Source organism: Mus musculus, chromosome 12, assembly GCF_000001635.26.
Source record: "Mus musculus strain C57BL/6J chromosome 12, GRCm38.p6 C57BL/6J".
Taxonomy (NCBI): Eukaryota; Metazoa; Chordata; class Mammalia; order Rodentia; family Muridae; genus Mus; species Mus musculus.
The window spans coordinates 85271632-85388962 of NC_000078.6; the positions used below are offsets into that span (position 1 = coordinate 85271632).

At 44.0% G+C, this 117331-nt stretch overlaps 4 protein-coding genes across 9 annotated transcripts; 1 reads left to right on the plus strand and 3 right to left on the minus strand.

Annotated features, from left to right (window-relative positions):
* Positions 1-766: 766 nt before the first annotated feature.
* Acyp1 (acylphosphatase 1, erythrocyte (common) type) lies at positions 767-16807 on the minus strand. Of its 3 annotated transcripts, none has more exons than NM_001364360.1 (3): positions 16547-16807; positions 8360-8451; positions 767-1196 (listed from the first exon to the last, which is right to left on the minus strand). In NM_001364360.1, the coding sequence occupies exons 1-3, from the start codon at positions 16710-16712 to the stop codon at positions 981-983; spliced, it is 474 nt and encodes a 157-aa protein (NP_001351289.1). In that variant the 5' UTR covers positions 16713-16807; the 3' UTR covers positions 767-980. The 3 variants fall into 3 exon arrangements, with proteins under 3 accessions (NP_001351289.1, NP_079697.1, NP_001351290.1); NM_025421.3 differs by lacking the exon at positions 16547-16807 and adding an exon at positions 8679-8804; NM_001364361.1 differs by lacking the exons at positions 767-1196; positions 16547-16807 and adding exons at positions 7263-7508; positions 8679-8804.
* Positions 2612-27730, plus strand: Zc2hc1c (zinc finger, C2HC-type containing 1C). 3 transcript variants are annotated; one of them, XM_006516270.2, is made up of 3 exons: positions 2612-2780; positions 17921-19250; positions 24771-27730. In XM_006516270.2, exons 2-3 carry the CDS (start codon positions 17940-17942, stop codon positions 25041-25043), a joined length of 1584 nt encoding a protein of 527 aa, XP_006516333.1. In that variant the 5' UTR covers positions 2612-2780; positions 17921-17939; the 3' UTR covers positions 25044-27730. The 3 variants fall into 3 exon arrangements, with proteins under 3 accessions (XP_006516333.1, XP_006516332.1, NP_766002.2); XM_006516269.3 differs by lacking the exon at positions 2612-2780 and adding an exon at positions 16920-17094; NM_172414.4 differs by lacking the exon at positions 2612-2780 and adding an exon at positions 16960-17154 and having other exon boundaries at positions 24771-27727.
* Positions 27731-27882: 152 nt separating this feature from the next.
* On the minus strand, positions 27883-67731 carry Nek9 (NIMA (never in mitosis gene a)-related expressed kinase 9). 2 transcript variants are annotated; one of them, NM_145138.2, is made up of 22 exons: positions 67372-67731; positions 64677-64854; positions 62967-63022; positions 62355-62425; positions 60870-60975; positions 58213-58344; positions 55758-55868; positions 53677-53741; positions 50398-50448; positions 49083-49275; positions 43949-44093; positions 42771-42971; positions 42551-42597; positions 41315-41470; positions 39707-39815; positions 38756-38917; positions 37188-37358; positions 36299-36358; positions 34506-34735; positions 33832-33993; positions 31836-32042; positions 27883-30295 (listed from the first exon to the last, which is right to left on the minus strand). In NM_145138.2, exons 1-22 carry the CDS (start codon positions 67588-67590, stop codon positions 30173-30175), a joined length of 2955 nt encoding a protein of 984 aa, NP_660120.2. In that variant the 5' UTR covers positions 67591-67731; the 3' UTR covers positions 27883-30172. The 2 variants fall into 2 exon arrangements, with proteins under 2 accessions (NP_660120.2, XP_006515771.1); XM_006515708.4 differs by lacking the exons at positions 60870-60975; positions 62355-62425; positions 62967-63022; positions 64677-64854; positions 67372-67731 and adding an exon at positions 60198-60694.
* Positions 67732-68982: 1251 nt separating this feature from the next.
* Tmed10 (transmembrane p24 trafficking protein 10) lies at positions 68983-103086 on the minus strand. Its single transcript, NM_026775.4, has 5 exons — positions 102810-103086; positions 83164-83275; positions 79172-79245; positions 72594-72720; positions 68983-71918 (listed from the first exon to the last, which is right to left on the minus strand). Exons 1-5 carry the CDS (start codon positions 103032-103034, stop codon positions 71797-71799), a joined length of 660 nt encoding a protein of 219 aa, NP_081051.1. The 5' UTR covers positions 103035-103086; the 3' UTR covers positions 68983-71796.
* Between the last annotated feature and the right edge of the window lie 14245 nt (positions 103087-117331).

Genomic DNA, 117331 nt, shown 5'->3' on the forward strand with positions numbered 1-117331 from the left:
AGCCATAGACTGTGTGAACCACCATGTGGGTGTTGGGAGTTGAACTCAGGACTTCTGGAAAAGTTGCCAGTGCTCTTAACTGCTGAGCCATCTCCACAGGGAGGACATCCCTCCTCCCTTTAAAGGAACTTAGGACAAAGTTTTAAATGAGTATATATTTAATTACTAACCAAACCAAATCAGACTTGTGGAGCCAATGAAGCAAACTTCTGATTATTGTTCAGTTTGCCAGGGCTTCATGACAAAAGGCCACAGGCTGGGTGGCTTAAGTAGCCGGGGTTTTTGTTTGTTTTCTTTTCTTTCCAGTTCTAGGACAAGCTGGAGTTTAGGCCAGGATTCCTTCTTGGGTGTGGCTGTCTGTCTTCACGTGGTCTGTGGTGCATACACTCTTATGAGTCAGCAGTCCAATGGGATTGGTCCTTGGGTTAGAGTAGTTTAGGTATACAAATGAGGGGAGGCGCAATCCAGGCCATAACTACTTTATCTGAATTTCTCACCTTTGGAAAAGGAGTGACTGTAGATGTTCCAAAGGATTGAAAACCAAAAGTAATTAGTGCAGTGCGTCATGTGAACACGGAACAGCCCAACCTGGTGGCATTTGCTCTTGCTACACATGAAGTCTCCCGTGTAAACAATGTAAAGAAATGGCAAAGTTACTTCTCTTTCAGACCTCGTTAAACTACCCCAAAATTTTCCTCTCACAATAACGAATTAATCATGTTGCCCAAAGTTCACTAAGGATTAAAAGGGAGGGGGGGAAGCAATGTAAGCATAAGGTTCTAATGTGTTTTTATTGGTTAGAATTATACACATTTGTATTTCATCATACTTGTAATACGTGGTAACTTTTCCAACATGCAACCAAAATAACTTACTAACAAATTCTAATACTGAGCACAGAATAGTTCTATTTTTTTTTTAATCTAGCGATTTAAAAAAAGGAGTGAGATTATTTTGAAAAAATATTAAGATTCGTTTCATTATTTTACAATTTGGAAGTCTGAATAATCCAAGTTTGCGATGACTTTCTCATTGTTGAAGTTTGCTCTGTCAATGTGCGACTTGGGACTTCCTCTGGTCTCCAGCCACTGCTGCATGAAGCGCACCTTGGAGACGGGGCCCTGCAGTTGCCCTTGCACGGTGCCCCGGTCGGTGTTCTGAACCCAGCCCACCAAACCTAGCTTTTTACCCTCAGCCTAAGGGAAGAAAAGAGAGAAAGAGAGGTGCGGTGAGACTGCACGGAACAAAGGGAGACAGAATCGGGCCAGCATCCTGGCCTGGAATCAAACCACCGGAACTAATTTGACACTGTCCAGAAAAATCAAAACAGACACCAAAGGGGATCTCATGGCTGATTTTTAGCCACTTGATTCTACACCCCCCCCCCTTTTTAAAAATTCTACAAAACTCAGCATTTGACTTCTTTAGCATTTTTCATTGCTTAGTAATTATGGTCAAGCGCTAGAGTGAGCCCCCAAAAGATGCCTTCAGAATGATTTCCTAGTGCTTACAGCTTGTTCATTTTTTTTTTCTTTGAAACAGTCTCATCATGTAGCCTTGGCTGGCTTGGATAGAACTCATCATATAGACCAGGTTAGCCCCGATCTCCCAGCCATCGCCCTGCCTCTGCCTTAGGAGTGTGCAGCATTAGGCCTAGCCAAATAAAGTGAGGTGGGGAAGACCCTGAGTTTTAGATTGGTTTCGAAGCCCTGGGGATTCATCTAGGGCCTCACACATGGTCCCGAGGCAGGCAAACACTCTCGCTCTAGACTATACCCACAACCCTCATTTTTTTCTTCTCCTAATCAGCAGTCTAATGGGTGTATTAAACAGAAAAAGCTTCAAGTTACTTGACCCTCCCCTTTGCCTTTAGCAAGGACCACACCTAAACAAATCCAGATGAAGGGATCCATTGTATCTTTAAAGATCATTACACAGTATTTCACAATTTCCTGGGCAACACAAGCATTGTTTTTACTGTTGGGGGAACTCTAACCCAACGTGTTTACATTGCGCCCAAAGCCCACTTTCTGTCACATTTAGAGAAGGGATGCAGCTGGGGAGCCTCTCAACACTCAGGGCTCAGGAGGCTCCACAGCTATCAGGTTTCCACTCGCCTTCCTTGTCAGATCATGGGCCTGCCCGTGGACGACCCGCGCCGCACTAAGAGACCAGATTGGCAGCCTGGAGAAACCAGGCCGGGTCCCTGCTGCAGCTCTCTCTGGACCAAGAGCTAAGAAGCCGTGCTGTGTGTACAGCCTCATAACTCATAGCCCCTAATATATGGCCCTATCCAGTACCTGGCTCCTCAATGCTCTTTATCCTGTAGGCTATCCTAAGCTAAATCACTAAAAATAAGTTACTGACAAACTCTAATATTGAAAGAGCATAAGAGTCAGATATTTCCCTTTGTTTGGGGGATTTCACTGAAGGCTCCATCTCTTGTGGGCATTCCTTCTACCCCTGTCATGACTGTAGTGCCTGCTTCTCTTTTTTTCCAAAAAAAAAAGTATTTTTACCATTGTGTTGATTTGGATATGCTTGGCCCAAGGGAGTGGCACTATTAGGTGTGGCCTTGTTAGAGTAGGTGTGGCCAAGTTGGAGGAAGTATGTCACTGTGGAGGAGGGCTTTGAGCTCAATCTCTGCCCATTATGAGACACAGTAGTCTCCTACTGCCTTTGGATGAAAACGTAGATCTCTCAGCTCCTTCTCCAGCACTGTCTGCCTGCACACTGCCATGCTTCCTGCCATGATGATAATGGACTGAATCTCTGAAACTGTAAGCCAGCCCCAATTAAATGTTATCCTTATAAGAGTTGTCTTGGGCAGGGTAGTGGTGGCTCATGCCTGTAATCCCAGCACTTGGGAGGCAGAGGCAGGCAGATTTCTGAGTTCAAGGCCAGCCTGGTCTACAGAGTGAAAGAAAGAAAGAAAGAAAGAAAGAAAGAAAGAAAGAAAGAAAGAAAGAAAGAAAGAAAGAAAGAAAGAAAGAGAGAGTTGTCTTGGTCATGGTGTCTGTTCAGAGCCATGAAACTCTAAGACAACTATGTATATACAGAGGGGGTGTGGTATGTGAGTGCTGGTACCCACAGAGTCCAGAAGAGGGCAGTGGCAGGTGTCCTGGAGCCAGAATTAAAGTTGATTATGAACCATATGTGTTCTGGGACCTAAACTCGGATCCTCTGGAAGAACAGTATGGGCGGCTAAGCCGGCTACCCAAGGCCCCTAAGTTAACTTTCTTAATGATGCTCCTCCTTTTTAATTACAGTTACACATATAGGGGTGGGGCACGCATACCATAGCAAAAGTATAGAGGTCAGAGGACTGCTTGCAGAGGTCTGTTCCTTCCTTCCGCCATTGTGTGTCCTGGGGATTGAGCTCAGTCCACCAGTCTTTACCCACTGAGCCACCTTCCCATTCTTCTCCAAGTTTTAAATGAAAGCCTGTAAGCCCTGCCATGTTGCCTGATCTGATGAATTAATGCTCTCCTACCTCAAGGCCTGCCCGCAGAACCCATGGTCACAAAGTTCTCCCAATAAAGCTCATCTCTGAAGGAGAATCTCACGCCAGCCACCTTTCCAAACCTTCTCCTAGCGTTTCGTTTCTCTCATCTAATAAGTAATCACGTTGTCTTTAAAGTTGAACATGTGGAGGCCAGAGAGATGGCTCAGTGGTTAAGAACGCTGGTTGTTCTTCCAGAGGACCTGGGTTCAATTCACAGTATCCACATGACAGCTCACAACCATTTATAACTCCAGCTCCAGGGGACCTGACACCTCCATACACACATACAGGTAGGCAAAATACCAATAAAAAATAAAAAATTAGTTAATTAAAAACAATCAAGTTGCACATGCTTATGAAGAGCAACTGCTGTGTGGCTTTTTTCCTCCCTAGTGTTCATTATTAAATGTGGCAGAAGTGAGCATTCAGGAAAGACAGTGATGTACTGGAGTTAGTTTTATTGCTACATAAATTATAATTAGGATATTATATCATTGTTGATCTACAATAGAAGTGGTTGGATTGCAAACGCGTATGGGGGCTAACATGATTGCATGTGTAGGTGCCAGCATACCTGGGCAAAGGTGGGAAATTGCTCGGGTATGCCAAGGAAAGCAAAAAATGTTTTGAGGAGGAACTGGATGGGGCATCCATCCAAGCAGTTATAGTCAAAGCAGATGTGTTTGTATAATGAACAAAAATATTTCCATCAAAGGGATGGAATAGTAAGCCATGGAGAGAAGCAGGAGCTACCTACAGTGTGTGTTGAGTGCCGAAGGAGAGGCACATGGCAGAGGAGAGTGCACTCTGAGTTAGACATCCCATCCAGCCGGCTGTGTAACTGTACCCTCGTGCTTCACCGTAAGCTGGTGGAGCGGTCAACCTCCAGCTATGAAATCACCACCGATGGCGAGCAGCTATCAGCATAACGGTGCAGTTCTGAGCAGGAGGTTCTATCAGTCAAATAAGTCTCTGATTTGAAATGCAATTGACCTGGATTCCGGTGAACAGGACACTCCAAATTTTGACCCCTTGGAGGATGGAAATTTCCAACAGGCTTTATCTGGATGCTAAATTCTACTCTTGTTTTTAAAAGATATCGTAATACTGCTTGCTGATTCACATTCAGATTTGAATATCCAAGTGCTGGAGAACTCTGGTCTTAGAAGCGTAGCAGTTGTGATTACTGGAGAAGCCCCTCATATTCGACACAATAGCATTCCATCCATCCTCGGAGAGGAGGACCACAAAGCAGTTCCTAGGGGGCTCTCAGCACAGCTCATTAGCCAGCATAAACGGCCACTGCACTCTAACCCTCCCTGACACTATATACCATGTTAAGGATGGGGGTGGGTAGGAACTACATGCTGTTGCTGCCTGTAAGTTGTTCATGTTTGATCAAAATTAAAACTCACTAGTTTACCAAGCTACCCTTGCGTGGAATCATTTGTTTGGTCAGTTCTTGGTAGTCTAGCTAGGGTGAACAGACATTTATTCATGTCTCCCCAGGAAAAATTAACAAAACAATGAAGCAAGTGGAATTCCAATAGGCTTCTCTGAAAGGAAATTTCTATATGCTAACACCATATCATAAACCAGTTTCCATGGCCAACAAGGTGGCACAGCAGGAAGAGCTACTTGCCACCAAGCCTGGTGACCTGAGTTAGATCCCCAGGACACACAGTGGAAGGAGAGAAGTGACTCCCACAAGTTGTCCTCTGACATCTACATGCATGCACACGCGCGCACACACACACAAATCCAATGAAAACATTTCTGCTTACACAGTCCCCTGATATGTATGCATGTGTGTATGTGTGTGTATATATAAATATAAATACACACACACACATATATATATAATTTTATATATAAATGTTTCATTTCAATTGTTTCTTTTGAGGTCAGGTCTCACTATTGTACCCAGGCTGGTCTTGAGTTTATTTTAGTGCCCATACCCCCGCCCCCCAGCCTTTGAGAATGTGCACCACTGTGCCAAACCTTCTAAGAATGATTTAAGAAATCTAATCACCAGTTCTTGTTTTCAACCTAAAAAGAAAGTCTCTCAAATTGATAACTAGAACTCTACTTTAGTATGTTAGGGATAGCCCAGCTGGCAGAAAAACTTACATGGGGCCTGATGGCCTGAGTAGGTATGAGTCCCGCAAATCTGTGGAAAGGGATAACTGACCAGGAGAGAAGGTACAGTGGATGGAAATGTGTGCACTGCCTGCTGGGCAGCTGAGAGAACAGAGGCTGCGCTGCTCAGGCCTCTGGAGCCTGGCTCTCTAAGGAATACATGGCTATCCAGGAGAGCCATGGCCCAGGATCCATGGAGAGGCATCTGGCAGAGCCTGCATGCTTTTTTTTTGTTTGTTTCCTGTCTCCAAATGCCAAACAAACAAATATGCAACCCCTGCTCCCAAAAAAAACTCCCCAAAGCTTAAGTGATTTAAACATGAAAAACCTAAGGGAAGAAACATAGGCGTGGCTCTTCAGGACCTTAAATCACTAAAAGGACAAATCACAAAACTACAAGTACAGTTCCCATATCCCCTCCCTCCCTCAAAAAAAAAAAAAAAAAAAAAAAAGCAAAATTGGGAGTTCAAAAATAAATCCTTGCCGGGCGTGGTGATAATGTCTATGTGTAATCCCACTGGGCATAGTGGTGATGTCTGTGTGTTAGCCCAGTATTTGGGAGGAATATCAAGAGTTCGAAGCCAGCCTAGGCTATGCAGTGAGACTTTCTCAAACAAGCAAAATGAAAACTTTTGGTGCCTGAAAGAACCCTATCAAGAAAAAGGAACTCTCCAAAATGGAAGGCATGTCAGCATCGGGCATTGGCTAAGAGACTGGTGTCCAGGTGGAGGCTGCAGAGATGCTCAGGGGTGAGGAAGGAACACATGCTCTTACAGAAGACCTGGGTTCATTCTGGAACCCACAATAAGTGGCTCACAGCTGCCTGGAACCCCAGCTCCAGGGGATCTTCACCCTCTCCTGGCCTCTAGAGGCCCGCACACATACTCTGCCGTACACGCCCGCAGTCGCTCACACAGATGTACACATAAAGGCACGTTTTTAAAAAGAGAATTAGTGCTGAGCATGGTAGCATACACCTTTAAACCCAGCAGTCAGGGGGGAGAGGAAGAGGGAGAGGGAGAGAAGCATGTGGATATGTGGTTAGCTCTTAGGTCCTAGGCCAGCCTGGGCTAAGGAGACCTTATCTCAAACTCAAAAAAGAAATGGAAAGAGACAGACAGAGGCTTAGTATCTGGAGTAGATAAAGAGGTGTCAATACATACACAAAAAAAGAAAAATAACTCAATTTACCAGACAAGGATTTGAATAGAAAGATCTCCAAATATGTATCTTTTACATGCCAATAAACACATAAAGATGTGTTAGGTAAAGGCAAATCAAAACCACCCTGAGACTGTACAGCATGATACTCAGCCTTAAAAAGGAAAGACGTGGGGCTGGAAAGATGGCTCAGTGGTTAAGAGCACAGACTGTTCTTCCAAAGGGCCTGAGTTCAAATCCCAGCAACCACATGGTGGCTCACAACCATCCATAATGAAATCTGATGCCCTCACCTGGAGTGTCTGACGACAGCTACAGTGTACTTACATATAATAAATAAATTTTAAAAATATTTTTAAAAAAAGGGAAAGACGTTCTGACTCCGGACACGTGGGTGCATCTACACATCACTGAGGACAGGATGCTAGTGAAGGAAGGCAGCCGCCAAAGGACAGGTACTTCATGAGACTACCCAGGCGCTAGCCAGAGCGGTCAAATTTATAGAGATCCAGCAAGATGGCGCACACTTGCCACCAAGCCCGGTGACCTGAGTTTGATCCCTGGAATCTACATGGTAGGGGAGAACGGACTCCCGTAACTGGTCCTCAGACTTCAACACGCGTATGCATACATGGGTATGCAGGATCCTGGCCACCAGGGGCTGGTGAAGGGGAAGACAGGAGCTGGTGGGTAGAGCTTCAGCCTTTTGAGATAAAGAAGGAAGTGTATGTGTGAGGGGTTGGTTCTTCAACTGTTCCTTGGTGATAAGACAAGGATGTATGAACGTACTTAAGGTTGCTGAATTGTGTGTTTTCAAATGGTTAAAATAGTAAGGTTTTCAGTACATATATTCTACCGTGATTTAACAAAAACGTGCTACTCCAGATAATTTGGAATATTATCTTCCAAATGGAATTATAGCTAATAACAGTTCTCTTTCTGTTACTTATTTGTACTTTAGTTCTATGGTGACTGAAGAACATGACTTGTATGACTTGAGGTGTTTTAAATACTTTATACCTGAACTAAAACAATGAAACTCCTCAAGGAGGTACACTCTGTCACATCCATCAGGATGGCCATAGTGAGCAGAAAGGCAACTCTGCTGAAGGGAAATTGAGATTGCCCTTGTGCACTGGAGAGATTAGTGATGGGGAAACAGGGGTAGAGGATGCCAAGTTTGCTGTTAGCTGGTACAGTGCAGCTTGCTTAGCATGCCAATGTCCCTGAGTCCCATGATGGGAAGAAAAACAAAACAAAACAAAACAAAACAAAACTGAGGTGTTGAGAGGAAGTTGGAGGAATAAACTTGTAGGTATGATGGGCGATTATGTAAGTTACTCTGTGATCGGCCTACCTAATGCCACCTCTCTATCTTGATGGCAGCTTTTTAGAGGCGACTTAGCTTGGTGACAGTACAACAGGGTGCGCTAGCGGTATTCTCCGTCAGGAGAGTGTCCAGGTGCTCCCTTCCCACTCTCCCAGTTCCCATTGGTCAGAACCAGGCCTCCTGTCCATCACTTAGTGATGCGCCCCGACACTTAAGCCACATACCTGAGTGTACTTGCGGAAAAACACCCCTTGAACCTTTCCAAAAATTTCGTAATCCACTGAGACCAAGGTGTCCCCTTCTGCCATGCTCAAACCTGTCAGAGACAGCAAGGTGAGACATCGTCCTAAGAAAGGGCTGCACCCGCCCTCCAATACCATGGGGGCCTCTCCGGAACCTCAGGGTCCCGGAACTGCAAGGAGTAAGTGGATGTAAACGCAAGCCCCTGGTCGGGGAGCCTTCGCCTGCTCATCCCGCTGCCCTTGCAGCCCTGAAGCCGCCATCCATCCTATCCCCATGCGGCCCGAAATCCCCTCCACTGACACTTGGATGATCCGAGCGGCGGAAGCTCGAGTTTCTGGGGCTTCCCCAGGAGCCGCTGAACAGCCCCGAAGACCTTCAGATCAACCGCCCGAGCCGTGTTAACCGCCACTTCCGGAAGTTTAGAGCTCGGCTTCTCCAACGCTGCCCTGCACGCCCATCACCGCGATTTAACCAATCAGAGGTGGCTCCTTGTTCAAGAACCCGCCCAAGGGTGGGGCTTCAGGACAAGTGGGTCACGTTTTGGAGAGATCCTGGGATTAATTTTTTTAAGTGGAGAGTCCGGTTTTGCATACAATGACCAACCTGTACCACACTTCTGCCACTAAGTGTACCCCTCTTGTCATTTCCCCGTGGGTAAAGAAAGTCATAGACAAAACACTTAATATGTCCACTCACCCTACTGGGTGCCTAGGGCTGTTAGCACAGTCAGTGACTAATAGAATCTGGCCTGCCCTTTTTTTTTTTTTTTCCCTTCTTTCAGTTCTCTTCCAATTCTGGGACATGCATAATTTGGACTTGGTAGCAAAAGACAATAAATGCACACGACATCACGGTGAAGTCATTCTATCTGGGGTTTTGGAAGCTGCTATCCAGAGTCTACCTTAGGTAAAAAAAAAAAAAAAAAAAAAAAAAAAAAAAAAAAATTGATAAATAAATAATAAAGCACAGGCAAGTTATTCATGGCTCAGGAATCTCAATAGAATCAATAAATCTGAGCAAAATAACCAAATTGCATGCATTTGCTTTTAGAGAAAGAGAATTACTAAGGTGTTTTTAGATGAGGACTGCTAAAATGAGATTTGATTTGTATGCATTGGAATTCAGCTACCCTTAGGATCGAGAATGTGTATGAAGCAAATTGTGTGTGGAGTTTATTGTCCCTTCTTCGACTGCTTGTCTGTATCATATCATTTCCTAACACCGGGCCCCATGTGGTAATATGTCAGGCTGGCAGACTTGGCAAGGTGAGATAGTTAGCAGTGGTAGCTATGGAAATCTATCATTACACCAGTTCCCCCTGTAACAAAGTCAGAAAGCCTCCCTGCTGGGAGGAGGAGGAGCAGTACTGAATGGTGTCCTTGGCGATATTTGAAAACAACACTAAACATTGTGTTTGACTGATGCAATTTCTCTAAAATTCAATTAAAGTGAGTTTCTCTATAGATTCCAGACCCACTGAGTAGTGTAATGGATGGAACACCATATGGTGTACAAGACGGATGATATAATCGTTGCCCTCAAAGATTTCTTTATCGTAGCTGTGCATGCACAGAACGGACAAGATCATGTGCAACGTGGTAATTCATTTCACTCACTCTGAGAGCTCACCACGAACCAGCCCAACATTATAACAGAAACAGAACGTGTTAGGGAGAAGCAGAGAGATTAATTCTGATGGGAAGGGCTGAGAAAGAGCTTGTGGAGGAGACAGTATCCTTCCAAAGTTCCAGAATCCAACCAGAATGTGATGGATTTAGTTTCAGGCAGCCAGTCCAAAGTCCACTCCTAAGAATACTTTGACTCTCCAATTTTGGGTGATGATACGGTAGCACCAATAGGCAAGGAGGCAAAAGTAGCTGGGATGAAACCAGGGGCTCTCAAACACCATCTGCACATTAGGATCTTAGGGGAACCTTTTGAATACATGCCCACATTTTATTCCTAAGATACTTCCAGGAAAAGAGCCAAGACCTGCTGAGGTGCTGGCTGAAGGTGAAGGAAATACAGAATGGGTAGTAGAGGAAGGTAGTTATAAATACCAATTAAGGCCACGTAACCAGTTGCAGAAACGAGGATTATAAAGTAATATGAATGCCCCATTGTAAATTTACAAATACGTTTGCAATTGTACGAGGGATAGTTATATCATGTTAGGTGTATTCACAACCTTGTTATTGTTTCATGTGAACATGAGATGTTATTTGTGTCAAGTTGACAAGGGGTGGATTGTAGTGGCTATTCCTGGTTGTCAACTTGACAATATTTGGAATGAACTACAATCCGGAATTGGAAGGCTCACCAGTGACCCTTATCTTGAGGCTTGGAGATCCTTATCTGGATCTTGGTTTGGAGATCTTAAGCCATAGTGGCTATGGATTCCAGAAGATTGAATCTCCGAGTTTAAGGAACACACCTTTAATCTGGGCTACGCCTTTTCATCTGGGATTAAAGGTGTGGCAGAACACACCTTTAATCTGGGCTACACCTTCTGCTGGAGACAATATAATGACAGTTGATTATCGAAAATTCACTGACTCATGAGCTGTAGCCAATGGATTGGCTGGATGGTCAGGGACTTGGAAAGATCACAACTGGAAAATTGGTGAGAAAGACATCTGGGGAAGAAGTATGTGGATAGATCTCTCCAAATGGGCAAAGGATGTGAAGATATTTGTGTCCCATGTAAATGCTCACCAAAAGGTGACTTCAGCCGAGGAGGAGTTCAATAATCAAGTGGATAAGATGACCCGTTCTGTGGACAGTCAGCCTCTCTCTCCAGCCATCCCTGTCATTGCTCAATGGGCACATGAACAAAGTGGCCATGGTGGTCGAGATGGAGGTTATGCTTGGGCTCAGCAACACGGGCTTCCACTCACCAAAGCTGACCTGGCTACAGCTGCTGCTGATTGCCAGATCTGCCAACAGCAGAAACCGACACTGAGCCCCAGATATGGCACCATTCCTCGAGGTGACCAGCCAGCAACCTGGTGGCAGGTTGACTACATTGGACCACTTCCTTCATGGAAAGGACAACGTTTTGTTCTTACTGGAGTAGATACTTATTCTGGTTATGGATTTGCCTTTCCTGCACGTAATGCCTCTGCTAAAACCAACATTAACGGACTGACAGAATACCTTATCTATCGTCATGGTATTCCACACAGTATTGCTTCTGACCAAGGAACTCATTTCACAGCCAGAGAAGTACGACAGAGGGCCCACGATCATGGAATTCACTGGTCTTACCACATTCCCCATCATCCTGAAGCAGCTGGGCTGATAGAAAGATGGAATGGCCTTTTGAAGACGCAGTTACAACGCCAATTAGGTGGTAACAGCTTCGAAGGCTGGGGTAGAGTTCTTCAGAAGGCAGTATATGCTTTGGATCAGCGCTCGATATATGGTACAGTTTCACCCATAGCCAGGATTCATGGGTCCAGGAATCAAGGGGTGGAAAAGGGAATAGTTCCACTTACTATCACTCCTAGTGACCCTCTAGGAAAATTTTTGCTTCCTGTCCCCATAACTCTAGGTTCTGCTGGCTTAGAAGTTTTGGCTCCAGAGGGGGGAGTGCTCCTACCAGGAGCTACAACAAACATTCCATTGAACTGGAAGCTCAGACTTCCCCCTGGTCATTTTGGGCTTCTTATGCCCTTAAACCAACAGGCTAAAAAAGGAATAACAGTGTTAGGAGGGGTGATAGATCCAGATTACCATGGGGAAATTGGATTACCTCTTCACAATGGTGGTAAGCAAGATTATGTCTGGAGTGTAGGAGATCCCTTAGGGCGTCTCTTAGTACTACCATGTCCTGTGATTAAAGTCAATGGGAAACTACAACAGCCTAATCCAAGCAGGATGACAAAGGACACAGACCCATCAGGAATGAAGGTATGGGTCAATCCTCCAGGAAAAGAGCCAAGACCTGCTGAGGTGCTGGCTGAAGGAGAAGAAATACAGAATGGGTAGTAGAGGAAGGTAGTTATAAATACCAATTAAGGCCACGTAACCAGTTGCAGAAACGAGGATTATAAAGTAATATGAATGCCCATTGTAAATTTACAAATGCGTTTGCGATTGTACGAGGGATAGTTATATCATGTTAGGTATATTCACAACCTTGTTATTGTTTCATGTGAACATGAGATATTATTTGTGTCAAGTTGACAAGGGGTGGATTGTAGTGGCTATTCCTGGTTGTCAACTTGACTATATTTGGAATGAACTACAATCCAGATTCCCGCTCACAACTATGACTGAGACCTGCTGAGGTTGACCCCATTTATTAAGGGGTGGCAGAACTGTAGCGATATCCTCCACCTAATGTGGGAAATAGAAAATGGGGAAGTGATGAATCGCAGTTCCTCAAGAAGTCAGTAGGGAAGAGGATTTAGTAGCTAGCTGTCCAGGGTTGATCTGTTGTCATGTCTTATAATGCTTAAATAGTGGCCCCCGAGGCCTGATGGCCCCCAGGGAGGAAGAGATCCTCACGGTCGCCAAGTGATGCTGTGTAACCTCGGACTTAATTTAAAACGATTGGTTGAATACAGATGCCTTCAGCTTATAGCTGGGCAGAAGAGAGGTAGGCGGAGCTTCAGTTGCCAGGCTTGAGGTCTGAAGGAGGAGAGCAGGAGGAGGAGAAAGGTGAAGAGAGAAGAAGACACAATGGGGTGGGTGAATCTTGAGTGCATGGCCATGAGGACCGGCTAGTTGAAGTAAGAATGGCGCAGGAGGAACAGGACAAGTTATAACTCAGGGTTATTGATGGGGAAATAGACAAAATAACTTTGAGGGTTGATATCTGCCCAGCTCTAGTGTTTTTTAAGGTTAATTATAAATATAAATGTTTTGTGTCTTTTATTTGGGAATTGAATCAAAGGTGGGATAGAAACCCCAATTAATATTAACTACAACAGTTAGCTCAACTTAATCATTTGACAATGTATACTTGTATCAAAACATCACACTTCACACTGACATATATATTCACACTTCATATGATATATACATACATATGCGTATGTGATTTTGTGTATCTTCTTGTTCACGTATGTATGTGGACACACATGGAGGCCAGAGGGCAACCTGGAGTGTCATTCTCCAGGTACAACCCATTTTTTCCTTCCTACAGGCTCACTCACTGTCCTGGAACTTGCTGAGTAGGCTAGGCCGACTGCCCAGGGAACCCAGGGAGTGAGTCACCCATCCTTCACTATCAGAAGTAGGATTAGAAATCTGTAAAAATCCCACCAAACTGGGCTTTTTTTTTGATACAGGGTTTCTCTGTATAGCCCTAGCTGTCCTGGAACTCACTTTGCAGACCAGGCTGGCCTTGAACTCAGAAATCCGCCTGCCTCTACCTCCCGAGTGCTGGGATTAAAGGCATGCGCCACCACGCCCAGCTTCAAATTGGGCTTTTTAAAATGTGGATTGTGATGACTGATTCAGGTCTTCATGTTTGCACAACATGAGCTAGTTCCGCAGCCCCAATATATACAAGTTTTAAAAGACACACTTTGAAAACTTGTGTTTTATTCTTGAACAGCAGCTATGCTGATCTCAGTATCAATTCTGTTCTAGTATATGTGTTGCCAAAGTACTATCTATACTTTTTTATTTGTGATCTCTCTCTCCCTCACCTGCTCCTCTCCCCCCCCCCCACCCTGTGTGTGGTGTGTGTGTGTGTGTGTGTGTGCGTGTGTGTGTGTGTGTGTATGTAGTGTGTGTGTGTTGTTGTTACTGCTTGGTAATGGAATCTAGACCCTTGTGCATTCTAAGTATACATCTTACCACTGATTTATTTTTTATGTATTTGAATACATTGTCACTGTCTTCAGACACACCAGAAGAGGGCATGGGATCCCATTACAGATGGTTGTGAGGCACCATGTGGTTGCTGGGAATTGAACTCAGAACTCCTGGAAGAGCAGTCAGTGCTCTTAACCACTGAGCCATCTCTCTAGACCCCCACTGTCGTTCTAACACTGATTGATAAGCCTCGGTCCTGCTAATCAACGAAGCTGAGAAAGAAGGTTTAGAATCAACATCTGAACAACAGCAAGAATTAGGGAGCAGATGCTGATGGTGAGGGGGGTAAAGCCACTCCAACGATTAACACAGGCAGAACAAGAGAGGATGCCACTTATTATGAGAAAACTGGCAGATGTAGACTCAATAGCATTTGTAGGTCGTTTGGAAGAGATGGCAAAGGAAGCAGCTTTGAGGGTGAGCGGGCATGAACCAGGAAAACAGCAGACAGAGAATGGGGAGATGATCAATGTCTATCACACTGAATCTAGGGCTCCTAAGGAACTGTCATGAGGAGGTGCCAGGCGGATAGTTGGAGAGACACTATTGCTAAGCAGGGCATATTTTAGACAAGAGTGAGCCCCCAAATTTCAGATCTAATAAAAATCATAAGGAAGAGATTACTTAGAACTGCAGAACTGCATATACATCAAAAATAGGAGCACTCAGGGGAATATCTAAACTTAGAAGGCCAGTAAGGGAGTTAAGTATATTCCAATATACTTATTGCATAAATGCCAGAAGATATAAATGCCAGAAACCTTAAATAGATGGAACAGGACTGAGAAAAAGAAACCAAGAGGACACAGGAGTAGTGAGAACTGAGTCTTGAGGGAGTGGATGATCAATATTGCTGAGTGAACAGGCTCCAGAAATAGAAGCTTGCCCGAGAAGGACTCTATTAGCTGCGTAGTGAGAGAGAGAGAGAGAGAGAGAGAGAGAGAGAGAGAGCCAGACCACAGGGGCCAGAACAAAGAGGAAAGATAAGGAAAAGCTGTGTAAGTGTGTAGAGTTTGCAATCAGCTGAGGTGTGTTGGACATGCTGCACATCTCTAACTCCAGCTCTTTGAAGGCAGAGGCAAGAGAATTTCTTTGAGTTCAAGGCTAGCCTGGAGTATGTAGAGAGCTCCAGACCAACCACAAAACAAACACAAACAAAGAAGCCAACCAAAGCAAAATAAAGGAGGGGGAGGGAGAGGGGGAGGAGGGAGAGGAGACGGAGAAGGAGAGAAAGAAAAAGAACTTGAGGTGTCCTGTTAGGTAGCTCTCAATTGTCATGACTTCAGGTCTAGGGGTTCCATTGCCATCTTCTGGCCTTCCCAGGCACTGCACACACAAGGCATATATTCACATAGACCTCGGAGTTTCTCTCTTCCTCTCTCTCTCTCTCTCTCTTCCTCTCTCTTTCTTGTGTGCGTGTGCGTGGGGGCGGGGGGGGGGGGGAGGGAGGAAAGGCCTATATGCCTATACCCAGCCTGGGAGAATCTGAGACAAGAGGATTAAGTAGGCAGGAGGACTAACTAGTGCTAACCATAGACTAAATAGGGAGCCTGTCTCAAAACAAACAGCAAACAAAACAAAACAGAAGAGACTCCAGTGGGATCCTAACACAGAGAGAGACAGACCCAGGGATGGGAAGGGGAACTTTTCTTGCACAAGGAAGTTATGTATACTTGAACACTAGAGATTCAGGGGGAGAGTATGGAAACGAGTTAGAAAAGATGTATGGGAAAACCCATAGAAGCTGACTGAGGCAGGGTCCTAGTCCGTGGGAAACCTCTGCAATGTGGAGAAGGCCGAAGAGCCAACTGGGAATGAAAAGAATGACTGACAATCTGCCCTAGAGAGTCCACCAAGGAATTTTTTTTTGTAGCGCATAAAAGCTGACATCTGATCTGTTGTATTAACGAGACTGCTGTCTACTTTATTTCCCACGTGCTCGAATCTTCTGTGTAGTTACAAGAAAAACGGAGCTATCTGTTCCAAAACAGCTTATCCAAATGAACTGAAGCACGAAGAAGACAAATAAACTCTCTTCTGTTGTCAAAAAGTTACAGAGGACCATTTAATGTTGAAATCAAGTTATGTTCATTACTGTTGATCTGGTTGTTAACTTTATTATTGTTACTTTTGGCTGAGTCATTCCTGGGCCCTAAGTAGTAACGGTCACGTGAGAGTGAAACGTTATAATAGCAAAATGATTAGATTGGCCATAGAAACTACCCTGGGACTATAACACGTAGTGAAATAATAGTAAAGCTAATATAATAGCAAGCGCCAAAGCATTGCGAGGGAAGACAGCCCGGAGCATGTAGCCTGGAGCTCTTACATAGCCCTACCTGGGGCCTGAGCGCAGTAGCCGAGCGCACTCAGAAGGGTGATCAGCAGTCCCACTCCCGCTAGCTGGACAGACTCCCGAATCCTGGGGCGGGATGATTCCGCAGCCCATCTAGGGGCTCCACCCTTCTCCAGACAAGGGCACACCCTAAGGTCTGGGAGCTTCATTCTCGGAGAAATCCAAGTTCTTCTTTGATGTAGCCCCAGAAAAACCTCTCCAACCCCTCCCCAAGGGAAACGCTGATCTGAGCTGCGGAGTTGGCTGCACCTCGACAAGTGACCCGACTGCACCCGTACTCCACCTCCCTTCCCTCCTCCCCTCCCCACCTCCCTCCCCACCTCCCTCCCCACCTCCCCGCACTCCCTCCACCACCTCCCTCCGTCCCTCCAACCCAATCTGCCCCGGCGGCTTTCGGATTGCTTGTGGACTGCGCCTGCGCACATCTGGAGCTAAAAGTTCTCAACCAGAGGCGGTGCTCTGGTCTCCAGGCAACGGGATAACAGAGGTGGACAGAGAGCGCCTGCGTGGACGGCGGTTGGGTTTAGTCAGGTGTGGAAAACTAGGTCTTGGGGATTTTCCCTGAGCTGGAGCGGCCCCCGAGCGCCTCAGGTACGCCGAAAGGGGAGATACTGAGACCTCCCGAGGGGTTGGAGAGTGAGAGTTTATCCCTAGAGGCCGGGTCCCAGTAAGGACTCCCGTTTGACCCTCTGGGACAGAACATGACTCTGGAGTTCCGGATCCAAAGCGGGCTGGGGCGCTCAGGTGTCTGTCACCCCCTCTCCCAACACACTCTCTTTACAAGCCTGGTGCGGTTTGAGCCATAGAGCATCTTTGCATGAGGGCTTGACAGCCGGGCACCTGCTTCAGGCCCGGGTGGCTCGTGCTCTTTGTAGTTTGTAGCAAGGGGAAAGTCCAGGGAGTGCTTTGGGCCAGGCCCTGTCGCCAGGCCACTGTTCTCACCCCGTAAAACCGTGGGACTGGACTCAGAGCGGCCTCTGCAATTTACAAGAACCCGGGGCTGGTAAGAGCAGGTTGCCTGTTTTGTGTCACGGACGACCTTCTATCTAAAGCTTTTCCCACCCATTCCATAAATGGTGTAGAGCAGGTCATCTACAGGCCTGGAGGAAAGTCAGTGGCAGAACACCTGTGTCACGTCCATTCTTTGGTCCTCGGGGCTTAGCAATGTCTGGCCTGGCACATAACCATCACTCCCTAAATGCTTATTGAAAGAATGTCCTGGCAGAGCCAACACCACAGTCCCGAGAAACGTTTAAAGGGAATGTGGGTAGGGCAAATGGACAAACAGTTTACTCTAGCAGCCGGGAGTGAACCTCAGACAAATTCTTCACATGTATCTGCTTTAAATCTCCCCTAGGCTTCGGTCCAGGCACTGAATGGCTGGTCTCCAGTTGGCTCCACATCTGCCTGTGGGCGTTATGTTCCCACATAATAAAACAGAAGCTCCTGGACTCCACTCAGCTAAGCACGACCCTTACGAACAAAGTGACTCTTCCCAGCGGCCCTCGATGGGACATTTGAGGAATAGTTTCCAGTCGAAGCTTTGGAGCAACACAGAAATGGAGCAGGAGGACGAGGTCTCCACCCGCCCCAAAAGGAACGTCTGCACAAAAGCCCGGAGGCACTCCTGTCCCCACAGTGCAGGAATCAGGCAGCAAGGCTCAGGGAACAATGCCCAGGGCCAAGGAAAGGGTCTGTTTTACTTGTCTAGTCCGACACCCCGGTATCCCAAAGCAAATGACCAGGACTTCATTCCCTTTAGGAGGAAACGAGTGGGAGTGGATCGGGCTTACCCACTGAAACCCATGGTCCACCGGAAGTCACATAGTACAAGTGATGCGGGCGCAGACGGGGACCAGAATGGCTACCCAAGACTCCCTGACTCAAGTGAGTTTTCAGACAACAGCTTTGGTTTAAGGAGCTGGGTGAATTCATCTCTTCTTGCCTCTGTGCAGGCAGAGAAGGTCGTGGCGGAGCTCCATAGGACCGAGTGGACCCAGATCCAAAGGCTCGAAGCTGCAGGGGAGAGTTTACAGAAGGAGATCCGCAGAAAGGAGATTCTCCTACAAGAAAAGCTGAAGAAGACAGAGGAGGGTCTTCGAAGGATGCAGAAGGAAAAGAAACAGGCCATTTTCCAGGAAGACAGAGAGCTACAAAGGATGGTACTACCTAGAAGGAGGGTTCGAGATGGTGACCATGACACCCCACACAAACCCTGCTTGTCCCCAGAGTTCAGGTCTGAGGTATTCAGTAGAAACAGGGGAGAGGATCAAACTTGTGATCAGGCTCAGGAAAACCCTAGTCCACGCCAGCTCTCTGATTATGAACTCCAAAAGCTCAAAAGGGAAAGACTGATGGCCAGTAACAGTAAAATCCGAGATCAAGACGCAGGACCCTCAGCAGACGCGTTCTTTCAACCGGCAGAGGAGCTGGGCAGTACACTGCAGGAGTCAAGTCGGTCCGGGACACCAGGCTCCTCTGGGTCCAGCTCCTCCACAGAAGAGCCAGAGCTGGCCAAGTGCAGCCACTGTGGACGATCGTTTCTTTCCCTCAGGCTGCAGAGACACTCCACCGTCTGTGGCAAGATGCAAGGGTCCAAAAGAAAAGTGTTTGACTCTTCCAGGGCCCGGGCGAAGGGCACAGAACTAGAGCAGTACTTGAACTGGAGGGGACCAGCCACAGCCAAGGTAATAAAAGCCTCCTAGATTTGACTCTGTGCAGGGGTGCGTGGAATGGCCTGCTACGCCCTCACTGGTTTGCTTGTGGGAACTGGGGTAGTGTAGGACGGAGGGGAGAATCAGGATTTCTGTTTGCCTAGTCTCTCTAGTCAGAGCTTTGTGTAGGAGCCTCACAGTTCTGTGAGGGTAAGAATCTTATTGTGTCCGTGGGAATGTCATTACATTCATTCAAAAACCAAGGCCTAGGCTTCCCCTAAACGGATACGTGTCTGCACGCTCGTGCACATGCTTGCACACACATTGGACAGTTTAAGTAGATTCTTATCTTTCAGTGATGTCCTCAGAGACCCATGGGTAGTAGATCTACAGTCAATTGCTAATCAATAGCTCTTGCTAGTTACTATCCTAACACCTTTATGAATAGATAAATCTTAACTTTAATTGACCCCAAAATCCAGACTTCAAAATGTATGTCCTTTTGATTATTATAAAAATGAATTCGTGTTTGCTGCAGGAAAAAAATATTACACTTAAAACTTGCATTTAAAAAAACAACTATAAAATGTGTATTTTCTTGATTTATTGGGGAATTCCTTGTGTTTTCCATCTGTTACCATTCTCAGCAGGCTCTTTCAAAATTAGTTCCACTTTGATGTCCTTTGTTAGTAAATTCAAGAAACACATGTAAGTTTGAATCCTCCACCCACTAGTTAGAGTAGTAATACTATAGAGATAAAAGTACCTTTTCCCCTATATCTCAAAAACATCTCTCACTTTAAAAAACTCAAGTGGAACCAGCTCAGGCTAAATTAGCCCAGTTAATTAGTTACAGGCTAATTTAGAGCCACCTGGAGATGGTTGCTCCATAACCAACCTTCAAGGGCACTGTGCCACTTGGTTTGTAAATTAAGAGTTTCTCAACATTATTTTAGCATGAATTAGAAAAACATCTTAATCCTGTAATTTCTGTGGGGTCATGAATTTAGAGAAAAATATTAAAGACTAAGAAGTTCAGGGTTGGGAATAACCCATATTAGACAGCCTCAAAGGCCCAATGTAACTCTAATAGTCTGGGGAAAAAATTAGAATCTATTTCTGTTTTCATTTCTTCCCCAAAGAAATGTGTCCTCATGGCTTCCTCTCCCTACTCTCTCCTCCCCTCCCTTCTCTCCCCTCTCTTCCCCTCCTTGATGGCTGGCCTGGAACTTACAATGTAAACCAGACTGGCCTCAAACTCACAGAGATCCACCTGACTCTGCTTTCCAAGTGCTGGGATTAGAGGCATGGGCCACCACACCCAGTTTCCAATTCTCTCTTCTCAGAACCTTACAGTTTAAATGTCCCCTTGCTAGAGCCTTTTATAAAAAGCACATTGGTATGACGGATGTTCGAGGGGAACTTATAATTACAGTATTTTCTCTCAGTACAATTTGAGATATCACCACAAGAATGTCTCTCCCACGTTCCGAGATAATCTCCCTAGTACCCAGCTTCCAACAAGAATGACAACAAGATAATGACAGGATGGCTCGTTACTATTCTCTGCCCTTTGGTCAACCCAGTAATTCACTGGGGATTCCCTCTGGCCTTTCATAATAATTGACTTGGGGCCATCATCGAAAGTATTCTGTGTTTCTTAAGTCCCTAAATATAGTAGCAGTGAAGCTGCAGAATGCCCCCAGCTCTAAGCAGACCCATTTGAGGTCCTGGGCTGCACTGGGGACACAAGGCAGAAAGGACTTGGGCTGAGCTGCGCTCCATCCTGGGAGGGTCTCAAGTCTCTCTCCTGAGTTCTGTGCCGTTGAGAGCTAAGTGGCTGCAGGCCCTTGTCATTTTTCCTGTATACTCTGAGAACCTTTATTTAAGTCAGTTAATTTCCATATAACATCCAGCAGACATAGGGCACGTACACTGTTAGCACATGAGGCAGGAGCCCACACACGTCTTTGAGCTTAATGTAGTAAGGGATATTTCAGTATGATACAGAATGGAAACAGGGCTAGTGTATAGCTGAAGATCCTTCTGGCTGAATTCTTTTAAGGTTCCTGGCTGCCATCTCTAACATCAGTTCTTTTGTCTTTGGTTTCAGTGAGATATGCCTGGTCAAGCCTGTTCTTCCCTTTGATATATTCCTTGTTCTTACCTTTTACCAACAGGGCCTTTTTAAATTCTTTTTTAAAAATGTATTTATTTTATGCTTATGAGTACTCTATTTGCATGTACACCTTTGTGCCAGAAGAGGGCATCTGATCCCACTATAGATGGTTGTAAGCCACTATTGAGTTGCTCTGTATTGAACTCAGGACTTCTGGAAGAGCAGACAGTGCTCTTAACCTCTGGGCCATCTCTCCAGCCCCCTTTTAAATTCTCCTAAAGATCAATATTTATTTAATTTGTGTGTGTCAGTGTGCATGCACACATATTGAAATCAGAGGACAACCTGTGAGAGCCAGTTCTCTTATTTATTCCCCCTTACAGCTCTTGAGATAAACTTGGGTCATTGGGCATAAGGTGACAGGCAAGCTCATCCACAGATCTATTTTGCTGGCTCCAGTTTTATTTTAAATAATTTGTTTCACACATTTTAAAACCCACGATGCACTAAATGATCTACAATGCAGTCTTACTTCATCCTTCTCAGTTCTCCACCCGTGTCCGCAGCTGTGTGAGATGTCTTCTGGCATGCATTTCCATGTTTCTAAATAATATGCTCACTTCCTTGATCACCAACCTCTCATGTTCTCTGATGTCTGCTTGCGGGAACTCGAACCCTTGCCTTCTCTGTTGTTATTTTCCCTTCCACTCTGGCTGAGCACAGTTCTTATTTAAAACAGTGGGAGTTTACAGGACAGAAGTTCTACATCTTCACTGATGAGCAAATTCTGCTCTTGCCTACATGTCCTTGATGTAAATTATTTAGTTTTCATCTCGTTCATTTTCCATGAATCTATACTTAAAAATTTCCCTAACCAACTAGATGTTAAGTATTTGTTAATGTTTTTTGTAAGTGTTCAGATACCCTTTAAAAACAAAGATTTATTTGTTTTATATATGCGAGTACACTGTTGCTGTCTTTAGACAAACCAGAATAGGGCATTGGACCCCAATTCAGATAGTCATGAGCCATCATGTAGTTGCTGAGAATAGAACTCAGGACCTTTGGAAGAGCAGTCAGTAACTGCTCTAACCACTAAAGCCATATCTCCAGCCCCTAGATACCTTTTAATAGTTTGAGATGTTTTTCTTTTCCTCCAAATTCTAGAAACTTCTCTTTCTCCTTTTGCTCTCTCTGGAGTGGTCGTCCCTTGGCTTTGGAGTTCATTTGCCTCTCTTTTGTGTTAGATCCTGTCTTTTTTCTTGCTTCCCTGTTTGTTTTGCTGGAAGCTACCACGAGATATGCAATCAGCATATTCTTATTCATGGAGTTTAAGAAATCATCTACACATGCTTCCTATGTGAAGACTTGGCTGGGTATAGAAATCTTCCTATGTGAAGACTTGGCTGGGTATAGAAATCTTCCTATGTGAAGACTTAGCTGGGTATAGAAATCTCAGTGGATAACGATTTTTTTTTAAGAACTTTGCTTTTAACACATTGCCTCGTTATGTAGCCCTGGCTAGCCCAGAACTCAGAGATCAGCCTGCCTCTGCCTCCATGCCTGGCTCTTTATAAGGCTGCTTTTTTTTAATTGTCAAAGAACACATTTAATTAAAGTTATAAAAGGAGAAATATTTCATGATTTCTCACTTTATTAAAACTTTAAGACATTATTTCTTTCAGCATCCAGTTTGCTGTTGAGAAATCGCATGCTGTTTTGACTTCTTCACTTTATGAAACCAATTCTGTTTCCTTTCCAGACGCTAACAGGGCTTTTACTCTGCAGTTTTAAGGTTTTGCAGGCCTCATTTTGAAATTTTGGTAAGCCACTTCAAGTTACAAGACTTGTACTCTTTAATTCTACAAATGTTAATTATATTATTTCCTTAATAACTTCCTCTTGGGCTTTCTGTCCTCCTTGAAACAAGTTTGCTCACATGTTGAGTTTCTGGACTCATTTTCTGATTATTTCTCCTTTCCATCTGGTCTCATTTTCCCATTCCAAAAGGTTTTATTATTTTGCATCGCTTCTTTTTGAGTTTCGACTATCAGGCTTTTAATTTATGGTTGTTGTGTTTCCCTGGTTGTTCACTTTTCATAGTATATTCCTTTTATGGACAAAGTCTTTTTTTAAGCAATTTATTTTTTATGTACATGGGGTTTTTGCCTGCATGTATGCTTTGCCTAAAGGAGGCCAGGAGGAGGCATGGGGTCCCCTGAAACTGGAGTTACAGACTATTGTGAGCTACCACATGGGTGCTGGGAATCAAACCTGGGTCCTCTACCAGAGCAGCCAGTGCTCTTAACTGCTGAGCCATTTCTATACCGTGGACATGGTATTTGATATTATATTTTTCTGTTAAAACTCTTTTTTTCAGTTTCCTGAGTTTTTGTTTTTGTACTTCGGGACCCTTTCTCTTTAGATAAGTTCTCAGCAAGAATCTGACAATCCCTGCCTCTTCATTTGTTGTTCTTTGTTTTTGATTTGGACAGGGTCTCACTCTTTAGTCCTGGCTGGCTTTGAATTCACAGAGATCCTCCTGTCTCTGCTTCCTGAGTGCTGGGATCAAAGGTGTGCATCAGCACCCCTTGCTGTTCATTTGTATTTAAGCTTTAGTGAGTTTATTCAGCAAAGGACTTTATACTGAAGTTATGAAGTAGTGAGCCCTGTAATTGTGGTCCCCTCAAGTCAGTGTTGGAAGGTTCATTTCTGGTTCACTGGGTGAATCCAGAGAACTGTGGACCCTCCCATGATCCTCTAGTTACTAGTTACTCTATTCTCGGAGCTGATCTTAGAAAGGAGCCTGACATCTCCATGGTTGCTAGGCAGCTCAAGCTTTCCTACCACCAGCACTGAAATGAATTCTGTTCCTTCTCCTGTCTGGATTTTCTGAACTAAAACCCATCTAGGGGCCGGACAGCCATCTCAGTGGCTAAGAGTACTTGCTGCTTTTTCAGAGGACCTGAGTTCAGGTGTCTTACAACCACCTGTAATTCCATGAGACACCCTCTCCAGCCCTCCATTCATGGGCATTTACCCACACAGGACACACACACACACACACACACACACACACACACACACACACACCTGAAGTTAAAAAATTATCTTTAAAACATTATCTAGTTCAATTTCTTTAGAGAGAGGCCTTCCTTCTTGTGGGTAGAAAGGTACTGGGGTGTTAGGCACCTAAATATACAGGGTAGGAGAAGAGTCCTAAGTTTGGTGTGTTTTCATCCCCACACCTCCCTCCTCTCAGGGTTGCCTTGCCTCCAGGTAGGAGCCCTCTTTGCAGGCTCTTGGGCCATGCTTTGCTCAACACCTTTTCATTGTTCTTTGGTCTTGAGGCCCTTTCCACGGGCTCTCATGGAGCCCCAGAAAGGGGAATGATCCATGGCAACTGTGGGCTCAATGTGCCTTTTACACTACAGGCTGAAACTCCGCCTCCCCCTCGGAAGAGCACCTGGAGACAGAAGCACGAGTCTTTTATCCGTACCCTCCGGCATGCGCGACAGGTCCAGCAGGTAATCGCCAGAGGTGGCAATCCCTCAGACTTGCCTTCCATCCTGCCTGCAGACAACCCAGACTATGTTCAGTGTCCTCACTGCAGCCGCCACTTTGCTCCCAAGGTGGCTGAACGCCACATACCTAAGTGTAAGACCATCAAGAACCGACCACCGCCGCCAAGGAGGCACGACAGCTGAGCAGAAAATGGCAGAAACCAACCCCACTCAGGCTGTGCTTCCCTTCAGCAGTAAACCAGAGAGTAAGGGATGGGAAGCAGGGAGATAAACTTCTCCAGAGCTCAGGATCTGCCTGCGGGGCAAATTGACCCCTGAGGGCAGCCACTGCTACGTGGCAAGAGACAAACAGAAGCCCCAGCTTCTCACTGAATCAGAACTTGGCTGAGTGTTTATGTTCTTGCCTGAAGACTTGGTAGGTGAGGACTGCATTAAAGCTCTCTTTTCCTGAGCCTGACCATGGTTTGTGCTGGTGAAGTGCCCCAATCCGCATCCCCTGGCCACGGCACATGTCCAGGGGTTCTGTTAGCCCTTCTTGCTCTTGAAAATTGGGATATAAAGAAGAGAGAGTGGGGTCGGAGTACTACTGTCACACAGATGGTAACTCTTATAAAAGGCAGTTCGACTATGCAGTGAGGTGCTCATAATGGAAGTCTGTTCTTGGCCTCCATGGGCCACAGTCCTGGCTGAAAGCCAACAAAAGTATGGACCGTTAGGGAACCAGTGTATCCTAACCCTTCCCTGTGGTGTACTGTATAATGAAATAGCTTTATGCTCTTCACAGAGTAGGGGTGGGTAGAAAAGTTTTACTTCTCTGTACTTGTTCTCTTTAAATGTGTTTCCTATGTTGATGGAAGAAGTGGCTGGTATCCTTTCAAATATGACTGTGTGGCTGTCCGCCTCGAGGCAGCAGAGCCTGTCTAAGCAAGTGTGGACAATGCTCACTGTTTTTCATGGCCCAGAGATCAGAACATAGTCGTGCTTCTATTTTAAACTCTGAAAGGGATCAGGTCTTCTTAACCGTGGGAAGAGTGCCCACTTCAAGTTAGGCCTTCAACTAATGGATTTGGGGAGCTTAAGAAGGTTGGCTGCTTAAGCTCTTAGGACCACTGGGTCTTTAACCTGACATGCCCTCTCCCCCAGGCAAGTTCACTGAGGAGTACACAATGTTCTTTATTCCATGTAACAAATACGCCACGGCTAAAATCACAAGGTCGCATCCCCACAGATGTTCAGAGTTTAAAATGATTTACGAGTGTTTTGACCACATGTATGTATGTGCACCATGTGCACGCCTGGTGCCTGCAGAAGTCAGAGGGTGTTGGATCTCCAGATACTGGAGCTGCAGATGGTTGTGGGTCACCATGTGTGTGCTGAGGACCCAGGTCATCTACAAGAGCAACAAGTGGTCTTAACCTCAGAGCCATCTCTCCAGCACCCCCACCCCATTCATATAACATTCATAAATGTTACGAAGCATTTCAAATGATCTTCTGACCCTGGGGTAGGAGCATGTCTTGGCAATCTGGAGGCTGTGGAAACACTGGGCAGCAACCTACACGGGGCACACTGGAAGGAGTTCAAAATCTGCTGCTCTGCTCCTTCTAGAGGGAATGATGGCAGACAGAACCAGATTCCCTGCCTCATCTGCTGGGCCTCCTGAGCATAAGGATTTGGGATCCATTATGATGTTATTAGAGTCATAGGTTAGAGCTCTCAAGAGGGAACAAGTGTGTGTAGGGCTTTCTCCAGACGTGGCACTTACTCATTTTTAAGGTACCAAGGAGAAAACAAGCAGCTGTCTTTGTATTCCCTGCGACCTTGATTGTCAGCCTTGGGAATTTAGCTAGCTCCAACTCTGGGGGAGGGAAGGGCCCCGTTACAAGCTCAACTAGAGATCACGCAGGTACTGCTTGCCAATGTCCATGGACTTTAAGCACACGTCGTAAACAGTATACATTTTAAAGTTCCAAAGCTCTGGGAAATTCTCACAGTCAAACTCCTGAGGTGCTCTTTCCATTTAGAAATGTGTGCAGACATGTTGGGGCAAAGACTTCCTAGTTCACATAGCACAGTGCCTCTTGTCAACATTTGCTTTCGGTCAGTTGATCATTCTTCACAACCACACAGATGGCAAGCAGAGCTGGGATGTAGATCTTCCTCCTCAAAGCCCATGACCCGTGAGGTTTAATGACCGGCGTATTTATGTCGGCAGTTAATCACTGAGGCAATAAATGACTTCTGGCTTTGCAGGGCATCTCAGAGTCCTGACCCTGCCTCCTGCTATCATGACTGGTACTTCCTTTGAGGCCTGGGGATCTCATATAAGTAACTTTCTCTAAAATACATATTTTTTTTCCTTGGCTGTTCCTCCCATCATAAATGTTTCTGAATAGATAACAAACCAGATGAAATTTGAGCATTAGAAGCCTTTTGCTTTAAACTTTAGTGTGATGTTCAGCCAAGAGCAACAGCTGTTGTGCCAAGGAGACCAAGTTCAACTCAGCTTTCTTGAGGAAGTTTTATAGACAAACTGGCATGATCACTTGGAAAAGTCTCCCCATGAGAACCAAGGAGGTGTGTAGAACTCTGATTCTTCTCAATGTTATGTAGGCCCATGGTGTGTATGAGTGCAGGCATGCACACGCCAGTGTGTGAGACCACACACAGCTGTGTGGACTCTGTAGGTTGGACTCTGGTCACCTTGAGTGCCTAGCAAGCCACTCTTGACCTGCTGACAATCCTTCCTTTAATGGCTTTTCCCCCTTCTGCACTTTCTAAATTTTTACAAACTTCTGGGGAAAAAATTGTTTGCTTTTTTTTTCTGGCAAGAATGAGATTGGAAAACAGCAGAGATTATTTCCGTGTAATGTCTCTTGTGTCATTTCTGTATAAAGAACACTTTTAGTTATTTATTTATAGAAGACTCACAGAATTAGAGATTTCCCAAGGCCTCGAACTGTGGGTGTTCCGTCTTTGGTGACTGAGGTGGTAGACAGGCTTACTCAAACACAGCCCTCGCTGAGAGTTTAAACGTTTATTTAAAACAGAAATGCCACACCACTCCATCCTCATCCTTCCCAGCTTCAGGCTAACAATAAGCTGGCTCTTCAGCCAAGTGTTGGCACAGAGGATAAACGCAGGCTATACTGTAACTCAAAGCAACACTACCGGCAAGCTTCAAACACAGAGCACTGCATAGAGGATAAACAGGACAATTTACGAAGATTTAGCTATAGAAAACCGTTTGAAGACATTTCTGCTGTCTTGACTGTTACTCAACCCAGTGCATGGTTGTGACTTTTGAACTGGTTTTTGTTTGCATAGCTGTTTGGTAGGGGAGAACATCTTATGGTTGTCCTAGGCACAATTCTGGAAAGTGCAAATTGTCTCTAAGGCACAGAACTTAGATTCCCAGCTAGAGTAATAGCAAATCTAGACTTCCCGAAGGAATATACTAGAGAACCGCCGCCATGCTCTACTTGAGCACGGCTCCCTAGGATTCCTGCCTGCCTCAGCATGCACTGTCACCCCACAGTCAGCAACATGCCCACACCCCTCAGCTCCAGAGCAGAAGCAATGCTCGTACTGAACACCTTAAACCCTGCCTCTCAGGCCTGCTGAGATGGTAAGCGTAAGGATACAGGACCTTGAAAGGCCAGCCAGTCCTGACGAAAACCAAAGCTGCATTGACCAAACTGAACCAAAACTCTCTGCAGGGTTTACTGCCAGACCCCTAGAACTTGTAACCTTACGTCAGGTTTGGGCTTTCCCCTATTCTAGGAATAAGCCTCAGTGCTGAAAGCAGTACCACTGTACTGTGCTTCTCAGAACTGAGAAAACAAGGGACATCAATGATGCCACTGGACAGAGCTGCCCATCCTCAGAGGTGGGACTTCCTCCCAGCACCAGCCTCTATACCACTAGCTTAAGGAAATGGCAAAATTTCTCCTGCATAGGTAGGTCCTCCTGCAATATTAAGAGAGATAGCCAACCTTTTTTTTGGGGGGGGGGTTTGGTTAAATGAAACAATATTAATTTAGCTGTGTGTAGTACAGAGGATATGGTACTTATCAAAGGAGCTGCTGTGGCCTCAAACACAAGCAATCCATTAGACTTGGTGGAAGTGCAAGGCTCACATTTAAGGGAAACTATCAACTGCTGGCCTAGAAGGTTTCTCTTCTAGGACATACACTGTCCTTGGAGAAGGTGGCTGCTCCTCTCAACAAGAACACAGATGTGAGCTTGAAGCCAATCCCCTCCTACTCGGCAGGTTCTATCTGTCAAGCTTTTGTGACCCCAAGGATTTGGTGCTGGCTTTGGGCTTCTCAAGTACAAAGATGATACTGATTTACTGGGTATGACATGGCTCCAAAACACACCAAAGGAAAAAATACTGACTAGACAAAGACAGGGAGTGCCCAGGGCTGCTCATCCCATTCAGATGGCCACGATGCTAGAGGTACAGAGAAACCTCCAAAGGGCAGTATCACTGAGGTCCTCCCAGATAGCAAGGCAAGGCACTGTAGGAAGGGTTACCTCCCCCTTGACTTTCCCCCACAGCTCGACATACTCCCCGAGGAGGGTGTAGACATCTTGTGTCTTGGAGGGAGGCACCCCCACCCTGTACTGACTGTAGCCCCAGAGTCCGGCCGTCGTGATGAGGGCCTGCCCTTTCTCTGCTCCTCACTGAAGCTTCAAACATCCACGGTGAAAGCAACCTGAGCTTTCTCATGATCACCCAGCTGCACGAAGTAACTGAACTTCCTGAAAATAAGCTCTAGACTGACGCTACCACTAAGTTTTCTTGGACTCCAGGCTTCTGAGAGGGCATGAATACTTTCCACTCTCTGGAGGACCCTGGGCAGCCCACTCCATTTTTATATTTTCCTTCATCCATCCAGATGTGCAATGCCTGGTGCTTAAATCCCAAAGCAGCTTCCAATTAGTGATGAGAATGATAAACAGAAAATGAGCTGCTACCAGTGCAGTTAAGGTGAGTGCTGTGTCTCCTCTTCAAAGGTGGGCTCAGAAGATGAGGTACAGAGCTGCTGTTGCTATGGCAACACTGATGACAAAGCCAGGTCCACAGGACCCTTCCATTCTCCCACACAGTAAAATCACTCCTAGATCCTATCTAAAAGGCAATGCCACTCTCCAAATGAACAAGGAAAGTGCTTTTGAGCCTCCTTCTGCCCTGCACTCTGTGTCTGCAAGTGAGCAAAGCCAGGAAAGCTGCTCTCTGCACTCAGTAAGTGTGCGGTGAAGTTCTTTGGGTCCCAGTTTCCTGAGGGCTATGTGGGCTCAGGAGACTAGAGGCTGGGTCGACAAGAGTCTGTTCCGAGGAGGCACCAGGACTCCGAGTCTAAGTCAGGCTTTGGATCCATTTCCATTTCTTCCTTTGCTGTCTGGGTTCCTCTGGAGTGCATCCCCACCTGTGCAGACAAAGCAGTTCCACATTAGCTACAGTGCCTGGCCACGGCACCAGGCTGCTTTCAATAGCGTCTGACCTCTCAGGGTTTGCTGTCAGTCTACGGAAGGCTTGGCGGCACTGCCTTGGAAACAGGCTCTATCTTTACACTTAGGCAGTAGAGCAACAGCTGCTCTGGTTTGTCCAGCTCTACAGCATTTGGGGGATGTAGTATGAAAAGTGAACTGGCTGGGGGTCTCAGTGCACACTTTTGATTCCAGCACCCAGGAGGCAGAAGCATGAAGGAGGATTGTCTCCATGAGTCTGAAGGCACCCTGGTCTTATACTGAGTTCTAGACAAACCAGGGCTACCAAGTGAGAGCCTGTCTCATAAACAAAAATAAAAACCAACCAACCAACCAACCAAGCCACTCCACCAGTCCTGGATAAAATAATCTTGGTGTGTGGGTGCTACAGCTGCCAATATAACCTTCTGAAGTGTTTCTCAGACATTGTTTCTCCTAATCTTCAAAACAACCTTACACAGTAGGTTGTAGTCACAAAGTAAGAAGTCCAAACTCACGTTAGGGGTGAAAGGCAGAGCCAAGGAATGACTCTTCCCTCCCTTCTAGCTGAACTGAGATAAAGGGATACCCAGAAGCATCATATGCAGAATGCTTTTCCCAAGCTATTAACCTGAACCCAGGAAAGCAGGAATTCTACTTTCTAGTTTTCAGAAAGAGCACGTGTGTGCTCATGCCACTGAGTGCAGGCAGAAGGACATCTGCTGGGAGGGAGGGAACTCTTCCCCACCACTGTGGGCTCTGGGGACTGAACTCAGACTGTCAGGTTTATATGGCAAGTGCTTTTCTTAGCTGAGCCTTAAGCTGAGCCCCAACCTTAAGCCATTTTTTAGAATCTACTTTAAAATGGTTCATCAAGGGCTAGGGATGTAGTTCAGTATCAAGCATTTGCCTACCATGTGTAAGATATTGGATTCAATCCCCAGTATTGCACAAATATACAAATAAAATGGTTAGAATAAGAATGTACTCAGGTAGTAGTGGTGCACGCCTTTAATTCCAGCACTCAGGAGGCAGAGGCAGGAGGATCTCCCAAGTTCAAGCCCAGACTGGTCTACTCAGAGAGTTCCAGGAAGGCCAGAAACACAGAAAACCCTGTCTCAAAACAAAACAAAACAAACCATCCAACCAAAAAAAAAAAAAAAAAAAAAAAAAAGAATGTATACATACCTACCAAAAGAAGTAATTTGTTATTACTATTACTGAGCCTATATGGTAGGCATATGGGTGTTTGTTATAATGTTTAAACATTTTCACAATAAAAATAGAAAAGCCAAACAATTAGTAACAAAAAAAACCAATAGAAGTTAGGTGTTATAATAAGCTAGATAGGTCCAAGGGCTCCTGGAATCAAGTTCAAAGTCCCATCATTGAGAGACAGGGAGTCACAAAGAGCTAAGTCTACTTTTACTTTGCAGCTTGTTTCTGTGACCTTTCAAAGCAGATTTAGAATTCAATTACTCTTTTAATGGATGTTCTCACCTGCTGGCCTCCTTCCAATTTCTTGTTGAGCTTTTGTAGTTGGGTAAACATCTGGAGGTTTTCTTGCTGGAGCTTCTGCTGTTCTTCCAGACACTTTAACACCAGAGCCTGCAACCTGTCAACCTCCACCTGCAGAGCACTGCACGCACAAGCAGCAGAGGTCAGGGCTTTCCCAACACACGGCACTGCAGGATCCAGCCGAGGGGGCTAGGGACAAGGAGGAGATAATGCACAGGATCTGCCATGGCTCCCCAGTACAAACAGTTTCCGTTAACCAGCAAGATAATACAAAAATACGCAAAAACAGGTGCAAATGAAGGAAAAAAAAAAAAAGCCTGGATTCCAGTGGCACTTGGTACTAACAGGACAGTGTTTAGTGCTGCTGCAGAATCATCTATTTGGGAGGATTTTACAAAACTCTTACTTTCTTGGTTTTTGTTTTTGTTTTTTGAGACAGGGTTTCTCTGTATAGCCCTGGCTGTCCTGGAACTCACTCTGTAGACCAGGCTGGCCATGAACTCAGAAATCCACCTGCCTCTGCCTCCCGAGTGCTGGGATTAAAGGCATGTGCCACCATGCCCGGCAATTCTTACTTTAATATGTTCTACTTTAAAGTGCTGAAGTGCTGAAGTGAAGTTCTGATCAAGTGAGTGAGGTTCATAAAATGTAGTTGGTCACACTGTGTCAGAGATTCGAGAAGAGTTTGTGAAGAACACTGACAAGACAATTTAAGAAGGCCAACCCAGGAGGGGAAAGGTTTACTCTCAGGTTTTAAGGGCTTTGTTGCCACTCTCCTGGGAAGGCTTTCAGTTATTCTAGTTGGGATTTTTCTCCCATATACACTTTTAAAATTAGCAGGTCAGAGCCAGGTGTGGAATGCACACTTTCATCCCAGCACTTGGGAGGCAGAGGCCGACGAATCTCTGTGAGTCTGAGGCCAGCCTTGTGTACAGAGTGAGTTCCAGGGAAGCCAGAGTCACACAGAGAAACCCTGCCTCAAAAGCAAAATAATAATTAAATAAAAATGAGATGAATAGCAGGTTAGCAAATGCTAGCTGGGGACTCATCCATTCTGTATCACAGGCTGAACACCGCTAGCCTGAAAAGCCTACTTGCTCCTAAGTCCAACACTGTGTGAGCACTGACACGATACCATGAGGGAAATATCACACCTAAGCTCCTGAGATAGACGGCCTGCAGTCCAGAATAGGTATATTAAAATATGACACAAAATAACCTCCAACCACAAAATGGCCTTTAAGCTATGTTTACACAGCATTATGTATATACAGATATTCCAAAATACACCAAAATGTGAGATTGAAAGACTTCTGGGTCCCACTCATCTGGGCAAGAGACACTCAATCTGCATCTGTGACTGCTTTGTGCTATGACGTCAGAGCTGTAGCTGCAAAGGGTTAAACAGCCCACAAAGTCATGTGACGATGCCGTGGCTTCTCTAGATCTGTGGTGCCCTCTGGTTTAGAACTGATTTACAGTTTCACTTCTACCCAGGCTGGCTGTATGCTGTTCTTTCAGCAGACTCCAGGCATTGCTTCTTACATACAGCTCAGCTAACACTCATGGTGCCATTAAAACTGAGTTTGGAGCCTAGGAACGTGGCTATCTGTGAAGAGTTTGCTTAGCATGTAGAGAACCCTGGGCTGGACCCCACACTGCATAACTGGGTGTGTGGCACATGTCTATATCATCATCTGGGAGGGAGATAGAGGCAGGAGTAACAGAGGTTAAAGGTCATCCTCCATCCTTGGCTGGGCTACAGAACCTGCCCCATAAAGAAACAAACCGTCACAACAAAAAGACCATTTGGAAATTCATGGTTCAGCTTAGTACTCCTGAGGAAGAAAGGAAGAAATGACCCTCTTGTGCTGGAAGGCAGAGCGGCAACTGCCAGGACAGTGCAGCACTGGCCCCGAAAGTGAGAGGACATGATGAAGCCAGGAGAGCCCAGGCACAAACAGCCACTGTCAGTTACCCAGGCTCCTGCTGCACGCTGGGGCTCCGGAGGAACTTCAGATGCGACCTTGAGTCCCTGCAGCTCTTCATAGGGCAGCGTGTCCTTCTCAGACTGTGAAAACGCCGCACTTAAGGGAGCGGGGCTGTCAGGCATGGGAATGAACTCTGCGTTTTCCAGCTCCTAGGCAGACAAGAAAGAATCTCACCAGTTTGGCTGCAGCAAGTTCCTTTCTCCCACGGTCTTTGTAGCTTTCACTTTCACGCTGCTGTGACAGCAGCGCCCTCTAGTGGTACAGAATGGTGGCTGACCACATATATTGCCTAACCTGGAACCAAACTTCAGCGATGCTAGCTCAAGTTCAGCAAGTTGTATCTGGTTCATTTCCCAACACAATTCTACACACACTGTCTGCTGGTCAGGAAGCTTGACGGCAAGGCACTGAGGCCTCCTTCCAGGCTGCCTTTAGTCCCAGCACTTGGGAAACAGAGACAAGTGGAACTCTTTGAGTTCTAAGCCTGCCAGGACTACAAACTGAGACCCCGTTTTAAAACAAAACACAGATGTCTTCACGGGTGGGAAAGTGAAGCCTTGACTCCTGTCTCAATTAGTAGGGCACTAGAAACTGAGACCTTGGCAGCCCTCACTAGCTCCTGTCACAGGCTTATCTGAAGCATCTGTTCTGAGGGCATTACCTTCCGAAGCCAGCCAGGACAGGAGCTGCTAGCCCCACAGCTGTTTCCCACGGCCTCCGTGGGACTGATTAAGCCTTCCATCCCACGGTCTGCTTCCATTGTTCCTCGGAAGCCTCCGCTTGGATCTGGAGTTTCAGATTCCTGTTGACTGTCTTCCTCTTCACCCCCGCCGCCGCCGCCACCACCACCACCACCACCAATGCCACCTCCTGGGCTGGAGCTCTGAACCACTGGTAGATGTGTAGCATAGGAAAGAAAGAGCTTCGTTAGGCCACAGAGATTTAGCATCTGACACCTCATTCACCCCCACAGAAGGTCCTAGAATTGCACAAAGTGGAACGTTCAAACAAATATTTGAGACTAAATTGTTTTTACATAGATAGCATTTGAATTTGTAAAAATTATTCTAAAAAGATTTTTTAAAAAAAATTTTATGGGTATGGGTGGTTTCAGCTGCATGTATGTCTGGTACCATGCACATGCATTGCCCTTGGAGGCCAGAAGAAGGTGTCAGATCCTCTGCAACTGGAGTTACAGATGGTTGTCAGCAGTCATTTGAGTGCTAGGAACCAAACCCCAGTTCTCTGTAAAAGCAACAGGCACTCTTAACTGCTGGATTGTTTTTCCAGCTCCACAGTATTTTTAAGTTATCACATTGATTTATTATGTGTGTGGATGTGGGCATGTGTGTATACACTGTACTGTAAAGGTTAATTCTCTTTTTCTATCACGTGAGTCCCAGGACTGAACTCAAATTGTCATGATGGCAGTATAAGCCTTTCATCATGAGCCATCTTATGGGCCTACATTTTTTCTTCCTCTTCTCTCTCTCTTCTCTCTCTCTCTCTCTCTCTCTCTCTCTCTCTCTCTCTCTCTCTCTCTCTCTCCTTATTTTGGCTTTTTGAGACAAAGTTTCTTTGTGTAGCCCTAGCTGTACTGGGACTTGCTCTGAAGATCCGGCTGGCCTCTGGAACTCAGAAATCCGCCTGCCTCTGCCTTCCAAGTGCTGGGATCAAAGGTGTGCGCCACCAACACCCAGTTTACAAATTTTAATTCTTGAGACAGGAAGGATCCTCATGCCACCCAGGCTGGCCTTGAACCTCTGACCTTACTACTGCACTTATTTCTACTTCTTAGTGCTAGGATGATAAGCATGTGCCACCATGCCAGGCTTACATAAAGGTATGTGTTACAATCACCAGAATTCATGTCTATTTTCTAAATCTTAGTGCATCTCTGGCAGGTAAATACATTGAAGTGTCCTCCACTAGTATTTGTCTTATGTAAAAAGTTGTTCAGCATTGAGCCAAGCACCCCTTAAGTCTCCCCAAAATAAGAAGATGGATTCTGAAATAATGGCACATCCATGACTTCTCACAGGTGGAAAGCTACCAGAGGGTTTAGGCTGATTTTCCTAAGTTGAAAGCTAGTAACTGACTTTTCCTTCAGAGGGCCTATTTTGAAGGTAAATTTTGTTTGGTTTTTGAAGACAGGGTCTTACTATGCACCATCTGACCTCAAACTCACAGAAATCCACTTGCTTCTGCCTCCCAAGTGCTATAGAAAGACTAGACTGCCTGGAATACTATGGAAGTAAAGGCTCATGGGATGGTAAGGAATACAAATGTCCCATTACAATGTGGAACAAGTCTCTTAACTGTATCACAAGTATGTGATGCAGGCAAGAAGATGAAGTCACCCTGATAACAATGCCAAAACCTCAACACTCACCAAAATACAACCTTTCCTCTCAACCCAAAGACCAAGCTGGTCCCTGGGGCTCCACTGCTTACCAGTTCCGATGGACAGGCCACTGCTATTGGAACGGATGGTCTTGGAATTCAACACTTTCTCTGAGGAAAAATGTGCAGTAGGTAAGCACTTTGTACAGACACTGGGAGGAAGGGTGAAGAAGACGGGTCAGGGAAGAAACTGTCCCTGTCATTCCTGACCCTCAGTAACTCAGAACTCACTATTTAGAAGTCAGTCTCGTAAGTGAAACGCTATTGAGCTACTGTGCTCAGTGCTGCACTGGGAATTCTCTATCTCTGTGCTCACCAGAAGCAGCACGGAAGCTGTACAAGGTAGCAATACCTACACCTGGCCCCAGAGATCCTGATTAAACTAGTCAAGGGCAGTGCAGGACTAAGGTTTATAAAAGCCATGCTTTTATCATGAATTTCAAAGTACTCTGTATGCAAAAAGCATTTGGAAATTTTCTTTTAAAAGAATTACTAAACGTTTCTCAAGAAAACACAAATGTAGACATAACATTATTAAATGGGAATAATAGATTCTATGATGCAGATGTATGCTGGGGGAAGAGCTCAAAACTGTTCCATTTTAAAAAGGTCCAAACAGATGGTGGTGGAACAGGCCTGCAACCCCTCAACTCAGGAGGTGGAAGCAGGTTAGGAACTCAAGGTTGCTCCTGGCACTAAGCACTGAGTCTGAGGCTAGACTGAGTTATAAAACAGTCCAACAGAGAAGAAACGGTGGATGACTAGCTGGGAAATGACAATGTTCAGTTTCTGCCACTCTGCATGACATCTTTATCTAGTACAAGACTTGAGGAAGCAGCCCCTGCTTCAGAGTAGCACATCCAGCAGTGTCACCACAGTGCCTTAGGTGAGAGTCAATCTGGTCTAAGCCACCCCAACTCCACAGAGATGAAACCCTTACCAACAATAAGAATGGTGTGCCAGCCACGGCAAGAAAGGTCTGGAACATGATGCAGGGATCCAAAAATAGGCCGAGGCCATGAGGTACAGATATCAGAGCCATGTGGTCTCTCTGTGGGAGTCATTGCCAGGCGGCCATTACCACCATTACCCCAGGCAAAGATGTGATTATCTAGAAAAGAATTAAAGAGCAGACTAATGAGACTATTTTCCCAATTCTATGGGTATCCCACTGTTACACCCTGGAACTAGAAAGAAGGCCTACTAAATGAGGGAAAAGCTAATTATTTCTATATATAGGTAAAAATGACTACCATTCCTATGTCTACCATTCATTCATTCATCCATTCATTCATTTATTCAAACAAATATGAAAATCTACTTCATGGCAAGTGTTTCTCAAGGTGTCTGAGGCAGGACACGAAGCCAAGCCCTTGCTCCAGTGCAGTCAGTGGGGAGAATGACAACTCACACACAAATGGACATTTGCCATTTCAGACAAGGCAAGTGCTATGAAGGAAGGGATGGAGGTGACAATGACCACGAGGAAGAGCAGGATGGCATTTCACCATTTCAGAGAAAGCAGTCAGAGAAGTACTCTGACACCTGAGCATGCATCAAGCCCAACTGAGGGAGTTTCCGGCAGACATTAGAACAGGAGCGAGGGCCCACAGGTGCAGCTTTGCCCCACAGGGAATAAGGTCCCTAGGAAAAAAGTACGAGGTGGGGGGGTGGGGGAAGTGGGAGAAGAGGTCCTGGTCACATGGGGCCACGCAGGCTTGAGTGCCATACCAAACCAAGAGAAGGTCTGGGCAGGAGGTATCTGAGAGGGCTCCAAGGCTATGCTGAGGACCAGCTGCAAAAGAGCAAAGGTGGAAGCAGAATGCAGTTCGAGTCCTGGCTGCAGGCTGGGTATATGCTGAAGAGTCAACAGGACTTGCTGAGGGAGGATGTGGGATGCAGGATGGAGCTGGCCAAGGTAAGAAGTCTGCAAAGTCTGGGCAAAGACAACACTAGAAATCTGATTCTTATTCAATTTAGGCTCTCTCTTCTTCTCCCTCCCCCCGCACCCCTCTCATGAAAGGGCATGCGACAGATGATCATTTGGACAGCAGATAGGACTCAGCACTCATCTGGAGTACATGGGCATCTATATTGTCACTTTAACCTTTGTCATCCAAGCTGAGGGGCTGTGACTAAATGGCTGAAGGTCAGAGATGGTGGCACAGCTGCAAGGTACTGGGGAACTGAAAGGAGCGAGCTCGTAGTGGAGAGGACTGAGCCCAGGGAGAAGGCTGCATGGTTCTCTTGCCTGCTTTTCCCACCCCAGCCAGTGCAGATCAGAATGTAGATCAACATTGGTGCTAAACAAGACAGAGAGAAGTGCTCAATGGTTGTGGGAATATTTTACCAAAAATGTTAAATGACAGTAAAATTAAGTGAACTTAGAAATCTGGCCTTTAAAAATGTTACTATATTGGACATAAAACATATGCCAGTTATAAAAACCTTCTTTTCCCTACCCAGAATTAAAACCTGTCTGGGAAGCTTGAGAAACAAGGCACTCACCGTCGGTGGCAGCAATGGTGAACTCATCGCCACACGAGACCCTAATCACTTGCTTCCCGCCAAGGGGTCCCCCCAACAGGTTGATTCCCAGGCGTTTCTTATAATTCCCAACACCCAGCTGCCCACACTTATTACAGCCAAAAGTCAGCAACCGGCCTCGTTCTGAGAGAGAAGCAAAAATAAAGAGCAATCACGAATGGGTTATGAAACACGGAAGGTAGAGCACACTCCATGCACTAGAACATATAAATATGAAGGTACCCATGTGACCCTGAGGCGGGGATCTAGGCAGTGTGACAAATCAGAACCACAATATAGAATACTTATAGTAGGTGCCAATTAGAGACCATAGAATCCAGACGTTAGAAATATGATGGTTTTACTTTTTTTTTAAGGAGTATTTATGGCTGGGCATGGTGGTGCACACCTTTAGTCCCAGCATTCAGGAGGCAAAAGCAGGCAGATCGCTCTGAGTTCGAGGCCAGCCTGCTCTACAAAGAGTTCCAGGACAAACGTTCAGTCAAATATTTGAGACACAGAGAAACCCTGGCTCAAAAAACAAAACAAAGTTAATTTATTCATTGACTTTATGTGTATATGTCTCTCTGAGTGTATGCCACATGTTTGGATGCCCTCAGAGGTCAGAAGAAGGCATCAGATCCCCTGAAGCTGGAGTTATAGTCAGTTGTGAATAGCCAAAAGTAGATGCTGGTAGAGGTACTTGGAAGACCAGCAAAGACTACTAACCCCTGAGCCATCTTTGCAATCCAAAGTGTGGTGTACTTATTAAAGTGCACATTTATCTTGTATTTATAAAGATCATTTCATTTGTTAATGAGTTAATATTGAGTACTAGGAAAAAGTCAAAAGGCTGATAGATCAAGAAAGCTAATACTTTACAGCACAAAGCACCTGAGCTCTGAAGGCATGCAACCCAGCCGAGCAACTTACCATCAATAGCAGCTGTGTGAGTCTTGCCTGGGGCAATGGTACGGATTTTGTAAAAGGACAACTGTTTGGCCAAGGTAAAGGAGGTTGTGTAGGGAACTTCATGGTATGCCTGAGACAAGTAAAACAGAGCAACAGACTCATGAAGCAAACGGTGGTGGCAGGGACAGGCTAAGGATGCAAAAGCCTTTTTAAACAAATTCTGCTAAGAGAACATGCCACATAGCTTCCTATCTTCAACAGGACATAAGAAACAAGCTCAACACAGAATCAGAGAATTTGTTGCAAGAAGCAGGGATTTCTGATTACAAAATCTACGTCTGTTTGCTTACTCTGCGTATCTAACAAGGGCAGGGTAAAATCTCTCCAGCTTACAAAGAAACCAGCTACCGTAATCAAATTTCACCTTTATTACACAGATTTCTCTGAATCGGTATAAAGGCCCCACGTAAAGTTCACCACAAACCTGCACCTGAACAAACCACAAGCAGTCATTTTGAAGATGCCTTTCAAACGACCCAGTCTCCAGCCTTCACCCCCGAGTCTGTGCTCTACTGAGGATGGACTGTAGATGCTACATACAAACTACCTCATCCTGGGGCTGGAGAGATGGCTCAGTGGTTAACAGCACTGACTGCTTTTCCAAAGGACCTGAGTTCAATTCTCAGCACCAACATGGCAACTTACTACTGTCTGTAACTATAGTCCCATGGGATCCAGTACCTTCTTCTGGTGTGCAAATGTACATGCAGGCAAGATACCCATACACATAAATAAATAAATCATTAAAAAATTAACAGATTAACTCATCTTTCATCGAGTTACAAAACTGTAAATGTACTTAACTTTTTTCTCTCTCCTCTGTAGTCAACTGTGTTGAGCTGTAACTGTAAAGCCTACTGCACAGCCTGACCTGCATCTGCACACATACATTTGTGGGATTTTTGCTTTTGCTTTTGAAAGGGGTGTTGCTACATATAGCAGGTTGGCCTCAAACTAAAGATCCTCCTGCCTCAGCCTCCTGAGTGCTAAAATTAAAGGTATACACTATCACATTTAGCCTCTGTACCAACACATTATAAAACCATCACCCTGCTCCAGACAGACCATTCCCTTAGGTGATTCACCTAAGTTTTTATTAAGATTCATGTCCCCAACAAAGAAAAAGAAATATAATAGTAAAAAACACCACAAAGATCTGACTACTGTCATCATGTTCATTTAGCCTGTCCTGAACTTCACATAATGCAATCTCACATGCTGTGAACTCTTTTGTGGCTGGCTGCTTTTGCTGAACATAATGTCTATGAGATTACTTTATTCTTTTTTTTTTTTTTTTAAGATTTATTTTATTTCTATGAGTACACTGTAGCTGTCTTCAGACACACCAGAAGACACACCATTACAGATGGTTGTGAGCCACCATATGGTTGCTGGGAATTGAACTCAGGACCTCTGGAAGAGCAGTCAGTGCTCTTAACCGCTGGGCCATCTCTCCAGCCCCAGATTACTTTATTCTTAAGTTAAATTCCGCGGTCACTAACTTATAATACGAAAGAAATCCCAACCCAGCATCCTGGCAACATGGTTAAAACCTCAAGGGCCACTCACTTCATGGTTGATGATTCCAGACATGCACTGATTCAGCCCCAGCTTGTTGAACTCATTGAGTCCACAGGCCAGCACTTTGCCTGACTGAGTGAGCAGAAAGGTCCCATCACAGCCACATTGAACTGCAACAATGATTAAGGCCTTTGGAACATCCACCTGCAAGGAATCCCAAGTAGATAATTCATATTAGAAAATAAGCCTCAAGTTCCGCCATCCTGCTGCCCAGCAGCCTGGAGCTCATGCTTCCTAATGCAGAGCTCAAGTCTTCTAAGACACAGGCTGCAGATGAATGGACGGATGCTCCCGGTTAGTCTCTTTGAGGAATGGCTCCTACACCTTTGGAGAAGGCTTCTGTAGAGGGAAGACTATGCAGACAAGCAGGGAAGGGGGTAGCTCTGATCTCTAGCTGGCTTTGCCTTCTGAGAGGAAGGGCTCCTTGACAGCTTTAGAAGAAAGACAGCAGCTGGAGGATCTCGATCTTCTAGAAAGTGTAGCTAGGACTTCCATATCCTTCTACAGCTCACAGGACAGGGTTGTAGAATGAAAGATGTCAGATAGGGCCATGGATATGAATAAAACCTCAAGCCTTAGTTTCTTTTCACAAGTAGAATGGTTGAATCTAAAGACAATCTTTATATGCACCATTTAATCTTAGAATAGAAATAAAATTTGGCAACCATCAGTCGTATAGTGCTGTAGTTAGTGGTAGCTGACTTTCCAGGATCAGGTAAGCCTGGGCCCTGAGGCATGTCAGAGAGGTGTGGCTGTGCTCATCCCTCAGCTGACTCAGGTCTTGGGAGCCTCTTACAAAGCCCGCTCTGGCAGTCCTGACAGTAATCAGATATGATGTCTCCTACTGCACAACGTCTAAGCAAAAACAATCTCAGATGGCGTTCCACTGTAGTAATGCAAGGCTGGCATGATATATATCATCCCCACCATCCTTTCTTAGGGAGATTTAGCTGTCTGTGACACTTTCTGTTTTATGTGCTGATTTTAACTTCATGTCTCAGTAAGATGTGACTCCAGGGTCCATAATAGCTGTATCCATTTTCTCAATTTTCTGTGATTTAGATGACAAGACCACATAGTGCTAAATCAGGAATCCTAGATTGTTAGTCTCCTAGACAAGATAGAGTTCAGAAATAAACACTCTGCTCTGAGCAGTCGGGGAGAGAGGATGTCTTTTTGGTCTATGTCTTAGACAGGCTGTAGGAGAGGCTGCTTCTTAGTTACCCTCTGTGGTGTATAGTAATCCTCTTCTGAATCCAAACCCAGCCGTCCTGAAACACACAAGAAGGCAGGCATTACACCAAGGGCTTCCTCTCTAGGAGGATACTCTGTAACGCTTTCTGAACTTATATTCCTAGCCAGAGGCTACTTGATGTGTTTAGTGCTCAAAGACTGACATCCTGCTAAGTACCTGGGGGAAGTGGAGGGAACAGGCTTCACCTACCATATTCACCACAGCCCCAAGAGTAGACTTCTTTGTTTCGTGTCAGAACTACCACATGATTATCCCCACAGGAGACCTGCTCCACAGGATTGCTGAGGAAGAAGTTCAGCTGCATGGGTTCTAGCACTTCAGGGCCAGAAACCTTGTCCACTCCCATGCAGCCATAATAATCTGATCCAAAGGCGTAGAGCTGACCCTCATCTGCAAAAGGCAAGAAAACCATCACAGAAAGGATTACTAAGGAGCCACATGTGGTAGTAGTAGTACTGTAATCAACAGTCTAAATAATTGTAAGATTATTATGCTAAATGATCTTCAAACTTCCCTGGAGCCTTCCCTGTTTTGTAGACAGAAATACCAACAATGGGACTGGAGAGCCAGCTTGGCACTAGAATGTGAACTGCTATTCCAAAGGACCCCAGTTTGATATCCAGCACCCACGCCAGGCAGCTCATAACTCAAACCCAGTGTCAGGGAAATCTGAGCACCTCTCCTGGCCTCTGTAGTTAGTATAACACTCACATGCGCAAACCCACTCTTAGATACACACATAGCCATAAAATTAAAAAAAATAATTCCAGCTGGGCAGTGGTGGCCCACGCCTTTAATCCTAGCACCTGGGAGGCAGAGGCAGGAGGATTTCTGAGTTCGAGGCCAGCCTGGTCTACAGAGTGAGTTCCAGGACAGCCAGGGCTACACAGAGAAACCCTGTCTCGAAAAGTCAAAAAAAAAAGAAAAGAAAAGAAAAGAAAAGAAAAGAAAAGAAAAGAAAAGAAAAGAAAAGAAAAGAAAAATCCCTCTTCATCATCAGCATTTGTGACATCCAATAGGTGGATAGAATAGAGTATTCTCCCACAAAGCAGAACACGTAGTGCTCTCTCGTATCTCAGCCTTCTGTTACTCACCTTTCTCCTTGCTCATCGCTCTTTCACACAGTAGGCAACTGGGAAGTTTGGTCTTAGTTTTGGGAACGGAACTTAGGGCCTTACTTGCTCTAGTGCTGCATCACTGAGCGGCTCTCCCCAAGCCTCGGAACGCTGTTATTAATCAGTCTATTTCCTAAGTGTCTCTGGTCTTTTTTGGGGTGGGGGAGGTAGTTGTTTGCTATAAAATATCACCCGACATTGTATTATGTTCCATGTTAAATGTACTCAGGATGCTGTTCATGCGTGGCTTACCTGTGACACAGACAGTGAAATCATCCCCACACGACACCTGGTGGATAGCCTTCCCTTGTAACTTTTCTACATGCTTTGGCTGTCGGTAGGAAGCTTTGTCTCCATGTCCTAGCTGACCGTGAAGTTTAGTGCCCCCTTGCATGTTCTGTTAAAAAAAGACATCTTGTGAAATTTAACTTTTCATGCTAAAAGCTAATCTTTAATATCCTACTTCTAAAGAAAAACAGTAAGAAAAAATAGTGAAAATTTAAAGACAAAAGTGGGTAAGGGGATTAAATTTTTAAAAAAAATTTTTGAGACAGGTTTCACTATATATTGCTAGCTGTCCTGAAACTAACTCTCTGTATAGAAAGGCTAGGCAGCCTGCCTGTCTCTGCCTTTTGAGGACTGGGACACCACTATGCCTCACTAGGACAAAGCATTTTAATGATTAACATAACCCCACAGCTACATGTAAAGAAGATTTTAAAACACATCCAGATTCATATCCATCAGGCATCAGGTCAAACTGCAAATTCTGTCTTATCTTACGTGAGGTGAACTGTGGGTGATGATGGACAGTTCATTGAAGTATACTTCGGTTGCTTTCTGCTCTAATTTGGTTTCTGTTGCTGTAATAAATACCATGACTAAAAGCACCTTGGAGAGGAAAGAGCTTAGAGTTTGCAGTCTATCAGCAGGGGACACCAGGGCAGGAACTGAAGTCAAGTCAGACACTGAAGCAGAAGGCACCACTGCTCACTGGTTGTTCCTTAGGGCTTTCTCAGCTTGCTTGCTTCTAGCACCCAAGACGACCTGTCCAGGAGTAGCACCAGCCACAGTGAGCTGTGCCCCCATCAGTCATTAACGGAGAAAATGCCCCACAACGTGCCAATCTGATGGAGGCAATTCCTTAACTGAGAGGTTCCCTTTATCCTGTGTCAAGTTGACAAAAACTAAACAGAACATTTTCTAAATGAGTACAATCTCTTAAAAACAACATGTACTATAAGTTTTATAAATTTTGGTTACCTTCCTCAAAGCACAGAACAGCTATAAGGAATATAGCTATATCAAAAAGAAAACAAAACTGAGGGGGAAATAAAACAGAGATTTTGGTTCCATCAAAGAAGTTGGTGGGGGCGGGGGGGAGGGGGGCTGCCCTGGCTGTTCTGCTTTCTTGGTTCTCTCTTAAAGGTCAGCATCTTGAAGGGAGTGTTGGCTATTTAAGGTTGCTGTTTAATGATAATAACAGCTCACCTATCTTAAGTCTTGGTCACTTTGCTGCAGTAGCTGACCTGCCTGTCTGCGTTCCTCTGAGGCCAGAAACTTGCATCTCTGGCGTTTATGACCTCATCCTAAAACAGCAGGGATTAAGTCAAGGATTAATTGCTAGAGCCTTTCCCCTCTTGTCCAGATGCCTCTCTTGTCAGGCTGGGGCAATAAACTTCTATTGAATCCAAAGAAGAGTCTTGCTTGCAGAAAGAAAAACTTTTACACAAGCAAATATGGATAAACTCACATAAGTTCATGTACAAATTCATGCTTGCACATTCTTATGTCTCTATTCAAACCAGTTGGGTCCAGCTACTTATTTCATAATTACACACACATCCATACTTACATATGCATATGGAGCAAGAGACCAAGCACCGGTGCAGAAGGAAGTAACTCATTCTGCATGAAAAATGAGCTCCAATCTTTACTGCACGGAGAAAGGAGAAGCTTCTGCCCTTTTGTTGTTAAATGAAGTAAACTTAAGTCTGTAAGAAGAAAGCTTTGTCCTCTGTAGTAAGATGAAGCCTGCCTTGCTATCAAGAAAAGACCTGTTCTGTCGAGTGGTAAGGAGAAGCCTGCCTGCTCCTTCTGCTCTCTGCAGCTTCTTCTATTTTCCTCTTCCCCTTTGCATTCTGCACATTGCTCATTTTTTTTAAGTTGCCTTATAATTTCTAAGTTACTCCACTCTGCATTCTCCTTCTAATCTTGCTCTCTCCTTTGCTCTGATGTAACAATGCCCTTGTTCCCAATGCTATGCCTTCCAATGCTATGCCTTCCAATACAATGTTTCCTAGTCTTTTGGACCTTCCTAGAAGAAGAGATCACGTGGCTTATGCAAGCATCCATTTTTTTTTTTTTACAAAAATTCACTAGAACTTCAAACATAAATTTAAACCATAAATTGAATAAGAAGTTTACAGCGGAGAATATTTACATGTATATCCATTAAGAGTAATTATCTGAGCGAGGCAGTGGTGGTGCACGCCTTAAATCCCAGCACTCGGGAGGCAGAGGCAGGTGGATTTCTGAGTTTGAAGCCAGCCTGGGCTACAGAGTGAGTTCCAGGACAGCCAGGGCTACACAGAGAAACCCTGTCTCAAAAAAAAAAAACAAAAAAAAAACCAAAACAAAAATTATCTGGTTAAACATTTCACTACTTAGCTCAACAGGTTCACTAAAAGTGAAAAACTATCATTTTTGTGACTAAGTTATTAGTGAAGTTTTTTTTTTTTTTTTTTTTTTTTTTTAAAGATTCACTACATATAAGTACACTGTAGCTGTCTTCAGACACACCAGAGGAGGGCATCAGATTTTATTACAGATGGTTGTGAGCCACCATGTAGTTGCTGGGATTTGAACTCAGGACCTTGGAAGTCAGTGCTCTTAACCACTGAGCCATCTCTCCAGCCCTAATAATGATTCTTTTTTTCTTTTTGGTTTTTTGATACAGGGTTTCTCTGTGTAGCCCTGGCTGTCTTGGAACTCACTTTGTAGACCAGGCTGGCCTCGAACTCAGAAATCTGCCTGCTTCTGTTTCCCGAGTGCTGGGATTAAAGGCATACGCACCACTGCCAGGCTGTGAAGTTTTATATAGATAAACCCAGTCAGTATTTTATCTTCTGTCCTTGCACTTATATTAAATCCTTAGTTCCCCTTCGTATGACTTTTGGTTAACTGTTTTACAGCCTGTTGGAATGTGCTCTAAGTTGTAGATTCCTGCTAGCTGTCTCAGAAGCAATTAACATTTGATTGACACTTGAAGACTGGAGAGTTTCTCAATGCAGCTTTGACATCAGAAAGGAGTTAATGGCAATCCTATTATAAAAGAGCTTAATGATTACTAATATAATCATTAATAATTTTAAAAAGATTTTTAAATTATTTTTAAAAAGATTATTTTAAAAAAGATTTATTTTATGTATGTGAGTACACTGTCGTTCTCTTCAGACACACCAGAAGAAGGCATCAGATCCCATTACAGATGGTTGTGAGCCACCACGTGGTTGCTGGGAATTGAGTTCAGGACCTCTGGAAGAGCAGTCAGAGCTCTTAATTGCTAAGCCATCTCTTCAGCCCAATTTTAGGAATTCTTATAGAATCATCATTAAGAACTAAAAAATCATCTATTTGTCTTTATAGCATACAAGACAGTAGTACATCTTCGTTGTTCTGCAGATATTTACTCAAAAGGGTGGGATAATTCCTAGTGATTGTTATATATGTTTAACAATAACAGGGAAAGCAGGACTCTTTCCTAAAATGAAATCTTCTCAGCCTTGCCTAAGAGGCAAATCTGTCATTAACTTTGACAGTCTATGGTGGATCCATCTCAGGAAGAGCACCTGCTAGTTTTTTGCTTCTCCTTGATGGCTCCGGGCAGAAGTGCTATATAGTACTAAGAACAGTCCTCATAGCTTTGCAACTTCCTTGGCGATAGCAAGTCTTCCCATGCACTCACTCAAGCATAAGTCCTCTAACAAAGAGTTGTAAGGAATGACTTTCATTCCATTTCTGGTAGCTTCCCTCAGGCTAATTCTTTAGGGAATAAGGTTTTAGGAAATAACCGAAGGTCATCACTGTTACAGAGGCCAAATCACTCCTTTTCTTTCTTTTTTTTTTTTTTTTTTAACATTTCACAACTCATTGTCTGTTCTCATACAATGGAGGTTGTACTAGCTGGTTTTGTGTGTCAACTTGACACACATGTAGTTATCACAGAGAAAGGAGCTTCAGTTGAGAAAATGACTCCATGAGATCCAACTGTAAGATATTTTCTCAATTAGTGATCAAGGGGAAGGGCCCTGTGTGGGTGGTGCCATCCCTGGGCTGGGAGTCTTGGGTTCTATAAGAAAGCAAGCTGAGCAAGCCAGGGGAAGCAAGCCAATAAGAAACATTCCCTCCATGGCCTCTGCATCAGCTCCTGCTTCCTGACCTGAGTTTCTGTCCTGACTTCCTTGGTGATGAACAGCAGTATAGAAGTGTAAGCTGAATAAACCCTTTCCTCCCCTAGTTGCTTTTTGGTCATGATGTTTGTGCAGAAATAGAAACCCTGACTAAGACAGAGGTAAAGAAGAAGATAAGACAAATACTTGCACCTATGAAAAAAGCTGAAGTCACTGAAATAGAAGAGCTCCCTCAGAGAGGAAGCTGAGGTAGAGTGAGGCTGGTAGCGTGAAATGCACCTACAGAGGCACAGCAATCAAACAGAAAGCCAAGTGACAACAGAACTCAGAGGGAACAGTCAATTAATGACGATAGGTGCTGCTGAGAGGTCAACCAGGACGGTGATGGGTGTTTGTTTATCTTATCAGTTTCTAGGTCGTGTGTTCAAGGCCAATGCTAACTGAGTGGCAAGGGTGGAAGCTGTACCGTAGATGAGTGAGGAGAGTAGCAGATCTGCAAAAGGCAGAAAACACGTTGGTGGTGCACACCTATCACCCAGCACTGCAGAGGGCAACGGCAGGAAAGTCTCAGCACTTTATTCACAGATGACGGGGTTGGAGTTTGCTGACATGGCTGGCGTGTGTTTCACTTGTTTACAAAGCTACACAGACACTAGCTGCTCTCATCTCATGGAAACAGAACACAGTACCTGGCATATCTGAAACCATCTACTTGCCCACAACAGCTAGCCCAGTCTTCTGGATCCAGACTCAAAGCTCTCACATTTTCTTTCCCTTTCTCATTCTTTCATCCAAAACCATTCACAGGTGACTACTATGTCCGGGAATGGAGCTGCATGGGTGACCTACACAGCCCACATCTGCTTTCACAGGATCATGTTCTATCACCTCATTCCTACAGCACAAGGACAGCTAACAGAATGCCTACACTGCAAGACCCAGAAGCAACAGGGCTTGTAGCCCGCTCTACTTACCACCCAGGTATATAGTTCCTTCTCCACGGTGACCACAGCAAAGTGGGTGTTCCCCGCACACACCTGTCGAGCACTACAGCCACTCTTGATGACGTCCAATTTCTGAGGTGTGGATTTTCCACCACCCCAAACATAGACTTCACTGGTTCGTGATGTTACCACAGCAATGGGTGCTTCCGTCACAGTGCTTGACCTGCCAGCATCCCCAAACAAAGGTACATTTAACATAAAGATGGTTTCAAAGAAGGCTGGGAATGTAGCTCAGAGCTTGTCTAGTGTATAAGAAGCCTTGGGCTTGCTCCCTGGGGACATGTAACAAAAGCAGTGTGGGCTCAGTAAATCCCTTCTTCTTCTTCTTTTTTTTTTTTTCTGGTTTATTTATTTATTATATGTAAGTACCCTGTAGCTGTCTTCAGACTCCAGAAGAGGGAGTCAGATCTCATTACGGAAGTCTGTGAGTCATCATGTGGTTGCTGAGATTTGAACTCAGGACCTTTGGAAGAGCAGTCAGTGCTCTTAACCACTGAGCTATTTCTTACTCCCCTACCCCCTTTTAAAGTCTATTATCTCAGAAAAACTGTCAGGGTGGACATGAGAAAGTATATTCTTTCCATCTTTTCTTAAAATAGGCTTTCAAAAACCCACCTGAGATAGTTCATCACGGCTCAGCCAGACCAGATTCCATTCAGTCCCTAACAGGTCCACTTTTCAACAATCATGGTAATAACATCCACTTTATTGTTAGAGGAAGTGATGGCTTTCTTCTTCTCTTCAGAAAAGACTATCTGAGGGGCTAGCAAGATGGCTTAGAGACTAAGTGAACTGGTTGCTTTTCTAGAGGACCCAGGTTTGAGTCTCAGCACCTAGTGGCAGCTCTAACTCCAGTTGCAGGGAATTCTTCTGGCCTCTGTAGAGACCAGACCCACACACATTCAGATATACATGCAGGCGAAGCAGCCACACATATTTGAAAAAAACCATAACAAAGCAACAAAAGTACTCAGTAGGGGCTGAAGAGAGGGCTCAGCAGTAAGAGTGTGCACTGCTCTTTCAGTGGACACCGCCCAGCCACCCTACAGGTGGCTCACAAGTGCCTACAAATGCAGCTCTAGAGGACCCAGTCCCTGCCTGGGTCTTTGAAGGCCCCTGCATGCATACAATACACAAACAAATCTGAAAAATGATAAAGAAAGAACTGACTATCTGATAGTCAAGCTGATGCCGGCTCTTTGTAAGATCAAACGATGCGTATGCACAGACTCAGTGAGGTCAGAGACTGAGGACACAGGATGCCTCCACAGCCTCTGGAGCTTACCTTGGTCTCTTTGTAGGTGCATTGAGCAGAGTGACTTTTTCCTCCATCTCTCTACCAAAGAAAAATCAAGTTACATGAGTAAAATACCAGGTACATTACAGCCATGCCCCTTTAATACATTTCATGAACTAAATCTCACATTATAAACATATGCATGCATCCTACAACATGACAATTATTTAGGAAAGCAATTAAAAAAACTGAGTTACACAGGCCTGACATTGTATGACTTGTTATATACAAAGGACAGCGGGCCTTGCTTTGTTATGTATGAGAAATGGTCTGGACTAGAACAGGGAGCCTTGAGAGTCTCTGACACACATGACAGATGTCTCCATTCTGATCTGCCCACTGACTAACAAACTCAGCATCTCCAATCCTGGGCTTGCTATCTTTCTGCTAAGCCAGTTTTTCTTTCTGATTTCCCTATTTTTATAACTGACAATACTCCTTCATTCTTTCCCAATCAACAACTTCAGTCATCTCTGACTCTTCTCCTCCCTCCCTCCCTCCATGCCTTCGTCCCTTCCTTCTCTTCCTTCTCTTTCTCTTTTTCTTTTGGTTTTTCGAGACAGGGTTTCTCTGTGTAGCCCTGGCTGACCTGGAACTCACTCTGTAGACCAGGCTGGCCTTGAACTCAGAGATCTGCCTGCCTCTGCCTCCCAAGTGCTGGGATTAAAGGCATAAGTCACCACTGCCTGGCCCTTTCTCTCCCTTTCTTCACTGTGCCATTTTTATAGATTCCGCATAGCCAATATCTTTAAAAAATTCTCTCTCCCTCCCTCTGTACGTGTCTATGTATGTGTCTCAGACCAGCTTTGAACTTGTGATCTCCTGCCTTTGCCTTCCAGGTGCAGGGATTATAGTTGTATACCATTATACTCAATCACTGTAATTATTCTGCCTCTTTTCCTGCCCAATCTTATTACCTTAGTTCTGCACAGCTTTGCTTCCCATCTGACTCATAAAATCCAGCCTTGCTTATAAGTGTCCTAATCAGTCTTTACGTCCTTACATCCTAAGCCAACCTGAGGACCGACACAAGTTCTACTGTGTAAATTCTATGAGCAGCCCTCTCATCACATAAACTGTCCTCTACAAACAAATAGTCCTTGTGTACTCTCTTTCTTACAATATAGTTTTGTGTGTGTGTGTGTATGTGTGTGTGTGCACATGAGTGCAGGTGCTAGCAGAGGCCAGAGGAGTCAGATTCCCAGAGCTAGGTGGCTGAGAGCGGCCTGGAGTGAGTGCAGGAACTGAGCTTAGATCCTGCCAAAGCAATGAGTGCTTACCTCTCCAGCCCACACACCCTCTTTTGAATTAAGCTTGCATTCAAGCATCCTGATCCTTCTTTCTTTTCTTTATAACCCATACTCTAGCCAGGCTCAGCATTCTGAATAAATCTATAAGTTACTACAGTATCTTACAGGCATCAATAATTTTTGAAAGCTCTTAAGACAGTTTGGCCAGATCTAGAACACTAATGTAGCCAAATAAAATTTTGTGTTTCCAGAGTATTGTACATAACTTTCTGTATCTATGCTTTTAATTCTATTATTCTTTTCTGCCTAGAGTATGACATCTTATATTTTACAATCAAAGTACAAAATAAAAAATTCAATTAAAAATTAATTGAAAATTTTCAGTTAGAGATTAAAGCCACAATTATATTGTTGAGAAATAATTAAAAATTAAATATGCTTAATGAGTCCCAAATGAGAATAGTGCCTGAATATGCACAGAACAAAAATAGAAGCTCTCGGGTTGTATCTGGGTATAACACATAATTCTAGATATTAAAACATTGGTTATAGAAACCAACAAGGCTCAGGGCATACTGGGAAAGAGGGCTGTAGAATGTAAGAGCTGATGATGGGGAAAAGAGCTGGGAAAGGCTGTCCTCTGGACATGGCATGGCTGCTGCTCTCATAAACTCCCCAAGGTTACAGCTTCCTGTACAAGAGCAAGTCAGCAGGATCAGTAAACATCCCATAGGCAGGATCAATTAAGATTCAATGGGTTATAAAAAGGTGAGCCAACGTGATGGTGGGAGGGGGAGTGCTCAGGGAGGAGTGTGGGGTGAATATGATCAAGATATACTGCATGCATGTATAAAACTGTCCAAGAATACATAAAAGATATTCTAGAAATATAATAAAACAAAGTGGGCTGGAGAGATGGCTCAGTGGTTAAGAGCACTACTGCTCTTACAGGAGCCAGGGCTTTGGTTCCTGTGTCCATAGGGCAGCTAACAACCATTGGTGACCCCAGTCAAAGGGCAATTGTTGCCCTCTTCTGGTTTCTTTGGGCACCAGGTATGTATATGGTGCATACATACATTCAAGCAAAGCATACATATAAAATAAAATTTAAAAAATTAATCTTAAGAAAATAAACAAATCAACTAGAAACCAGAAAAATTAGTTATGGAACAAAAATTTCAATGTACCCCAAACTATGGTATGATTAGAAGAAAATATAGGAAAACTGTCTGAACAGAGAGTAGGCACTGAAAGCAGAGTTAAACACGGAGATGTCACAGTACAAAGCTGCTGTGCATCCTGGGGAAGAACACCATGACAAAGCAGCTGCAAAGCAGGAGAGAATACGGGTAAACGCTGTCTGATAAGGAGCAATTTCCTGAATATAGGAAGAACCTGAACTCCTCAATTAAAAGAAAATAACCCTAACTTCATTTTAAAATGGTGATCTGAGCAGACTCTAGGACAGTCTATACCAAACGCTCACCATCCCCATCGCCAGGGAAGCACATCAAAGCCAGGAGCTTTTCTTGCCCCAACTACAAGCTATCACTAAAAAGCCTCAAAAGGAACACTCACTGGCAAGACTGTGGAGAGACGGGAGCTCACACACTGTTGGTGGTGATATAAAAGAGTATGTCATGAAAATGGTACGGAGGTTCCTCAAAAAACTAAAAATAAGCTGATGTATGCCTATAATCTCAGTGCTAGAGAAGCTGAGGCAGGAGGATGGCAAGTTTGATGTCAGCCTGGGTTACAGAGCAAGGTTTTGTCTCAAACAAAACAAAACAACACAACTCACTCCAAAACCCTAATTGCAAATCTAAGGAAACTAATGCCTCAACTGTAGAATTAAAACCTGCACAGATGTGGAACAGAGAGCTCTTGGGTCCTATCAGGACAAACCAGAATAGTTAGAGAGGTAAAAGCAAGGTCACCCTAAGCAACGAGAGCAGCGTGCTGGGGAGGAAGCGGTGCCCTTGCTTGTGTCAGATGCAGTGATCTCTGTGTGGCTTACCTCCTGCGGGTCCTGAGAAGGGGGAGATCCAGGAGTGCATCTGCAGCGGGCCTCTGCTCAGGATCCTACACAGCAAAGAAGATTCGCTTTCTTTTAAAGTGAACGGGCAATATGGGAACCAATTTAGAAATAAAGTCTAAATTTTTATTTTAATTATATTTATAATTATATATTTATAATATATATTTACAATTCTAATTAAATTATAATTTCTAAGACTGAGAAATCAGAATACTTGCTGATATATCCTATTCCCTAGACATGACAGGGAAAATACACCCATGAACTCTCTATAGTATGGCTGCCGAAAAAGATCAGCAGTTGACATGCCAATGAGGACTGTCTAGTGGCAGCCCACAATAAAAAAACTTCAATAAAAATATTAATTTCTTGCCAGTGTGATGGAAAACTTAACCTCAGCACTTATGAGACAGAGGTGGGTGAGTCTTTGCAATTCAAACAGCAAGTTCCTGACCAGTCAAGGGTACATAGTGAGATTTTGTCTCATAAAAAATTATTTTTTCTTATGTTGCATTTCATATTTGGTGTTTATCAAGTCTCTTGCACTTAAGACAAACACTGCACATGAATGAGGGTTTGAACAATATGTCTGTCCTCCACATCAGTTCAGTCAAGGCAGCAACTCTCAAAGCCTAATGCATAAGCGCCCAGTCACCTGGGGCACTTGGAAAGCGATTTCTGAGTTTCAGATGGAGACTCTGCAGTCTGTAATAGGGTCCAGGGATCATCTTTTTCCTTCTAAAATCCCCAACTGGTGATTCTGAGGCTAGTGGCTTTGTGCCCATACCATCAGTAACACTACAACTGAATAAGAAACTGGTTGTGCCGGGCTGGTGAGATGGCTCAGTGGGTAAGAGCACTGACTGTTCTTCCAAAGGCCCAGAGTTCAATTCCCAGCAACCACATGGTGGCTCACAAGCACCTGTAATGAAATCTGATGCCCGCTTCTGGTGCATCTGAAGATAGTGACAGTGAACTTATTTATAATAATAAATAAATCTTAAAAAAAAAAAGTGGTTGCTCTTCTAGACATTAAGTTCCTGGCACCCACATGGCAGTTCTATAACTCCTGTTCCAGGGGATCCAACACCGTCACACACATATACATGCAGTCAAATCATCAATGTACATAAAATAAAAATAGTTAAAAAAGAAACTTTGATAGAACTATATTTTTTTTATATTAAGAATTTATTATACCTGACTATAGTTTTATAAAAGCAGTTATCCTCCTATAGGGTGTGATGGTATAAACCTATAGTCTCAGCACTTAGGAAGCTGAGACTACAGGATCACAACAAATTCAAGGCCAAGCATGAGCTGTGACAAACCTTGTTTTTTTTTTTTTAAAGATTTATTTATTTATTTATGTAAGTACACTGTAGCTGTTTTCAGACACTCCAGAAGAGGGTGTCAGATCTTGTTACAGATGGTTGTGAGCCACCATGTGGTTGCTGGGATTTGAACTCCGGACCTTCGGAAGAGCAGTCGGGTGCTCTTACCCACTGAGCCATCTCACCAGCCCATTTTTTTTTTAAAAGACAAAATAAAATCAAAACTTGACCAAAAAAAAAAAAAAAAAAAAAAAAAAAACCAAAAAACCAAGAAACAAAACACAACTTAGATGTTAAAAACCGTCTTATAATTACATATTTTCAAATTAGAAAAAGATAAGTGCTGGAGAGACCACTCAGTGGTTAAGAGCACTGGCTGCTCTTCTAGAGGACCTAGATTCAATTCTCAGCACCTACATGACAGCTCACAACTGTTTATAACTTCAGTTCTAGGGGATCTGACTTCCCTGGAACACAGGCATACATGCAGGCAAAACACCAATGAACATAATAAATAAATAAATAAATAAATAAATAAATAAATAAATAAATAAAAATTAAAAGGATTAAAAATAGATTAAGAGTTTATTTGCACACAGGTGTCATGAATTACCAATGTTTATCCTGAGACAAGCTTGAGGAGGTAGACGTGGTTTTGTGTGCTTCATATCTAGTCATACCCCAAACACTGAGGCTATATGAAACAGACGAATACATCAGACCTACCTGGTCGAGGCATGCGTGTACCAACTGGATCAGTTCCAAAGAATACTGACTCGAGTCAACTTCCATGGCCCGGATTCCCTGCACGATCTTCACACATAGGTTGAGTGGGTTCTAGAAGAAAAGGATGACTGGATTGTTCCTGGTTATACAAAGATAGCATTATTGGGCTTGAGGGGTGGCTCAGAAGTTAAAGAGCACTGGGTGCTTTTCTGGAGGACCCAGGTTCAATCCCCAGCACCTACAGGGTGGTTCACAACTATGTGTTACTCCTATTCCGGAGGATCCAACACTGTCTTCTGTCCTCTGCAGACACCAGGCACTCATGTGCCACACAGTCATACATGCAGACAAAATACCCTTACAAATAAAATAATTAACAATTAAAACAAAAATATAGCATTATCTCTACTAGGCAGGGGCCCGAGGTATCTGACTACTCAGAGATGTGGCAACAGTTCCATGTTAGCTGATTTCATAGTAGGACTGTCAGTACATGTCAGGAAGAGGGGAGATGCTGCTATTAGATGGAATGAGGGGAATCCTAAGACAGAGATCAAAACTAGGATTGTGTAGCCAACAGTGTGTTCCCAAGAATACATTATAATATCACCTTTCAGTTGAATCTCAAGAAAAGAAAAACATAGCCAGGTATAAAAGCATAGGGAAGCAGAGGCAGGCAGCCAGGAGTTCAAGTCCATCCCTGGGTAAATAGTGAGTAGACCAGCATGCTCTACATAAGACCCTGTCCACCTCTCACAAAAAGAAGCATGATTAAGTATGCTAGGTTTCCCGAAATTCCCTTGCTAACTAATTTGCCTCCAACAAAAAATTCACAAAGTATCTTAAAATGAGATAGAAGTTAACAGCAGTGTAACAGAGCCCCTACCATCTTAGTAAGGAACTACTAAAAACTAGACAGGCATATTACTTGTATATTCTTATCTTTATAAACATAATAAAATGAAGTTATTAGCATCATTAATTTGTACACAAGAAAAATGGGGCTCAGAAATATAAAAGAACTTGCTCAAAATCACAGGTAGTAAAAAAATAAAATTAAAAAAAAAACAAAAAAAAACAAACCTAGACATCAGCTGAGTGGTGGTGGCACAGGCCTTTAATCCCAGCACTGGAGAGGCAGAGACAGGTCTGATTCAAGGCCAGTCTGATCTATAGCGTGAGTTCCAGGTCAGCCAGGTCTACATAGAGAAACCCTATTTCAAAAACCAAAACCAAACTAAATCAAAACAACAACAAAACACCTCCCTAACCCCCACCCACCCAAATCCAAGGCACACAGCATCTAAACCTGTCTACTCCACAAGTTGTTTCTCTTACTCCATATTTAGGAGAACTAGAGGTATACCAATTAGGAAAAGAAACAGGGCCCAAAACAGACCGGTGAGTCTGCATTACCCTACATTCCCCTTTTCCATACACAGCATCAGAAAATCTCCACACAGAGTTTAGGCCGCATTCTCAGATGGCAGTGAGGAAACAGGATCACAGAAATGACTTGTCTACATTCTTACACCAGACCACGTCAATCCGCTTCAGCTACTCCCAAGTGTGGCCCATGGAATACGGCCAACAGCAGCATCTAGGAGCTAGTTAGAAACACAGCACGTGGCCCATCCCACCCTGACCTGTTCAAACAGAACCTGCACTTTAACAAGACACCTAAGTAATTCTGAATGCAAATTAAAGCTTGAGAAAGAGCCTTTTGTTTTTTACATAAGAAGAGAAGAGAAAAAGATGTAAAGATTTGCGGCCCATATGAACAGACAATCTTTACTTAGGAAGTGTATGATGTTTCAAAATACTTTGATTGGTGTTATACATAATATGCCTCAGCTTACAAACAAAACAAAACTGATGTAGCTAAACTGTAAGAAATGAAACAGCTTTACCAAACTGTAGCATCACACAGATGACTACTGCAGTGGCTCTCAACCTTCCTAAAGCTGCGACCCTGTAATACAGTTCCTCATGTGTGGTGACCCCCAACCATAATATTATTTAGTTGCTACTTCATAACTGCAATTTTACTACTGTTATGAATTATACTGTAAATATCTGATATGTAGGATATCTGATATTTGACCCCTGTGAAAGGGTCATTAGACGTCTAAAAGAGTCTCAACCCACAGGTTGAGAACCACTGCTCTAGAGACTTAAAATTATAGTCAACAAATTCAAGCACAGTGCTTCAACTGCTTGCTTGTGCTCATTTCAACAGAGGAATTCAAGTTGCAGATAAATCTGGTCTATGGCATTTTAATAATATTCAATAACCCAGGGTCTAACTATAGGTCATTCATTCATTCATTCATTCATTTATTTTTACTACAGGTGATTTCTGTTCAGGAAATCAGAATTTTAGGAGTAACTGAAGTTGATTCACTTCAACACGCAGCACACTGCAAAGGCAACATGGGGACAATACACAACTTACTGTAGCATCAAATGTTCTTTTCAGAGTAAGCAGTTCAAAAATGACACAGCCAACTGCCCATATATCAGACTTGAAATTGTATTTTACTCCTTGGCAGAGCTCTGGAGACATGTAATATGGAGTGCCCACAAGCTAAACAAAAGAAACAACAAAAAATACAAAATTACTTTCTTCCCTCTGGTAACTATATAACCATATGAACAGATAAATTAAGGAATTAGTGCTAACAATCAGGAAACACTTATTAGCAGGTTGCAAAAGTGAGACGATGCCAACTCAAGGTCTCAAGTGGAACTGAGAGTTCAGCTCCGTGGGTAGAGGTGCCAGCCCTGCACAGTGGGAGAAACAGTATTCTTAGCAAATCTCCTGCTTACTAAAGGGCTGCTTTCAGGAGAGCACTATGGGTAACTTGGAAGATAAAGCTCAGTGGCGTAGGCCTCACACAGACTTTACACATTCAAGGTTCACTCCAGACTTCAAACGGTTACGTAAGAGGCTGTGATGACTAACCTTGCTGGACAACTTGACCACATTTGCAATCACCTAAAACCCAAGCAGCAGGGCACGCCTGTGAGGAATTTTTCTTGGTTGGGTCATCTGACACGGAAACACCCACCTTATATCCAGATCATTTGAGATCCGAAGACCCACCCAAAGTGTGAGCCACACTATCTACTGGTGGCCCACAATAAAAGGAAGCTTTTACTTTTGCCTGTTTGTCCTCCTCTTGCTGGCAATTCATTTATCTAACTCTGGAGGCGTTCCTTCATTGGTATTAGAATCTACCTTTTCAGGACTCCAACACAGACCAGAGACCAACTGAGAAATCCAGCCCTGAGGCCTTTCTTTTAGGAGATAGCCACCACTGAGCTAGCTGGACCACAGCCTGTACATCACTCTAACAAGTCTCCTTTAATATAGCATCACCCGATGAGTTCTGCTCCTATAGAGAACCTTGGCTAACACAGAGACACATGAAAGTTTACTGATTGGGGGTGAGGAGGACTCAATGCTTAAGTCCTTTCTCAGAGAGGACTGGAGTCTGGAAACCAGCATCCACAGCAGGCAGCTCACAAATGCCTGCACCTCAAGTTCAAGGGGTTCAATGCCCACTTCTGGCCTCCACAGTCACATACATGCAAGTGTTGTGCTCACTCAAGTACACACACCCACCCACACACCCACATACACACACACTAATAAATCGTTAAAAAAAGAAAATTTACCCGGGTGAAAAAGCAGTAAGGTAGTGAGAGATGGCACCTGGATAAAGGAGTTAAAGGTTTTAACTGAAAGGCAAATAATGAACTTGATATTCGTGAAGCCGATATATTAAGAATGGGCTGGAGAGATGGCTCAGTGGTTAAGAGCACTGACCGCTCTCTAGAGAGCCTGGGTTCAATCCCCAGCACCTCTATGATAAAAATAACAATTGTTTGTAATTTCAGTCTCTGTGGACCTGACACCTTCTGGGGTGACACCTGCTTTTGGCAAAACACCCATACCCATGAACAAAATCCAAAACAACAAAAATGGGCTCGGAGTGAGGCACAGTGATCCAAGCCTGTAAAGCCAGCGCTTGGGAGATGGGAGCAGACAATCAATGGCTAGATCAAGATCAAGATCTTGGCTATGGAGAGGGTTTGAGGCCCTGTTGCAAAAAAAAAAAAAAAAAAAAAAATCTACAAGAATGGTCTTTGAAAGTTGGACACAGCAGCACACACCTGTAATCCTACCATTGAGGCAGGAGGACGTCTAGGTTAAGGCTTACCTGGGCTACACACAAGTCACTACCTCAAAGAAGAACACAAAGGTATGAAAATGAGATGTTTTGTATATTAACTATTCCACTTCCAGGAACACAGGTATCTTTATGTCAAAGGCTTAAATGGCATTTATACATTTTTGTATCATTTTTAATTGCATTTAACAGTTAAATCTTGGTTTTATCAGGAAAAAAAAATCCATAAGGAATTGGCCATTACCATACAAACACGAGTTCCTGAAACGGCGGACACTCTCAAGTCTGGATGGCTACATTGTTTGCAGGCATGTCAGGATATCAGAAGACATTAGGACAAAGTTAATTGTATTAATTTACATTTCCACGTTCTTTAAAGGGCAGAACACTGTAAAACCAGAGATGTAATACTTAGGTTTTAATGCTAAGGATAAGATCACTGTACTAAAGGCCATATTAGGTCTGTTTTTAAATTAATGATCTTTTTAAAATCAGGTAGGATGGCTCAGCTGCCAAGCCCCACATCCTGATTTTGAAGCCCAGGACCCCCAAGGGTGTCGTGACCCCCACAAGTCTCCCTATGACCTCCATATGCATCATGTGAGCCCAGGATCCACATGACAGGAAGGAAGGGTGTCGTGACCCCCACATGTCTCCCTACGACCTCCATATGCATCATGTGAGCCCATACAAAATAAACCTATCTGGGAGCTGTAGAGATGGCTCGGTGGGTAAGAGTACTTATAGCTCTTGCAGAGGACCCAGGTGGCTCACAAACTGCTTATAATCCCAATATCCTCTTCTGTGCTCTGTGGGCACCTGCACACAAATGGGGCATATACACGTATACAGGTACATGTATGAACATATATTTTTTTAAAACTTCAAAAAAATGAAAGATAAAGATTATACTCACTGTCTCGGCCATAGAGTACTCAGAATTAAGTTTCTTTGCTAGGCCATAGTCTCCAAGCTTTATCAGATTTGCCTTGGTCAGAAAAATATTTAATGTCTTTATATCTCTGAAAAAGAAGATATAATATATTAAGTCCTTGTAACAATGAACTAACCTTCCCACCTACCTTTTCCCAGGATCTGAACAGAATAATAATGAGTGTTAGCATCTCCTGGTTTCGCTCACAGGGTTGTGAATGGCCCCCACACAGTGCTCACCACCAGTTTAATGCTGGAGAAGGCGCTTAAGAAGGAAGGGCAGAGAACTATCTTCGCTCTCTAGGGCTTCCCAGCAAAGGATGTCATGGTGGAGGAGTTGGATGGCAGAACAGTGCTCCAGAGAACCATATTCCTAGAAGGTTCACTGTTTTTCAGCTACCAGTTAGACCATGAATTATATACCTTAACACATAGTTGATGTCAAAGTTTCAAATGATCTGTTATGGCACAAGAGACTACATGGCTCAGAAATAACACACGAGGCTGTTTCCATTATCTGAATAAAGTGGCTGGCCCCTTCTCTAAAAATTACTGATCATATAGAACACAACCCCATGTGGCTCACACTGTGGCTTCTTTTATTACAAAATGTGAAGAAACCAGAACAGTTTATTTCTTTACTTTTTTTTTTAAAGTGCTTGCTGTTCTTTCTTTTTTCTTTTTTTAAATATTTATTCATTATATGTAAGTACACTGTAGCTGTTTTCAGACACACCAGGAGAGGGCGTCAGATCTCATTATGGATGGTTGTGAGCTACCATGTGGTTGCTGGGATTTGAACTCAGGACTTCTGGAAGAGCAGTCAGTGCTCTTACTCGCTGAGCCATCTCTCCAGCCCTATTTTTTTACTTTTAGAAAGGAAGTAACAACCATGCAATGTAAGCAGACATTCAGTAGCTTTAAAGAAATATAGTCTATATAGTCTAACTAAACAAACAACTAAAAGAAACTCTGATATAACATTATCAGTTGCCAGCAATGGTCACTTGCTTAGGAAGAGTGTACGCTGGAGGGGTTCTTAGAATGGTTTTCTTCTATTGCAAGAGATGAATGGTAACCTTTCTCCCCAAATTTTTACCAATCATATAAAATAAACATGTTTGTGTTTAAATAAAAATAAATTTGCAGTACTAACAACAATTGCCAATACTTTCCTCAGAGAAAACATTTACTTGAACTCCATTTACAGCACTTTCTGGGCTTCACTGAGAATCAGTGAACTTGACTTTAAGGTACATCTAAAAGACATAACTAAGTACTTAGTTACCCAGCCACTGAGGAGAGTCTTCCTAGATCACACACATACCAGCCTCCTTCACTCGCTCCTTCTCCTCACTATCAACGAGGAAACCCTGACATGAACATGCTAATGGGGGGGGGGGTTCCTTAGGGTAGAACTGCATTGGGAGTGAAGACTCCAATCCACAAGTTTCTTTTCAGACATTACCTATGGAGGATTCCAGCTTTATGAATACAGCTCACTGCTGAAACAATCTGAAAAAGGTACCACACCACCATCTGCAAATTCAAAATGTTATATTTGGATTAGAAACAAAAACCCCATTTAAATAAACACACACACAAAACACACTCACAAAACACACACACACACACCAAAGAAGCTGCAACCAGAGGTTGCAACTCAGCATAACCTGATAGTCCTTGCTTGTAGGTTGAGTAGGCAAAGAAAAGTATTAAGGGTAAAAAGAAAACACAGGTCATCTAAAAGAGTTCCAAGATCATTACATACAGTATGGTAAAGCAGACTTGTGGAAAGAACCCCAGGAAGAATGCAAAGGGACAGAAAACTGGGCATACCAGTATGCAGTAATAGAACCAGGAAAGAAAGCCCATAGTGAATCCTGGTGTGGAGGTAAAACGGTTAGGAAGCAGCTATAGACAGCTTCCGTGTTACAGGTCTCCTTTCTCATGAATATCACTCAGAGCCTGGAAGGAGTCTGAACAAAAGAAAAGGACACTCTTCATTGTTGGAAGAGTAAAGAAAGAACCAGAATGCAGACTCAAACACAATCTAGCTTCCTGCCACACGTGAAATTACCTCTTCTTCGAACAACTTGTCCTTCTGACGAAGGATTTTGTCATAGAGGTTCCCTCCTGCAATTAAACAAAACACAGGTTGAGTTGCTCAATGGAGATGAACGCTTGGGTGCTGTATTAATAGGGGTTCTAACAGGTGACATCAGGAAATGAAGGGTTCTGCTTCCTTCCCAAAGGAAATTATTTCTTCCCTCTTGTGTTTTTTTATATAAACAAAATTCTTCTCATCTTCCTGTCAGAAATATTTGTCAAAAGTCCCACCTTCCCATACAAGATGCTCAATACAAAAATGGGACTCTCAGCTTTAAAACCCCGAGAGTGCAGCTCACTCGTGCATCTCTAGGGAGACAGCGTCAAAGCCCAGTGTATGATTTCTAGACTCAATATTTTTGTAGCAATTCTGTCAGTGTGACTACTAGAACCTGGAGATTGCACCTATGATGCACTGGTTTAAAAATACATTATTTATAAATAACTTTTTCTTTGTACTAAAAAGGTTTCCTAGAGCCGGGCAGTGGTGAGTTCCAGGACAGCCAGGGCTACACAGAGAAGCCCTGTCTCGAAAAACCAAAAAAAAAAAAAAAAAAAAAAAATTACTTATGGGGCAACGCCCACATGGCAGCTCACAACTGTCTGTGACTCCACTTCCAGGGGATCTGATACCCTCACACAGACACACATGCAGTCAAAACACCAATGCACATTAAAAAATAATAATAAATCTTAAAAAAAAAGTGTATATTTAGGGTTGTTCAGAACCAGAACTAATCATGAAGCAACAGTGCAGATGAACAGGCCAGCACCTCCTTTGTGTGCAGCTCAGAAGGACTCTGGAGAGTCTCATGTGTAATAAGACTGGCAGATAATAAGGCCTGTTAGCAAACACTTGCTTCATAGTAAGAACTCACTTCATAAATCCTAAGAATCAACAAATTCATCGAAGATGAGGCAACTAAGGCACAAGGCTGTGTCCCCACAGTTAGAGGGCAGTGGAACTCAGGGAGGGAGGGAGGTCAGTTAGAATTTAGTTTTTTCAACAAGGCAGAACTGCTATCTATCTCTATCTATATCTTTATCTATATCTCTATCTATAAAATGTGTCCAAGAAATCAGAAACCAGAAACATAAGGTCACACCACACTGCCTTTCTCATTCAGTTATGATCTTTAGATTTATTAGCAGAATAGCATTAGCTTAAGTTCATGTAAATAAATACCCCATATAAGTGTTCATTAAACATTTGCACCATGTGGTGCTGTGTTATGTCTAAAGTGATGAACTGTCATTCCATGAGGAAAGCCCTGAAAAATATATACAAAATACAACTGAACAAAATGATTTGCAGAGCCAGGAGTGGTGGCTGATACCTGCAATCTCAGCCCTTCAGAGACAGGAGCAGGACTGCTGTCAGTTCAAGGCCAATCTGGGTTATACAAGCCTGAGATGTATCGAGACTCACGAGACTCATAAAAACCAAACAACAAACAAAAACTAGAAAGAATCTATCCCCCACCACAAAACTCAGTAACTTGGAGATGGCTGGAACTCTACCTATAAGAAAGAATGATGGAGGGAAACTCTCCCCACACTCTGAACATCATCAACTCTGCAAGACCTCAGCCACTTCTCCAGAAATGCATTTGAAGTTTTATCATTACAGGTCCTTTCTCTCCCTTGTAGTAAGAAGGCCACCCCGCTGAGAACTGCTTACCGTTACAGTACTCCAGCTCAATCAGCAGGGTGGTGTTGTCCATGAAGTGGTTGTAGTAGGCAATGATGTTGTCGTGCTGTAGCAGTGCCAGGATGACAATCTCATTCAGGGCATCTCGACGTTCCTTCTCAGATAGCCGGGTCAAGTCAACTTCCTTCCACACCACCAGTGAGTCGTCCTGCAACACAGGAGCAGGACCAGTGTGTTTCCCTCCCGCCTGGCAGTGCACGGATCCAAACCCAACCTGGGAGCCTAGAAAGGAGCCTCCTAGAGGGGCAAAGAATGACTCTTTACTCCTTTTGACAGACTTAAGGTTCTGCACAGTTATTATACTTTGCTGAAGAACTAGGGGAGACAAAGACTGAAGGTGGCATTTTCTGGCTTGGAAAGATGGTTACGTGTCTAAGAGAGTATGTTGCTTTTGCAGAGGACCAGAGTTTGATTACCAGTGTCCACTCTGGGCAGCTTCCAAATGCTTATAGCTTTGGCTCTGGGAGGGCCCGGGTGGGACCCAATGCTCCTGACCTCTGAAGGGACGACCCTCACTTGCACATACCCACATAGAGACAGTGAATTAAAACTGAAACTAAATCTTTTAAAAATATATATAGTGTTATTTTGAGGGCTGGCAAGATGGCTTACTGGGTAAAGGTGTTTACTGTTAAGTCTGATAGCTTGAATTTGAGCCCCAAGAACCTGTACAGCGGAAGAACTGACTCCCACACACATGCAGAAAAATTATAGAAAAAAAAATCAAAACACTACTTTGTTGCTACTCTTAATTTGTACAGTATTAGTTCCGGGTATTAGTATTAGATGGGACCTGATCTCAGGAATTCTACTGAGGGATCCTGCGGGTCCCTAGTGATAATGGGACTTGGGGCAGAACTGGAATTTGAGGAAGAAGTGCACAGCACTATCTCCAGCTAACAGCAGGGGCTTATAAAACGCAAATATTAAACCTGCCTGATTCCATAAACTTAAACTTCGTGACTTTCATTTACTCTTTCTGAATAAGACGCCCCCCCCCCCAATCCCACAGGCCCCTGCTTTTTTTAATCCTCATAAGGTGCAGTCACTTCCATTTTGGGGTACTTCGCATTCTTTAGCTACTGCTTCCTGGCCTACCAGCACCCACTGTAACATTCCTTTAGGATACCTCAGCAAGTTTCTTTTGGAAAACTTTAAACTTTTTCCCATATGTGTAAACACCACTCATCCTCAGAGCCTGCACTGCCCGCGAGGAGTCCTCAGTGCTTTTTTTTTTGTCTCCTTGGGATATCCACACCTAAGACCCTGTTACTAACATGACTGGCTGGTCTTCTTGCTGTAACTATAACCTAGAGGGAAAGGGCTACTTCTCAGAAGCTTTGTAAGTTCATATCTTATAAATACCATGTGACAGAGATAGCGTCATACAGTTCTGAGAAGTGTGATAAAATTAACTCAAAGCTAGTAACCAAGTTGAACATGACATATAAGACAGAGATAGGAAACTGGTACTCACTGCTCAACGGTGAGAAAGTGAGCCACTTAACTATACTGACTTAAATGCTAGAAAATAATCGGCACAAATAAGAACATAGGCGACTACAGATGATAATGTCCACTAATGGGTTGGTTACTGGAATAGAAAAGAACACAAAGATATTTTCTTGCAACTACTTTTCTTCCATCTTTCATAGATATATGCTGGACGCTGGAGGTATGGCTCAGTAGTGGAATGCCTTCTGAGCACTGGCAAAGCCCGTTTTATCCCCAGCACAAAAAGTTCTGGCTGGGAGCAGACACTAGAATTGCAAGTGCATGAATCACCTTTTGCAACCTCAGCAAGTTCTCATTAAATGTTTACCCTAAAGCTAGAGTTTTAAGGCTGTGGTGATTAGACTCAAGTTATGGTTAACTTTTGGAGGTAGACTCACTACAGGGTTTTAAATCAGTACACATTCTTAATTTTGGATTCAGTAACTCATGGGTCTCTCCATTGTGACCTTATGCAAGAAGGTGGGAAAAATGACTTAGCTTCCTTGGGTTCTCAAAGAAAGGGGTCCTTGTTTCTCCAGACTCAACTCCACCAATAAAGTATTTGTCTTATACAATCACTGAAGGAAAAGCAAGAAAACAAACAAACAAACAATGATCTTTCTGGTGATCAAGGAAATCCTCCGAGTGATCATTTATGAAAAAAACAAAAACAAAAACAAGAAAACAAAGCCTACAGGGCTAGCAGTGTGTTGTAGCTGCCAGTGTGGCTATTTGGAAGTACACACCAACTCCCCATCCCGCCCTTCAACAGCTATACGAAAGGAAGTAAGCTTTTACAGACTGTTCCCAAAGAGCAAGTAAGCTTTTTATATTGTTCCCAATGTGCAAAGCACCTTCGTTTGGACCTCAAAATAACCTTTAAAAAAGTAAAGGTTTTTTTTTTGGGGGGGGGGGCGAGGTTGTTATCGCTAAGTCCAATTAACAAATGGGAAAACTAAAATGCAAAAGACCGCTCAATGACTCGCTCAGTGACAGCGGTGATTAAACCAATGTCCTACAGCAGGGGAAGCGAAAGCACGGTGGGGTTCCCGAGACCTAAACCCCAAGGGACGCCTGACCATAGAGGGCCAGGGGCAAGCAGCACTGGAAAGCGGGGCCGGGAAGGAGGGCGCGGGGAGGCCCGGCAGCGGCCGGAGCCGAGGGCCGCTACCTCGGTGCGGCGGTACAGCGTGGCCTCCCCAAAGGCACCGCGGCCCAGAACGCGGATGGGGATGTAGTGCAGCTCCTCCTGCTCCGCCGCCCCGCCGCCGGCTCGCGGCCCTGGGACAGCGCTGGGGCCCGGGCCCGAGTCCCCGCCACCCCCGGACTCGCTTCCGAAGTCCGAGTTGATGGAATCGCAGTGTCGCTCGTACTCGCCCAGCACCGACATGGCGGCGGAGGCCGCAGCTCGCCGGGAGCCGCCCGCGTATCCACGGCGGGCAGGGCCGGCCGCTTAGCGCCTCAATGGCCTCAGACGCCAGGCAGCGGCTTAGGTGGCCCCGCGGCCCAGGGAGCTTCCATGGTGGCTCCTGCCCCCTGACCCGGAAGCGGTTCTTAGTGTTTCCGGCTCGCCGAGGTTTTCCCTCCGCCTTTCGCGTGCCCACTTGTTGCAGATGCGTCCCGCACACCTTGGGCGTCGCTGGCCTTCACACCCGCGAGTGTCGTGGAAGCGGAAGAGTGACCACACGGCGGGTTTGCAGACCGCTTCCCTACAACCCCCTACCAGCTTTCCAGACTGCGTCACATTTTGGAGGTGGTCCAGGCTAATCCTGGCGACACGTTTGTCCCAGGAGCTGTGACTGTGTTAGCTGTCACTTGGCTTGTTGGGCAGGGCTCCTTTTTTTTTTTTTTTTTTTTTTTTTTTTTGTAGCGATAGTGTAGCAAAGATAATGGAGCAAGCTAAAACATTAGACTTCTGACAACTTTAACAATTCCTTCTTCCTTCCTCCTCCTCCTCCTCTCCTCCTCCTCCTCCTCTTCCTCCTCCTCCTCCTCTTCCTCCTCCTCCTTTTCCTCCTTTTCCTCCTTTTCCTTCTTCATTAAGTCTATAAAGTTGCAGGACTATGACCACCACAGGGTTGCCTAAGTTGGGACAATGCTAAAGGGTTTTGTTTTTCTTTTCTTTTCTTTTTTTTTTTTTTTTTAATGATATTATGGCCCCAGATCCTCAGAGCGCCATGAAAACAATGTTTATGTGTCTGTTGGGGGTGGGGTGGGGATTGTTTTAGGTGATACAGCTAGTTAGGAGGAACTTGAGAGGCAAACCCTGCAGTCTGGCCCCAGAATTAGGAAAGGGCAGGGCGTGATGAAACTAAGGTTATGGGACTGGCGCCATTACACTTGTTGGGCAGAAGCAGGAAGTACACTTTGTATGTTGTACAGTTTGGTGTTTCCTGTGGACAGTGGGAAACTAAAGCAAAGGAGTAGGTGATTAGGGCTCTGTTTTGTGTGTGTGTGTGTGTGTGTGTGTGTGTGTGTGTGTGTGTGTGTGTGCCGATTGAATTCAAGTTGCCTGATTTGCATGGCAAAACCTTTATCCACAGAGCCATCTTACTGGCTCTCAAAGCTCTAGCCTTCTGAGGAAATCTGCTCAAGATTTCTTTCATTAGCATAATGATTAAAACATCCTTTTGCTTAAGTGCCCTGCAGTAAATCAGTGACTTTTTTTTTCTTTAATTTATCTGTTTTCACTCCCTGTGCTTTAAAAAACAACAATTATAGAGGAATCCTTGCTCACCCAGACAAAGGGGCACTAAAGATTAACAGACAAATACACCTCAAATGGTTTCTGCTAGCTTTTATTTGTGAAAGTTTACACAAACATCTCCAACAGGTGAGCCTGTATAAATCCCACATGCCTCTTCCCATTAACAAACAGAAGATGGCTCTGATGGGGGTTCATGACAATGGTAAGGAACAAGGTTTGTTGAAACTGTATGATTCTCAGTTATTTTGACTATGCTGGAACGGAGGGAAGCAGATAATATACCTGTTTATAAAGCGGATATGCTGTTGTGCACGCCTACTGTCAAAGGCAAATGCTCTTCAACTGAACTGAAAAGCATGTTGTCCAGTTTGGTTGTTTTGGGCATGATCAAAATGATCGAAAGGACTTGAAAGAATTTCAGTTCTACAGAGCTTAAGTTTATACTTGTTCTTGGAAACAAAAACATGGACAGAATGCTCTATTTTCTCCTCTCTGAAAAATTGACATTTTTCAGAAAAGAAAATAGAAATCTAATAGAGCGGCTGTCACTGCTCCTTAGGGGGGAAGGCACACGTCAGAAAACAGGAGTCTCTTGTTAGGCTAATGGGACAGACAGGCTATGGTTTTGCACTTAAAAGTCTACAAATGGATTTTGACCCCAAAGTTTATTCTTTTCATACTTACATTGTTCTCCTATCACTTGATATATGAATGTTACAGATTTCTGACCATCTGCTGTTGCCATGGTGAGGACTTGTATTCTAAGATCTTAGATCTTAGATCATTTTTCAACAGCAGATGGCACTATTGTACCAGAGAACACTTGATGCCATGCAAGAGGAATTTATGGAAGTCATAAGACAAAGGCTTTTGAGTTCATAGTAACTGGAACCTTAACAGCACAGCCTGAGACTTAACCACTACATCTTTCCCATCCACCTGCATACTTCATCCAGGTCATCCTAACGGTATTCTCTGGTAACTTCAATATTCCACTTCTTTACTGCAAGCCCTGTAATTCTCAGAACTGCAATTGAGATAAGCCCTGTAACAGGTCAGCAGGGTTAAAAGGTTACCCACTTTCCCAGGAGAAGTGGGAAAGACTTTAGATGATAAACAAGTATTTTTCCTGTTTACAAGCATTTGTACCCACCCCACCCCCGCCCCCGCCACTGGCAATCAGGCCCAGAGCCTTCTGTATGGTAGGTAGGCACTGTAAACTGGGGTACACTTTCCAGAACTGCCTTGAGGTACCTAAAACTTCCACCGAATGAACCTTGGCTTTGATTTTACAACATATATATTTCAAGTATTTACTATCTGTGACTTTCCCAGATGTCCAAGTTAAACCCCGTATATCCACATCTCAGAGATAACACTGAAGAACAGGAGTTAGATCAGTGATTGACCATACATGAAGGGCTGGTAAAATTTACTTATTTTTCCTGGTAGAAGTTATATGAAAAGTTCAAGCAACAACCCATTTGATAGAGGAACCCACACAGAACTCAACAGTGAAGTGAACAAATGACCCACATAGAAATGGGCAAAAGCCACCAACGGACATCTCACTGACAAGGACAGACAGATGGCAAACGACAAGAATGAGAAAGGATGCTCAACGCCATCTGCCATTAGGAAAATGCAAATTAAAACCATAATGAGATATTACAGGCATCCACTCAAGGGGAGAAGTTAAAATAGCAATGATAAAGACCACAGAGAATGTAGAGCTGTAACCTGCCATACAGCCACTCTAGACAGAGCAGGGAGGCTTCCTTTAGAACTCCATGTGCTTCCTACACAGCACAGCAACGGCCCTCTTAGGTATTTATCCCGGAGTGATGAAAACTTACATTCACCTAAGAACTTTAATAGTTAGGCCCAATCCCCAGGCCACCCACATGACCTTTAAGCACAATGCAGTACCATCCATAGCCTGGAGGAAAACCAGGATGTGCACCGCCTTGGAGAGGCACCTCATGGGAATTATGCTGAGTGGAGAAAGCCAACCTCCAAAGGTTACACTCTAGATGACCCATTTACATAACAGAGTTAGAGTTCAGAACAGGGCAGCAGATTAGGGAGCCAGAGCGGGGGGGGGGTGGGGGGGGGGGTGGAGAAGGGAGTGGCTAGCTGCAACACTGCAAATGAAGACCATGGGATGGAACTACTCTACCTGGAAATGATCGACAGGATCTACAAGTGATAAACTGGACAGAACTAAACACACATACACAAGGACTTCAAGCAGTTGAGCACAAACATTTTAATGGTCTAAAATGAGATTTTTTTAAGAGATTATCTACAGTTCAAAGCTCACCTTTTAATGTGTCCCACCCATGACCCTTTTAGGAGACATAAAATTATGAAGGATATCACCAGAAGCTATGTAAACATTTCATCTAAGGACCAAGAGAAGTTCAAGGTGTTTTCACAAGGAAACCAAAGAGACAACTGATATGAAAGAGCTGACCGCAGTCAGAGAAATCTTGGGAGGAGAACTAGAGTGAAGGACAAGGCGATGAGCAGGTGGGAGAGAAAAAGCAAACAGCTCAAACAGATCCTGTGAGGCGGGCGACCCAGGACGAAGGCTGGCTTTGGCGTTATCTAGGTAACCCCGGTTTGTTGTTTTGTTTTATTTTGTTTTCTTTCCATAGGCGACTTTAATAATCTTGTTGCAAAACCAGTCCAAATCCTACTGCATTAAAGTCCTCATTGACTTGTTGGGTATAGGTGGTGCCCATGTGCTCTCATACCAAAAGTATCAGTTCTGGCAAGAAAGCTCAGCTGTGCCTTGATGGTACTGTTAGTAGAATGGCCTTGGGCTAGGCCAGGCATGTCCCAGCGATGTTCTGCTGGCTCTAGGGGACAGAACACTGAGCCTCATTACTCTATCAACTTCTTGGCCTTGAAGAAGCGACGCAGGTAGAAGACCTGCCAGGTGGCTAGTCCAATGAGGCAGAACATGGAAAAGATGCTGAAGTACAGGACCCGGGTGTTCGTGGACTCTAAAGAAACAAAACAATGCAAAAACACTGTAAATGGAATGAAGTTAAGTTGCTTCAGTTTGGCTAAACAATGGCTAGGGCGTAAAGACAATTAGTTAGCCTCATTCTGTCCATAGGTCTCAGAGTTCAAACAATTAAAGCAAGCAAGCAAAAGTGAGTATGGTAACACACCTGTGATCTCAGCACTTGAGAGGCTAAGACAGGAGAATCCTGAATTCCAGGCCAGCCTGGGCTACATAGCAAGATCCCGATAAGAAACTCTAAAACTGTACTAATAGGATCTGAAAAACCTTATGCTGAGTTGGTAACTATAGCCGCCTCAGTGGTACACCACTTTCTTAGCATGCACAAGGCTCTGAGTTCCATCTCTAGCCCTGTTTCCTTTTGCTTTGTTTTTAATCCCATTTAAAATGTTAAAAATTACAAGTTGGTAATACTTTGCTACAAGCTAACCAAAAATATAGTCATTACATATCACCAAAGGAAATGTCATTCTTCTGAAAACCTAGCCAGCTGATTTACCTTTTAGTTACAATAGCCCTAGAGAAGCAATTTTATTTCCCTAAATCATATTCCACTTTTCCCAAACTGAGAAATGTGTACGTTAGCATTCAGTGTCCAGAATCTGTCTCCTTTACAGCTCACGCACTGAGAAATGAAAGCTACCCCACTCACCATTAGTGTCCCTCATCTCCTCTTCCCGCTTCTTCATGTAGGCAAAGTCATTAACAATGGACTCGGAAAGGTCCTCGAGCCGTCGTAACTCCACCTCCAGTGGTTTGAGTTTCTCGACTTTTGCAATCTGGAAAAGATCAGAATTGGATCCAACTCCCTGAAAAAACTGCTTAAGTAAAGAACATCAAAGCACAAAACAAAGCCATCTGGAGGAGCAGAGTCTCCTCCTTACAGCCTGCACTGCACTGCACCCGTAAAGAAGTAGTGAGGGCAGGAGTTAGCCAGTGTGGGAAGGAGCCCAAGAGAAGTGGGGGAGGGGTGTGAGCAGAATGCACCATCTACGAGTCTGTGTACACATTCAAATCTCTGTCAATCATTCTAAGATATTTTAAAATTTGGCTTTCTACCTTTCTCTACAAACTATATTTTTCCACCTTAGATCTTTAATTTTAATTAAGATTTCTTTAAGATGTGTGTAGTAGTGATTCATGTAAACCCAGCATTCAGAAGGCAGGAGCAGGGAGATCTCCAGGACAAGGTCAGCTGAGTGTATAAAAAAGACTTCACAACAAGGCTAGGGAGATGCTGTAAATGGCTCTGTGGTAAGATCACTTGCTATGCAAGCAAGAATACCTGCACTCATCTCCAGCATCCATGTTTTTAAAAGCTGGGCATGGTGATGCATTCTCGAAACTTCAACTTTGCATTGTAGGGTGGAGACACGAGGAGACAGAGCCTGTGCACCACTTCCAGCAAAACAGAACAGCTCAGTGGAAGGCTGTGAAGGAGGAGGTCCTGTCCCTCCACATTCCTGACTGTAGTACAGCACTTTACATTGCCCTTTCATCCTTTGGTAGGCAATTGACACTATAGCTAGCATGGCAGCTTCGAGAGTCATATTAGGTGAATGTAGGCAGAAGGAGGAAGCATGTGCTCCTGCAGTATCACAGAGGAGCTCAAAACCAAAACCAAAAACTAACAGGGTTTTGCATATCTAAGTCATACAACACTGGACTTGATTATGTTCAGAGCCAAGAGAAATCATACATTTGCTAAAAACGACCCTAAATCTACCTTGACCGCTCTTCAATTCCCTTCCAGAGGCAGCTACAGTTACCAACTCAGCATAAGGTTTTTCACACCCTATTAGAAGATAAACAGTGTACAGTTTTATAGCTTTTCTAGTTGAGAGTCCAGGGTTGCCATTCACCTAGTATTTATCTGCACAAAATTCCCCAAGGAAAGCTGGGAGCAGTGGGACATGTCTTTAATCTCAGCACCTGGGAGGCAGCAGCAGGCAGATCTCTGTGAGTTCAAAGCCAGTCAGGTCTGTATAGTGAGTTCCAGGACAGGCTACATGGTGAGATCTCGTCTCAACGAAACAACAACAAAAACAAAAAACTCAAAACCAAACAAATAAAAACCCCAAGGAAAAGGTACTAATAAGACATATAATAAACCAAGCGTAGTCTGCGTAACATCTTCCTCTTGCTCTGCACTTCCCTATCCAAAGCTTCCTGACTGAGACAGAGAGGCAACAGTATGAAACTTCTTAGACATCAATTATTTAAGGGTCCCTAAATAGAAACTTGCAAAAAGGAACTGGAACTGAAACTGTGGTTGTGCTCCAACAGCTAGAAATATATATATATATATATATATATATATATATGCATTACACTATTATATTTTTATATAATAAATACACACACGCCGGTACTTGGGAGGTAAATCAGGAGGATCTGAGGCTCTAGAGCAGCTGTGGCTACCACACAATAAGTCTACAGAGAGCCTAGGCTACATGAGACCCTAATTAAAAACCAACCAACCAACCAACCAACCAATAAATAAATGGATGGATAAAAGGTGAACTATTATACTAGGTCAGCAGGGTCTGGTTAGATTTCTCAGACTAGCAAGGTTAGAGAATGGTCCAGTTCTCCACTGCTGCTACTCTCATGCTTGCAGGCAAAAGCATAAAACCTTAAAAGAAATTCCAAGTGCGTCCTCCAGGAGACCCTCTTCACTTGCCCAGGACTAAACACTAGTCAGTTCAAATATAAAAAGTAAACTCTCAAGGCTGGGACCAAGCTTCACGAGCATACACAAAGCCCTGGGTTTGAGCCCCAGTGCTGCAAGTAAGTAAACTTAACACTTGTTTAAAAGAAAATGAAAACCTACCACCACCCCCAACAACTGTTCCGCTTGTCTAAATGCCTGACTTAATGCTCCAAGTTCTAGAAGAACACCAGCTTGTATGTTTCATGAAGACAGCCCAGTACTCTGCTTTTTTCTTCCAAGGCAGAAAATAAGGCAGGCCATGACAATGTGAAACAAATATTCCACTAGGGGGTGCCGTTCTCCTGATATATTGTGTATAGCCATTAAATAATCACAGAGTATTAGAGGAACTAGGTACTCATTTTATGGGTCCATCACTTTACAGAGGAGGAAACTAAGCATTCCACAGAAACTCACTTTTTAGTGGCAGACTACAATTTTCAGTGGCAGACCCGATTAGACTAAGATGGGCTCTGGAATCTCTAGCCAGGCACCTAGTATGCAGCACTGGCTTCAAAGGAGCCCATTTTCTCAAGTACTGTGGCTCCTTAAGCAAGTGCTTTGTGATCAGAGTACTCTGCATCCTTTCTCCATAAAGCCCACTGCCCAGAGAAAGCCCTCAACATCTACCACTCTAACGTGACTAGTTCATATTGCTTAGAAAAAACTTAAAGCTATGTGGACTTTCCCTGTCTATGTACCTTCAGAGCATCAATAAATTAAGCTTTTCCTAAAATGCATCTATGCCTGCCACTCTGATGCCACAGCTTAAATCCAGAGAGTACCCAGACTCATCTGAGAGGTACTGAGATCACTAATCTGCAAGCAAACAACTAAAACTAAATAAGCTCAACTGCTTCCAGATCCACAGGAAAGCCTCCTGTTCCAGTCAAATTAATCTGCTACCTTCATGGCCTGCCTCAAAAACCCAAATCAGTTCCTATAAGCTCCAAAGGCTAAACAATAAATGTGAGGGACATGAAGTCTAACACAGGTAAACAGAAAGAACAAGATTCAAGGACCAATCTCCAGCACAGGGGAGGTGCACCAATCACAAGCCTGTTCACAGCAGTTCAGAGGGCCAAGAGGCTGCCCGAGCTGGCTTCACATAGCAGTGCCAACCCCAGGCACTGAACCTGAAAGCTCTCATTGAGAGTGTCCAGGATGGTTCTCCATTAGCCTCCGTTCCAGTGCCTTACTCCTGTCCTGTCCTGTCCTGTCCCGTCCTGTCACTTAGACTGTGCCACTGGTACAGGGAAGCAGAGCCCTCCTTCCTATGGCACTCAGAACACTTGGTTCTGGTTTTCTTTCTTTAGCTGTGGCCTCAACTATGTTTGGGGGCACCTTCTGATAGAACGGCAGGCTTAATAGAATCTAGTCAAAACAGGACTTCCTCCTATTGAAAATTCGGACATCTACAAAAAGAAAGGTCACACGCAGTCAGGAGTTAGGGGACAAGCTGCCTTTGTCCCCCCAGTTACACAATCAGGGAGTCTATCTCTGCAAACAGCTACTCCAGTTCACGAAAGAACAAGTTGCTTTAAAAACAAAATTAGGGGGAAAAAAAAGGGTAGATTTGCATCCTGAAGATATAGAGATGCTGCCATCTAAGGAGCAGAGGCAAGGCAGTAGCAGAAGTCCTTGAGACACAAGGGACCAAGCATAGATGGTCCCTTGTGTCTCTTTCAGTGTACAGTGTTCTTTCTCTTTATATTACAGCCAGTATTTGTCTCCCAAGTATAAAATACTTTATATTAAGACTATATAACAATTTTACTAAGTCCCTCCTAACATTTCACACAGGCTACTGTGCTGCTCTGTCCCACTATGACGACACTGAGTAAGCTGGCCGTGGTGATACAGGCTGGCAGGCCTAATACCTCAGAGGCTGCGATGGAAACGATTGAAGGTTTGAACTCACCTAGGGGCCTACACAGTTGAGTTCCAGGCCAGCCTGGGCTACATGGCGAGGTTCTGTCTCAAACAATAAGACATTACTGCATGCTACAGGACAGCAGAGGACTTCGGAACTGAGTCCACATTCTTGAGATGTTGGATGTGAAGGAAGTTAAAGGGACTGATTTTGGCCTGTCATGGCTACTCTAGGCCTTTGCCTCAATCTGTGCTGGTGTTGGGAGCTGAGAGGAGGGAAGTCATTAAAGAAAGTGGTGGGGAAGAGTTCGTGGTTAGGAAGCAGAACCTTAGAGCTGTGTTGTAATCATGTGCGTAAAAAGCTTAGGACATGCCAGACATCCGAAGCAGGAAGCAGGCAAAGGAAGCGATGTAGTTCCTTTCCTCTAGGGATTCCCCTCTTAGATTAAGCAGAAGGTCAAAAAAGATGAAATTCTTGTCCAGTGTTAGTAACACCTAAGGATACCGGAAATGCCAGGAATTGTGATTCCTGTGGTATGTGGTATGACAGCGGCATTCATACCATTCTTTATACAAAGCCATAGTAACGCCATTGTTTTGGGGAGAGTATGCTATATCTCGGGTTTAGCAGGGCTTCAGTACCCTGTTATTTAATACACAGATGCTTAATGACAGAACAAAGTTACAAGTCATATAGTAGGAAGCAATGTCTCTGTTTCATAGACTGAGCCAAGGGTAGAAAAAGCAGCAGTAACAACACAGTGCAAGCACTGTACCTATTCTTGTAATCCAAAAGAGCTATATCTTCAACACTCCAAGGCTCAGGGAACACAGTGGGAGAGTCAGAAGAAATGTAAGCTCTAGTGGACACGGGGTGCTGTGAAATGCTGTGTTTTAGACATGACATGGCCCTAGTGAACATGAACTCACAGCAGCTATACAAGACCTGAACAAGATCAAGCTAGTCAAAATTCCAGCACAGATAAGGGAAGGTCTCAGGAGTGCACAGCCTAGCTGAGGACCTACTGCCTGTAGATGGCTGTGTTCTTTGGGAGTGTGGTCACTGGTAGGTGCCCATGCCCCATAGCCATGTGCATAGGACATTACTAACCAGACCAGTAGTCACAACACCTGAGGGCGTGTGTCGAAGGATCCTTTCATGGGGTCACCTAAGACCATCAGAATACACAGATATTTTCATCACAATTCTAATAGTAGCAAATTAGTTATGAAGTAGCAACAAAAATAATTTTTTGGTTGAGGTCACCACAACATGAGGAACTTTATGAAAGAGTTGCAGCATTGGGAAGGTTGAGAACCACTGAATTAGACTCAGTGAGCTATAAAAAAGAAGACATGAAGTTAAGAGACATGTCTGAGAGGGTCTGGATGTAGTCAAAATGCATTGTGTGTGTGTGTGTATATATATATATATATATATATATAAAATTCCTCAAAAAATTTTTTCCAGGCATTTTATATCTCATAATAACAGTTTAACAGTTATCTTATAACAGTCAATAAGATTCTTCAGAATCTTGAAAAGTTAAGATTTCACTTTCTGTGTGGTGGTGGCACACACCTTTAATCCAGAACTTGGGAGGCAGAGGCTGGTGGAGCCCTGTGAGTTCAAGGCCAGCCTGGCCTGCAGAGTGAGTTCCAGGACAGCCAGGGCTACACAGAGAAACGCTGTCTTGAGGAACTGGAAAACTTGTGTTTTCACTTTTAAACTCATCAGTTAAAGAGGCTCTCTAAACAAGCCTGGAGATACAAGCACTTTAGCCTCCACTGGGAACTGTCTGATATCCGTTACTGTATCACTGCTTGCTCTAGCGACTACTTCCAAGGAACTTTGGTTTCACTCAATTGAACACAAGAACAAGAAAAAAAGAGGAAAAACTTTGTGGACTTATAGTTACTTCCTGATGCACATATGGCCAATCACTTCCTGTCTGCTTCCAATTTAGGACATTTTCCTCCCAAAATCTTGACGAGCCATGTCTGTTCATCATTTTTCAAATTCTACCTAATCACTTTAAGCAACGTTTTTTCATATAGTTAGGATACACCAAACTATATTATATATCATTCTGTAATACTTCCTACCAGAATAAAATGTCTGACTCTCTTACAGCTCTTTGTACCACCCAGCCTTCCTCCTTTACTTTAACTGGAAGTTATTTTTTAGCGATTGTTTCTCAAAAAACAGCACAGCTGTTCAAGACTAACCAGCGTTTGAGTCTAAACCCTAAGATATACACCTACTTGTTTTAGAGAAGAGAAGGGGATGATATTAGGAATTAAAAAACAAAAAACTTTCTTTTGACAGAATTCTATTTAAAAGTGTGTGTGTGCATGTTTGTGTGTGTTCTGCCCCAGAATGCTAATGGCATGACTGAACTCTACCATAGCAACACGCAACTGTACAGACAGCTGGTTTAGTTCATTGGTTATAATCACAGCCAGAATTATTTGTTCAAGTCTGTTAATACAACCTTTTGTATTACCAGGACCATAGCTGGTTGTCACATGGCTGCTGAGAAAACCACAACCTTGTGGGCCAAGTGTGGCCACTGGCCTGATTAGGTCACAGAAGCCTCCAGCCCCGAGCGTTCCTCCCTCCTGTCTGTTGGAGCAGTACATACCTCTTCATAATTTTTCGCCTCTACTCCATGCTTCATGTCTAGAATCACGAGTTGGTCAGGTATCCGCCCTGTTCCTGAGAAAGAAATCAAAAGATTCATTGTGCAGAATACTTAAAATTCCGGGAAATCACCCACCCACCCTCCCTCTCCCTAACCCCTATCTGCTCAATAGAAGGAAACAGTCATAACTCCGCCCCCCCATTCTGCAGCAGCAAAGTCCTGGCTAAAATCACCAACACTGCAGACAAAGCCTCCATCTGTGCTTGGTGCTGGAAAGCAAGCAGGGCATGCTGCTGGCAAACATCTTGAGCAGGGCACAGAGACTGACTGGTACAGAGGGCAGACTGGGAGAAAGAAAACTCACAGACTCGCTGCACTAAGAGAAACTCAAATCACAGCAGTCAGAAGCAAAGTGGCACGCACATCTACATGGAGTGGGTGCCATTTCTACATCTCAAGAGCAATGCTCTACCAGATCCTGAGGTAGTCCTGGTCTCTTATGATTACTGCACATGCTAAGTTTAGATTACTTAGAGTAAACCTCAGCATTGAAAATATAAGTTTTATCTATTATTAGACTTTGATTCAAATGTTTTCCAAGGCAAGGCCTATTTTAGTAGGTGAATTAAAAATTTTAGGGATATTCCTTCCCATTAAGCATTTGAGAGAAAAGCTCAAAAAAACAAACAAATAAAGACAAAAACAAAAGCCAAACTTATAGTCTGAGTATAACTCTCAGGGACGATTCTTAGAAGGAAAATGTCTATTTGGAATAAATGGCCCAAGCAATGTAGCAATAATAGCAGAAAACTTATCTGATTTGCCAATCAGAATTAAGACTCTAAGCAGGAAAAAGGCAGACTCAAAAATCCCCAGAAAACAGTTCAATTTCCTGGGTTTTACTATTTATAGAATTAAAAACTGCCTGCATGAAATTAGTAGTCTTAGTCAAATCTAGTGCTGTTTAAGCACCGGGCTTTCTTGATGTTATTAGCCAAAGAAAGTGTGACTGTACTCCTTGCTGCCTGAGAGACAGCTGAGATTTTCTGAAACTAGCAGAAGTCAATTCAAAGAGAACTGATGGAGCTAGAACTGCACCAGTGAGACCACAGGTATAATGTCTGCCTTCAAACGATCTAATGATAACGTAGGACAGACAGACAGACAGACAGACAGACAGACAGACAGACACACACACACACACACACACACGCACGCACACACACACACACACCTTAACTCCAGCTGTAGTTAAACTGTGAAACATTGTGTTTGACTATGTGTATGCCACGTGTGGGAGTCAGAGAGTATGTCAGATCCTCTGGGACTGGAGTTTCAAGTGGTGCTAGGATCGGAACTCTGTTCCTCTGGGAGAGTAGGAAACACTTTTAACCAATAAGCCATTTCTCTAGCCTCCTCCATGTCTTTTAACATAGGTCTCATGTAGCCCAGGCTAGTCTACAACTCACTATGTAGCTACTAAATCTGACTGTGATCTCCTGCCTCTCCTGCCTTCATGTCCCAAGTGCTGGGATTATAGGCATAAGCCAAACATGCATGGCTGAGTATGTTTAAATGACAATAAAGAACAACTTTTGGAGAGACTACAAAGACCCACTCGAAAGCAAGAGGAAAACCACTATAGATGAGATGCTGTGTAAACATGAAGACCTGGGTTCAGATCTCCAGAACCTGACATGTAAAGTCCAGACATGGTAGTGCATGTTTGTAACTCTATTGCTCCTATGGCCTGGGACTCAAGGCCAAGTCAAGAGAGCCTTGGAGCTCACAGGCCCCTAACCTATGTACTCAGCAACAATGGTGGAAGCAAGGACCAAGACCTGCAGAGGGTTGTTCTCTGATCACATATGTGCTGCAGCATGCAGGTCCCTGCACTCACACATGCGAATGCTCAGGGCACACACAAATATACACACAGATGCAACCATATAGCCATGCAAAAAATTTAAATACCCAAACAAATGAACAAAACCAAAAAAAAAAAAAAAAAAAAATCCCAAACTAAATAACCCTACAAACTCAAGACTAAAGCATCCATAGGTGTTTTCTGAGTATTAAACCAACAAGTCTACAATCAAGGCAACCAGAATAGTCGCTTTGCCCAAATCCATGTGTACTCCTAAGAGTGCATTACCCATCAATGTGATAAAAATCTTTGCTTTTCTTATTTAGAAGGTAAGAGACAGATGGGAAAGATGAGTCAGTAGTTAAGAGTACTTGCTGCTCTTGCACTGGACTTGGGTTTGGTTCTGAGCACCCACATCCTATTAAACAACCATCCTTAACTCTAGACTCCAGGAGATCCTATGACCTTTTATGGTTTTCTCAGGCAACGGGTATGCATATGGTACACATACATACAAAAAATAAATTCTATAAATAAATAAGTAAATAGATACATAAACACCGAGAGGGTGATTCCTAGTTAGTGTTTTCTCAACTTGACACAAGACACAGTCAATCAGGGAAGAGAAACCTCAATTGAGGAAAATGCCCTCATTGGCTTGCCTCTAGGTAGGTTTTCGGCATTTTCTCCATTAATTAACGATGTGGGAGGGCACACATGGGTAGTGCCACCCCCGGGCAAGTGTTCCTGAGTAGTATAAAAAGCAGGCTGAACAAGCCATGGAGATCCAGTCAGGGAGCATTGGTCCTGCATGGCTTCTGCTTCAGTCCCTGCCCCAACGGCCCTTTATGACGCACTGCCGCTGTAAATGAAACCAACCCTTTCCTCCTGGGGTGGTTTTGGTTAGCATTTTATCACAGCAGCAGAAAGCCAACAGAGTTAGGTTATAGCTCAGTGGTAAAGAGCTTGCCTTCCATGCCCTGGGCCCTGGGTTCCATGCCTAGCCTTGAAGGTGGCGCATAGGATGGTGGCACACACTTTCCACCCAGCTCTCAGAAGGTGTGAGGGCAGAAGGATCACTGGGAGTTCAAGACCAGCCTGGGCCATACAGTGAAGTAAACTTAAATAGCTCTTAGTCTTCTTGATCTAAGTGGTCATATCCTCTCTTTCTTGGTATAGGAAGATATTTTATTTCTATAACAGAGTACCACCCAGAAAATGCAAAGCCCTGGGTTCAATTTCTACTATGGCAAAAAACAAACAACAAAACCCTGCCTTTTCTCTCTTACTTTTGTTTTGTTTTTAATTTTTTCAAAATATGTTTTTAAAGATACTCTCACTCTGTAGGCCAGGATGGCCTCAAATCCACAGCAATCCACAGGCCTCAGTTTCCTGAGTGCTGGGATTGTAGGTGCAGAGTACTATACCTGGTTCTTGTCTATATCGCTTCTCTGTCTACTGAAGCCTTCCATCTCTGTGTCACAACATATGGCATTAACATCTGCAAGCCCAAGTAAACTACAAAGCCAAGGCCCCTGGCTGCCCGAGTAGAACCTGTACAATTCTTCTGCATAACAACAGTCAGCCTATCCTTGGCGGGCCTGAAGGCTTTAAAGGATCTTTAAGTTTTAAAACAAACAAAGAACAACAAAACCTTTCTAGTAGCATCTCTCTCTGCAGTTGCCTGGCAAATGGGTAACCTATTGTTTGCCTTTCCAGATTCTATTAGAGCAGATTTAGGTTCACAGCAAAGTACTCAACATTTCTCCAGTTCTCCAGACCCTTTCCATTACCAGGGTCTGCCATGCAAATGGTCTGTAGATGATGAACCTACATGGATACATTATCACCCATAGCACATGCGATGATAGAATAAATGTATAATGATGTATAATGCTTACTCATTATAGTACCAGACAAGAGGTTCCACCACCCTAGAAACGTCTGTGCTATACTTCATCAACCCTTTATTCCACACACAATCTTTCTCAGATGCATCAAAGGCTACAAGTTTCTGCATCAGAATAAACACAACCAAATGAAACTAGGAACCAAGTGCCTCCTGTAGCAGGTAGCTGAGAGCTGGAGGGGAGGCTTAACCCAAGGGGACATTGTGACTACTTACCCTTGCTCTCAAAACACACTTCAAACATGTCATAGTCTTCCGTGGTAAAGGCAAACTTCCCCTTGGTTGCATCCTCTTTGGCATACAGAATATGGCCAGCAGAATCTGTGATCTAAAGAAGAAAACAACAGTTACTTAGTAAAGAACTCTAAGGAAGGGCAATTATAGAAAGTGGGAAGACAGATATGACATAAAAAGATAGCCAGGGGTTGGGGATGTTGTTGTAAATCCAGCTTAAAGGGGATCTCAGGCCTCTCTCCTCCTCAAGCACCTGAACATGAACACACACACACACATGTACACACATGCATACACACATACACACAGGGACACACACATGGACTCATACTTTCTTTCTCATACGCATACACACAGTCAATTAAAATAAAAAAATGAATCTTAGTCATAAAGGATAAACCAGACTTTCTTCTTCAGAAAGACATCTTTGTCATTTACAAATGATGGTTTGTTTCTTGGAGGGGCATAGCAGTCCTCCAAACTGTTAACTGCTCCATTAGTAAAGAGTCACCTACAAGAACTGATGAAGGGCATACTTGGTAAGTGGCCACACAAAAATCACAGAGATGACACAGCGATTTAAGGGGCCAGAGCCCAGGTTACAGGCATGGCATTCCTCACGCAAGAGGGGGCTTCTTTGCAACGAAAACTCAAAAAGGAGTCGCTTCCTGACATTAAACTCAAGATGCTTATGTCAGCTGTTAAAGTGGAGTCTTTTATAGGTAAAAAGGGATTTTTAAAAAAAGATGTCTCCCTACCTAGCCCTGGATTTACTATGGACTGACCTTGAACTCAGATTTGCCAGTCTCTAAGTGCTGAAATTAAAGGCATGTACTAAGACCATAAGAGGTGAAATGCTTTTTTTTTTTTTTTTTAAGATTTATCTACAGTAAACTGTAGCTGTCTTCAGACACACTTGAAGAAGACATCAGATCTCATTACAGGTGGTAGTGTGCTACCATGTGGTTGCTGGGATTTGAACTCAGGACCTTCAGAAGAGCAGTCAGTGCTCTTAATCACTGAGCCATCTCTCCAGCCCTAAAGGTGAAATTTTAAAAGTAAAATTGAGTAGCACACATTCAGACCCTTCTGTTGACACGTAGCCTAGGCTGTCCCTGAACCTGTTACATAGCAGATGACGACCTTCAGTTCTTCATCCTCCTACCTCTTCAACGTAGCAAGTACTGAATAAAGGCATTTAGCTCATATGCACAGCCTAAATAAGCACTTATACACATAAGCATTCATGCCATTTTTATTTATAAGTGTATTTAGTATGTTATAAAAGTTTACCATTTTTATCCATTTTTCAAAGAAATTGTGATTCAATACTTTATTTATTTGACAGGGCCTGACTATACAATTCTGGCTATATAAATCAGGCAGGTCTTAAACTCACAGAGATCCACCTGCCTCTGACTCCAGAATACTGGGATTAAAAGTATGTGCCACCAACCTGGACCAACACATTCTTCATATATGTTAAGTGGATAAATTAAAACACTTTAATTATTAAAAAATAAAACTATTTAGCTGGGTGTGGTGGCATATGTCTTCAATCCCAGCAGAGAAATCTCTGTGATTTCAAGACCAGCCTGGTCTGCATAGCGAATTCCAGGACAGCCAGGGCTACACAGAGAGACCTTGTAAAAAAACAAAAACAACAACAAAAAAAAAGACAGCCATTGCAGTACATTGAGCTCCACAGAGACAGCGCCAGGGAAAGTCAGTTGATTTTCCTCCATGCCTCTCCGAGGAAAATCAACTAAACATGGGCAAAGGAGATCCTAAGAAGCCGAGAGGCAAAATGTCCTCATCTGCATTCTTTGTGCAAACCTGCCGGGAGGAGCACAAGAAGCAGCATCCGGATGCTTCTGTCAACTTCTCAGAGTTCTCCAAGAAGTGCTCAGAGAGGTGGAAGACCATGTCTGCTAAAGAAAAGGGGAAATTTGGAGATATGGCAAAGGCTGGCAAGGCTCGTTATGAAAGAGAAATGAAAACCTACATCCCCCCCAAAGGGGAGACCAAAAAGAAGTTCAAGGACCCAATGCACCCAAGAGGCCTCCTTCGGCCTTCTTCTTGTTCTGTTCTGAGTACCGCCCCAAAATCAAAGGCGAGCATCCTGGCTTATCCATTGGTGATGTTGCAAAGAAACTAGGAGAGATATGGAACAACGAAAGACAAGCAGCCCTATGAGAAGAAGGCTGCCAAGCTGAAGGAGAAGTACGAGAAGGATATTGCTGCCTACAGAGCTAAAGGAAAACCTAATGCAGCGAAAAAGGGGGTGGTCAAGGCTGAAAAGAGCAAGAAAAAGAAGGAAAATGAAGATGAGGAGGAAGATGAAGAAGAAGAAGATGATGAATAAGTTGGTTCTAGCACAGTTTTTTTCTTGCCTATAAAGCATTTAACCCCCCTCTACACAACTCATTCCTTTTAAAGAAAAAATTTGAAATGTAAGGCTGTGTAAGATTTGTTTTTAAACTGTACAGTGTCTTTTTTTTGTGTAGTTAACTCACTCATGAATATGTCTTTAGATAGCCCTGTCCTGGTGGTATTTTCTTTTTTTTTTTTTCCATTTTTTATTAGGTATTTAGCTCATTTACATTTCCAATGCTATACCAAAAGTCCCCCATATCCACCCACCCCCCTGGTGGTATTTTCAATAGCCACTAACCTTGCCTGGTACAGTCTGGGGGTTGTAAATTGGCAAGGAAATTTAAAGCAGGTTTTTGTTGGTGAACAGCACAAATTAGTTATATATGGGGACAGTAGTTTGGTTTTTGTTGTTTTTTTCTTTTGGTTTTATTTTTGAATTTTTTTCATCTTCAGTTGTCTCTGATGTAGCTTATACAAAGATAATTGTTGTTCTCTTAACTGAATACCACTATGCAATTGTAAAAAAAGAAAATTGTAGCTGTTCTGTTGACATTCTGAATGCTTCTAAGTAAATACAATTTTTTTATTAAAAACAAAACAACCAAAAAAACAAAACTTATTTATTTTAATGTATATCGGTGTTTTGCCTGCTGCATGTATATCTGTGTACTATGTGCACGCCTGGTGCCTACAGAGACCAGAAGATTGTGTCAAATCCCTTGAAACTGGAGTTACAGATAGATGTGAACTGCCAATTTTTTGCTGGGAATTAAACCAAGGTACTCTGAAAGAGCAGCCAGTGCTCTTAACTGCTAAAACAGCTCTTTAGCTCAAACACCTTATTTCTTAAGCTGTTGGTGTCTTAAACAGCAAATCCAGTCCCAAAGTGCACAGTCAACCTCATCAGCCAGCACCACTCCTCTCTTCTGAAGACAGCAGAGTCTTCACGGGCCTGCCCTTCCCAAAGTGTTCCTGACCGCTCGTTGGGACTGCAGAGGCTGGGAACTTCCAACACAAAACTGCTGAAGCTCCAAAGAGCTCAGACACAGTAAGGAAGAAATACCAAACCACACACACACTTATCTGTTACATCTTGTCCCCTTGTGTGCAATGATTCAAAATGCCTATATAAATATTAACACAATAGGTATATAAAATATTGATATATTTTCCTTTGTTCCATCATACATAGAAGTAGAAGCACTTTTGTTTTGAGATAGTAGTAGTCTTGGCCAACTATGTATAAGAGGCTGGCCTCGAACTCACAGGCATGGACAGCTGGGCTAAGTAGAAGCACATTTTAAGAGTAGTTCTTTTTTTTTTTTTTTTGGTTTTTCGAGACAGGGTCTCTCTGTATAGTCCTGGTTGTCGTGGAACTCACTTTGTAGACCAGGCTGGCCTCGAACTCTGAAATCTGCCTGCCTCTGCCTCCTGAGTGCTGGGATTAAAGGTGTGCACCACCACCGCCCGGCAAGAGTAGTTAATTTTGAATGGTGAATAGTTCTCTCTCTTTCTCCCTCCCTCTCCCTCTCTCTCTGCCTGTCTCCAACTCTCTGTACACACACACACACACACACACACACACACACACACACAGATTTCTGATAAGGGGCTATAACACACACTTAGAAGAGTAAGGACAACTTATGAAAACTGATTGTCTACCATAGGGATTCTGGGAATCAAACTCCATCAGCCTTTGTTAAAAATTGTCCTTCTATTTTCTTAATTTTTTACAAAGTTATATGTTACTTGACAACAAAAATAAAGCTATTTTATTTTGAAAAATGATAACTAAAGAAAGTTAGCTTATTAGATAAATTTAAAGGATGTGTTAATAAAATTCCTAAATTCTCTAATACCAGTGCAGTGGTTTGAATGGGTATATCCCCATAGACTCATGTGTTTGAATGCTTGGCTCATGGGAAATGGCACTATTAGGAGGTGTGGCCTTGTTGGAGAAGTGTGTCACTTTGGAGGCAGGCTTTGATGTTTCCTATGCTCAAGCCCCACAATTGTGAATCTCAGGCTCTTCCTTGCTGTCTATGGATGAAGATGTAGAACTCTCAGCTCCTTCTCCAGCACCATGTCTGCCGGCACACTGCCATGCTTCCTGCCATGATGATAATGGACTAGAACTGGTGTCTCTTCACAGCAATAAAATGGTAAGATAACCAGTTAATACTAGTTTAGTGTTTCTGCCATTCATATCATCCATTAATTTGTAAAAGATTTAAGATATTGAAATCTGTGGTCAGTGGGTAAGTGAGGGAAAGGGTAGGAAATAAGAAAGCCTCTCTCTTCCTTCCTTTCTTTCTTTCTTTCTTTCTTTCTTTCTTTCTTTCTTGTTTTGCATTTCTTTTTTTTAAAGATTACTTAAATAATACCCATTTATTCCATATTGTCCACCATTCTTTTTTTTTAAGATTTATTTATTTATTTATTTATTTATTATATGTAAGTACACTGTAGCTGTCTTCAGACACTCCAGAAGAGGGCATCAGATCTCATTACGGGTAGTTGTGAGCCACCATGTGGTTGCTGGGATTTGAACTCTGGAACTTCGGAAGAGCAGTCGGGTGCTCTTACCCACTGAGCCATCTCACCAGCCCTTGTTTTGCATTTCTTGATGATTAATGATGGTAGACACCTTTTTGTCATGTGTTGGCTTTTGATATAAGGTGAAATACACTTATTAACTTGTTACATCAAAGCACCAACATTGTATACACAACTTTTATTTTACCAATTATACCAAAATGAAGCCAGAAAGAAGGAATGAACGCAATGCAAAGAGCCACTGCTGCAGCTGCACAGACCAGAATGCTAGGTGACCCTGGGAGAATAATACGCTGAAACTTAAAGGATGAACATCAGCCAGGGGAAGAAGAGCAGTATAGATTCAGAGCAATGACAGTCCTCTCAAAAGCTTCTAGGCCTGTTCAGCTGCATTCCGATCTTAGATCAGCAGGCAGCCACATTCATTAAAGTCTCTGTTCAGGGGATATTTTTCCTGAAAAATCAATTAAGGAAAAAAGCAAGGAAGCAAACATACAAACTGCTTGATATCCCTGACTCTATACATACTATACGGTAACAAGGTCTGGAAACTCCTCAAACCACAAGTGAAGATCGCCAGTGGGTACCACACTTCCTTTCCTGAGCATCAGTCACCCACCCAGGAAAGCACTCAGTTCCTATAGCCAGCCTTCCAAAAGCACACTGACAGCTCTTAGGAAAGTTCCAGAAGGCAGACTGATGTGATAGCTCAGTGGTTTAGAAGTTTAGAGCACTTGTTGCTTTTGCAGACGACCTGGGTTTGATTCTCAGCTCCCACACGTGAGCTCACAACTATTCCTAACCCCAGTTCCAGAGGCTATGACACCCTCTTCTGACATCCTCAGGCACCAGGCACACACGTGATATGGCATACATACATGCAGACAAAATACTCATACATGCAAAATAAAATAAATCTGAAAAAAACTTAAAAGACAGACTGTAGGAACCAAGCCAATGTGAAAATACCTGGAATAGTCTCCAATGGATGATGTCTGAGACAAGACAGCCTTTTAAAAAGTGAATTTGATACAAGAGATTTCATTATTGCTTATGGTATTGGTTTAATTCTAAAGGGAGAAGAACTAAGGGTTGCTAAGATGTGTTTCATCCTAAGAGAACCAGTAGAGGACAGCAGGGAATAAGTGTTAAGCTTATAGCAACAGAGATTACATCTTCTCCATGCTCAGGCAAGGAAGGAGACCAGGTCACTGCAAACACCTTGATTTAACAAGAGCTGGCATACATTTGCCCAACCACCTCATTTCCTAGAAGAGAGATTATGATCACCTTACTTTCTCCTAGAATATTAAAAGTGTCCTTCAATGTTTTTTTTTTTTTTTAATTTAATGAAAGGAGCCTTTCCAGATTATAAAAGGACTTAAATGGAGGTCATAAAAATCTTACTAAAGCATGGCGGCAAAGCTGCAGAGGGTGACTTGTGACATAAATTAAGGACTCAGCCCTCCTCCGAAGAACTCCACAATTCATACCTCCAACTGGCTGGGCTGGAACTCCAACTGGCATCAAACCTGGGTGACCACACTAGTACATCCTACTCCTGAAGCCTGCCTCCCCAGTGCTGGGATTACAGCCTTCAGAGGCATGAACTACCATGCCTGACTAAACAACGAAATACTTACAGTAATAACCATTCAATTCTCTGATTAAACAAAGGCACTATTAAGCTCTAAAACTGCTCCATAAATGACATCATAGAACAGGAAGTAATAAAATTATGTTTCTAGATAACAGTTTCTAATGAAAAGCAAACCAAAATTCACAACCTTAAGAGAGAAAAAGGTGTTAATTGTATCTGCAGAGTAGTCCATGTCAAGACTATGTGAATACTCACACTGAACCTGTCAACTAAGTGAGAAAATGGGTCATTGGGGAATAAACTCATCTAAAATTCTATTTTCTTGGATTAGTCTTAAGCAGTGGCTAGGAGGAGGTTCCTGAGCTGGTCCAGAAACCTGCCTGCTGACCAATTCCATTACCAAACATTCAAGATAACACCCTGCCTAATGAGGGAGCTGTAAGTAGCTCAGGGCAATAAAGCACTTAGGAATAAACCAGAACAGAGCTCACCTGGAGGAAGAACACCATGAGTTTCAAGAGCCTGAAATCTTTTATGATACATTTGACCTTAAGTCTGCTTGAAACTGAGAGTCAAAGACTAGAAGAGAAGCCAGCTGAAAATTACATATGATGTGTTTACTGATGAAAACCCACAAATTTATCTCAGGGACAATGTTCCTGGAACTAAACATAAACAGTTTATCTGAAAGGTACCTGCCATTTTCAACCATGGCCTGCTAAAGACACAGTTCACATGGATGCACAGTGACCTGGCTGCCTGTAGATGCTGGTCTGACCTCACACAGTACCTAAAGGAACCCAAATGTGCCCAAGTCATGGCTCTCTGCCTGGCCCCCTCACCACAACTTTCTTTGTATCCCAGCCCATTCCTGTTCACAGAACACTGGTCTTGCTCTAAAATTGCAAAGAAGAAACTATCTGGCTACCTGCTGCAACAAGGGTTGGGGGGAGGGCATCAGAAAAAAAAAAAACTTATTAACAATGCTATCTATTCTAAGAGGCAATCCAACAAACAAAAATGGGGCTCCTTGGAGAAATGGGAACCCTGGATCCTAGGACCAATCTGAAAATACACAAGATCAGGTATCTTGTAGTGCCAGAAAGTGAGGAAGCCCTCAAAAGCAAGCAAACCCCCAGGATGGGAGTTTGTGAAAGGAAAGTGCTCTGCACAGTACAGCTGAAAACAACTTGGTCACCAAGACCAAGTATTAATGGACTGTAATCTCAAGTACACAGTAGCTATGACTCTGTACAGGCACTGCATGATCAAACAAGTAACTGAGGGAGAAGAGACAAATCTCTTTCAGACGACTAATACCACACCCTAGGAAGTGAATCTAACTCACCACTCCTTGTGTGTGGGCTGGCTGCACTAAATGACTTCATCCCAAAGAGCACTGTGTGAAAAGAAGCGCTTCACTGGAGAAGCCTGACAAACACCAATTCAGACAGATGATCTGCGACAAGTCACGTTGATATGTAGTAAGAATGACATTTGACCTCTGCAGTCTCCAACCCCATACACACAAACCTAGTTTTATCATGAGAAAACCATCAGAGACCCACTAAGAGCCAGCCTGGAGAACCAGGCTGGCTCAGCACTTAGAAGCACTGACTGCTTTTCCAGAGGACCAGCGTTTGGTTCTCAGTGCCCACACAGTGGCTAACAACACCTCTAACTCCAGTTTTAGGGATCCAACACTCTCTTCTGGTCTCTGTGGACAACAGATTCATACATGGTGCACAGACATACAAGCAACACTTATACACATAAAATCATCTTTAAAATCGCTTAAAATAAATTTCGTATTAGTGTAAAGATGCAATTCCCTTCAAGCTGGCTCCTACCTACAGTCTTATCTTCTTCAGTCATGGTCAGCCATGATATAGTACTGTGTAAGATTTTAAGGAGAAACACAAGGTTCAAATAAAGTTGATGTGCCTAGAAGCTCTAGTACAGAATAAAAATATTCTCAACAACAACATCAACTTTTTTTTTTTTTTTTTTGGGAGACAATACAAGATGTTAGTTAAGATGAACGCTTCTGCGCTGGGGAGATGGCTCAGCAGTTAAGAGCGCTTGCTGCTTACGCAGAGCACCCCAGTTCAATTCCTAGACCCACATGATAGTTCACAATCATTCCTGATTGCAGTCTCAGGGGATCCAAGGTCTTGTGGCCTCTCTAGGGACCAGACATGTAGGTAGCACAAAGATATATATGCAAGCCAGTCAGTGGTGGCACACGACTTTACTCCCGGTGTTCAATAGGCAGAGGCAGGTGAATCTTCAATGCCAGCCTGGTCTACAGAGTGAGGTCCAGGACAGTCAGGCTACATACACAGAGAAATCCTGTCTTGGAAAATCCAAAAAACAAAACTGGATATACATATAATCAAAACACCCAAACATGTAAAATAAAATGTATTTTTCTTTAAAAGATGAGAGATTCTAAGATGGGCATGATAGCTCATGCCAGCCATCTCAGCACTTGGGAAAACACCAAAGGATCAGAAAGGTGTTCAAAGCCATCCTAAGCTACACAGAGTTCAAGCTCAGCCAGGTTAGGTTAGACTTGTTAGTCTCTGAAAAAACAAGAACAAAATAACAAAGAGAAGAAAATTGACGGAAGGTTCTAGAGAGCAACTCTGGTCTATGTTCAAATCACAGTCACATCATTTTCTGGTTGTAAAGTCTTAGACATGTTCCTTAACCTCTGTGCTTTATTCACAGAGTAAGGGCATAGCTCTGTATACTTCATCAGATCCCTGAGGAGGGTCAAGGCCTGGAACAGTGCCTGCCACACTAGCACTCCATGAAATGCTACTGTCGGGACTAGCGGACTATCACAACTGTCTGTGGGTCCTAACTCAGACCTAACTAACCCATCGGCTATCCTCACACTTCCCACTGAGCCGTATTAGGAGATGTATTAGGAGTGTGCTGCCGGGCGTGGTGGCGCACGCCTTTAATCCCCGCACTTGGGAGGCAGAGGCAGGCAGATTTCTGAGTTCAGCCTGGTCTACAAAGGGAGTTCCAGGACAGCCAGGGCTACACAGAGAAACCCTGCTTCGAAAAAAAAAAACAAAAAAAAGAAAAAAAAGAAGTGTGCTATGTTATCCAAACCAAAGGACAATTGGGGCACAAAGTGGAATACCATTTCCAGTGCCCTGCGTGGTCACTGCATGGGATTTTAGATGACAGAAAGGGAGAGTACATGCCAGAACTAGAGTCTTAAAGAGGGAAGGAAACTCAATTGAGAAATGCCTCCAATAGATTAGCCTGTGCATAAGCTTGGAGGGCATTTTCTTGATTAACGACTGAAGAGAGTGGGTCCAACTTGATGGGGACAGGTGGGCCTGGATAATATAAGAAAACAAACTGAGCAGGCCATGAGGAGCAAGCCAGTGAGCCCATTCCACCATGAGCTGTTTCAGTTCCTGCCTCCACATCCCTGCCTGACTTCCTGGACCACATGTAAGACCACGGTGCTTCTGGTCATGTGTTTTACCACAGTAGAAACCCTTACCCACACAGGGAGGAATCCAAGCTGAACTCTAGCATTTCTGGAATGTGGGTTTTAATCTGATAAGGAATAAATTACAAGAATTATCCAACAGGAAGCTATATCTACTGGCTCATGCCTGTAATTCTAGCACTTGTGAGGCAGATGATCGATTCTGAGACCAGCTTCAGAGTACAGTGAGTACCAAGGTGCGTGCACACGTGCGCGCGCACACACAAACACACACACACACGCACGCACGCACGCACACACACACACAATAATCTATAATCTATTATTAATTAATTATTAATTATAATCTAATATTAATTAATTATTATTATTAATCTAGTAATCTATACCCACAATTCTAACATTTGGGAAACAGAGAGGAAGAACAGAAGAGTTACCTCCAGCTACATAGCAATTCTGAGCCTAGCTTAGGCTATCATCTTAAGTTGGGAGTGGTGGTGGGGGTGCAGTTAGGTAGAGTATTCTAGACCATCTAGTTCAACTTCCTACACAAAGAAACATATAAACCACAAGTTGCCACTGTATCTAACGGAGAACACTAACAGAATTTATTGATCTTTCTTTCCTTTCTTTCTGTCTGTCTGTTGTTTTTTGTTTTGTTTTGTTTTTTAGAGACAGGATTTCTCTGTATAGCCCTGGCTGTCCTGGAACTCACTCTGTAGACCAGCCTGGCCTCGAACTCAGAAATCTGCCTGCCTCTGCCTCCTGAGTGCTGGGACTAAAGGGGTGCACCACCACTGCCCGGCTGATCTTTCTTTTCTTTTGTAAAATTTATTTTTATTTTTAATTATGTATGTCTGTGTAGAGGTGCAGGTGTCTCCAGAACTACAGTTACAGGAGGTTGTAAACCACACAGTAGGGTGCTAGGAAACAAACTCAAGTTCTTTGAAAGTAGTGCATGCTGATTCATACATATCCACTTAGCCATCTCTCTAGCCTCTACCTGAGTTTTCAGTCAAGAGCAAATACAAAGTCGATCAACTGCATTTCTTAAGTCAGAAGATCATATAGATTATACTGAGAATAAAGCCAAACTTACACAGCAAGCAGCATTCAACACTAAATTCTTTCAAATTTCCCACCCAACTCAGCGATGGCACAGTACAATATGCCCATACTGCTTAAGCTAATATGATCAAGGACAGGGTTTTTGTACATCTTTTGAGATGCAGAAATGGAAACTTCCAAGCACTGTGGGATAGCAGGCAGATGCTCTCTTCCTCCTCCTATCAGCATCTGCTGCATTAACTTATCACAGGCAATAGTCAGGTTTGACTGGAAAACAGGGAAGAAGGGAGGGAGGAATGAGAGTGAAGGACCAGTCGCTGCCCCAACAAAACTTCTGTGGGGGTGAAGCCAGATCAAATGTTTTTTTTCATACTGTTCCAGAGTTATTTACGGTAAAAACCTCCAGCATGGCCCTTTTAGGCACAAACAAAGCCTTGTTCTCTTTCAACAACTAGTCCCTTGACTTCCCACACATTATGTTGAACAATGAAGTTGGGGCGCAGGATAAAGCAGATGACATCAACCTCCCTCAAGTCTGAGGCTTGTTTGGGAGCCCAAATTCTGGTCTGTGTCCAGCTGGATGACTTCACAGAGGGCCCTACTGTCCAGGCTGCAGGCTGTGCATAAATCTGGGGGCTGTGGCTTAGCATCACCCACCAGTCAGCAACTGACAGAGTCACTGCACCCCTTCCGGTCACTTTTATAATTTGCTCTACTTCCTAAAAGCTGGACTCTGTCCTCAGAAGTTATCACTGATTTCAAAATCTAAGCAGTCCCCTTTGCTAGATGAGTTAGGAGATGCGAAGCTACAGACAACCGGCCACTGTGTAAGAGTTCAATGGAGAAACACTAACCTTTAACTCTCATGACGGAAGAAACACGAGGTCAGGCCTTAATAAAAGCTAGAAGATTTGTATGTAATACAAAAAGAAACTAGACTGTAATGTGATCCTATGCTAATGTACAGTTGGTCTTCTGTAGTAAACCACCTCATTACTGGTCTGGTTTTAATCTTAATCCACTGATAACAGTAACATTATAAATATCAATTTAAAAGGGCCATATTTTCACTAAAAGAAAAAGGTGAGCCCAAGTAAGAATTCCGTGGAAGTGACTAATAAAAGAGCGGTTTTTCTGAGAAATAAGCAACAAGTATTCTATTATTTTCCCTCTAGTGCACAGAAATGTTCTCAATATAGACACCAGGAGTATAATCATTTCCTAAGAACCTGGAAACTGTATTACATGTATCTCTTCACATTGTCCAGCATGGGTGTTCTGCAGTCCCTACACTTAGGCCCATCAGTTCCTATGACAGTTCTTATTAGGACCTAAAGCAGCAGGGTGACATGGCTATTTCTATGAATGGGGACACTTCCAGCCTCAAATGTGGGTAGCAAAGCCTTCACAACCTATTACTAGGGATGGGTCAGCACAACTCATGCTGTGCAGTGAATGGGGAGGAGTGGAGAGGTGCAGCTGGACACCTCCAACACAGAGTGTGTCTGAAAGACGAGCCTTTGCGTGAGAAGCCCACGCGCACCCTGGCTAGCTATCCAGGTGACTTCCTGACCACTTAAATATCCTTCATCCCTCCAGTCACTTCCTCCTTACTTTTCACTACGGAGAACCACTTTTTTTCACTTTATGTTTTATCTTTGTTATTTCCACTACAACTCATAAACCAGGTAGGGCAATTACTAAATAGTAAAAAAAATTTTTGTTGTTGTTGTTGTTTTGTTTTGTTTTGTTTTTTTTTTTTTGGCTTTTCGAGACAGGGTTTCTCTGTGTAGTCCTGGCTGTCCTGGAACTCACTCTGTAGACCAGGCTGGCCTCGAACTCAGAAATCCGCCTGCCTCTGCCTCCCGAGTGCTGGGATCAAAAGCGTGCGCCACCACGCCCGGCATAAAGAAATATTTTTAAACAAGTAGAAGAATCACAAACAGAATACTCAGAACCCCTTTCATTAAAACATTCCATATCACTGGGCAGTGGTGGCCCTCGCCTTTAATCCCAGCACTCAAGAGGCAGAGGCAGAGGAAGATGGATCTCTATGAGTCTGAGGCCAGCCTGGTCTACAGAGTGAGTTCCAGGACAGCCAGGGCTACATAGTGAGACCCTGTCTCAAAAACAAAAAACAAAAAAACACAAACAAACAAACAACAAAAAACAAAAACCAACCAAACAAAAAACCCAAAGCAACAGATATAGAGAGATGGATGAATGGAAACAAACAAACAAACAACTTGGCAGTGGTGGCATAGGCCTTTAATCCCTGGGAGGCAGAGGCAGGTGAATATGAGTTTGGGCCAGCCTGGTCTAGCAAGTGAGTTCCAGGATGGCCAGGGCTATACTGAGAAACCCTGTCTCAAGAAACCAAAAAAGCCTCGTTGGACATCTGGTCACTTCACTCTCACATGAGGCCAGAGAACAACTCAGTGGAACAAAGCACAGCTGGGTCCCTGAATACAGGCTCATTCATCTCAGCTGCTTTAACTCCGTGAGCTCCACCAGCACTCCACCTATGGAAGGGCCTGGATGGATGGACTAAGTAACTGGGACCACACACTCTATACTTAATGCAGTCACTAGCAATTTAGTCCAAATGCACGAGTAGAGAGCCAAACTTTCCTCATCCACTCTCCTACAGGGATGGTGGTTCCCCTGTAATCTCGCACTTGGGAGGCAGAGGCAGGAGGATCAGAAGTTCAAGGTCATCCTCTACTATCCTTTGCTACACAAACACTCCTCAAGCCCTTCCCCCAACCCTGGAAAAGAAAACTAAGAGAGCTAAGCATTGTGGTAAGTGACTATAATCCCAACAGGCAAGGGGGACTGCAGCAAATTCAAGGTCAGCATGAGCTATGCAGTCCGTTTTCAAACAAACAAGCAAAAAATATAGGGGCTGGGGCAGCTGGCTCAGACAACAGTAAAATGAGCACCTGACCTGAGTTTGGATCCTCAGCACCCACTTAAAAAGTCAAGTGCAGCACGGAGTGCATGCCTACAACCCCAGCTCTGGGGAGGCCGGGTCAGGAGAAGCCCTAGCTCGTGTTGGCTAGCCAGCCCTGGGGGGAATCCAGATTCAGGAAAGGATTGTTTAAACAAAGAAACAAACACTACCAACTGATTGATACAGATAATAGATAAATATATAGACAGATGACAAACATAGATATATAGATAGAGAAAACTACCTATTTAAGACATTATGGAAATCAAAAAGAAAGTACCACACTACATCAAGAAGGCTGCCCCGTCAAGCGGTACATAACAAGAGCACATAGGAGGTGCCCCACATAGGAGGCGTCCCAAAGCCAAGAATGGGCTAACTTAGTAAGCCACAGGCTGACCACAACCCTGTACTGCCTGACATGTAAGCAGGAGTTATGTGCTTGGGAGGTCAGTCAACTTCTGAAGCTGAAGGATACCGTAGGAGCCCTTGAGGCAGAATCTAAGGCAGAAAGTAGGACCGAGTTAACTGGTACTACAGCTGCACAGCTGCTAAGGGGCAATATGAAATACATACATTACATAGAAATAAATGTTAAAATCCACTGGGTAGTCATGGCACATGCTTTAAATCTTAGCACTCAGGCAACAGAAACAGACAGATCTCTGAGTTCAAGGCTAGCCTGGTTTACAGAGTGAGTTCCAAGACAGCCAAAGCTACACAGAGAAACCCTGTCTTAAAAAAAAAATGCTTACTCTGAGACCTATTCGTTAAAAAGTTATCAAGTGGGAGCTGGAGAGATGGCTCATCGGTTAAGAGCACTGGCTGCTCTTCCTGAGTCCTTCCAAGTACCCACAGGACAGCTCACATTTGTCTGTAATTTCAGATCCAGGGGATCTGACACCCTCATACCAATGCATATAAAATATAAAATAAAGTTAAATAAAATTTAAAAGTATAAACTCTGCATTTGTCCTGCTTATGTGAATTATAACTTTAGGGTAATCAAATGGTCTTTTTTAAAATCACAGAAAAACAGCAACATCTTGTCATACAGATAAAATACAAACGACTGTATTGATAGTCATAGTACAATAAAAATACTTTCTCGCTGGGCGTGGTGGCCACACCTTTAATCCCAGCACTCGGGAGGCAGAGGCAGGCGGATTTCTGAGTTCGAGGCCAGCCTGGTCTACAGAGTGAGTTCCAGGACAGCCAGGGCTATACAGAGAGACCTTGTCTCAAAAAACAAAACAACAACAACAAAAAAATCTCTCCATTTCAAAATAAATGCTCCACCGATCAGCAGGCAGTGTCTGTGCAGACAACGGTGCTGCACACCTTACAGCCACAGCACGTGAGCGGCTGAGGGCAGCTTGTTCTACAAAGGCTGGTTTTTGTTTTGTTTTTTGTTTTTTTTTTTTAATTAACCCCAGCAGTCAGGAGACAGAAGCAAACAGATCTTTGAGTGTGAGGCCAGCCTGGTCTACACATTGAGTTCCAGGACAGCCAGGGCTACAGAATGAAACCCTGCCTTAAAATTAGTAATAGTAATAATAATAAATATCTCAGCTTCTCAGTGGTAGCACACTTTAATGCCAGCAATCATTAGTGATTGCAATCTCAGGGGATCCAAGGTCTTCTGGCCTCTGTGGGGACCAGACATGAATGTGGCACAAAGATATATTTGCCAGGGCTGGTGAGATGGCTTGGCGGTTAAGAGCACCAACTGCTCTTCTGGAGGTCATAAATTTAAATCCCAGCAACCACATGGTGGCTCACAACCATCCGTAATAAGAAACAAAGAACCTATGGGCCAGGGCAAGTGGGACCTGGAGCGAGCGGGAAAAATCAAAAACCAAATAAATAAATAAATAAATAAATTTCTCTTCTTTTGGCTTGAAAAATCCCCTGCCTGCCTTCATCTTCTCTAATTCCACTCTACATAGTAATCCACTGACTATTAAATTTGGTGCCATCTTTCTAGCCTTTCAATTTATGGTAACGTGCTGACCCTAAAATACATTGAACTTATGAATCTATAGCAGATCAGAGGGCCATGGAAAACACCCTCATGTTCCTTGATCCCACATGAAGTGCAGAGCGCTATCCCTGAGGTAAGCATTCTTCTCTCAGCACTCGGGTCAAACCCAGTGTCTGGAACAGGAGGGAAGCGCTCTCTCTACCAACAAGCTACAGCCCAGGTCCTGCACAGCACCAGCTATCTGTCAAGTATTCAGAGCAGAAAGATAAAACTGAGTCTGGTTACATAGTTATGCCGTACTCCTCTTACAGGAACCACGGGGAGAGCGACGCAGGTGATGGGAACCTGAAGTCGCAGGTGATGGGAACCTGAAGTCGCAGGTGATGGGAACCTGAAGTCGCAGGTGATGGGAACCTGAAGTCCTCCGCTAGAGCAGGACCTGTTCTAATGCTAAGCAGCCTCTCTGGCCCCAACACACTAATTTTAAATAAGTCTTTTTCAAACAAGTGGGGAATTTAAAATTTTCTTGTTATAATTTATTGTGTGTGCACGTTATACACATGTGTACATGTGAAAGTTTACAAGATAACGTCTGAGAGTTGATTCTCTCTACCCACCATGTGGGTCCCAGGAGTTGTGAACTAAGGCTTAAAGACTAGAGTCTTTACCTGAAGCATCCCACCAGTCCATGAGTGGTGATATCCTAATATGTTCTGGGTATCACATGACCTTAGGGAATCATTACAGGATTTCATGTGTTTTGTTTTGAGAGAAGGGTCTGAACATGTTAAACCAGATGGCTCTCACCCTCTCGGCTTCAATGATCTCACCTCACCTGGTTTTCACTATGTTGCTCAGCCTGGACTCAGCTAAGCCTCCTATCTCAGTCACCTCAGGATTACAGACACACACAACTGCACCGAGCTCACTGCTATTTCTGAAAGGGTGTTGTTACATGGCCATAAAACACAGTAACATGTTCCTATTTTTTAAGAGATCCAAGCTGCTGTCAGCTGGACTGAAATCCTAATACTGGGGATTTCCTGGGATTGAGATAGTTTAACAGAAAATAATCCAGGGAAAGGGGTGAAGATTAAACAAGTGTGGATCCTGAATAGTTGCAAAATCTGGGTAACACATGCAAGTAGATAGATATATTCTGCATAACAATGAAAATAAAACACTGCCCAAAGCAACTTGGGTTGGTGATAAAACTCAGGACTTTGACATCACAATCTGTGCTTTTTATTTCACTTGAAAAACCAGATGAAACAAAAGGGCCCATGTGTTTTCACGGCGAGTTTCATCAAGAGCGAGTATACTGGCACACAGCTACAATCCCTGCACTTGCAGGGCTGAGGTAGGAGGACGGGGTTCCAGTGAGGCCTAAACCCACAGAGGGGAGGGTGCTGCTCACTCGAGCTCACAATCTCCACCATGCCAGTTACACCACACTAACCACAGCTGCTTCCCAGTTGTCTTTTTTTTTTTTTTTTTTAGTGCCCAGCTCAATTCATTCCTAGATATTATCTACTTGGCATTTGGATTTAAGATTCCAGTAGTCCAATTGAGCTGGTGAGGCATAGCAGAGAAAGGAGGGTAACTGAGTGTTGGTGAAATACTAGTGAGTTGAGCACAACTTCCTTCCTGCTGGCGCCATCCCTTTAGCAGCCTGTGAGCATCCCAGCGTTCACTAGCGTAAGGTTGGACCATGTTCCTGTTTTCACTGAATGCTTACCAGAAGCAAGGCATTATCCTTAACATTCTAGAAAATATGAACAGGAAAACAACCCCTACCCTTAGGAAACTACTAAGAGCTAAGAAGGGAGACAAAGGATAAGCAGGCGAGCTACAGCGAGCGCTGTTCAGGGAGGCCCTATTTAGAACACAAATTAGAAACTAGCAACATATGAAGCTTCAAGACATCCCATGAGGAGTTCTACAGCACATGTGGGCAAAGGCAGATGGTCAGACAGGCAACAGTGGACCCTGGAAGGGTTTCAAACACAGACTCAGGAGAGACCGCAACACTGAAGAGCAAGGTCTCTTTGGCTGCTCAGATTCTTTGATTCTAGGCACGACTTCTACTCTGGAGCCAGCATTAACAAAGCCCAACCAAGCCGGGCGTGGTTTAAATCCTGGGCAGAGGCAGGTGGATTTCTGAGTTCGAGGCCAGCGTGGTCTACAAAGTGAGTTCTAGGACATCCAGGACTATACAGACAAACCCTGTCTTGAACCCCCCCACCCCCCAAAAAAAGCCCAACCATTGTATCTGTATCTTTAAAATGTACTACCAACACTTTCTTGGCTGACAATTCAATATTTAAAGGGATAATAAAAAGATGGCACACAAAACAATAACCCTGAAAATAGTTTTTCTCTCCCAAATAAAGTCTGTTACATTATCACTACTGTGGCCCAATACTTTAAATATAAACAATATAGCTGAAGCTTGTTAAGATGCTCAGGGGGTTAGATCACTTGTTCCACTTTCAAAAGACCCAAGCTGGGGTCCCAGCACCCATATGGTGGCTCATAACCATCTTGAACGTCCAATCTAGAAAACTTGATGCCCTCTTCTGGCCTCCATGGGCTCTAGGCACCCACCAGGTATACATACATACATGCAGCCAAAATTAAAAAAAAAAAAAAAAAAAAACTTAAATAAACTGTTTCTATTTGGCTTAAGAATGTGACGTTTTCCTTCTGTTAAAAAGAAACAACAACAAAATAACTAGTGCTTATTGTGAATGAACACAACTATTCAGAACACAACCAACTCCACTATTAACAACTCAAAAATCTAGTCAAGCAAAACTCCACTGAAAACTGGGACCAAATGGCATTAAGTAAAGTAGCTGTCAGCATACAGGGATCTAGGTGACCCTGGTGTAACTAAAAGAAGGGACTAGAGACTATGACCATCTTGTGATCAATAATAAATCCCAGGAATCACAAATAAGCAAAAGGAAGGTTTTAGCACTTTTCCATCAATACACTTAGCTGGTCAAATCCATCTCCAACGATTGTTCACCCTACTTGAGCCTCAGTTTCTGAGTCTATATAACGAGGCCCATGGTTCCATAGGGTAGTGTTTGAACTAAACGCACAACTTTAAGTGGCACAGGAAGTGACGCTTCAGGTGCCTAATGAACAACACATTTTATCAGTCACAGCCAACGTTATTGTCTGCTTTATTCGGTAGGTGTTGAGGTATCTTATGATGCCAACCCCCCATTGATCCTCGAAACATTGCTCAGGAAAATCACGTTAATTCCTCGATTCCTGAGACTTCACAAGACACAGAACCCCGATGACAGCCCGAAGTGGAAACAGCCCTAGGTCTCCGGACTCTAGGTCCGCCAAGGCAGAACTCTGCCCTTCCAAGGGCCCCGACTTTGGCGCGCGGCCCCGCCCCGCGAACCCCAACGCGCGGGGTGAAGGGGCGGTCCCCACCGCGCAGACTTAGCGTTCAGGGATGAGGTTGGGGGGAGGCCAGGCCATGCCCCAGCCTCCGCCCGCTCGCCGGCCCGCCGGCCTCCCCCTACCTCGGCCTTCCCCGGACTACGCCTGCCTTCCTGCCGCCCACCGCCGCGCCCCGCCGCCGCACCTTGAGGTGGGTGCGCAGGCCGCCAGCGCCCCCAGACTGGTCGGTGATCTCGTAGGCGCCCGTCACCAGCAGGTCCTTGTGGATCTCCTCTCGGAGACACTTGCGAGAGTTCACGGGCAGATGGAAGGAGATGCCGAGGACCGAGCTGGGGCCGAGCAGCAACAGAAAGAGCCAGGCGGACGGGAGAGGGCCAGGCCGGGAGAGTGGGCCAAACAAACCAGACATGGTGCCGGAGCCTCGTTCACCACCCGGGGCCTCTAGCGCGCCGGAACCGGGAGCACCCACGTGACGCGCCTCTGCCCTGGCGAGGCCGTCCGCGCCATTTTGGAGATTGGCTAAACAGAAAAGGAATGTAAAGCAAATAACTTCTAAGAGGAAGCAAAGATTTGGTAGTATGTCATAACTACGAGTTTAAGGGTCTATAGAGAAGTCCCCAGGAGTTTTTCGTACACGTTTTATTTTTTAATGGTGGTGAAATACTTCCGAGTGAGCCATAGTAAGTATGGGCAGCCTCGGAAGTAATTGTTTTAAGCCCCCGGAAGCGGTTCATGCGAGTTTTTAAAATCGACGACACCATAGCAACCAGCCCCCAATAAGAAACAGCCACAAGGCCTTCTCTGAGCCCGCCCACCAGCTGCGTAGACTCGGGGCTAAGGCACCAGAGGAATTTCGGTGTCCTAACGCTTACTCCAAAGGGTGTTGGGACAGTGGAGCACTGAAGAGGGAAAACATAAGAGAAAATTTTAATTTGGCTTTTAGTGAGTGTGGGTTGCTAACTCAGAGGAGAGTGCGTAGAGGTCAGCGGGTGAATGTGGATTGGCAGGTATCCAGTTAATGCAAGTTGGGTGTTCCCAACGCACTTATTTATTTAAGACACATCAATAGTCTTCTGCGATAAACTGCACTCAAACCAACATTTAAATTTTTGTTTTGGTCCAGTCAGTGATGAGCATAAAATATTATTTTACCAGATGAGTGTTGTCAAGGGGAAGAAACGGCGTGTTTCGAAAGCATGTTCTGTACCTCCGATAGGTCTTTTTGGTTTTGTTGTTGGTTTGGTTTGTTTCTTTGGATTTTTTTTGTTTGTTTGTTTGTTTCTTTTCTTTCTTTCTTTTGTGTGTGTTTTGTTTTATTTGTTTCTGTTTTTCGAGATAGGGTTTCTCTGTATAGCCCTGGCTGCCCTGGAGCTCACTCTGTAGACGAGGCTGGCCTTAAACTCAGAAATCCACCTGCCTCTGCCTCTCAAGTATTGGGGTTAAAGGCGTGTGCCACCACTGCCCCGGTGGTTTGGTTTTTTGAGACAGGGTTCTTTGTGTAGCCCTGGCTCTCCTAGAACTCTAGAGACCAAGCTGGCCTCGAACACACAGAGATTCACCTGCCTCTGCCTTCTGAGTGCTGGTTTTAAAGGCATGCACCACTGCCCTGCTCTTTTGTAGTAAACTGATTTGTATAGGAATTGTTCATCCATCCGTTAGTAAGTCTTGATTACCTACTACGTGCTAGAGAGACTACAATCATTATGTCTAATGTGTTTATTGAGGTACATCCTTTCTGCTCAATAAACTGAGCACCAAACAATGGGAATACACACCTTTAGTCCCACCAGGGCTACACAGAGAAACTCTGTCTTGAAAATCCAAAAAGCAAACACACAGGTAAAATTCATGTCCATAAAATAAGTCAACAGACTTAGCAATCTTATGTTAAATCAGGGATAAAGTAATCAAACTAAATATTCCTTAAGAAAATAATTCCTATATAGTATTTATCGATTTAAAGAAATATTTAGTGCCTGGCACAGTGGCACAAACCTTTAGTCCCAGCACTTGGGAAACAGAGACACATGTAGCTCCTTGAATGGAGGCCAGCCTAGTCTACATATTGGGTTCCAGGACAGCCAGAACTACATAGTGAGTCTGTAACAAAACAAAACAAAAACAAAACAAAAGTTTAGCATCTTTATGTTGCAACTATAACAAGTGTTATGGAGCTAAAAAAAATATACCAAGAACCATGCTCAATATATCATGCCTGTAATCGCAGGGTTTGGAAGACCGAGGGAAGAGGATGGCCTTGAGATGGAAGCCAGCTGGGACTGTATAGTGAGTTCCAAGCCAGCCTGGGGTACATGTCTCAGAAAGCAGATACTACAACACCCAAGAATAAACAGTAGCCTATGCGTGTAACTGTAATCTGTTTTAATCAATGTCTCTTGAACACTAGCAAAAATAGAAGACTTGTCTGCCTTTAGTAATTTAGATGGTTGTTCTTTTGTTTCATTTTCATTTTTTATAACTCCTTTCTGTCTACCTGGTTCCTTTCCTGGAACAGAAGTCTGAAAACAAAACAAGTGCAAACATAATAGAGTTGTTAAGCATTTTAAAATATAGCAAATACCATATAATACTTTATGAGAGGTCAACTTAGGAACATTCAGTTTGATTGTTTTATCCCTGATCTAAGATTGATAGTCTACTGAGTATAAGTTGATAATTTGCATAGAGCCTCTCCCCAGCAATGCAGGGGAATCAACATATTCTTTTTTTTAAGATTTATTTATTTACATGAGTATACTTTAGCTGTCTTCAGACACACCAGAAGAGGACATCAGATGCCCATTACAGTTGATTGTGAGCCACCATGTGGTTGCTGGGATTTGAACTCAGGACCTCCGGAAGAACAGTCAGTACTCTTAACCACTGAGCCATCTCTCCAGCCCCATATAATTATTCTAATTCGTTGTTTACTCAAGTTTGAGGAATCTTCTGACCATTAGCAGAGATTTACAACCTGTCAATTACCTGTGCATATGTTTTCCTTACCCTTTCATCTTCCCTTGTTTTTTTTTTTTTTTTTTTTTTTTTTTGGTTTTTCGAGATAGGGTTTCTATGGATGTCCTGGAACTCACTTTGTAGTTCCAGGACATCCATAGAAATGGCTGGCTTCGAACTCAGAAATCCTCCTGTCTCTGCCTCCCAAGTGCTGGAATTAAAGGCGTGCACCACCACCGCCCTGCTCATCTTCCCTTTTATACAATAGACCTTTTTCCTTTTGAGACAGGCTCTCTTGACCCAGCCTGGCCTGGGACTCTGGGTGATTCTATCTCTGCCTGCTAAGTGCAGGCATCCACCACCAGACAAGGCCTATTTCACATACCTTCATGATCTCATCTGATATTTTCAAAGCCCTGTAGGATAATTTAGACATTTTCATTTCACAGATAAGGAAACTGAGGGTATGAGATGCTAAGAAACTTGGGTAGTATTTTAAAAGGCATTTGTGTTGCTTAGCTTAGAGCACTGTGACACTTTATTCAAGGGAACTATGGAGACTGAAATATATCACAGTGATATAATGAAATTGTGTAGTAGGGAAGAGAGCTTCATTCCAACTCCTAATACAAGGAAAAGTAGGAATGTATGGGGACGAGGGGGCTTAGTCACAAAGTAGAAAACTAAGAGGAAATATTTTAAATAAGGGGAATTTCTGGTCAAACTGACTTAGCAGCATTCTGTAAGTGAACAATGCCCAGGGCATAAAATCCCAAAAGGGCCGAGTTGAGAAACAGTTCAGAGTAGCCTGAGTTTAGAATCTTTTAATATTCAGAATCCCAGGGGCCAGTGAGAGAGTCAAGGCTAAAGTGGTATTTGTTGCCAAGCTTGAAAACCTGAGTAAGATTCCTGGGACCAGGGCTGGAGAGATGGCTCAGCAGTTAAGAGCACTAACTGTTCTTCCATAAGTCCTGAGTTCAGTTCCCAGCAACCATATGGTTGCTCACAACCATCTGTAATGGGATCCGGTACCCTCTTTTGGTGTGTCTGAAGACAGCAATAGTGTACTCATATGCATTAAATAAATTGTAAATAAAGTGGTAGAAGGAGAAAACCTGAAGTTCTTTCTTCCATACATTTAATATATATATATAATAAAATAAATGTAAAACAACAACACAACATCATAGCTTAAAAGTGACGAAGGGCAGGTGTGGAGGTAATTATCTTTAATCCCAGCACTAGGAGGCACTAGAAGGCAGAGGCAGGCAGATCTCTGTGAGATCTCTGTGAGTTCAAGGGCCGCCTGGGCTACATGTTGAATTTCAGAGCAGCCAGATTGTTGTATCTGTATGAAGACCCTGTATCAGGAAAAGAAAAAGTGACAAAGGTCAGATCCATCTTCTTTTTTGTTTTGTTTTGTTTTTGTTTTTGTTTTTTCAAGACAGGATTTCTCTGTGTAGCCCTGGCTGTCCTGGAACTCACTCTGTAGAACAGGCTGGGCTCGAACTCAGAAATCCGCCTGCCTCTGCCTCCCAAGTGCTGGGATTAAAGACGTGTGCCACCACGCCCGGCTCACACAGAGCTCTTGAACCCTGTCTGGCCCTGTGTTTCCTTGCCTTCCCCTTGGCCCCACCTTCTCTCATTTATTTCCCCTCTCAGCTCCCATTCTTATTTCCTGTATTTACTTTTCTGCCTCCCTAGCACTGTACCTTTTCTGTAAGGACAAGGATTTTTGTCTAGTTTGTTCATTGCTTTCTCTGCTTAACCCGAATGCTTGCCCTGTTAATTAATTTATTAATGCAGCACAGTAAGTGCTGGCCGGCTCCAAGAAGACAAGGCTGGTCCTAAGAGCACACTCCTTCCTCCCTTTGTTCTCCAGCCATTTTCACACACACTTATTGAATACCTGATGTGTCTAAACTGCTATCCTGACTTCAGTTTCACCAACTTTTTTTTTTTTTTTTTTTTTTTTTTTTTTTTTTTTTGCTTTTGTTTCTTTGGGACAGGGTCTCTAACCCAGATGGTGAACTCTCAACTCACCTGATTCAGCCTCCTGAGTACCAGAATTGCAGACATGTTCTGCCACACCCAGCTATTTTTCCCTTCTTGGAAAATGTGTCTATAGAAGGACACAGAATAACAACAAAATCTCATCTCTATGCTGTGGAGCCGGAGAGCAGGAAACAGCTCTAGGGAACTGAGCAGTTGTTTTGTTTTGTTTTGCTTTGTTTTGTTTTCAGACAGGGTTTCTCTGTGTAACCCTGGCTGTCCTGGAACTCCGTAGACCAGGCTGCCCTCAAACTCAGAGATCTGCTTGCCTCTGCCTCCCACCACCACCCAGAGGGAACTAAAACTTTAAGCTATGAACCTGCATTGAAGAAGACACCCTCTTACATCTGCATGAGAGGAAGGCCTCACTGGGACTGCTGATGGGATAGAAAGTGCCCTAGCCGGAGTAGACGCCTCTTCCCGACCAGCAGTCCTGGGATGTCTTGTCTCTCATCCTGAAACTTGCCCAGCCAGATACACCTAAAATTCCTGAGCCACAGAAGCCTTTAGGGGTTAAGAAACATCTAGTGTATCCCTAAGCCACATATTTTTAAAGTTCTCTTTTATACAAGAAGGAGCACGCTTAAAACACACCTCACTCAGACAGTGAATCAGAAGCCCTTATTAAAAGTTGTCATTTTGGGGCTGGGCACCGTGGCTCACGCCTTTACTCCCGGCACTCAGGAGGCAGAAGCAAGTGGATCTCTGGGATTTTGAGGCCAACCTGGTCTGCATGGTAAGCTCCAGGCCAGACAGGATTATGTAGTGTGAGGGAGGAAAAAGGCATTTGTAACAAATTTGCTGGGTGCGTCTGTATTTTGGAAGCACTTTGGGCCTCTCGGGCCACCCACTTTAACCAGCTAGCCTTTCAGTTAACTTGAGTTCTCCAGACACCAAGCAACAAGGGTCCTTGGCTTCATCATCCCTTCCCATTCATGTGTAAAGTCCTCCACACAATGTATATTTACACAGCCAACACAAGCTAGTTTCTGTGGAAATACAAAAGACCCCTTTGGAAAGGGGTCTGGCAGTATTTGCCGTGTGTCATATTCTCTGACACAGGGACAGATTCCAAGGATTCTGTCAATGGGTCCCCTAAGTGCTGGAGCCTGTGGATCTGGCCCTGGAACATTTGTGCTGTTCTCTGGGTGATGTCACCCAACCCCATGACTTTAAGTTCATCCACAGACTGATAACTTCCAGATATGGAGCTTTGGCTCTGACCTCTGCCCTAAGCTGCAGTCTGGATCCAGTGCCTGGCTCAAGAACTCCACTTGGATGAGTAACTCCTGATTTCCCCTCTCCTCTGTCTCTCAAATTTGCTTCCTCCTCTCTCCTCCCGGGAAACAGCATCACCTTCTACCTAGTGCCTGTAACTATCCCTGCTTCCTCTTTCTTCCATTCTCTCCATACACAGGCAGTTCATCAGCAAATCCTATCAGTTCTGTGTCCTATATAGATAATGATCAGTTTCTCCTATCGAAGCCAGAGGCTACAAACTACTGCTCAGACAGCCAGATCAAATCAGGCCTGGGACCTTCTGTTTCTGTATTGCCTAAGAGCTAAGAATGTGGGGTTGGTTTTTTTCTTTTCACATTTTTCAGAGGTCTGTTTTTAAAAGGAGGGAGAACAGAATGTATGCTAGAAAACTTCTGTGACCCAAGAAACCTGAAGCCTTTACTCTCTGATCTTTATGAAAAATATTCTGCTCTTCTCACCAAGACAACTTCTTTACTCTTTCGGCTTTCCGTTTCTGCCAACTTGTCATCATTTTTATTATAAAATGATTTTTCAAAGGTTTGTTGTTGTTGTCGTCCTCGTCATAAGTGTTTTGCCTGCCTGCATGTAGGTCTGCACACCACGTGTGTGCCTGATGCACATAGAAGCCAGAAGGGGGCATCAGATCTCCTGAAACTAAACTTATAGACAGTTGTAAGCTGGCTCGTGGGATCTGGGATTCAAACCAGAGTCTTCGGGAAGAGCAGCCAGTGTCCTTAACTGCTGAGTGGTCTCTAGCCCCCCCCCCAAGTGATTTTTTTTTTACATTAAAATTAGGTCAATTAGAATAAAATCTAAGCAGCTTTCCACAGTTCACAAAGCTACCACAACCTCCAATTTTATACTCCAACATGCAGGTCTCCCTGGAGCTTTCTTCTTCAGGACTTGTCTTATAGACTCTGGACTCTTGTGATTCTCTCTCTCTCTCTCTCTCTCTCTCTCTCTCTCTCTCTCTCTCTCTGTCTCACACACACACATACACACACATTCACACACACCCGCCCAACAGCTCACCGCCTGCATATAACCCCGTCCTCAGCCTACTTCGCAGCATGCTCTCCTGTCTCATTACCTGCACAGCAGTTGTCACTACCTCGTCTTTTTCTCCATGTGTATACACTCCCAATTCACTGGGAAAAAAAGCTAAGACAAATATTTAACTTACAATTGAATGAAACACTACAACCTAAAACAGAGTGTCCAGCACATGATGGGCAGAGAGCAGTTGCTCAATAAATGCTAGTTCCTCTCTTCCGTCGTGTTTTAATTACCGTTTTTCATACAGAGAAGCTGAGGTCCAAAGCTGTTGAGTGACTTGTCTGAAACCTTACAATGAGTCAGTGTACAGCTGAAAATAGAGATGACCAGCTGTCAGGATTGTCACCACACTTGATAAAATGAGTCCTTAGTTCCCACTCCATTGGGAAGTTTTATATTCGTAAGTAGTTTTTCTCTACCCAAACTAACATTCATAATACAACATGGTTCACACGAAGATTTAAGTCTTCCAGAACATCCACAATGGTGTTAATAGTTACTATTGAAACTTACAGCACCTACCCTCAGTTCATTTTGCTTGAAAAAACAAGATACATGTTATTCTTTAGATGCCCATGGTACTATATTTCTCGTGGTGCTAGAGATTAAAGCCAGTTCCTCACATTTGCAAAGTAAGCTCTCTACTGAAGAACTACATCCCTGGTTCTATGGTGCTAAATATAGACAGGAAGCATATATATATATATACTAGTTATATATATATGCTAGCTATCCAGCTAGCTATCCCCGATAATCAATGCCCTTCCTTAGTGTTGTCTGTAAAATGCTAAGATCAGGACCTTGCTGTGTATACTAAATTCTCACTGCTAAGATCAAAGTCTTGTGTGTGTGTGTGGGGGGGTCTTCATGCAGCCCTGGCTGTCCTGGAACTTGCTATCTAGACCAGGCTGGCCTCGAACTCAGTTAACTGCCTGCCTCTGCCTCCCCAGTGCTGGGATTAAACTAGTGTGCTACCACTGCCCCACCAAGATCAAAGTTCTAGCGAGATCTGTGAACTGTGGTTAAGAAATATCTAGATTTAACTACAAAATCAAAAATCATGTGGATATGGTAATTGCCCTCATCTAATCACTACCTGTCGCATGTGTGTATGAACATATACTATCCTTCAAGAGTGTAATTACTGCATGCCAATTTATTTTTGTTGGCTTTTTTTTTGGAGGGGTGTGCTTGTTTGTGTTTGTTTGCTTGCTTGTTTCCAAGACAGGGTTTCTCTGTGTAGTCCTAGCTGTCCTGAAACTCACTCTGTAGACCAGGCTGCCCTCGAACTCAGAAATCAGTCTGCCTTTGCCTCCCCGAAACTCCAACTAAAGTCACGTGCCACCACTTCCTGGCTGCATGTCCGTTTCTTTACTCAGAAGAATTTTAAAGATGACTTAAGCGAAAGATGCAAGATAAAACTCGAGTTTCAGAGAAACAATCCTGTGAGGTGAAAGGGTGAGTCTGGAAGGGTCCTCCTCCCAGCCCCTGCTGCCGTGTAAGTTCTGTTTGCTTATAGACACTGTTCCTAGAACCTGGTAGAGATTTGGATTCCTGGAAACCAAGGAAGCAAACTCCTATGTCAGGCACGAGGTGAGAAGTTCACGGGGCCAGCATGAGCAGAGTAACTGAGGGACAAGAAGGGAGAGAGCTGTAAAGGAGGGGTTGTAGGGACAACAAGTGGGGTGCGTGATGGGAGATGAGAACGGCAGCCCCCCCCCTTTACCACTGTGCTACAAAGGAGGAATAGTAAAAATACCCAGAAAGAAAGAGGAAAATTGCTTAGAGCTCTGGGAAGTAGCCCCACAGTTGCCTAAGGCCTCCTGAGGAGGATTCAGACAGAGTCAAAGGGTATCTCCTCTCATCATGCTCTCTGCACCTGGACGCAGCTGTGCCTGAAGCATGCAGATATGCAGATGCTCAGATGACCTAAGGTGACTATGAGAAGCCCTAGGAGCATAAAGCTCAGGAACCTGGAGTGGAACACTATACTGATAGCAGGCCTTCATTCCTGGCTCTGAGAAAGCGGGGATTTCCTCCACCATGCTTCCCTCACCAGGCCATCGTGTCACCAGCACCTGGTGTCTAACTAAGGGCATGTTTGTTATTTAACTTAAAAATTATATTTGTAGCCGGGCATAGTGGCACACGCCTTTAATCCCAGCACTTGGGAGGCAGGGGCAGGCAGATTTCTGAGTTCAAGGCCAGCCTGGTCTACAGAGTGAGTTCCAGGACAGCCAGAGCTATACAGAGAAACCCTGTCTCGAAAAAAAAAATATATTTGTGTGTGTATGCATGTGCACACATGCTTGGCTGTGCACGGGCCATGGACAACTTTCAGGAGCCAGTTCTCTCTCTCCACCAGTGAAGATGGAACTCAGGCCACGGAGCTTGGTGATAAGCACTTTTCCTGGCTGGGCCATCCTGCTAGCGCGCGCAGCTTTTCTTCTTCAGAGACAGTCTTTCTGGGTAGCCATGAGTGGACTTGAACTTGTGTCAATCCTCCTGCTAGGTAGCCTCTTGAGTGCTGGGATTACAGGGGTGTACGCCCTCACCTAGTCTTAAATTGTCTTGAAGCCTACTAAAACTCATTTTTCTTCAATAGACGCTTAGTCCCACAAGGGACATGAACTGTACAAGTTGAGAAGAACCACAGCTTGGCGATGTTGGCCTCACTGTTGTCTCTTCAGTAGCTAGGAGACTGGCCTCTGCATACCTAAACCAGCCAAGCAGCTTTTAAACACTCCCAATGCCTAAGACTCAGGAGAACAAAAACAGACTACATGGGCAGGACACCTGGAATAACGCGTTCTCACCATGTCCTGGCTTTGTCGTACACTGGAATCCTCAGAAAACCTTTTTAAAAACAAACAATAAACTTGGAGCTGAGTGTGGTAGTGTACTCTTTTAACCCCAGCACATGAGGTGCAGAAACAAGAGGATTGCAAGTTTGAAGCTAGCCTGAGCTACAAACCAAGACCTCATCTCAAAAGCCCAAGCCAGAGCCAGTGAGATGGCTCAGTGGGTAAAGACGCCTAGTGCCAAGGCTGACAACCTGAGTTTGATCCCCAGGATTCGACCAACAGGGTAGAAGGAGAAAATAAATTCCTGTTGTCTTTTCACACACACACAAACTCGCGCACACGTACACTCACACACACACACACACACACACACACACACACACACACACACAGCCACCGCCGCCGCCACCACCACCACCATAATATAATTGTACTTAATAATTAATTAAAACAACAAACAAAAAGGCTGGGCCTGTTCCTGAGACTTGTAATTGCAGCTACTTATATTGTCTGAAACAGGATCAAAGAAGCAAAGAGGTCTGCCAGGCAGAGTGTGGTACACATCTGCAATCCCAGGATTTGGGGGACTGTAGGAGGACTTCTGTAAATTTGAAGCTAGCCAGGACTATATAACTAGACCCTGCTTCAACAAAGAAAAAAAAATATTGAGGAGTTGCCTGGGTTACAGAGTTAAGTGTGACCTTAGTAATTTAGTGAGACTCTTTCTCGAAATAAAAAGTGGAAAGAGACGTGGAGGGATCTCAGCGATAGAGTGCTTGTGCAGTCCACACAACAGGCCCTGCATTCAGTCTCCAGTATAGTAGGCAGGCAGGTAGATAAAGGGATAGATGATAGACAGACAGATGGATGCTGATGCCTGGCCTCCAATCCCAGACTTTTGGATGCTACTGGTCTGGGGGTATGATCTGAACATTAGGACTAAAATAGCCATAATTGCCATGGTCCAATTTGTGTCCAGGATTGAAAACAAATCCAGCCAGCTAATCCTTGCCTATTTCTGTTTCAGTCCCTGAAATCTCCATGCCTTTCTCAATAAATACTTCCCTGTTTGGTTTGCATCCTGTTTCTCCTACTGAGCCCCTGGCGCCCTTTCACCTAGAATGCACTGCGGCATCTGTCCTCTGGTAAGGAGAGTGCAATACCAGCCTCAGGACAAGGTTCTTAGTTCCTTTCCCCACTCCTGCAGGCCACTTGCCCCCAGCTTCAGTGCTGGTGAAGAGGGAAGGGTGGGAGGCAGGGCTTCAGGGCTGGAGGAAGAGCTCTCCGAGGCTCCAAGGGAAAGCTTCTCCATCTAGCTTGCAGAAAGCCGCTGTGGCGCAGGGACAAGGGAGGTATTAATAACCTTCGTATAGACATACTTTTCGAGGCTGCATGATGCATAGTCAGTGCAGTTTTCTACAGATGGCCAACTTCTGCATTTTGAATGACGGCTTTCGAAGCTGGTACAGTTCTCATCCCTAAAGCAGAAGCCACCGACTAGTGGGAAGGAATCACTCCAGTCTCTAGGCCAGAGGTCAACAGCTACTGCTCACATATTGGTCAGGGACAAAAAAAGAAAGTCACCCAGGACAGACACTGGGGTGACCTCTAAGTGAAACTAAAGTGACACGGCAGTATCATCCCAAACAAGCCTCTATGGTGCTGACTGACCATGGCTCTCCCGCTCAGCCAGAGACTTCAGATTGATTGTGTTGGATAGGTGGTGTCGACTTCCAGCTGTGTAACTTGTGAAGCCAGAGGTAGGGTGGAGCTTTTCCTTTGACGTATAACAAATCTGTTTCTAAACCAGGAGTGCTGGCTCACACCTCTCGTCCTAGCATTCAAGAGTTGAAGGTCAGCCTGGGCTACATAGAGAGCTCAAGGTCAACCTTGAGCTACAGTGTGGGGGGGGAGAGAGAGAGAGAGAGAGGAGGAGGAGGAAGAGGAAGAGGAAGAGGAAGAGAAGGAGAAGGAGAAGGAGAAGGAGAAGGAGAAGGAGAAGGAGAAGGAGAAGGAGAAGGAGAAGGAGAAGGAGAAGGAGAAGGAGAAGAAGAAGAAGAAGAAGAAGAAGAAGAAGAAGAAGAAGAAGAAGAAGAAGAAGAAGAAGAAGAAGAAAAGAAAAGAAAAGAAGAGAAAAAACAAGTCTCTGCATCCCAAAATGAGAGCAGTAGCAACAGGTCCGCACAGGCACCAGCAACCCTCCACCACTCTCAGCTGCATTTTGCCATCCTCCTCTGGGGCCTGGAGACCCTTCTGCCTGCAGGCAGTGACTTCACACCGCTTGGAGCCTAATCTCAGGGACTGCCAGGAAACTTGCATGCCTTGGATGCAAAGCCTCTGTACAGTTTCCTAGGACAGCCACAGCAAATAACTGCAAACTGCACGGCTTAAAACATCAGAATAGATTCTCTGGGAGTTGGCAGGGGCACCATCCCTCTGAGGGCCAGTGGGACCTCCACATTCTTCCATCTTCTAGTGGATCCAACTCACAGCCCCATCATCCTAACGTCCGTTTCTATCTTTGCCAAGCTCTCTCCCCTCCTCATACCTGTGTGTTTTTTGTGTTTGAAGGGAATGTGTCACTGGATTCAGGGCCCACCAAGTAATCCAGAATGGCCTCAAGATTCTGCAGTGATCACCTCTCTATTTTCAATAAGGTCACCTCCACAGGCTCTAGAAACCAGGACCTCTTCATGTCTTTCAGGTGATACGATTAACCCCACACATCCTCCACACAGAGAACTGTGGAGGGTATGGACCCATCCTTAAAGTTCCGGTGCAGAGAGGTTAACTTCTGTCACAGCACTCAACTGCCTCTGCTGGGCCTACCACTAGGATACTCTACTGGTATACTACAGTATACTCCTGTCCTGCCATGTTTCTCTCCCTCTTCCTGTCTAGAACTCCTGCATCAGGCTACCTAAGGAGAACCAGGAAGATGGGTTAGCAAGTTGAGGCTGGAGACCTGAACCCAACCCCTGGATTCCACCAGTGTCAGGGAAGAACTGACCCCCAAGAATTGTCCTCTGACCTCCTGACAGGCACTGTGAAATGCCCATGTGTGCACTCACACAGTCTCTCTCTGTCTCTCTGTCTCTGTCTGTCTCTCTGTCTTTGTCTGTCTCTGACTGTCTCTGTCTTCATCTCTGTCTCTCTCTCAGAAATCCATAACAGAATCTATTCACTTACAGAGTTAGCTAAAAAGTATTAATTTCTGTCCTTTCTGTGGTAGCTCCCATTGTCACTGCTACCAACAAATCAGGTTATCTGGGATTGTGCCCAGAAGTCTGTCATTTCAATAGGCAATAGGGTCTCTGGGATATATATCCACATAGATATTTTAGGTTATTTTATTATGTATATGAGTATCTTGCCTGTGTGTAGACACATGGTGCCCACAGAAGTCAAAAGAGGGTATTAGACAAACCCTGGAACTGGAGCAATGGATGGTTATGAGCTACCATGGGAGTACTGGAAGCTGAATTGTGGTCTTCTGTGTGAGTAACAAGCACTTTTAACCACAGAGCCATCTTCCTGGGAGATTCTAATACATCTGAGGTGCCACCTGACCCTGTAGCACCTGTGAGCTCTGAGACTGTCTTTTCTAAACATAAACAGGCATTTTCACTTGTCATTGTCTAAACAGTACGGTATAACATAACAAAACAATACAGTATTTATGAAACCTTTACATTATACCAGGTAGTATAACTAATCTAGAGTTATCTAAATTATACAGGATGTATGTTCTGTGCAAATACTGTACCATTTTAGATAATGGAATTGAGTCTGCTCAATTTTGGTAGCTGACAGGATCTTATTAATGACTCCTACAGATTACATTTCACGGTTACAGCAACAGTGTAAGGCACATGGTAGACTCTTTCACCTAATGGTTAAGAAACTGGGGGGGGGGGGTTCAGATGGCGTGATGGCTGATCTCAATTGTCAACTTGATACACCTGGAAAGAGGAAACCTCAGAAGAATTGCCTCCACCAGACTGGCCTTTGGGTATAGGAATATAGCTGACCTTGAACCTGAGGGTAAGCCAGTAAGCAGTGGTCCTCTGTGGTTTGCTTCAGGCTTCGACCTTGAGTTCCTGCCATGGGCTCTCTTGCCGGTGGACTACAAACTGTAAAATGAAATAAACTCTTTTCCTCCCCATGTTTGCTTGTGGTCATGGTGTTTATCAAACCAACAGTAAACAGACAGGAGCTAAGACAGATGGGTTGTACACTCTGCTCAAAGTCTAGCGCCAGTGGTGGAGATGAGGGTAAATATCTGTGTGGGTCCCACTCCACCAGCACTCTGTTCTCTGCAACCCCACAGGCTTTCCTTGCCTGCTTCTGGCCCAGCCAGCTCTGAATCCCTAAACCTTGAGTCACCACATAGTTTTCTTGCAATAGTTCATCTCTTCTGATGCCCCGTGCTTTTTCACCACCCTATGGTCTGCTGCCTCCTGAGGAAAAAGTCCTCAGAGGTATTGAACCTGACCTCAGAACTATTGAATACTTCTCCATTTTCCTGTGGCACCCCTTTCCACGTGTACCTTCAGGATCCTTTAGTCTCCACCCCCAA

What these genes read in the sequence shown, in the direction of transcription:
- Zc2hc1c (XM_006516270.2), top strand. Translation starts at nt 17,940, where the DNA reads ATGGCTGGTCTCCAGTTGGCTCCACATCTGCCTGTGGGCGTTATGTTC. An exon ending in GGGGACCAGCCACAGCCAAG is followed by an intron (nt 19,251 to 24,770) that starts GTAATAAAAGCC and finishes TTTACACTACAG; the next exon opens with GCTGAAACTCCGCCTCCCCC.
- Acyp1 (NM_001364360.1), bottom strand. Translation starts at nt 16,712, where the DNA reads ATGAAGCTCCCAGACCTTAGGGTGTGCCCTTGTCTGGAGAAGGGTGGA. An exon ending in CTACTGCGCTCAGGCCCCAG is followed by an intron (nt 8,452 to 16,546) that starts GTAGGGCTATGT and finishes TGTCTCTGACAG; the next exon opens with GTTTGAGCATGGCAGAAGGG. An exon ending in TTTTCCGCAAGTACACTCAG is followed by an intron (nt 1,197 to 8,359) that starts GTATGTGGCTTA and finishes TTCTTCCCTTAG; the next exon opens with GCTGAGGGTAAAAAGCTAGG.
- Nek9 (NM_145138.2), bottom strand. Translation starts at nt 67,590, where the DNA reads ATGTCGGTGCTGGGCGAGTACGAGCGACACTGCGATTCCATCAACTCG. An exon ending in AGGAACTATATACCTGGGTG is followed by an intron (nt 44,094 to 49,082) that starts GTAAGTAGAGCG and finishes TTTTTTTAACAG; the next exon opens with AACATGCAAGGGGGCACTAA. An exon ending in TTGGGGCTGTGGTGAATATG is followed by an intron (nt 42,598 to 42,770) that starts GTAGGTGAAGCC and finishes TGTGTGTTTCAG; the next exon opens with GACGGCTGGGTTTGGATTCA.
- Tmed10 (NM_026775.4), bottom strand. Translation starts at nt 103,034, where the DNA reads ATGTCTGGTTTGTTTGGCCCACTCTCCCGGCCTGGCCCTCTCCCGTCC. An exon ending in GCCTGCGCACCCACCTCAAG is followed by an intron (nt 83,276 to 102,809) that starts GTGCGGCGGCGG and finishes TTTCTTCTTTAG; the next exon opens with ATCACAGATTCTGCTGGCCA. An exon ending in AGTGTGTTTTGAGAGCAAGG is followed by an intron (nt 79,246 to 83,163) that starts GTAAGTAGTCAC and finishes TTTCTTTCTCAG; the next exon opens with GAACAGGGCGGATACCTGAC.